We start from the raw sequence: 144,179 nt of genomic DNA, 5'->3' as shown, positions 1-144,179 counted from the left end.
GGACAGTGAAGTGTTGAAGATCTTAGTGAAGACCCCAGCCAGCTGGTCTGCACACTCTTTTAGGACCTAATCCTAACAATAGAAAGATACCCTGGGTATGTTGATCTCACTTTGTAGTATAGGGCCCAGAAATGTATGACGTTGACACACAGAATAGGGGTCTAGTCACACCAGCTCTTAAAAAGTGAGAAATGTTGATCAGATATTGATGAAGGGGCAAGGCAGCAACCAGCAGTTGGGGCGGAACCACATCTAATATTACTAAATCTCAAAAGCTAAAAAAAACATAACTCAAGAGGTGTTTAACTATTTTCATTTTTTTTAGCCACACTGAAATGATTCCATGTTTGTTGAAAACACATGCTTTATTTCCCATATGGATAAATGTATTGCTTATCCAATAATGCCACTACTTAGATTGACCTTTGGCCTCATAGTACTTATTTGTTGCTTTGTAGTCATTATACTTGATTAGTCAAAATGATCTGTGTTTGCATACACCTCATTTCTTCCACAGGACAACTTCTGTACTGTCCAAGCTGCTGTTTGCTTTGCCCAACTCTCCTCTGCAGTATCCAATCCAAGGTTACACAGTACAGCCCTTGTCCTCCTCTGTCATACCAGGTGAGACATGAAGAAATACATAGGTAATGAGTAATAAAAGAGATCACGCCAAATAAGGCACTGCAGCATGTCATATATTATCAAACACAATTTCAGGGTAGAGCTACCATGGTTACAGACAGGAAGGTGGATCTCGATTTTCACATGTTCAGTCACTTCCTTGATCATTTGCCTTTTTAATTTATAAGGTCAATATAACCACTGACGTATCTATTTCTTTCCATCATGGGATGCTGTCACAGTGTGGTCATTTTAATTTTAGGTTTACAGCTGCATGCAGGAAAAAGAAGCAGCTACAAGGTTAGTGTCATAAAACAGTTCAGCTTGATAGGCAAATCTCACCAAACTCTGTTAGAATAATAGAGGTGCAAGATGGGTATCAAATATTTCTCCAAAGGTAGGTCTTAAAAAACAGTGAACTTCAAGGCTGCCACTGTAGTATTTCTGCTTGGTGAAACTTTAAATTTCCTCAAGTATGACTACTTGGAGTACTTTTTAGTTTATTCAGATTTTTCTATTCTAGGTGGTCTTAAAAGTCTCTAAAGGTATCCTGACCACAGATATTCCACCAGCAGAGGTCACAGTCGAAGGTGAGATTGCACTTCTCATCAGTTTATATACAAATTGGTGACAAAAAAAGCTAGAACTCCTATACTAAACAAATCTGTTATTTTGTGGAGGTTAATTTGTTGGCTTGATTTGTGTCTGATATATATCTTAAAAGGATGGGTCACTGCAAATCAGGAATAAATATGTTCTGAGTCATTAACTTTATTGTATGGTAGAACATTTATGTCCTGAAAGTATGAATAGGGCATGGAGGGGTCACTGCATGATATGATGGGTTTGATATGTTATGACATTCACAATCAAACTTCAATCTAAAGAAGACACTGGAATGAAATGTTGTGAAATTGTAATTCACAGGTTCTGGTGAGAAAGAATTGATAATCAAGTCCAGGAGCCTGGAGCTGCTCAATGACGTGCTGGTCAAAGTGTCCTATACTAGCACAGTCTACCATATCAACACTGGAGACCTTGGTCTGCATTGTCTGGGAACTCAGAGTCTTGTCTTTTAAGCCCAAATCTTCTTTTTAGTGTACAATAAGTATTTTTTCTTTTTCTTTTTTAGTAACTTTCCAGTTTGAAAACCATGAAGCTGTGTTTGCTATTGCCATCAAGCAGCCTCATGTACCAGTCCTGTATGACATGGGGACAGGTAGGAATCTATTTTTCAAACAAGGGTATTAAAAAAGAGAGAGAGAGAAATGCAGGAAAACCATGAATTTTATGAAGGTTCTTTCACAGTATATGCCAACCCAATTTGTCTGTGAAGGTTCTCAGTCATCCAGCTTCTTCAGTTCTAAGGTCAAATGGTGGAGAGTCCCAGATATAAACCTAGTGGGAGTATCCCCCCCACAGAGGGACAAAAGGACCCCCTGATGATCCTCTAATCGCCTGAGCCAAGGTGTGAAACTGGGTGTGGGTCCCAATCAACCAGAGTTTAAGGTGTGCTCATTGTGAAACCTGGCCCCACCTTATCATGTGAATTCCTGAGGTCAGATGGCCCAGGATGTGAGTGGGCGTTAAGGCGTCTGGGAAGGGATCTCAAAACTGGATTATAGATGGCAGAGAGTTGGTGTCGTAAACCACCACCTCTGTTCAAAGATGGTCGCTCACAGTGGACATAGATGGCTTCTTTCACTCCTCTTTCAAACCATCTGTCCTCTCTGTCCAAAATGTGAACATTGGCATCCTCAAAGGAGTGTCCTTTATCCTTAAGATGCAGATGGACTGCTGAGTCTTGTCCTGTGGAGGTGGCTCTTCTGTGTTGTGCCATGCGCTTGTGAAGTGGCTGTTTGGTCTCTCCAATGTAGAGGTCTGGGCATTCCTCGCTGCACTGTACAGCATACACCACATTGTTAAGTCTGTGTTTTGGCGTTATATATATATATATATATATATATATATATATATATATATATATATATATATATATATATATCCACAACCTTGATTGAGATTTTGGCTTTAGATTAAAATTCCATTTCCATTCCCGCAGGCCTTTTCATTCTGTTGCTGTGGCTGGATGTTGATGTAAAGTTCTTTGATTTCTTTCCTGATGGTTCGAACAGCAGCAGCTGACATGTCTTTAGCCAATTTGAAAGGTAGAACTCCAGCAACATAAGCTCTACCAAATTTTGTATTGTTCGATACATATGCGTACCGAACCGAAAGCACTGTATCGAACGGTTCAATATCGATACGAATATCGTTGCACCCCTAATATATATATATATATATATATATATATATATATATATATATATATATATATATATATATATATATATATATATATATATGTGCACATGTATATATATATGTGTATATGTACATATATATATATATATATATATATATATATATATATATATATATATAAAAAACACCCAGCACGCCCCTGCGGGCGGTTTTATCCTTCAAGCTCAGGTCCTCTACCAGAGGCCTGGGAGCTTGAGGGTCCTGCGCAGTATCTTAGCTGTTCCCAGGACTGCGCTCTTCTGGACAGAGATCTCCGATGTTGTTCCCGGGATCTGCTGGAGCCACTCGCCTAGCTTGGGAGTCACCGCACCTAGTGCTCCGATTACCACGGGGACCACCATTACCTTCACCCTCCACATCCTCTCGAGCTCTTCTCTGAGCCTTTGGTATTTCTCCAGCTTCTCGTGTTCCTTCTTCCTGATATTGCTGTCATTCGGAACCGCTACATCGATCACTACGGCCGTCTTCTTCTGTTTGTCTACCACCACTATGTCCGGTTGGTTAGCCACCACCATTTTGTCCGTCTGTATCTGGAAGTCCCACAGGATCTTAGCTCGGTCATTCTCCACCACCCTTGGGGGCATCTCCCATTTTGACCTCGGGACTTCCAGGTTATACTCGGCACAGATGTTCCTGTACACTATGCCGGCCACTTGGTTATGGCGTTCCATGTATGCCTTGCCTGCTAGCATCTTGCACCCTGCTGTTATGTGCTGGATTGTCTCTGGGGCATCTTTACACAGCCTGCACCTGGGGTCTTGCCTGGTGTGATAGACCCCAGCCTCTATGGATCTTGTACTCTGTGCTGCCATGATTAGTGCCTCTGTGCTGTCTTTCAGTCCAGCTTTGTCCAGCCACTGGTAGGATTTCTGGATATCAGCCACCTCCTCTATCTGCCGGTGGTACATACCGTGCAGGGGCCTGTCCTTCCATGATGGTTCCTCGTTTCCCTCCTCTTTCTTGGGTTTCTGCTGCCTGAGGTATTCACTGAGCACTCAGTCAGTTGGGGCCATCTTCCCAATGTATTCTTGGATGTTCCTTGTCTCATCCTGGACTGTGGTGCTGACACTCACCAGTCCCCGGCCCCCTTCCTTCCGCTTAGCGTACAGCCTCAGGGTGCTGGACTTGGGGTGAAACCCTCCATGCATGGTAAGGAGCTTTCTTGTCTTTATGTCAGTGGCTTCTATCTCCTCCTTTGGCCAGCCTATTACCCCAGCAGGGTACCTGATCACGGGCAGGGCGTACGTGTTGATGGCCCGGATCTTGTTCTTACCATTCAGCTGACTCCTCAGGACTTGCCTGACCCTCTGCAGGTACTTGGTGGTTGCAGCCTTTCTAGCGGCCTCTTCATGGTTCCCATTTGCCTGCGGGATCCCCAGGTACTTGTAACTGTCCTCTATGTCTGCAATGTTGCCTTCTGGTAGTTCAATCCCCTCAGTTCTGACTACCTTCCCTCTCTTTGATACCATCCGACTACACTTCTCCAGTCCGAACGACATTCCAATGTCATTGCTGTATAGCCTGGTAGTGTGGATCAGTGAATCGATGTCTCGTTCACTCTTGGCATACAGCTTGATGTCATCCATGTACAGGAGGTGGCTGACAACTGCTCCGTTCCGTAGTCGGTATCCGTAGCCAGTCTTGTTAATGATCTCACTGAGGGGGTTCAGGCCTATGCAGAACAGCAGTGGGGACAGAGCATCTCCTTGGTAGATCCCGCACTTGATGGTGACTTGTGCTATGGGCTTGGAGTTGGCCTCTAGTGTTGTACGCCACATCCCCATTGAGTTCCTGATGAAGGCTCTTAGGGTCCCATTGATCTTGTACAATTCTAGGCATTCCAGTATCCAGCTGTGGGGCATTGAATCATAGGCCTTCTTGTAATCAATCCAGGCAGTGCACAGGTTGGTCAGTCTGGTCTTGCAGTCTCGGCTGATTGTTCTGTCTACCAGTAGCTGGTGTTTTGCGCCTCTGGTATTCTTGCCAATTCCTTTCTGTGTCCCGCTCATGTATTGACCCATGTGCCTGTTCATCTTAGCCGATATGATGCCTGACAGGAGCTTCCATGTAGTACTGAGGCAGGTTATTGGTCGGTAGTTGGAGGGGACCGGTCCCTTCTTGGGGTCCTTGGGGATCAGGACCGTCCGGCCTTCGGTTAGCCATTCCGGGTGTCTCTCGTTAACTAGCAGCTGGTTCATTTGTGCTGCCAGACGCTCGTGGAGTGCAGTCAGCTTCTTCAGCCAGTAGGCGTGAACCATGTCGGGCCCTGGTGCTGTCCAACTCTTCATACTGGAGACCCTTTCTTGGATATCTGCCACTGTGATGGTTACTGGACCCTGTTCAGGGAGGTCGCTGTGGTCTGCCCTCAGATCCTCTAGCCACTGAGCATTGCCGTTATGGGTTGCGTCCTTCTCCCATATGCTCTTCCAGTATTGCTCCATCTCCAGCCTTGGTGGTGCTGTTCTCTTATTGTTCCCTTGCCACTGAGAGTACACCTTTGCTGGTTCTGTGGAGAACAGCTGGTTTATTCTCCTGCCTTCTATCTCTCTGGTGTACCTCCTCAAGCGGCTGGCCAAGGCTGTGAGTCTTTGCTTGGCAGTTTCCAAGGCCTCAGGTATGGACAGCTTGCTGTATTTCTTAGGCACCTTATTTGTCGCACCTTGCTGCAACTCCGTTAGTTGGCTAACCTCCCTCCGTGCTACTTTGATCTTGCCCTCTAGCCTCCTTCTCCATGGAGGGTACTGCCCCTTGTCGCTGTTCAACTTGTAGCCAAGCATCTCACTGATCACTGCTGCCGTATTGTAGATCAGCTTGTTAGTGTCGGTAATCGTGGTTGTAGGTATTGCCCGTAGTGCTGCATTAACATCATCTAGCAGACCTTCTGAGGGTACTTCACGTAATCTTGGTAACCAGCTACGGGGGATCCAGGTTTCAAGCTTGGCCATGATCCTATTTTTCAGGTCAGTTCCTCTCGCACTCAACGATCCTTCTCCTATCGCACTTGGGGCTATGTACCCAATCTCGGGTGGGGGTGATGATATCCCCCCTGACCTGGCGTCCTGACTCCTCCTTGCCGTAGCATTTGTGTTGTACCTCGTCAATCTCTAGCTGTGAGAGCAGTCCCTTCTTTCGAATGTTGGAACACTGAGCTACTAGTTGTTTCGCCGTCATTGTGGATGTTGGGTATCGAAGAATCCATAGGTCCCTCATCCTATTCATGTAGCCCCTTCCGCCGGGGTTACTTGCGTAGTAGCATTCCAACAACGCCCTGTTTTCGTCTCTTGCCCACCGATGCCTTCTTGTTCCAGTAGCCCACTTTTCGCCAGGGTGCCCTGGTTCCTCAACTCCTGACGCGGACCTTGTTGATCCGGGCGACGTCCGAGCCGGCATGCCTTCATATTTATTTGTCTCGCTCATGTCTGCGGTAGGCTCGCTTAGCATAGGGGGTCTAGCCTTAGGACCCTTACTGGATACAGACGCCCCAGGCAGGAATCGAACTTGCGATCCTCTGTTCCAAAGGCGTGTAGACTATATATATATATATGTGTATATTTATATATATATATATATGTGTATATGTATATATATATATGTATGTATATATATATATATCTATATGTGTATATGTGTGCGTGTATATATATATATATATATATATATATATATATATATATATATATATATATATATGTGTGTGTATGTGTGCGTGTATATATATATATATATATGTATGTGTGTATGTGTGTGTGTATATATATATATGTATGTGTGTATGTGTGTGTGTATATATATATATATGTATGTGTGTATGTGTGTGTATATATATATGTGTGTGTATATATATAAATATATATATATACATATATGTATATATATATACATATATGTATGTATATATATATATATATATATATATATATATATATATATATATATATATATATATATATATATATATATGTATGTGTGTGTGTGTATGTATGTATATATGTATATATATTTAAAAAAATTACACATAACATATAATGTAATTGCAATGAGGTATTTCTGTAGTCTATTGATACTAGATAGTGGAAAAGGGGTGGGATTAAATAAGCTTATGCTTCTTCCTGGTCCTTTTTGAACATGAACATTATTTGGAGTCGTGGTTGCTCGTTTTCCTTTTGTTTTGCTTTGTTCATTTGTCTCTTTTAATTCTATTTTGTTGTACTTTTTCAACATGTTCAAAATAAAGATTCAATCAATCAATCAATCAATCAAAGAGCATTCATATCCTGTTAGAATTTTTTAAAGTGTAAATAAATCTAATAAATAAAACTAATAGCATCTAACTATTTCACACTGTGTACACAGCTGTAGTAACTGTAGCAACTGACCGCTGACACACTAAAATAAGTTATGGTTGGTACACAAGCATCCATTGTTTTAATGATCCACAATAGGCTGACAGGTTTAAAGAGAAGGCTTTTGAATTTGTGATGGTGTTCTCTTTCTTCTTTTTCAGTTTTTACATGTGAGACATCACTTGTTGCTAGCAACAGCCAAAGTGCACTTTAGAATAAAAAAACAAACAATTTAAATTGTTTTTTTAAAAATAATAAGTTAGTCCTCCACACAGAGGCTTAGCCTGGTTTGTATCTTAATTAACTGATAGATTGATAGGCTCATAGAGAACTTATGGACTTATGTTCTCAGCCCACCATTGAGCTCAAATCATCATTTTTTGATTTCCTTAATTTCTGAAATATTCTTCCCTGCAGTGCTATAATTGCAATTCCTAATCGCTTGCTTCAGCAACAAAAGAAACTCTAATAATAGCCTTTAATCAGATTAATATGGTGGTTGTGCTAAAAGCAAAGGGAAATCAAGTTTCTGTTAGCATCACTATAAATGTGTTTTATTGAGGTCAACATTATTGTGAGGTTGAGATTTTTGCTTTTCCATTGGAACTTCACTAAAACTTTCTGTGACTTGAGTAATGATTGGCTGATGTTACAGCATCGCTTAAATTTAAGGACAAAACACATTCAGACTGAATTATATTAAACTTTATATTCCCTTTGATAATGTAAATACAATTCATGATATTTTTATGTAATATATATATTAGAGTGTATGATCTTCAAGCAAGGAAAGATGTTTATAGTTCATATATTTGGTTTCTCTCAGCTTTTCATAAAGGTTCACACACAGGAAACTGTCATGAAAGCTGTGTGAGGTGAGGCAGGATAGGTCCAAAATAATGCACGACTCAAAGGCAGCTTTATTGCAGGAGTCACAGATTGACATAACAAAACCATGAAGGCACTTGGAAATTAAACTGGGAAACACTAAACTGACAGAACACACAGCTGGAAGGATGATGGAGATCGACAGCAGACAGGAGAAGACAGAGACAATGTTTACACAAAAGGGAAATCGGGGCAGAGAGGAGGGGAACACGGCTGAAGTCTGACTGACGAGACAGGGGAAGCAGAACTGAACATGATGCACACAGGACAAGAGAATATCACATAAAAAGAGGAAAGAGAGAATCACTTAGTGAGACTCAGATGAACTAAACACAGAGAGTGTGGGACAGAGGAAGAGCAAGAGCGACATGGAGACAAGACAGAGACTTGACATCCATAATCAGACATGACTAACTACATATAGGGGTGCTGGTGAGGACACACAGAGGTGACAAAACTCTGTGAAATAACAACTTGGATCAGGGTTCTGAAAACGTAACATAAGAATCAATAATTCCCCAAAGAGTGAACAAGACCAAACAATGCAAAAAACATAGTACAAAACAAACTTAAAACACTGGGTCAAAGCCCAAGACCATGAAAAATTCAGGACTAGATGTTACAACCCCTGATACTGTAACATCTAGTCCTTTTCCTGAAACTTAATAATTAACACTTACACGATCAGTTTCACTTCATCTTATTAATGATGGTCCAATAGTCCGTTGACTTGTGGGGTGACATTATCTTCTGTCCTTTCATAAAGGACAGCTTGGCTTAGTGTATTCTTTGATAAAGGAGGTACTAACCAAGGGTTGAATAACTTCTTTAGCATGTAATAAATACAAGTCAGTTTTATTATGGCTGCAGTCCAGCTACCTCCTGGTCTTGTTCACACAGATAGGAGCCCTGTTGTTTAAATGTTCAACCACATGTTTAGTTTCGTCATCTGATCTGTCTGCTAAACCACTCATCTTCTTAGCTCTCTTTTTATGCTCAATAAAAGAAGCAATTAGCAAGTGAAACCTCAAAATTTAGGAAAGATGAGGATCTTCTGATTTAATCAAAAACTTGTTATTTATGTAGCCATTTTAAACAGAGGCAGCTACTTACGTAAACACACCACTACATCATCCAGTAAGTGCTAAAGTCTTCTCTGTAAATTCCCCAGTTGTACATTGGAATTTTTTATGGTTTTATTTTCTAACTGGTGATGTACACAGCTGTAAAATGTTATAAGTTGCGTCAGAAAAGCAAAGAACAATTTCACTGAAGAGCTCTGCCCGTTGTCAACCTGAATTTGTAAATGCGGTTGTGGGTCCTCTGTGTGATTCATCAGCAACAACAGAAGGAAACTATTTCCATTACATTGATCCATCACATCATAGAGCCAATGGAATGCAATGTCTTCCACTTAGCAGAGAATCTTATTTTCTTTCAAGATACAGTTGTAGTGTGGCGGACCACTAGGGCTCCACTCACACCCAGTGTATAGGAAGTGTGTTCCTGTGTTTTGTGGCGCGATATGCGCAGTTGATGTTGGAGACGAATAAAGAAGGAGTGAGAACTGAGAGCTCTGTGTCGTTGATGCTTACCTCCACAGCAGGAAACTTAAATAAAAACCTTTTATTTAGTAGAATATGCTAAATTCACAATCTGAAGGCCAACTCTACCAGAGAACGTCAGGAGAAGTTTAAACGAGCAGCTCAGTACTTTCAATAAGTGCTTCAGGATCGACATCCTTTCTTTTTACATTTAAAAAATATATATCTGTACTTTCCCAACCAGATTTTTGGAAATAGAAAGTCAGTTTTCTGTATTGAAGTGTATTTGTGATTAGTCACAAAAACACATAGCCCAAGAATGAATCAATGAATGAATGTCTTTTATTCGAGCAACCAAATAATAAAGTTATTGTAATGTAGAATTACACAAAAAAAGAAAAAACAAGTTTAGCTCGAAAAGGAATGGGATGAAGACAAGCTTTTTAACTCCCACCCCTACAATCTTATCTGAGTTTTAAATTTTGTAGTTGCGCAGTACATTTAAATATTTGTGACATACAATTATGGTTATAAAATTATCGCATTGTCATAATTACAACATATAGTAGTGTAAATATTTAGCATCAATAATACAGTCTTTGTTACCACCGTTGAATATCACAGTCATCACCATCATGGTCATTACATCCTCTCCGTATATTATTTATATTTTAGCTATGAAAATATCAATGAAGTATGCTTCCATTGTATAGTTGTAACTTCATCAATTTTACTTTTAAGAATTAATTCTGGTCTACTGTTTCCTAAAAATGGAGATAACAGTAATAACAACAGCGTAAGACAATATCAACAGTGTCCATTTCAACTCTACAAAATAATTGTTTATATAAGTATTTGTTGTTAACATTCTATATATAAACAAAGAAAAAAGAAAGAAATAATACAAAGAATATATTATTATTTACTATCATGGATAAACAATCACACACTCGATTCCTCTTTGTACCTTGACAATATACATTTTTTGTACCTCGATTTAAACAGATGAATATTTGGACATTGCTTGAGCTCTACATCCATTCTGTTCCAAAGTTTCACTCCACACACAGACACACACAAACTTTTCCTGGTAGTTCTAACTATCTGCCTTTTAAAGTTACTACATCCCCTCAAATTGTAACCTCCTTCTTTATGTGTAAAGAGCTTTTGGATATTTTCTGGCAGTATACTCTTATTTGCCTTATATAGGAGCTGAGCAGTCGAGAATTCAACTAAATCAATCAATTTTAATAGTTTTGACTGCAAAAACAAAATATTAGTGTGACTATAATATCCTACCTTATACATTATTCTTATATAGGGCTGGGCCATATTATACCGTTCACGGTAATCCCGGTATAATGTTAGGCAACGATAGGAAAATGAAATATCGCGATAGAATGGGAGTAAAACGCGCATGCGCAGTGCCTTTGTTTTCATACGCACATGGCCGATTGTTGAGGAACCAGAATTGGTTTGTAAAAATGGTGCAACTTCCATGATGTGGAACTGGTTTGGTGTTTGTCCGTCAGATACACAACAAAGCACATTTTTTTGCAGAACATGCAAGCGGCCGTTGTTATTGTCGTATTTGTCGGACTAAGATGCTCTTAAATCTGGGAGTAATCTGGGTCCCAAACTCCGTATATTTGACTTCAGGTCAAACAACACTGCAGCATCACTGAGAGTTGAAAACTGTCTAAATTATTTCATCTTTAATAAAACGATCAGTATTGCTGCTTTACCAGGTGTAACTATAAAGTTTAACTTCCAGGCATCCATGAAAACAAAAGTTATTACATTTAACGGAGTTAGAAGTTAGCAGGAAGCTAGCGGAAGTTAGCTCGCTAGTTTCGCTAGTTACCTAAGCATGATATAGCATGTTCTGACTGAGAGATTTCTGAAAAAATTCAAACGTACAGCTCTGCTATCACTTCCAACATAAATGAAGACAGGAAACTAAACAGTGGTGACGTTTGTAGGGTTACTGAAGTTGGGCTAGCTGGTATATAATGATGTGCTACGTGATCGCTAGCGACACAGCTATGTTAGCATAACATAACAGTGAAGCTGGAGGACGAACACTAACACTTTTCCACTTATAAAAGTTAACGTGAAGGTTCCTCATGGTTAGAGACAAATGCAATCGCATGGCAGGATGCTGTAAACGGACCAAACTTCAGTCAGGAGAACAACTGAGATTGTCAGGGTCCTGGGACTGAGCGGCCCAGGGTCCCTGAGCAGTTATGTATTATATTATTATTATTATTATTATTGTTGTGTATTTTGGTGTTGCTCCCCCTTCCCTGTGCTTGTGTATATGTGTGTGTGGGTGGCTGAGCACTTGTTTATAGGCGGCGTCAGGCCTGGATGGTGTGGCCCTGCAAGGGGACTGGCCACACCCGAAGCCACACACCTGCTGCTGATCAGGCCTCGTCGGGGGAGCTACTTAAGAGAGTCTTGGAGCTCCGACACGGGATCATTGCTTGGGACTCCACGTTAGTTACCCAGTTTAGGTTTTGGTCGTGTAGTGTATGCCTGCCATTGTTCAGTGTCCTGACTGCTGCCGCTATTGTTTCCCACAGGAGGAGCGTGGAAGGCTGAAGGAGCAGCGAGCACCGGGAGTGCAGACACGGGAGCAGAGAGCACTTGGAGGACACGACACGGGAGTCTGGGGAAAAACACGGGGATTTATTGTTGTTTGATATCACCCTCTGTAAATAAACGCACTGCTTGAACTTTGAGCTCCGCGCCTGGGTCCTCCTTCCCCACATCCCCACAGTCTGCCAGCCAGACCGTGACAGAATGATCCCGCCAACCACCATGGACCCAGCAAACTCAGGAGTTGCCACGGAGGAAAGATCGCTCGCGCAGCTATGGGATTACTGCCGGAGCGTAGTCCAGGCCGTAAATCCACACAGGAGACACATACAGGTAGTGTTCCTTGACAATCACCTCACATCCACTACCTTCACCACGAACATTCTGGACATTAACAAACTTAGGCACCTGGTCACTAGTTTAAGGGAGAGCTCGAGTTTTGAATTATTTGGCTTGGGTGGTCCGAGCATGGACAGTTCGGCTGCTCTCCTAGAGACTCTAGCCGCTTGGTTTTTCACGCATCGGCGGAGGGCTTTCCCGTCGATGCTCGCGGCACAATCGTTCGATCCGCCGTTACGGAAGGCATGCCGCACTCTCTACCATCATCCCATTACGCCTCAACCCACTCCTGCGGTTTCAGCCCGGTCAGCTGGCAACGGACCAACAGCGCTCATCACCGCAGTGAGTAAACCCGACTCATTTGTGTCTATTAATCATGTCATTGAAAATCAAAACCCAGATAAACAGCAGAAGACGGTTTACATACACCCGGCCCCGCCTTCACGGAGGAGAAGGCGTCCTCGCAAGCAGCGTTCAACCACATCCGCACTCACTCCTGTGCTGGTCGAAGACTCAGGACCAGCGGCTCTGGATGCCACAGTGAGTAAAATGGACTCTGCCGGTGTTATAAATTCCCTTCCTGTAAACATAAAAATAGAAACTGATTGCTGTACCTCCAAAGACTCAGAAAATATTCCCTCTGAGACTGTGAGCTGGGAGCTAGGGAGTTCCGAGCATACGGACCCAAATGACTTTTTGACTCAGTCCGTCCGCATGGAGACGGAGGTTCTCCCCAGGGCTTCCCCAGAGACCGAACTGGAGGTCTCAGTTGCCTCTGGACCCCTGGAATTTGTTGAGCCAGCTGTAACATTTTCATCCTCTCCACCCTTCATAGTAGCCATCTCACCCTCACCTCAGCCTGCTGCCCAGCTGGTAGCTCAGTCTTCAGTCCAGTCAGCCTCTCACCTTCATCCTCAGTTGGAGGTCGATATGCCGGCCGGACCACCTCTGCCATCATTTCACCCATCTGTCCCTGCATCGCTGTCCAGTCTACCGGGAGTAGCTGCCACACCATCGTCGCCTCCGGATCATCCATCTGTGGCTGAAGCGCAGCCGTCAACTCATCCGCCTGCAGTCGCCCCTCAGCCGTCTTCTTCACCGGCCGCTACGTCACCACCCGCACCTGCCCTGCCCGAGCGGGAGCTCTGCGGGCCCCAGTGGGTGCTCAGCGAGCCGGAGGAGCTCGCGCTGCCGGAGCAGGAGCCCGGCGAGCCGGAGGAGCTCGCGCTGCCAGAGCAGGAGCTCGCGCTGCCAGCCGAGGAGGAGCTCGCGCTGCCAGCCGAGGAGGAGCTCAGCGAGCGGGAGCCGGAGCTCAGCGAGCCACCAGCTGAGGAGTTCAACAAACCGGAGGGACCGGTGTTGCCAGCACAAGACGTTGGCGGGCCGGAGGAGCCCATGCTGCCAGCGGGAGACCTCGGCGAGCCGGAGGGACCCGCTCAGCCGAAGCCGGAGGTCGGTGAGCCGGAGGGACCTCCACGCCACCCACGTCTGGCGCGCCCTCCACGCCATCCACGCCGTCCACGTCCGGTGCGTCCACGTCAGCGATCGGCGCGTCATGGACCTGGTGCCACGCCTCGCTGTTGCTCACCGGAGCAGCGACGTTGCCATCGGACCCGTGGCAGGCCACCAGAACCGTTCCGCCGCCGCCGGACCCGTGGCAGGCCACCAGAACCGTTCCGCCGCGGCTGCCGGACCCGGGGCCGTCCGCCGGAGCTGCGATGTCGCCGCCATTGGACTCGAGGTAGGCACCCTGAACTCTTGTGTTGTGTTGATGGGCCACCTGAGTCTGTTTTGTGGCGTTTTTTCTTTTTGTTGCTCCGCTGCGGGATGCGCGGTCGGACTCTGGGACTGTGACCTTGGGGGGGTTGTTTTCTTTGGTGTTTTTCTTTGCTTGTTTTGGTTCTGGCCCTCCGTCCTGGACCTCCCGCCGCCCGCCCTGGGTTGGTTGTGCTGTTTTGTTTTTGGTTTGTGTTTTGGGTCGTCGGGAGCCGACCCTTAGAGGGGGGGTACTGTCAGGGTCCTGGGACTGAGCGGCCCAGGGTCCCTGAGCAGTTATGTATTATATTATTATTATTATTATTATTGTTGTGTATTTTGGTGTTGCTCCCCCTTCCCTGTGCTTGTGTATATGTGTGTGTGGGTGGCTGAGCACTTGTTTATAGGCGGCGTCAGGCCTGGAGGGTGTGGCCCTGCAAGGGGACTGGCCACACCCGAAGCCACACACCTGCTGCTGATCAGGCCTCGTCGGGGGAGCTACTTAAGAGAGTCTTGGAGCTCCGACGCAGGATCATTGCTTGGGACTCCACGTTAGTTACCCAGTTTAGGTTTTGGTCGTGTAGTGTATGCCTGCCATTGTTCAGTGTCCTGACTGCTGCCGCTATTGTTTCCCGCAGGAGGAGCGTGGAAGGCTGAAGGAGCAGCGAGCACCGGGAGTGCAGACACGGGAGCAGAGAGCACTTGGAGGACACGACACGGGAGTCTGGGGAAAAACACGGGGATTTATTGTTGTTTGATATCACCCTCTGTAAATAAACGCACTGCTTGAACTTTGAGCTCCGCGCCTGGGTCCTCCTTCCCCACATCCCCACGGTCTGCCAGCCAGACCGTGACAGAGATAATCCATCCACAATACGAGGTTAGTCATTAATATACTGCAACAACATGGGAATAGATCAGCTGCCAGAGAATTCAACATTAATGAATCAATGGTACAGAAGTGGAGGAAGCAAGAAGAATGAGTTTAATAAAGTTTGATTTATCTGACTGCTTTGTTTCGCTTAATGTGCCTTATAATCCCGTGCACCTTATGGTCCGAAAAATGCGTACTGCACACTGCAGTTTAATGTTGCAAAGCACCTCTTTTTAACTTCAGTGGTTATTATACATGGTTATGCTCAGGATATGTCAGCCCATTTCTACTGGAAATGCCTTTGGGTTAAACTTTCAGCAAGGAATTTGCATTTGCACTGATACATTTTTATAAAGCTTTAGTGTACATAAAAACCAGCTTCTTGTTTACGTGAAAATAAATGGAAGGTTGTCTTTTTGCGCTAGTAATGTTGTGGAGTATTTTGTCTCGCATCAATTATATCGTCAGTTATATCGTTATCGCAAATTTTCAAATATATATCGTGGGGGCAGGGATAGCTCAGTAGGTAAAGTGGTCGCCCCATGATCGGAAGGTCGGCGGTTCGAATCCACTTAACGGCTACCCTGAGGTACCCCTGAGCAAGGTACCGTCCCTACACACTGCTCCCCGGGCGCCTGCTTAGTGGGCTGCCCACTGCTTCACTGAGTGAATGGGTCAAATGCAGAGAAAAACAAGTAATTTCCCCATGGGGATCAATAAAGTATCCATTATTATAAATATTTTTGGCCATATCACCCTGCTCTATTCTTATAGCACATTTTTGTAGTATAACCAGGTGTTGCAGAGAACTTTTGTAATTATTGCCCCATACCTCTACACAATAAGTCAAGTATGGTAGGACTAGTACACAGTATAACAAAAACATTGCATGGCAGTTTAAGAAGAACTTGGCTCTATTTATGATTGAGATACTTTTGGACACTTTATTTTGTATATGTCTGATGTGTGATTTCCAGCATAATTTGCTATCAATCATTACTCCCAAGAATTTTATTTCTGATACTACATCTATGACTACACCATCTATTTTTATTACAGTATCTTCATTTACATTGTAATTCCCAAAGAACATTACCTTGGTTTTGCTAAAATTTATAGATAATTTGTTAACATCCATCCATATTTTTAATTTCCTTAACTCATTGTTAATGTTAAGTACTAGGTCACTATGGTCGTCGTTAGAATAAAAAATATTGGTGTCGTCAGCAAATATAACTAATTTTAATAACTTTGATACATTAAATATGTCGTTTATATAAAGGTTAAATAGAGTTGGTCCCAGAACTGATCCTTGTGGCACTCCACAGCTAATGCCCAAGTACCCCGATTCAAACTCGCCCATCTTCACATACTGCTGTCTCTCAGTCAAATAACTTTGGATCCATTTCAAAGCCACTCCCCTAATACCATATCTGTCTAATTTTTTAAATAATCTGCTATGATTAATCGTATCAAATGCTTTCTTCAAGTCAATAAATATCCCTGCTGCATGTCTTTTTCTATCCAGACTGTTGTTTATCTCTTCTATTGCATCAATGATAGCCATTGAAGTTGACCTTCCTGTCCTAAATCCGTACTGACTTTCATTAATTAGTTTATGTTTGTCAATAAATTTACCTAGTCTATTATTATAAAGTTTTTCTAATATTTTAGAAAACTGCGGGAGCAGGGACACTGGTCGATAGTTAGTGAAGATGTGTTTGTTTCCACTTTTATATATGGGTATAACTTTAGCTATTTTCATTTTCTTTGGGCATTTCCCCGTTTGAAATGATAAATTACATATATAAGCTAGAGGTCTGGCAATGCTATGTATGATTCGTTTAACTAATGTCATATCTATACCAAAACAATCAGTAGAGGTCTTGTTCTTACAGTTGTTAACTACATCTAAAATATCTAATTCAGTAACTCCCGACAAGAACATAGTCTTTGAGTTTATTTCTATCAGTGACATTTCGCTGTGATTACTTTTTGGAATTGTTGTAGCCAGCTCCGGCCCCACATTTACAAAAAAGCTGTTAAAGCACTCCACCATCTCGTTTAGATTGTAATTGTAACTGTTATTATTAATGAAATAATCTGGATATGAGCACTTTTTTGTGTTACCTTTAATAATAGTGTTAAGTATTCCCCATATCTCTTTAGTGTTGTTTTTATTTTTGTGTATTAAATTAGTATAGTATAATTTCTTACTAGTTCTTAATATTTCCATTAGTTTATTTTTATATTTTTTATATCTATACTCTGCTTCTTCAGTTCTTAGCTTAGTGAATTGTCTATATAAAGAATTTTTCTTCTTACAGGCCTTGTGTAATCCTTTTGTTAACCACGGGCATTTAATAGATTTATTGTTGATACTGAATTGCCCGACTGGGCAGTTTTTATCATACAGGCAGTTGAAGATATCCAAAAATATTTCAAAAGCACTATCCACATCATCTACAGTATACACTGCATTCCAATCCTGATTCATCAAGTCCTGATAAAAGAGATTAATTGCATTTTCTGTTCTTACTCGTTTGTAGATATATTTCTGAGGTACTTTCTTGCATACACTCTTAACGTCATACACTATAAATATTGGCAGGTGATCAGTTATATCACATACCATTAGTCCGCTAGCAATTATTAACTCTAAATTATTTGTAAAGATGTTATCAATAAGGGTAGCATTGGTATTGCACTAAGTTTTTCAATTGACGTCTATAGACGTCAATGGCAGTGAATGAGTTAATTGAGGAATTATATTCTTTTTCAGAATAATATTTACATTCATTTGGGTTGGCTAATAGGAAGTGGTTGTCAGGGTCTAATTGATCTTCTTGATCTAAAGCATTATGATCAGTATATTCGAAATGCTTCAATTCCAAATCCTCAAGGTTTAAACTCCGTTCTTGTGTTTCTAATTCATCTTTTGTCAGATTTAAGGAGTATTTAGATGTCATTGTATGAGTTTACGCTCCCTTAACTGACACAGGTTGTGCAGACCCTCAGTAGTATTCATTCATATTTCTTCAATTCCTCTATATCTCTGATAATCACCACTTTAGCTTCCTCAGGCGTTCCTTTCAGTTTGATGTATACCTTACAGTTCATGACCCAAGTATTCTGTATCTTGCCCTGCTTCCTCATGATTCTGGCTTTTTTAGCAATGTCCGCATTTCTTTTAATCAAATGATCATTCAGATAGACGTTAGTACCTTTTAGCTTTTTCCCTTGCTTCATTAGTGCAACTTTGTTTTTTCTGCTGACAAACCTCAGGAACACCGCCGGCATGTTGTTCTTCGTGGGAAGAGGGTGACAGGCATCAATGGTATTTACATCCAAGTGTATATTTTTAGACGCAAAAAAAGACACCACCTGTTGCTCCGTCGAGTTCTCCTCCCGTAAGCCGGGTTCTTCATTGTTACCGGAGGTCACAGCATGAGCATAAGAGCGGGGTTTGATCTTAATCCCAGTCACAATAACATCATTTATCCTTGAGTATTGCTCCAAATCCTCAACTTTCTTCTCTAGCTCTGTTATTTTTTTTGTCCCGCTCAGCAAGGCGTACCCGCAACTCTGTAACTTCCTGCACTAGGTTAAGTATTTTGTCTTGCTTAATTTTGATGTCATTTACATCCTGTGATAGGAAGTCCAGTGATCTTTTGATATCCTCCGCCTCCTCCAAGGCTGAGTTTTTCTTAGGTGGCATTGTCAGGGGTAGTCCAGAGTCTTTAGCGCCGAGACTACCGATGGCTTCTTGATTAGCTGATTAGCCACAGTCCAAAGTTAGCTGTTGTGCTAGTTATCTTCTCCCTCACCGAATGTGAAGACCGATCATTTAAAGATGATCAATTTCCACCACAGCACAATCAGTACTTTACCTCACACTGCACATTCAGAAGAAAAAATGTTCCCCCAAAGGTTCTTTAAACTCTGAAACAACTTGAAACTAAGATAAAGAATAAAAACAGCGAGGGATCATCATCATCATCAACAACAACTTTATTTATAAAGCACTTTAAAACAACCGCAGCTGACACAAAGTGCTGTACACTGGAACTGTAAAATAAAATTACATGAGATATAAGTAAAAACCAAATAAAAGAAGAGTGAAATCATTAATTAAATAACTACTTCAATTAAAAGAGAAACTAAGTCTCACTGAGGTTAAAAGCCAAGGAATAAAAGTGGGTTTTAAGACGTGATTTAAAAGTGGACAGTGAAGGGGCCTTTCTAACGTGCAAGGGCAAATTATTCCATAATTTTGGAGCCACAATAGAGAAGGTCCTGTCCCCTCTGAGCTTCCTCCTGGATCTCGGTACCTCCAGGAGCAGCTGGTCAGCTGACCTGAGAGACCGACAGGGTATGTGGGGATGAAGAAGCTCAGAGAGGTAAGGCGGGGCAAGACTGTGAAGGCATTTAAAAACAAACATAAGAATTTTAAAATTAACTCTAAAAGACACAGGCAGCCAGTGCAGAGAGGCTAGCACAGGGGTTATATGCTCTATTTTTCGAGTTCCTGTTAGGAGTCGTGCAGCCGCATTTTGAACCAGCTGCAGACGTGAGAGCAATGACTGACTGACCCCCACATAAAGTGAGTTACAGTAGTCCAAGAAGAAATAAAAGCGTGGATCACTGTTTCAAGGTGCTGCCTCGAAAGAAAAGATTTTACTCTTGCCAGTCGCCTTAAATGATAAAAACTGGACTTCACCACTGCTCTGATTTGGTTGTCCAATTTAAAATCACTGTCCAACTTAAAACCAAGGTCAGTAACAACAGATTTAAAATAGACTTCCAGGGATCCTAAAACAAAAGACCACTGGGTCCAAACACCAACACTTCTGTTTTCTTTTCATTAAAATTTAAAAAGTTTAGAGCCAACCAAGCTTTAATGTCATCTAGACATGTCAAGAGAGGTTTTATGGAGATGCCATCCTTGTGCTTTAGTGGCAAATAAATTTGGCAGTCATCGGCATAACAATGAAATGAGATTCCATGCCTTCTAAAGATAGAACCCAGAGGCAATAGATACAGTAAAAAGAGCAGGTGGCCCTAAAATTGAGCCCTGTGGGACGCCACATGACAGAGGAGCAGAAGATGATTCGTAACCGAGAAGGCTGACAGAGAAAGTTCTATCTGACAAATAAGACCTAAACCAATTAAGTGCAGTGCCACCAATACCCACTACATCATGTAATCAAGAAATTAGAATATTGTGGTCTACGGTATCAAAGGATAAAATACAGAAAACAATATCAAGATTAAACAACCCCAAAATCAAATAGAATATTTAAATAACAAAATAAAATCTTATAAAAGCTGGGCCATGACACAGGACATGTCAGTGTGTGTGTGTGTGTGTGTGTGTGTTTTCCGAATCCTAACTCCTGTATATTTTTAAGATAAATAAACTGTGAGAAGTAAAATGCACAAAATGTTGAATGTATGAAAAATTATACAACTCAAAACATATATTCAAACTGATATTTAAGGAGTGAAGGGTTGTCTTAGCTAGCCACACCATTGCTTTCTCTGCCTTTATTTTATTGTCTCTTTCCTTGCACAAAGCTTTCAAGTAGTGTGAAGTCGTGTTAACAGAGAGCACCCAAAATGGTACAATGCATGTTGGTGGCAAAAATTCAGTCACAAAACTATGCTTTTACATTTTTATGTGACTTTACAGAAATCCTGTTGTATTGCGGATGCTGTTTTCAACTAATTTGTTGAAAAATTGAAAAGAAAGGGGAAATTAAAATAGAAATCAAGTTGTGTTGTGCTGTGTTGTTATTTTCTATTCCAGTTTGATTCTAATACTTTTATTCAAATCTATTTAGTCTACTTTGAATAATTGAAACCATTGCAACAATTTCTATTTATTAAAAAAACCCCACTGCAAATTAGTGTTAGTGTTGTTTTAAAACAGAAGACGGCGATGATATACACACATCACCAGCCTTCCTGCTAGTGACATCTAGTGGTTTCTTTGGGGTATTGCAATTAACCCTGCTCCGACCCTGCTCTGATGAAATGCTGTCTGGTTTTTAAGAAGAGTAAGGTACAGGGGGCAATCGCAGAAGTAGAACAGTGATGATATAAATGGGAGTTTAAATTCTCAGTTGATAAGACTAAAATAATGTTTTTTACAAGGAAAAGAGTTGGGGAGGAAATCAACGTCAGATTAAATGAACAAGAATAAGAAAGATGTCTGAAGGTTCTCAGTCCTCCAGGTCATCGTAGTCTAAGGAGCTTGGAAGCATCTGAATTTCTTTAAGTTGCTTGAAAGACATTTCACCTCTCATCCAAGAAGCTTCTTCAGTTCCAGGGTCAAATGGTGAATAATAAAAAAATAAGAAAGATATGCTGTGAAGGTTGCCACGCCACTTAAAGAAATCCAGATGATTTTCTCTTGAAGCTCTTTAGACTAAGAATAAGAACGGATAAAACAATTTACATTTCTGAGGTTATGGTTTGATCAAAGGGTAACATGTGTAGTACATATTCAGAAAATAATAGACAAATACAAGAAAGTGTTAAATATGAGGTGCTTAGTGGGAACTGAATGGGGGGCTGATATGACATTTTTTAAAGCTGGGTTAATTACATCAGTATTAGACTATGGGTGTATATTATATAATTCTGCAGCCAGAGCAAGTCTTCATAAGTTAGATAGTATCCTATATCAGGCAACTAAGAGTCTGCAGAGGTGCATTCAAAACAACCTCGACAGCAGCAATACAGGTAGAAATGGGAGAAATGCCATTAAAAAAAAAAGGAGAGAGCAACTAGCACTGAATTACCGGGCAAGTCTACAATGACATCCAACAAAAACGATTTTCCACCCCTGCTGGGAAAAAATGAAAAGAGAATTGATGACCTTTGTGTGGCCAGTAGGACAGAAAGCCATTGAACTTACTCTGGACAAGATCAACACGAGTCAAACAGTTATGTTGCCTACAAAACCACCTTGAATGCTCCCTGATGCAGTAGTAGATTTCACACTATTGAACAAAAGGGGTTTTATTTAAACTCTCATACAGTGCAGGAATATATTAACCAGTATTGCAATTATGTCAAAATATACACAGACGCAAGAATATAGCCAACCAAAGTGGGATAGCATTTGTTGTTCCTGAATTTCATATCAACGTAAGGAAAAGGATCAGTGATGATTTATCAGTGTACACTGAGAAATGGTTTCAATACTGTTAGCTGTCCAGTGGATTGAAGATGCAGACCACTAAGATCTGTGATATGTTCAGACTCAAGTTTATCAATGGCTAGTTTGCAAGACAGTCATTCAGACTGCAGAGCTGACATTCTGATAGAGATTCAAACATTATACAGAATTACTATGAAGGGACTTATGGCAAACAGAACAGCGAAGGAAGCTGCAAAGAGACCGGTGGTGGATATGGATATCAGTGTTAGTAGAAAAAAGATTAAGAGTAGAATACAGCACAAAATGAAAGAAAGGTGCCAAAAGCCATGGGAGGAAGAGAGGAAAGGCCGGAGGTTTTACAAAATCCAAAGGAAAGCAGGAGAAATTAGAAGCACAGAAAGGACAGGAGAGAGGAGACAATTATATCTTGACTTAGATTTGGACACACCGGTTTGAATAACACGTTGCTTTTAATAGGGAAACACCATACAGTGTGACTGCAGTCGAAAATAGGAAACAATAGAACATGTTTTATTGCATTGTCAGAATTATGATGCTGAAAGATGATAACTGATCAAAAAGCTTGTCGATATGAAAGTGAAATTGGACTTGGTTGATTTATTTCATAAGAACTCGAGAAGTGAAAGTTTTCAGACCATATTTTGGGCAGACTCATTTGTTTGGGAAGGATTTGAATTTTTTGGTGGGTTTTTTCTGTCATTGCACACTCCACACCAGTGGGTGGCGGTAATGCACCATGTTGCTGTTTGCCAATCGCCAATAAACAATATAAGGAAGAAGAAGTGCCGTTCCGGTTTACGCGACACTTTCCTTTCGAGCAGCGAACAATTCAAAGAAGTCATGTCTAAGGAAGGAGCTGATAAACCCAGACTAACAGCGGCGGAGGAACAACTCATCCGCCACCGAAAGAATCTCGATTTCTGGAAGAAAAATGCAGCCCAGATCCGAACCCGCAACCTGCTGACAGGCTTGTCTATAGGAGCTTTTGTGGTCGGCATCTGTATCCTTCACAGGTCGCTTAAAGAGTGAATGACAGGAGTGTTTGGGTGCTTAGACTAAAAACAGTCCATGTGTTCAGCACTCCTCAGAGAAAGGGGAGAGGTGAGGTTTAACAAGCAGACTTACAGACCCCGTGATGGGAATGCAGAGCAGTTCATCGGGATGTGTTCACAGTAAGTGTAAATATGCGGGTCTGCAAATTCAGCTTAAAAATGTAAATATTAAACTTTATTAAAGATACAGTCTGTTTAACAGAGTTGGTCATCAGACTTGTTAAAAAAACTGAGTGCACTTAAATTTATTTATAACACAAAACAGAATTATAAATAATGCACAGGCAGCATAACAAATGTTACTTGTTGAAACTGTAGCTCTGTGAATGCATTTAATTTTAGGGAGAAGTCACCGCATTCAGTTTTTATTTGTTTTTAACCCGTTAAAAAACAATGTTGTGCTTTGATTTATGGACAAGAAAGAAACACACTATGAAAATATTTAGTCTCTAACTGCAGATGATGACTTTTGCTACTGACGAGAAATCACCGATCGTTGTTCTATTGCTTCAGATTTATAGTGATATATGTGAAACGTCGTAGTTAAGGGGATCGGATGGATAGCCTGACAGCTGTCCACTATGTCTTAATGGCAGAACAAAATCACCCTGCCCTAAACATGTGACATGATGCCCTCTTAGTTTAGTGTTAAAGGGCAGGTGAGAGAGTGTTGTGTTTTTTGTGTTATGACAACACGAAAAAAATGTAGTTGTGTTAGTCCTGCTGCAAGCCCTTTGCAGTACATGTTAATAAATAAGTACAACATTTTTAGTTACATTTCAATAAAAGGTTCAGTAATCTCTAAACCTATAATGTTCTAACGCAGGGGTATCAAACATAAGGTGCAGGAGCCACAACTGGCCTGGTAAAGGCTTTGATCTGACTTCACTGGAGAGTTTTGGAAAAAGAGGGCATACCTTTTGAACTTTTGACTGTAATTTTACAACTTTATGTTTACTGATAAACATTTAGCTGTTTTAGGTACATAAATGTAATAGATTTTACAAAGGAATGATGGGAACGTTTATGTTTTTTCCATTATCTGCTATAGAAATATAAAAAATATAGAAAGGAGAAAAAAGTTTTGTCTGAATAAATAAAAAAAACCTATGATACTTTTTATTTTATATTTACAGGATAGTGTGGAACTGTTCATATTTGCTTCTTATAATTTAAGCCCAGAATGTCATGCTGAGAAATTTCTTTTATTTTCTACAACAGTATTTCTGTGTATTTAAGCTTCTTTACACTGACAGAAAGATGAGTTTCACTGGTCCAGCCCACTTAAAATCAAAGTGGGCTGTTTCTGGCCCATCATGTAAAATGGCTTGGATGTACCTGTTCTAATTGCTTCCTCCAGTCCAGTAGGTGCATTTAATAGAGTGTGTGTGTGTGTGTGTGTGTGTGTGTGTGTGTGTGTGTATATGTATGTATATATATATATATATATATATATATATATATATATATATATATATATATATATATATATATATATATATATAATTAATTAATTAATTATAATAGAAACTTTACAGGACAATAAACCAAGAAATCATGATTGATTTGGAATAATGAGAACATGAGGGTTTCCAGTTAAAACACGAGTTAAACTACACACATGTCTCTTTTAATGTTTCCTTTAACCTGCAGTTTCCCAGTTAGCTACACCATCCTGTCTGTGAAACAGGAGAGAGTTGTGGAGGAACTGGATGAGGAAGCTAGGATCCACATCATCAGAGGGCCACGGACTGGTGCCAACTCCTGACTCAGTTGGACTGGGCTTTCTGGCCCCTTAATACAGGTGGAGAAGTTTACACGTGGATGCTGGAGGGATCACAGCTCATATATGGACATTACAGTGTTTCTGGATCCTTTTCTGCTTGGAAAAAAATAAAAGCAGATATAATCATATATATATATATATATATATATATATTTCTGATCAGCTTTCTGCATTACTGTAAGCCTAATGTGCTGTGAATAAAACACTGATGCCCATCTTTGCATATAAATTCTCAGTAAATTTATAAGAAATCTCTAAATGAAACAGTTAACATAGAAACAGGTTTCAGTTTATGCAGTGTATTTCCAATAATAAGTCCAGACTACAGCATTTTAGTCATTGTATATCAGTGGCATATTCCAGAACAGTAGAAAGTGTCTCAGTAAAACTAAAGAATTCAGCTTTCAAGAAAAAAATGACCAATGTTTACTTAGCATTATACAGATATGGTAATCACATAGCTAGAGCTGGGCGATAGAACGATAACGATATGTATCGCGATATAACTTTTACTCGATAGAGAAATTAAGCTATCGCGATAGACCTCGCCGCTCTTGTCCTCTTAAAAAAAAAAAAAAAAAGGTCAGCCAATCCAAATTAAGTAGCGCAGAGCCGAACCAATCACAGCCGCAGCGTCACGTCGCGTGACTTGTTACGTACAGCACAAGTGCCAAGCCGCACGTGTGTTTGTTTGGGAAGCAGCCAGCGGGTAATGGAGCCAGCGCATAATGGAGGAAATGAGTGTGCCGACTAGAAAAATCAACCGAGCGTGACCGAAGAGAAAACAGATGATGGTTCCAATGCCGGAGAGATTGTCGAACGGAAGAGCCATAGAAGTTCCGTAGTGTGAAGGTATTTCGGCTATTTCAAGTCTGACAAAAAACAGAGTAGCGTGCACTGTAAATTGTGCCGAAAGCAAGTCTGGAAATACAATAAACTGGTGCATGCGTCACACTGTGCGCCACGTTATTGTTTCGGTGAAATTAACTTCTACAATACTGTTACTGTTAATTCTACTCTCTGCAGTGTTTAAATGCTTACATATACACACAGTTACTGTCCCTCCACACATACGACTCGGTTCTGCTTCTATGCCCCAGCTTTGTTTACTTTTTCCCACCGAGGCTTCTAGACTTCTGATTGGCCAACATTTCTGCACGGTTAGGAATCTAGCTCCACCTGCTGCTTTGGCATGTTCATAGCAGCGTTTTCCTTCATTTCTCCCTTTATGTGTGGACGGGATTATTTTTTAAAACGAAAACGGAAAATCTCCGTTTTCAAAAATACCCGTGTACGTGTGGACGTAGCCTCAGTCTCTGACTGGAAGCGCTAATTCGTCATTCGGCTTTTGTCAGACTAAAGTAACTGTTAAAACTGTTTGAAAAGCTAAGCTATACAACAAGGAGAGATTGAGAATTTCCTTTTAGTTCTCAGTTTATTTGATATTGACAAAAGTTAGTCAGTTTTGTCTGTTCTTCTGTAAAACAAACTAAGATTTATTTTTAGAATTAATATTTTGTTTCTAAGTGGAATTGACAGTTTAGTCTGTTTCGTTTGTTCTATTTTGAAACTTAAACGCTTTAGCGGCTGCCTTTTGTGTAGTTTGCAATATTTGCCTTTATTTATCTGAAAAAGTCTCATGTTCCTTAAGTACATCTACCCTGTTGAACTTATTATGGGAAATAAATATTTAAAAACAAGCTGCTGATTATTTCACATTTTACTTGTGAGCAACGGCACATTTAAATCTTACAAATATAGTTATTTGGCTTATATCGTGATAGATATCGTTATCGCCTGAAATGAAAAAAACATATCGTGATATGAAAAAATCTCATATCGCCCAGCTCTACACATAGCTCTTTTCTGCTCATTCATTCAGTGCATCATTCACACAAGCACGCTTTCCTATGCTTAGGACGCTGATTGATGCATCTTAGTGGCAACTTGGGGTTAGTATCTTACCTAATATTTGGCGTGCAGACTGGAGCAGCCAGGAATTAAACTACCAACCTTCTGATTAGCAGGTGAGTTGTGCTACCTCAGCCACAGCCACCCAATATATTTATGTAAGATCCCAATTTTGTGTATAAAAAGTAAAGCCCATAGCTCAATCAACAAGCAACTTAACTCCCAAAACATTTTTGTACACATAGCTACATGCAGGCTAAATGTATTCAGTTTGCAAGCAACCCTGCTGATGTCAGCAAAATATCTAAATGTTCATGACTGCACAGTAAGAAATATGAGCTCTGTGCCATTTATGTATGCATAGCCTAATGTGAACTGGATTTCTGTAGCCATGTGCTGTAAGCTCATTCATTCAGGTTTCCTAAAAATCTAGGACAAAGTGCTCTGGATTTAGATCAGCTGATTTGCTCATCACGTCTCATAAATATGAAGCATACTTGAATTATACAGTCATGTGACTCAGTGCAGTCCTTTGAAAAACTTAAGCACATCCCATTATTCAGTTTGCAGGACTACCTTTAGAATACAATAGAATAGCTCCTTTTTGGTCATTATACAGGGTGGGCCATTTGTATGGATACACCGTAATAAAATGGGAATGGTTGGTGATATTAAAGTCCTGTTTGTGGTGGGGCTGTGCGATATGACCAAAATCTCATATCCCGATATAAGAATTCTATCCTCCCGATAACGATATAAATCACAAAAATGTAACATTTTCTGTAAAGGCTGTGAATTTCGGGCAGCTCGACTTGCTTGAAGTGTTTCCAGCTGGGCGTCATGTAGCTGGAGTCGAGTGTTTTAACCGATGCATGAAACGATACATCTTTAGACATAAGTTGTAACGGCCGCCGTTTTCTTTGTGAGTATTTATTACACAGTGTGCTGCGAGTAAAAGCCTGTTCTAACGTTTGAGTCTAAGGTTTATTTTTTAGCACCTGGGCCCTATTTCAGGAAGCCGGTTTAGAAAACTCAGAGTGAAAAACGATACTCAGGGTTGAGTAACCCCGAAGTGTCCAACTCGGAATATTCGGTTTCAGAAAGGCTGATAACAATTAGTTCAGTCAACGCGGAGTTGCTTTAACCCCAAGTTAAGCGCGCGCATGAGTATACATAAAGCCCTGATTAGTGGAGCACAGATTAAGCGAGTCACTATGGAGACGGAGGGAAAGAAGGCGCGGTCAATGTATTTTACAGCGCTTGAGGCCGAAATTCTGATGGCAGCATATGCCGATAACATGCAAATTTTGCGGAAAAAAAGTAACACAGCCTCAGCTGCAAAAGAAAGGGAGCATGCATGGCAAAACATAGCCGACAGAGTCAATGCGTGAGTGTTAATTTAAATATTGATCTAGGGATTTCCACCCATTTAACACGTTATTTTATTATATTTTATTTTATTTTGTATTTCATACATTTTATTTTGTGATGTGATTTGAGCGCAGGTGCAACCCAACAGGCCCCAAACGTTCCTGGCAGCAAGTAAAAATGAAATATAAAAATATAGTCCAAACAGGTAAGGTGTAATTGTATTATGAGCCATAGTGCTTGGTCTGTTTGTCCGATGTAAATCGATTGCAGTTAGAGGCTACATTAATTAGAGGCTACATTAATTTCCCCTCTGTAAGCACTTATTGAAATTATTTGCTTACTCTGTATGCTCAAATGTGACCCGTTATAGCCAACAGAAAAAAAAGTGGAGGCCCGAAAAACAGGTGGGGGTCCTCCACCACCACCACTCACAGAGGCTGAGCAGTTGGCTTCCACATTTGTGATAATGTTGGCAGCATCACATATGATCTTCACAGTGCAGAGAACACAAATTAGCATCCATTACTATAATGAAATAATTTGTTAGTTTGAAATGCTACAGGGAACTATGTACCTGTACATTAATGCTGTGGGAAGACTTCCTGTTCACATAGTCTCCTTCATTTACTGAAGGAGCAATGATTGGAATGTGAGTGCCATCTATACAGCCAATCACGCCTGGGAACCGTGAGAATAAATGTAAAATTTAAGTAGTAGTTCAAGTATCACCACATCATGAATTAAGTTTCGTTCATCCTGATACCTGCAATTTTGTGGAATCCCTCTTTGATAAATCTTGTGGGTCTATGACCGGGGAACACCACAAACGAGTACAGGAGACGTTTCAGTGCAACTGTAACATTCCTGACTGCCCGACAGACGGTAGCCTTGGAAACGTGCTCAGCGTCACCAATATTATACAGAAAGCTCCCGTTTGCAAAAAACCGAAGTGCAATACAAATAATATGTACAGAACTGAGAGGATGTCCGCGATGTGTCACATGAGCAATATTAGGCCTGAGGATGTTATTCAAATAAATTATAGATTGTGCTGAAAAACGGTAACGTTCACACAGAAAATCATCAGGAAATGATAAAATGTCCAAATGGGCTCTAATCATTCTCTCCCGGCGGAGAGCTCTGCGGAGAATTTGGGCTTCAACATCTACTGGCTCTTCAAGGAAGGAGCACGCCATGTCTGACACTTCCTACAGTCAGGTTTCTGACAAAGAGGCGGAGAAGGTCAGGGTTAGTAGAAGTAAACCTGCTAGGGGGCAGGTTAGCTTCACGGAGTGTGTCGTCATAGTAACTCACTCAGTATTAATCTAAACTCGCTTTGTGAAACCGAAAACCCAGAGTTTTCGTTAACCCAGGGTATACTTACTCAGAGTTTGCATTAAACCGGCTTCCTGAAATAGGGCCCAGGCTGCTCTTTTTTTGCTTCTCATCCGTAAACACTCTGCATCTTTCACGTGATTCAGTTTATTTTGAAAAGTCTCAACAGGATCTTGAGCTTTATTGTGAAAGGTTTATGTGGAACATAAACAAGCGGACACGCTATGGTGTTACCATCGTTGTTGCTAACGACAACGCATAAAAACAGGCGCTTGTCCGTCTGTAGTGTGGTTATATTAAATATAAGAGAAAGAGAGAACTTTAAGACATTAATATAGCCACTACAGTGACCATCAGAGCGGTGAAAAAATATTGCAGTAAACAGTTTATTTTTGCGACACCACGAAACAAACGATAGCATAAAATGAAAGAATAGACGTTTTTATATCGTCATCCGATATATATATCGTTATATCGAACAGCCCTAGTTTGTGGCGCATTAGTATACAAGAGAAGCTTGTTAATCAGTTTCAGCAGCTTTGGTGTTAATGAAGTTAACAACATGTGCACTAGAGGAGTGGCTTTAGTTCAGGTGGTAGAACAGGTCACCTACTAACTGGAAGGTTGGTGGTTTGATGATAGCATGCAAGATAGTGGTGTGCGGATCGATACTGAAATATCGATTCAAACAGAGTCATGTGTGGACGCGTTTTACCTCCACAAACAGCCCAGACGCGGTTTGTGATATATGTGGCAAGACAGTGAGGTGTTGTGGCAACACCACTGACCTCGTCAAACACCTCGGAGTAAATCACATCACAGAATATGATGAGCTTAGGTTGAGGCGAACTGAAGAGGAGGACAGGGACACAGACGTCTCTCGCAGAGTCCTTTAGTGCTGCAGGCAGGCAACATGCTCAAATAGCGCACAACTTCAGTTTTTTTTTTTTTATTTCTATATGATTATTCTGCATTATTAAGCAATAAAAACAAGTTGTCTGATGTCCTCTAATCATTATGAAGCAATATGGTTATGTTATTATTACAATTACATAATAAAATTATATATTGTATTATGAAATGCAATGAAACATTAAGTTTTTGTACAGAGTATCGGATCAGTATCGCCGATACCACCCTGAATTTTACTTGGTATCGGATCGGAAAGGAAATCAGTGGTATCGCACATCACTAATGCAAGATACTAACCCCAGGTTGGTCTCTGACGCATCCATCGGAGTTTGAATGTGTGTTTAGTGTGTTAGTTAGATAGCACTAAGAATTTGTTGTGTGATAGGGTGAAGGAATGTACAACTCCTCCAGAACACACATCAATATATGGCACTGCCAGAGAGCTTGCCATGCAAACCCTCATCCCTCAGTCCACTCACACACAGACACTATACAGTCCACATCCTTTGCAACCTGTCATTTTAATGTGTGCCTTGTTCTTGTTTGTTATTTATTCCTGTTATCTTACCAATTGTGTTTCCTGCACAATTTTATTGTACATGTACAGGGTGGGCCATTTACATGGATACACCGTAATAACATGGGAATGGTTGGTGATATTAAAGTCCTGTTTGTGGCACATTAGTATATGTGAGGGGGCAAACTCCTCAAGATGGGTGGTGCTACTTTGCATCAGTTTGGCTGATTTCAGAATCAGAATCAGAATCAGAATCAGAATACTTTATTGATCCCTGGGGGAAATTATTTTTTGTTACAGTGCTCCATTTTAAACCAACATTAAGACAAGACAGACAATATGCTAACTAAGAATAGTACAATATATACATATATATACATACATACATACATACATAAGTCACTTATAAATAAATATTTGGAAAAGAAACATGTGTAGTTGTAGCAGCAAACAGTGTGTTAAGTGGATGCGTTGTACAGGGAGATGGCCACAGGCAGGAATGATTTCCTGTGTCGTTCAGTGGTGCTTTTCGGTAATCTCAGTCTCTCACTGAACGAGCTCCTGTGACTGACCAACATGTCATGGAGTGGGTGGGAGGTGTTATCCAACATTGTCTTTATCTTGGACAGCATCCGCCTCTCCGACACCACCTTGAGGGAGTCCAGCTCCATCCCCACAACATTGCTGGCCTTACGGATCAGTTTATTAAGTCTGTTGGCATCTGCGACCCTCAGCCTGCTCCCCCAGCATGCAACAGCATAGAGGATCGCACTGGCCACCACAGACTCATAGAAAATCCTCAGCATTTTCTGGCAGATGTTGAAGGACCTCAGTCGCCTCAAAAAATAGAGACGACTCTGGCCCTTCCTGTAAAGTGCTGTGGTGTTTTTAGCCCAGTCCAGTTTATTGTCAATGTGTACTCCAAGGTATTTATAGTCCTCCACAATGTCAACACTGACCCCCTGGATTGAAACAGGGGTCAAGTGTTTCCTGGTCTTCCTGAAGTCCACGATCAGTTCCTTAGTCTTTGCCACGTTGAGCTGCAGATGATTCTGCTCACACCACGTGACAAAGGAGTCGACCACAGCCCGGTACTCTGTCTCATCATCCCTGCTGATGCATCCAACCACCGCAGAGTCATCAGAAAACTTCTGAAGATGGCAGGTCTCTGTGCAGTGGCTGAAGTCTGTGGTGTAGAGGGTGAAGAGGAAGGGGGAGAGGACAGTCCCCTGTGGTGCCCCTGTGTTGCTAATCACCTTGTCAGACACACACTGTGGGAGACGTACATATTGTGGTCTTCCTGTCAGGTAATCAACAATCCAGGACACCAGAGAAGCATCCACCTGCATCGCTGCTAACTTATCACCCAGGAGGGTCGGCCTGATGGTGTTGAAAGCACTGGAAAAGTCAAAAAACATGACCCTCACAGTGCTCGCCGGCTGGTCCAGATGGGTGTAGACACGATTGAGCAGGTAGATGATGGCGTCCTCTGTTCCGAGACGAGGCTGATAAGCGAACTGAAGGGGATCCAGATGTGGTCTTACTATGGGTCGCAGCTGGTCCAGGATGAGCCTTTCCAGGGTCTTCATGATGTGGGAGGTCAGTGCCACGGGCCTGTAATCCTGGGGGCCACTGGGACGAGGCGTCTTTGGTACAGGGACGAGGCATGATGTCTTCCACATCACCGGGACCCTCTGCAGACTCAGACTCAGCATAAACAGTTTATGAAAGACTCCACACAGCTGGGGGGCACAGGTCTTGAGGACAAGGGGACTCACTCCGTCTGGTCCAGCAGACTTGCCTGAGTGAAGTCTCCTCATTTGCATCTCAACCTGGTATTGAGTGAAGGTGATGGGTGGGGGAGGGGTGTCAGGAATCTCACAGGAGGCAACATGTGAAGAGAGAGGCTGGCACAGTGGTGTGGCTCTGGATTCCAGGCTGACTGCAGGTGAGGTTGTGGGGGTGGGAGCAGACACTGTGGTGTCGAATCTATTGAAAAACAGATTCAACTCGTCGGCTCTATTCTCACCTCCCTCAGCTCCCCTGCTGTTGGTTGGCCTGAATCCAGTGATGGTCTTCATGCCCCTCCACACCTCTCTCATGCTGTTCTGCTGGAGTTTCCACTCCAGCTTCCTCCTGTAATTGTCCTTAGCCTCTCTGATCTTGTCCTTTAGTAACACCTGGACCTTCCTCACCTCCTCTTTGTTGCCCCCTCTGAAAGCCCTCTTCTTGTTGTTGAGGAGGGCTTTGATGTCCTTAGTCACCCACGGCTTGTTATTTGGGTAACAATGAACAGTCTGAGCTGGAACAATGGAGTCGGTGCAGAAAGTTATGTAGCCTGTGATACACTCAGTAAGCCCATTGATGTCCTCGGCGTGAGGCTCACAGAGTGTTTCCCAGTCGGTCACCTCGAAACAGCCCTGTAGTTCCGCTATTGCCTCCTCTGACCACCTCCTAACAGTCCTGGTGGTCACAGGTTCCCTCCTCACAATTGGCACATAGCGGGGGGTGAGGTGAATCAGGTTATGATCTGACCTACCAAGTGGGGGGAGGGAGGAGGAGCTGTATGCATCCTTGACGTTAGCATACAGTAAGTCTAAAGTTTTCTCTCCCCTGGTGGGACAGTCCACATATTGTTTGAATGTTGGTAGTGTATTGTCCAGTGATACATGGTTGAAGTCACCCGAGATCACAATAAAGGCACTCGGGTGCTGAGTCTGTAGCCGAGCTATGGCAGAGTGGATAGTGTCACATGCAGCTGTGGGGTTAGCAGAGGGGGGAACATAAACAGCCACCAAGATGACGTGAGAGAATTCCCTGGGTAAATAATACGGCCTGAGTCCAACAGCACACAGTTCAGTGTCCGGGCAACAAATCCTTTCTTTGATTGTTATGTTGGCAGGGTTACACCACCGGTTGTTAACTAAAACAGCAAGCCCACCTCCTTTACGCTTACCGCTAGCGATGCTGTCCCTGTCCGCCCGAACAGTGTGGAAGCCTTCCACGGAAGCATTCTCATCGGGAATGACCTGGTGCAGCCATGATTCGGTGAAACACATCAGGCTACACTCTCGGTATTCCCTCTGACTCCGTACCAGTGCTGAGAGCTCGTCGATTTTAATTGCCAACGATCGCACATTTCCCATCACGATAGACGGCAGACACGGTTTAAACCTCCTCCTCGCTTCGAGCCTCCGCTGTCTCACCGTCACCTTTTTTCTTCTCTTCTGTCCTTGACCTCTGCATCCCCGATGTGTTTTCCTCCAAATTTCAGCTGGTACTTCTGCGGGCACTTCTGCGGGCCTGGCCAGCGAGCCGGCCGGCATCAGGGCGATCAGCTGATCTCTGGAGTAAACAGTCCGTGCGTGTAGGAGATGTGCCGCGGTCCCGTTCCATGATAAAAGTAACAGTTCCACGGCCACCAGAAGAACAAAAACTCTCTCAATCCACATGATTGAGTAAGAGATAGAAAACGGAGGAAAATACAAGTCAGAAAAAAAAAGAATACGTAAGAAAAAAGAGCTAAACTAAGAGAAAAGCAGGAGCGACTGTAACAGGCTGCACGCTGGTTGGCGCATGCGCACTGAATTTCAGTTTAAATCTGCTGAAACTGTGTATTAAAAACAGCTTAACCTTCTGAGACTAGCATGTATGCATCTACCACTCATTGTCTGATTTTCTTTTTAATCATTTGACAGAAATTTCTTGAAATAATTATTGTGGGGTGAGTTTACTTCTTGCTTGTTTGAAATATAGAACAATAGTCTGTCATTGCATCAAGTGATTAAAAAGTACTCTAATAATGTTACTGTATATCTAATTTACAGTAACATTTCCCTTCTACTTCTGGGGAATTCTCAGCTAAATGTTACAGTGGAATCTTCTGTACGAAGAAGAAGTCCACACCGCAGTCTTCCAGTGCTTCCATTGTGCTACCTCAAACCGAGCAAGCAATATAAACAGTCATGTCTCTCATGGCAGTTAAAGATATTCAAACCTTTTAAAAAGGCAGGTCGTATAAAAATGGGGTTTTTTTATCCAATGATATAAATGTTTTTCTTTGTTGTTTTTTCTTAACATTTTATGCTTTGATTTTGTTGTAATGTTTTGCACTAACCCACAGCTAACAGTAGTAAGATATATAGCTGAAGATGCCTTGAGGAAAATGTGACAGAGATCAACTGGGTTAAGGCCTGTTTTCATATGAGTGATTGAAAACCATGATTAATTAAACTGTAGTCTCTGAAACGGCTTGATTCCTGAAGAGTTCTTACCTCTACATTTTTCAAACAGCAGTTGACAGAGAAGGCAGCATGGTGGCACGGTGGTTAGCACTGTTGCCTCACATCAAGAATGTCCTGACTTCAGTTCCACCATCACTCCTGGGTTGTTCTGTATGACGTTTGGATTTCCCCCTGTGTTTGCGTGGGTTCTCTTCAGCTACTCCGGCTTCCTCCCACAGTCCACAGTTATGCAGTTAGTGGGAGAATAGGTTAACTGGAAACACTAAATTGCCCAGGGGTGTGAATGCTTGTTTATGTGTTAGCCCAACGACAGACTGGCGACCTGTCCAGTGTGGATCCTGCTTTCGCTGGGATATGCTCCAGTGCCCTCCGCAACCCTGAAAAAGCATAAGTAGAAGTGAATGGATGGTTCACAGAGGAAATAGCTGCTTCCCCAAAAAAGAAAAGCTATCTCACTGGCTGAACTTAACTCATTTTTTTTGTAAATGTCATTACAGTGATTCATTTAAATTATTATTTCTATTGCTTTGTCTTCTTTTCTTTTTTCTGTTTTAATAATTAAAACATTTTATTTCTAAAATTTCATTTATGTTTCTGAAATTCTAAATGTTTTATTGATTTCTATAAACAGACACAAAATCCTACATCTGTGCACTTTAATTGTCTCTGCTGAAGAGTTTATTGATCAAAATTGTTCTCAGCATTTATCAGTAGAGCAGTATGTGGACTCAGTGACTGTGCTCTGTCCCGCTATAAAGCTGTTCCTCTGTGTCCTGGCTGTGCAGGCTTTTTTGTTCCAGTTTTCTTCTGTCAAAAACACAATGAGGGAGAATGTTGCCCTCCTGCTCATTCTTTTCCCCGTGTGTGCACATCTGCTGGACTTCACGTATTATACTGACTCTTACAAGAGAAACTGGGCAAGTGCACAAGCGTTCTGCAGGAAGCACCGCACTGACTTGGTCCAAATCAGAAATGCAAAAGAGAGTGAAGTTTTTCAAGGCTTTGGATGGATTGGTTTGTACCGAGAGGATGCATCAAGTCCATGGAAATGGTCCAGAGGAGGTGAAATAGCCATCTTCACCATGTAGGATCACAATGGTAACATATAGTGAAAGTCTGACACTCTATTTTTGACTCCTCAGATGTTACAAGATCAGACTTACTAGTAATTATGCAAAAGTCTTTTGCACTTTGACCTGAAATCCATTTGAGACATTAGTGCTGACAGAGGGTCAGATTTACAATATGCAGCAGTATTTTCAAGCACAGTGTTGACTATACTAGAGTTTTAATGATGGCCCAAACCAGCTGTTTTAGCCGTTTTAGCTGCAACTTCAGCAAAGAGGTTTTTTGTTAGAGACATAAACGCTGTACTGGGTAAATGATTTGACACCAAATCTAGTTTTATTTACCTTTGAAATATTTCTGAAATCTATCCCAGTCTTTGTTTCTCTATTGTGCTTCTTGCACTTCTTGCAGAACCAGATCAAAATGGAAACTGTGTGTACACAAACAGAGAAAAATGGGGAAACAAGAATTGTGATGATAATCGTGCTATGTTACGATGAAAAGCTGATTCTGGTGAAGGAGAATAAGACTTGGGAGGACGCATTAGAACAAGGCAGGTCCCTGGATACAATGGACACAGATGATCCAGCCTCTTCATACTGGATCCACAGCTATGACCTGTCCTCCCTCATCACTCCAGATGACCACACCACTGCACAAGAGGCTACCACTGATGAGGTTGGACAGTTTCATGCACACATTTGTGTTGGTGAGAGACTGTATTTATACGGTATTTATATGTATCTCTTTGCTTACTGTTGGCAGGTGTGGACAGGCCTGTGCAACCTGGCTGGTGAATGGCTGTGGGTGGGTGGAGAACAAGTGCAGTATGAGGATCTCCCAAACTGCCCGACTAATGGCTTCTGTGGCGTCTTCGAGAAGAACAGCACTGAACCCTTTGCCATAAGAAACTGCCAGCAGAAAAGGAATTTTCTCTGTTACAGAAGCCCTTAAACACATTTAATTAAGTGGTGTACTTAAAATAAATAATATTTCCAAAGCAGACTTCACGGACAGGCAAAAAGAGGCAAATTAAATCTAGAATAATCCAAACACAGGCAAGGATAAGATGGTGATGACAGATGCCATGACAGAAGCTATCTATACAGAAACCTAGACATCAGGGGAAGGGGAAACAAATGAAACACAGGTAAACAGAATCAGACAATCGGAGAGAAAGAGGGACATAGACCCAGACACAAGATAGCTATTACTGAAGAAAACACACACAAGCCAACATACACATACATGCACAGTAACTTTCCTGAAGTGAAAGACTATGGGGAAATGACACATACTGCACACTACCAGTCAGAAGTTGTGTGAATATTCTTACTCTCATTCATGAAATGTGAAAGAAATCCTGATGGACATGTTTGTGGTGTTAGGTTGGTGTAAGCCAGAAGAATCTCATATAAACAGTTATCACATAGTGTCTACTGTGTTATTAGTTGTGTGATCTTATGATATATGAAGTAAATGCTAGACTATAAATAAGTGAAATAGTTCAAATGCAATAAAGATATCATTGATATCTGGTCGCAGCAGATGGCCCCGCCCCTCCCTGAGCCTGAGCCAGAGGTTTCTTCCTGTTAAAAGGGAGTTTTTCCTTCCCACTGTCGCCAAAGTGCTTGCTCATAGGGGGTCATATGATTGTTGGGTTTTTCTCTGTATGTATTATTGTAGGGTCTACCTTATAATATAAAGCACCTTGGGGCGACTGTTGTGTGATTTTGGTGCTATATAAATAAAATTGAAAGTAATTGAATTGAATTACTTTGCAGTTATTTTTGTCTTCATGAGCAGCGCTACCTGAACCACATGGTAACACCACAGGGTGCTATGAGGTTTTCCACATCCTAAAATAGGGTCTCTCAGTATTGTATGCCTTGTGTAAATAACGTTGTCACATAACTCTATATACCCTTGTGAAAAACTAAGTACACCATTACTACTGCAGCAGGAATTAAGAGGGTAAAGCCTCAAAAGCACACTAATCAGTAAATGTAATAAACTCCATAAAAGATTTTGGATCAGCCATGAACTCTTTTGTTCTAGAGGCAAATGTTAATGCCATCTGTCAGACAGCTAAAGGTAAGCTGAAATTGGGTCATGCAGAACGGGGAAGTTGTCCCAGGCACACCAGCGAATTTGCAACTTTAGTTAAAGCTTTACTCCCTAGTCTTATAAATCTACAGTGTGTTTAAAGATAAAACCATAAAAAAAAACAGATGCTCACAATCCAAACTCAAAAACAAGTAGGCTATGTCTGTTGCCTGAGGTCATTAACACTTACTGGAGCCAGCAGTCCAGCACCTTTTTTCTGGCAGTGTGCACAGGCGCGTCGTGGATAAATCACAGGTCTTTGACTGTGAATTGAGTGTGCAATTCAAGTTACTGCTGGCTTTCTTTTACTGTTCTAGGATTAGTTATGACCTGTGGTTCATATGGAAATACATCAGCAAATAACCAAGCTTCAGTGATTTTACATCGTCAGAGATGAGTTTCCTCTTGCTAACCACATCAGCTTACAAATGTGATGTAGAGAAGATGGTGCTCGTTCAAAATTGTTCATAATTCATGCAGCACATTATCAAGGAAAGTTGCAAAAGGGGCTGGGAGCTCTGACCATGTCCATAAAAGGAAAATTGAGCAGGTGGATCAAAAGCACTTTCAGATTAGGATCTGTGAGAATGTCTGAATACAATAAGTTCAACGAGTTATTTTGTCAATAGTCACCCTTCATTTTTTTCATTTACATTTTAATTCTCCTTGTAGCTATTGACAGTTAACCATTGTTGTAATTTAGCCACATTGAGGGTTTATGAGCTTGAAGCACCTTTTTAAGGTCATGCAGAGCAGCTATTTTCATTAAACTTTAAAAAAGAAGAACATGAAACAACTAGCTTTAACAATACATTACCATACAAAACAATTCTTATGTTCAGAACCGGGGCAGCACGGTGGCACGGTGGTTAGCACTGTTGCCGCACAGCAAGAAGGTCCTGAGTTCAATTCCACCATCAGGCCGGGGTCTTTCTGTGTGGAGTTTGCATGTTCTCCCCGTGTTTGCGTGGGTTCTCTCTGGGTACTCCGGCTTCCTCCCACCGTCCAAAGACATGCAGCTTGTGGGGATAGGTTAATTGGATAATCCAAATTGCCACTAGGTGTGAATGTGCGAGTGAATGTGAGTGTGAATGGTTGTCTGTCCCTATGTGTTGGCCCTGCGACAGACTGGCGACCTGTCCAGGGTGTACCCTGCCTCTCACCCTATGACAGCTGGAATAGGCTCCAGCGCCCCCCGTGACCCTGAAAAGGATAAGCGGAAGCGAATGGATGGATGTTCAGAACCAGCATGGAATTCACAAGTTGTTGTTTTTCAGTTTGGAAAATATCTTTTACTTTGTGAGCAAAGTAACTTATACATACCAAGTTTGTTTCCAGTACAAAACTTGTTACACAAAATTACATGTAATTACAGGGTATTAGGGTGTAATTATGTCAATATTTTATTGTTTCCTGTAAAACCCCAACCAGGTACACAAAATTACAGGCTATTTGTGCCTTATTCATGGGTGCAATAGCGTAATTGTTTTGCAGGTCTCGCAGGTTTTCACACCTATGGGCAATTTGGATTAATCAATGAACCTGTCCCCACAAACTGCATGTCTTTGGATGGTGGGAGGAAGCCAGAGTACCCGGAGGGAACCCACGCAAACTCTGTGTGTTAGCCCCGCAACAGACTGGCGACCTGTCCAGGTTGTACTCCGCCTCTCGCCCTATAACAGCTGGGATGAGTAAGCGAATGGATGGATGGGTCTTGCAGGTGACTCCTCAACCTCCTCCGACCACAGGTACAACATGCCCAGGACCCACTACAGTTCGCCTACAAGGCAGATGTCGGTGTGGAGGATGCCATCCTGTACCTCCTACACAGAGCCCACTCACACCTGGATGGGGGAAAAGGCACGGTCAGGATCCTGTTTCTTGACTTTTCCAGTGCCTTTAATACCATCCGGCCCTGTCTGCTCCAAGAGAAACTAAACAGGATGCAGGTGGACCCCTGCCTGGTGGCTTGGATCTCCGACTACCTCACCGACAGGCCACAGTACGTCAGGCTGAAGGACATCACGTCTGACACTGTGGTCAGCAGCACAGGAGCACCACAGGGAACTGTGCTGTCCCCTCTTCTCTCCACCCTGTACACCTCCGACTTCTGCTACAACTCTGAATTATGCCATATTCAGAAGTTTGCAGATGACACAGCCATCATGGGGTGTATCTGGGATGACCAGGAAGAGGAGTACAGGAGCCTGGTGAGGAACTTTGTCACATGGAGTCACACAAACCACCTGCAACTCAACACTTCAAAGACCGAGGAACTGGTTGTGGATTTCGGGAGGTCCAGACCAGGTCCACTGCCAGTTCAGATAGAGGGACAGGAGGTGGTCAACACATACAAGTACCTCGGGCTGTGGGTGGACAATAAACTGGACTGGTCATGCAACACGCAGAACCTGTATAAAAAAGCCCAAAGCCGACTGTACTTCCTCAGGAGGCTGAGGTCTTTTAACATCTGCAGGAAGCTCCTGAGGATGTTTTACCAGTCGGTGGTTGCTGGAGTACTTTTCTATGCTGTGGTGTGCTGGGGGAGCAGCACAGCAAAGAGGGACTCATCCAGGCTGGAGAAACTGATCAGGAAGGCTAGCTCTGTGGTCGGCATGAAGCTGGACACTCTGGTGACAGTGGCAGAGAAAAGGACACTAAAGAAACTGCTGGACATTATGAACAATGCTGGGCATCCTCTGCACACGGTCGTAAACAATCAGAGGAGCCTATTCAGCGACAGGCTGCTTCTCCCAAAGTCAAAAACCAACAGACTTAAAAACTCCTTTGTCCCACACGCCATCAGACTGTTTAACTCCTCACTGGAGGGGAGAGGGAGGAGAAACAGGGGGACAAGGGAGGGGGGAACAACTGAGTTGTAGGGGCTTTTCTACACGGTGCAATATTTGCAATATTTGTTTTTCGTTTTTTTGTCTCTTTCTTATATTTGACTGTGCAATAATCACTGTGCAATATACTCACTCAAATGAGCAATCCTATTTATCCATATTGTATATTCTGTATCTATATATGGTGTATTTATGCTTATATCCTTACTCTCATTCCCCTTAATATATCTGTAACATGCAACTTCTTTCGGTGCTTTGCTACTGGAAACTGAATTTCCCGGAGGAACCCACCCGAGGGATTAATAAAGTTTAATCTAATCTAATCTAATCTAATCTAATCTAATCTAATCTAATCTATAATATCAGAAAGGGTATTTACAGTGTACGTGTTTCATTGTTTCTTGCAAAAACCTGACTTGTTGCCCTCAGAATGCACATAAGTACTTGTGCCTTATTCACCGGTCGTGTTATAACGTGTTACCAATTTGTTTGATGATCTGAAACATTTAAGTGTGACAAACATAGAAACAAATAGGAAATCAGGAAGAGAGCAAACACCCTGGTAGTGGTCAGTTTGTTAATCTTTTATGGTTTTTAGTCTTTTGTAGTTGTGCTATATTGCATGTTTTTTATCTTAAGGCTTGTGTTTTTCGTTTTTTTTCTAATGGACAGCACATTCTGAAACTAAAATGATTTACCCTGCATTAGTTCATGCCCCTAAAGGAGTCCACCATTAACCAATCAGGGTTAGTCTCACCAAAGACCACTAGGTGGCTCTGGTGGAAGGGATCAGGAGACGTGATGACTATACCACCATTCCCCGTGAACTCTGTTATCTCCGACTGCTCTATTTCGACCCACTTGTCAACCAATCAACATTCAGCAGTTGGATCATCTGCTTTCAGCACGGCTTGTGTGGATGAAATCCCCTCACTCCCTCTTCCTGACCGAAACAGGTGGACCCCACTTTAGAAGATCAGCGTCCTGAGCGTGTGAAATAAGGCCACTTCAATTGTGGGAACTCTAGCTTCTCCTGCAACTTTTAAGTGCACTTTGATTAGATTTTTAGTGTTGCTAAAAATCTAATCAAAGTGGGTTATGGTCTTATAAGGATTTTAACCTGTTTTGTCAACCCTCTGCTGCATTTTCTATATATCATTTTACATCTGTTTTTGTAAATTATTTTTAGCAATGGAAAAAGATGTTTTTGCTGCTTCCTTGGCTGGCTGCACACTACTCTCTGCCCGGTTGACGGGCTTTGGATAGGTTTAACAGAGGAAACAAAATTTTGTATACTGACATAGTAATCTAAGTAAGTAAAGCTTTAACATCTTTCTTTATCCATATCTGCCTGCAGCAGCCTATGAATGACCTCTTGCTACAGAAGGATAAAACTGCTTTGAACTGATGAGTAGAATTCAGGCCTGTCCCTAATATGACCCTGGACCCCATAATAAGAAGCTGTGATGTTGTATAAAACCGAATGGTTGCATAAAAGAATTTCAATATTCTGTAGAAATGTTTTGAAAGGCTTGCTTTGTTATCACTGAAACCAAATTATGGAGAATGAAAGTGACAACACGGTAAAAAACCAAAAAGGATAGAAGACAATGCAAAGTAAAGAAAAGCCCCCCCTGGGCCCCACAGGCACAGGTTCAGACTGCAGGGCCCTATTTCAGGAAGCCGGTTTAGAAAACTCAGAGTGAAAAACGATACTCAGGGTTGAGTAACCCCGAACTGTCCAACTCGGAATATTCGGTTTCAGAAAGGCTGATAACAATTAGTTCAGTCAACGCGGAGTTGCTTTAACCCCAAATTAAGCGCGCGCACGAGGATACATAAAGCCCTGATTAGTGGAGCACAGATTAAGCGAGTCACCATGGAGACGGAGGGAAAGAAGGCGCGGTCAATGTATTTTACAGCGCTTGAGGCCGAAATTCTGATGGCAGTATAGGGCTTTGGAGCGTGATGTCACGGGGGTGGGCGATAACATGCAAATTTTGCGGAAAAAAAGTAACACAGCCTCAGCTACAAAAGAAAGGGAGCATGCATGGCAAAACATGGCCGACAGAGTCAATGCGTGAGTGTTAATTTAAACATTGATCTAGGGATTTCCACCCATTTAACACGTTATTTTATTATATTTTATTTTATTTTTTATTTCATACATTTTATTTTGTGACGTGATGTGAGCGCAGGTGCAACCCAACAGGCCCCAAACGTTCCTGGCAGCAAGTAAAAATGAAATATAAAAATATAGTCCAAACAGGTAAGGTGTAATTGTATTATGAGCCATAGTGCTTGGTCTGTTTGTCCGATGTAAATCAATTGCAGTTAGAGGCTACATTAATTTTCTTTCTGTAAGCACTTATTGAAATTATCTGAGCACATTACAAGTACATATTTGCTTACTCTGTATGCTCAAATGTGACCCGTTATAGCCAACAGAAAAAAAGCGGAGGCCTGAAAAACAGGTGGGGGTCCTCCACCACCACCACTCACAGAGGCTGAGCAGTTGGCTTCCACATTTGTGATAATGTTGGCAGCATCACATATGATCTTCACAGTGCAGAGAACACAAATTAGCATCCATTACTATAATGAAATAATTTGTTAGTTTGAAATGCTACAGGGAACTATGTACCTGCACATTAATGCTGTGGAAAGACTTCCTGTTCACATAGTCTCCTTCATTTACTGAAGGAGCAATGATTGGAATGTGAGTGCCATCTATACAGCCAATCACGCCTGGGAACCGTGAGAATAAATGTAAAATTTAAGTAGTAGTTCAAGTATCACCACATCATGAATTAAGTTTTGTTCATCCTGATACCTGCAATTTTGTGGAATCCCTCTTTGATAAATCTTGTGGGTCTATGACCGGGGAACACCACAAACGAGTACAGGAGACGTTTCAGTGCAACTGTAACATTCCTGACTGCCCGACAGACGGTAGCCTTGGAAACGTGCTCAGCATCACCAATATTATACAGAAAGCTCCCGTTTGCAAAAAACCGAAGTGCAATACAAATAATATGTACAGAACTGAGAGGATGTCCGCGATGTGTCACATGAGCAATATTAGGCCTGAGGATGTTATTCAAATAAATTATAGATTGTGCTGAAAAACGGTAACGTTCACACAGGAAATCATCAGGAAATGATAAAATGTCCAAACGCGCTCTAATCACTCTCTCCCGGCGGAGAGCTCTGCGGAGAATTTGGGCTTCAACATCTACTGGCTCTTCAAGGAAGGGACACGCCATGTCTGACACTTCCTACAGTCAGGTTTCTGACAAAGAGGCGGAGAAGGTCAGGGTTAGTAGAAGTAAACCTGCTAGGGGGCAGGTTAGCTTCACGGAGTGTGTCGTCATAGTAACTCACTCAGTATTAATCTAAACTCGCTTTGTGAAACCGAAAACCCAGAGTTTTCGTTAACTCAGGGTATACTTACTCAGAGTTTGCTCTAAACCGGCTTCCTGAAATAGGGCCCTGGTCCTCTGGGACAGGTGTAAGTTGGGGTTGCTTGGCTGCTCTGAAGGCTAGGCTGGCCATTGTTGCTTAGCTGCTCCTACTCTAGGGACCAGGACTGATGCTCTAGAGCAGGGGTGCCCAATCCCGGTCCTCGAGAGCTACCGTCCTGCAGCTTTTAGATGCATCCCTACTCCAACACAGCTGAATCAAATGAATGGCTTGTTATCAGGCCTTTGCCAAACACGATGGCATGCTGAAGAGGTAATCAAACCATTTGATTCAGCTGTGTTGGAGTAGGGATGCATCTAAAAGCTGCAGGACGGTAGCTCTCGAGGACCGGGATTGGGTACCCCTGCTCTAGAGAGAATCTGCAAGAGCGAGCACAAGAGAGGGAGAGTGAAAGAGAACATTATGTTCAGATGGTCAAACTGTCGTATCTTTTCTGAAATATTCCACTTTTTCTGGTGGTTGAGCGTCATCGACTTTACAGTCTTTTCTGATTGCTTAAGCACATTTTTTGTAACTATTGGCTAATTTTGCAAAACTCTTCACACAAATAAGAAAACCTGTCACCCAATCATCAAAACATTGTAGTTCTCTTGCAAAAGCAAACACAGCTAGATTAACTCTTCACACCTTCGTAAAAATGGTGTTTCCGTATCAAACAGTACACACAAGCCATCATCTACTAAGCACACAATGCGCCAACTGCACACTGATGGTATGAATACAAAACACATCTGGCTTTTGCTTTCTCTGTGCACAAGGTAGGCTATGTCAGTTTGAGCTCATACTTCTGTCATAGATCCATAAGCATAGAGGGATCCAAACTTCAAGTACTGCTGTTTATTCAAACACATCAAAACAAACACAAGTGTTTATTTCCAAGTATAGGATTATTTGCAATCGCCATAATGACTATATGGGTTACTTGGTCTGCAGTGAACATGCTTCCTCTGCCCCCAGCATCTGGTCATCTAGCAATTCTGTAAAGTAACAATTTCAGTATTTTTACATCAATGGTATTGGTGTGTTTCTCATTGGCATATGGCAGTGCTACAAATCTTTGTGCGAAGTGACTGTACTCACCGATTCTCATTTCAAAATGTCCTTATGGTACTTGCTACAGTGTAGCGGCTCGAGTTAGGGTGGACCTGTTGGCCAGCTACCCTCAGGGTCATTCCACGGTTGATGACATGGTCCACTATTGTAGCTCTGATGTCATCAGCAATTCTATTTCTTACTCTTCCTACCCTTCCTCTCCCCCCTCCTCATCTTCCTCTCCCCCCTCCTCGTCTTCCTCTTGCTCCTCCTTGTCCTTGTCGTCCTCTTCATCCTACTTCTTCATCTCCACGTCCTCTTCCTCGGCCTCCTCTACTTCTCACTCTTTCTGCTCCCTCCATTGTACTCCACACACACAGCTTACCTGTATTATAGTGCTTAGGCTGATTGCAAAGTGAACTAATTATCTAAAAAAGTTTTCACATGTGAAAGTGTGCCAGACAGTTGGCAAATTAATGTTAATGATAGCCATACATGTGTATACTTTTGCTAGGAGTGTGTTGGAAATTTGGTAATTGAGTGTTGTGCAGTGAATTGTGCCTACAGTTTTGCATAGTGTGTGTTACAAAATTGCAAACTGAGTGCAAAGCAGTTTTTGTGCTTTTAGTTTTGCAAACTCAGTGAGTGGTTTTGCTATAAGTCTGAATGGTTTTAGAGATTGTGCTACAGGAATCACAGTTAGGGTTTAAGCATTCAGAAAAAACTGTAAACAACTCCTTGGTGGCAGAGCCCCTGGTGTTGATGAGGTCCGCCCCGAGTTCCTGAAGGCTCTGGACGTTGTAGGGCTGTCCTGGTTGACACGCCTCTGCAATGTTGCGTGGAGATCAGGGGCAGTACCTGTGGACTGGCAGACCGGGGTGGTGGTCCCCATCTTTAAGAAAGGGGACCGGAGGGTGTGTTCCAACTACAGGGGGATCACACTCCTCAGCCTCCCTGGGAAAGTCTATGCCAGGGTGCTGGAAAGGAGAGTTCGTCCGTTAGTCGAACCTCGGATACAGGAGGAACAATGCGGTTTTCGTCCTGGTCGCGGAACACTGGACCAGCTCTTTATCCTCTCCAGGATACTTGAGGGTGCATGGGAGTTTGCCCAACCAGTCTACATGTGTTTTGTGGACTTGGAGAAGGCATTCGACCGTGTCCCTCGGGGTGTCCTGTGGGAGGTGTTGCGGGAATATGGGGTGTCTGGCCCATTGCTACGGGCCATTCGATCCCTATACAACCGTTGCAAGAGCTTGGTTCGCATTGCCGGCAATAAGTCGGACTCGTTCCCGGTGGGTGATGGGCTCCGCCAGGGCTGCCCTTTGTCTCCGGTTCTGTTCATAATTTTTATGGACAGGATTTCTAGGCGCAGCCAAGTGGCGGAGGGCTTTCGCTTTGGTGGCCTCAGAATCTCATCTCTGATTTTTGCAGATGATGTGGTTCTGTTGGCTTCATCGGGTGAGGGCCTCCAGCTCGCACTGGAACGGTTCACAGCCGAGTGTGAAGCAGCAGGAATGAGGATCAGCACCTCCAAATCTGAGGCCATGGTTCTCAGCCGGAAAAGGGTGGAGTGCCCACTCCGGGTCGGGGATGAGTTCCTGCCCCAAGTGGAGGAGTTCAAGTATCTCGGGGTCTTGTTCGCAAGTGATGGGAGAAGGGAGCCGGAGATCGACAGACGGATTGGGGCTGCAGCTGCAGTAATGCGGACGCTGCACCGGTCCGTCGTGGTGAAGAGGGAGCTGAGTGTAAAAGCGAAGCTCTCAATTTACCGGTCGGTCTACGTCCCTACCCTCACCTATGGCCACGAGCTGTGGGTAGTGACCGAAAGAACGAGATCGCGGATACAAGCGGCAGAAATGAGCTTCCTCCGAAGGGTGGCTGGCCTCTCCCTTAGAGATAGGGTGAGAAGTTCGGCCATCCGGGAGGGGCTCAGAGTAGAGCAGCTGCTGCTCCACATCGAAAGGAGCCAGCTGAGGTGGTTCGGGCATCTGACAAGGATGCCCCCTGGGCGCCTCCTGGGTGAGGTGTTCCAGGCATGTCCCACCGGGAGGAGGCCCCGGGGCAGACCCAGGACACACTGGAGAGATTATATCTCTCGGCTGGCCTGGGAACGCCTTGGTATTCCCCCGGATAAGCTGGAGGAGGTGGCTGGGGAGAGGGAGGTCTGGGCCTCTTTGCTTAGGCTGCTGCCCCCGCGACCCGGCCCCGGACAAAGCGGATGAAGATGGATGGATGGATGGATATACTAACTCTTCATTTCAGAATAGAACACATCTTTCTCTGCACACACTAACTGTACAAAAACACTATAAATCTGACTCAAAATAAAATTAGTCTGTCAAAGAATAACACTTGTTTTCACTTCACGAGGTACATGCAGTCAATCAAAGTACACCAGGTTTCAAAATACTGGCTATTATTGACATTACAAAAACTGCATAGACTTTTATGTTTCAGTTTTACAGGTATTTGCATGCGAAACATGCAATCCACCATTCTGACACCAGAAATGTCTTGGTTGGTAACTGTATGTCCACATGTACAATAATGTTCACATTCAAAAGCATTCCAGTAAAAAGCAAACAAGTTTTTGTTTCTTTACTGTTTACTACAGGAGGTACAGTAGAAACACGGTATGATAGGACAGAGAAAGTTTTACAGTATTGCTTACAGTGAACAAAATATCCATGAAACACACAAGAGCATTCTGAACAAAAAAACAACAGCAAAAAGCCAAGATAAAAAGGGGGGGAGGGGGAGGGGGGCTAAAAAAAGGCAAAAAATTGGCATCTAATCTCTGCGATCTTCAGGGTTAGGCCACATGTTTTCATCAACATCACATCTGATGTTATCCAAGTCGATGCACCTGGGATAAAACCGCCTGGTATGTCGGATCCACCCTTGGCAATTGTCAACTGTGATGTCCCTGGAGCCAGCATCCATGGCTTCAAGGAGGGACATCTGGTCATGTAGCTGATGGTCATAAACCTTCCACCTCCATGCAGAAAAGAACTCCTCTATGGGGTTGAGGAAAGGTGAATAGGGTGGAAGGAAGAGACTTACCAGTCTTGGGTGGACTTCAAACCATGTTGTTATTGCTTGCGAGTGATGGAAAGCCACATTGTCCCAGGTAATTACAAAGGTCCTCATGTTTTCACCCTCCTGACCCTGCTCTGGAACCAGGCGCTGGTGGAGATCATTGAGAAAGGCAAGCAAGCGCTCTGTATTATAGTGTCCAACCTGACATCTGTGAAGGAGTAATCCTGCATTTGCAATTGCTGCACACATGGTAATGTTTGCCCCTCTCTGTCCTGGCACATCAACTGTGGCCCTTTTTCCAATTACATTTCGTCCACGTCTACGCCTTTTGGCCAGATTGAATCCTGCCTCATCGATGTATATGAATTCATGAGGGGCCTGGTTGGCCTCCAATTCCATAACTCTCTGAAACAAAGTTTATGTAAGTCATGTTATTACTGTATACCATACTGTACTGTAATCTAGTATTGTGTAGGTTACCTACTTGCAAAGTGCAAAGCTTATAGAACTGGACATTGGATTGAATATACACTATACCTGGACATATTGTCGTCGTAGCTCCTTGACCCTCTCACTGTTCCTCTCAAAGGGAACAGTGTAGAGCTGCTTCATCCGCACTCTGTGTTTGGACAATGTCCGCGTAATGGTTGTGAGGCTGATTCTATCGATATTGTCAAATATCTCATGGTCCGCCACAATTCTAGTTTGAATTTCACGCAGTTTTATTGCATTATTTGCAGTAACCATTTCTACAATGGCAAGCTCCTGATCATTACTGAGGAGCTTTCCTCTTCCCCCAGAGGGTGGAAGACGTTGCATTCTTTAGAAAGACAAAAAATTCAACTTATGCATTACTGTATGACCATATTGACATGTCAAGTGAGAATAGAAACAATCCATGTAAAATGCAATACTTACCTGTTGGTTTGTTGAAAGATGCGTATAATGGAGGCAACCGTTGACCGCCTCAAATTGGGCTGCACTCTTTCACCAGCCTCTCTTAGTGAAAGACCATGGTTGATTACATGGTCAATGATAGTGGCACGAATTTCATCACTGACTACTGTTCTTGCAGCCCTTGGAATGCCACCACCACGCATTCTTACACCTATACCTTGCCCTCTCCTTGGGCCTGCTCTTCTCCCTGGGCCCCTTGCTCTTACTCTTCCTCGACCAGACATTACAGTGTTTGTCTTTTTTTTGTTTCCAAAAACATCACTCCTCAAGGTCCTGCCTTATAAACCCCACTGAGTCTAAGCCAGAATGGAAGAAGCTGTGGTTGGCCCAATTTACCCAACATAAATCAGCTGTGTGTCAATTATTCAATTGTTTGTTTATTATCAGCTGAGATATATTTTTGATATTGATATTGTTTTTGTACTGATATCATTGCAGAAGCAGAGGTTTTTATACTGTATCTAAGGTTTGGAATATTGTTTTTGCTATTGTGGGATGTTGTGTGTTAACATTCGTAGATACTACAAAAACAGTCCATAATTTTGTTGGGAGGTATATCTTGTCTGTTAAGAAAATGTAAGCATTGTGGAAATGTGTTCACTGACTGCATATTGGGTGAACACGACATGAAATGTGTGAATGGTATGGCCACAACAGACTGATGCTGTGCTAATTGTGTTTAGTTTTGCAAATGTGACAACTGTTTGGACAAACGCTTGTTAGCGACTGAAAAAAACTGTAGTGCAAAGTGACAGTACTAACCCACTCTCATTTCAAAATGTCCTTATGATGCTTGCTACAGTGTAGCGGCTCAAATTAGGCTGGACCCGTTGGCCAGCTTCCCTCAGGCTCACTCCATGGATGATTACATGGTCCACTATTGTAGCTCTGATGTCATCAGCAATTTTATTTCTTACTCTTCTTACCCTTCCTCTCCCCCCTCCTCGTCCTCCTCTTGCTCCTCCTTGTCCTTGTCGTCCTCTTCATCCTACTTCTTCACCTCCACGTCCTCTTCCTCGGCCTTCTCTACTTCTCACCCTTCTTGCTCCCTCCATTGTACTCCGCACACACAGCTTACCTGTATTATAGTGCTTAGGCTGATTGCAAAGTGAACTAATTATCTAAAAAAGTTTTCACATGTGGCAGTGTGCCAGACAGTTGGCAAAATAGTGTAAATAATGGCCTTAAATGTGTATAGTTTTGCTAGGAGTGCATTGATCATTTGGTATTTGAGTGTAAAGCAGTGAGTTGTGTTTACAGTTCTGCAAAAAGAGTGCTGTGCAGTGGATTGTAGCTACAGGTTTACAACGTGTGTATTACAAAATGGCAAACTGAGTGCAAAGCAGTGTTTGTGCTTTTAGTTTTGCAAACTCAGTGAGTGGTTTTGCTATAAGTATTAATAGTTTTAGAAATTGTGCTATAAGAATCACAGTTAGGGTTTAAGCATTCAGAAAAAACTGTAAATTGGGAGCCAGCCCTCTCCGTCAACTTTCCCTTAGTGGTTTAGTGTAATTTACCACTTGCTCTCCCTTGCGTGTGCAGCAGATGACATTTTTCGCAATTACATTTTTTGTTGTCCGTATTATGTATTGCACATAACTTTTCAGAAATATCTTTTTCTCCTTATGATAACAGAAAGAAAACTGTAAACATCTTCCTATGTACATAATCCATACTTGTAGCAAACTGCAGGATAGCTTTACTACAACAAGGTCCCTGAGCAATAAAGGAGACTAAATGTTAAATGGACTTGTTGTTATATGTCTTTCTACTGTCACGGCACTGGGTTGTGTGGCCCAGTGTTTGAGTTCTAATGCATTTTTTTGTATTCACATGTTGTAGTTTAACGCATCTAGTTGATTTCTAGTTTGCAGTTTAGTCCTTTGTTTCTTAGTCCCTTTTGTCATCTCTCCCTGGTCCATGCGTCTACCTGTCATGTTTCATGTCTGTGTGGCTCTTGTTGTCAAGTTCGTGCCATGTCTATGTCTCTGTGTTTCCTGTTTTATTTTGGAAGAGTGTGGTGTTCTTTGTTCATTGTAGTTAGTGTTACTCTTCCCTGTATTGTCATTATGTTTCATTCTAGTCAGCTGTGTTCTCATGTGTCTCCACTTCCCCTGATCACCTCATGTTTGTGTTTAAGTCCTCAGTCTTCCTTCGCCTGTTCAACTTCCACCACGTTATGCCAGGTTTCAGGACTCTGTGCTGGTCATGTAGAGTAATTAATTATATTTACTAGTTACTTCTTGAAAAAAGTAACTGAGTTAGTAACTGAGTTACAATGTTCTAAAAGTAATTAATTACTGGAAAAGTAACTATTGCGTTACTTAAAAAAAAAAGTTTAACCCTCTGGGGTCCAGGGTATAATTGGCCATTTTTAACTACTTTTGATTTTCCCTCCACATTTCACCTTTAAAAACTATTTACTTTGCCTTGTTTGGCATCATCCTTTTCAGCACAACCTCACGTGTCTGAATTTACACTTACGTTTTCATTTTGACATACTGTATTAACACAGTTGATCTAAAATCAGACAAAAAACATACAATCAGAGTAGAAAATGTTATATTTTTACTGTAACAACCACAAACATGTTTAATGATCATATTTCATAACTTCCATCCATCCTCATCCGCTTTGTCCGAGGCCGGGTCGCGGGGGCAGCAGCCTAAGCAAAGAGGCCCAGACCTCCCTCTCCCCAGCCACCTCCTCCAGCTTATCCGGGGGAATACCAAGGCGTTCCCAGGCCAGCTGAGAGATATAATCTCTCCAGCGTGTCCTGGGTCTGCCCCGGGGCCTCCTCCCGGTGGGACATGCCTGGAACACCTCACCCAGGAGGCGCCCAGGAGGCATCCTTGTCAGATGCCCGAACCACCTCAGCTGGCTCCTTTCGATGTGGAGCAGCAGCTGCTCTACTCTGAGCCCCTCCCGGATGGCCGAACTTCTCACCCTATCTCTAAGGGAGAGGCCAGCCACCCTTCGGAGGAAGCTCATTTCTGCTGCTTGTATCCGCGATCTCGTTCTTTCAGTCACTACCCACAGCTCGTGGCCATAGGTGAGGGTAGGGACGTAGATCGACCGGTAAATTGAGAACTTCGCTTTTACACTCAGCTCCCTCTTCACCACGACGGACCGGTGCAGCGTCCGCATTACTGCAGCTGCAGCCCCAATCCGTCTGTCGATCTCCGGCTCCCTTCTCCTCTCCGGCTCCCTTTCATAACTTTAAATGCAAATATAAATTGTCAATTTTAAAATCCTATGCACAAGTTTTGCAAACAACAAAGTTATTTGCATCCATTTACCTTTTACCTTGATTTCAAACTATTTACAGAACAATCAGCTGTTCTGCATTCAATAAGATGCCACACAAACTATTTGTGCAACTCCAAAAAATCATTTCTGTCCACTATAAAGGAGAACATCACAGCCTGATACCTGCAGGTCTGACAGCAGCAGCTGTATCACTCCTGTTTTCTACCTGGAGACAGCAGTCGCCTCATTGTTCTGACACAACACAAAGCTATCCACAACACACTAACTACACAAGACAACACATTAACTACACACTCCAAACACGCTAAACGTCACAAATCTCTCACATCTCAAAACTCGCTCTCTCTCCTTTTCTGCTCTCTCTCTCTCTCTCTCTCTCTCTCTCTCTCTCTCTCGCCATCACTCCTAAAACGTTGTTTTAGGTGACAAATGTTTTTGTTTTGTTTTTTTGCTCATAAGCAGAGAGTTCTCGCTGCGCTGTCCTTAGACAGTTAACGTGGAGAAACTATTGAGGAAAAAACGCCGCGTATATATTAGAGAGATAATCCCATACAGCTTATGACAAAATTTGATCCGAAGTGATTGATGGCCCTAATCACGACCTTTTGACCTCCCGCCCCTCCCCCCCGGAAGCGTGTAATGAGCGTGACGAATCGCATCCGGAGAAGGGGGGGTGAACCCCGGAAGCGCGCCATCTGTTGGAGGGGAATAAAAAAGCAGAGAGGTGGAGTCCGTCACAATTTCTAAGGCCCAGACGCAAGATGGATTTCCTTCTGCAGCCCCGCAGCGTTCCTGTGTCCGATGAGATCTGCTCTCCCAAAGAAGAAGGCTTTGAATATGACATATTCAAATACAGCATATTTACTATGGAAGGCCTCGATCCGGACCTTATGACCCTACCGGAAATACTCCGGAAGTGTCTAGTCATTTTCAGACCTGTTGCGTCATGTTCCCTAAGCACAGCGGTGATGCAGCAGATGATTCTGTGATGTATAGAGAGACAGAGCGGATGTAATTTTACTTTCTTAAGCTGCACCGGCGTTTGTAATGGAAATAAAGAGTGACTTCCTGTAGAGATTTCAATAGTATTTTATTTTCCTATAATACAGACGCTGTAAAAAAACCTTTAAGATACACCATAGCTTGTGATGAAAAGAAGAACTTTCTATCCGCTTGTAACCTACAGGCTGCCTATGTGTAAAAAACGAATAAATATCCCTTAGTGAATACTACTTTTCCTTTTGAGAGACTGAAAAACAAACCAGCGACAGGCGATCTTGTTTCACTCACACACACACACACACACACACACACACACACACACACACACACACACACACACACACACACACACACACACACACACCGCGGGCCAAGGAGGAGTTTTTTTTCTTCAATACTTTAACAATAAGTTTTCTCAATAGATAGAAAATGATGACGCTGAGGAGTCAACATCCGATATTATCATTGCTTGTAACCCGGTAAATAATTTCGTACATCTCCCCATAAAACAAGTCTTAGCGGGGAAAAAAGCTCATATTCGAATAAGTTTATTAAAACACCCCCCTCTGTGGGAAAGAGTCAACCATGAGGCGAGTTTTGCCAACAGCAATTGTCCATTTGGTAAAACAAATATCCGTCTCAAAGTCGTATTTTACCGTTGCAGAATGCGGAAAACAGAAGGCACACACACACACACACACACACACATACACACACACACACACACACACACCGCGGGCCAAGGAGGAGTTTTTTTCTTCAATACTTTAACAATAAGTTTTCTCAATAGATAGAAAATGATGACGCTGAGGAGTCAACATCCGATATTATCGTTGCTTGTAACCCGGTAAATAATTTCGTACATCTCCCCATAAAACAAGTCTTAGTGGAGAAAAAAGCTCATATTCGAATAAGTTTATTAAAGCACCCCCCTCTGTGGGAAAGAGTCAACCATGAGGCGAGTTTTGTCAACAGCAATAGTCCATTTGGTAAAACAAATATCCGTCTCAAAGTCGTATTTTACCGTTGCAGAATGTGGAAAACAGACAGCGTTCACAAGAAGGCATTCAAAAAAAAGGAAATTGGATACCCCAACTCTCCCGACTGCACACACACACACACACACACACACACACACACACACACACACACACACACACACACACACACGCTTGCATAGATAAACTCTGAATATAGTAGTGGGACTTCAGCTGTTTATGTAACTTACTATCTTAAGACTTTTGTGTCTACAATAATTAGTTTCCTTGGAACCAGATCCCTACCTGTTAATAATTCTCCACTGTACCCATGGTTCAGAAAATTACAGTCAGCCTGCCAGGGACACGTCACTCAGAGAGCTTTTAGAAACATGAGAGGCATCCATACATTTAGAGCACGGGCCTGTTATCAGAAAAAAGTACAAGCCGGAGTTGAATGGTGTTCAGTTTCACCTTCCTTCCTGTTGCTCTATGACGTAGTTTGAAACAGAAACCACAAGTGAGTCAGTCTCGGGTCGAGGTTAGGATTTCCAAAATCAGAGTTCACACACATGTAGCTCTTGATCATATATGTTCGTATGTTAACAGTCTTTTTCTTCCCCTTCTTTATTTCTGCGGGAGTCAGGTGGCAGGAGCTCTGTGGAGGTATTTCATCTCCAAAGGCATTGAGTATCTGGACACTGTGTTTTTCATCCTGAGGAAAAAATTTAACCAGGTCACCTTCCTGCACGTCTACCATCATTGCTCCATGTTCACGCTCTGGTGGATTGGCATCAAGTGGGTGGCAGGAGGACAGTGTGAGTAGCTTACAACACAGCAGACATCAGCTATATGATATATATATGAATTTATCAGCATTGCTGTTGATAAAGCCTTCACCGGCTCTGTAGTTTTGTGGTTTATACTGGGTGAGGGCTGGGAAGAGACACAAATGCCTTGGTGGATGCTTCAGGAAGCTAAACCAAACATGTGGAGCTACTTGTCTATAAACCTTTTATTCACTACTGGTTAATGTATTCATTATTGTTGTTTGTTGAGCTTATTTTTTTTTTTTTTATAATATGCATCTGCATATTAACAGCCATGCTAGCAACTCTGTAAAGGTATACCACAGGCAGAGGAGCACTTTGAGCTAAGTGCTAATGCCAACAAGGCAACATGTTGAGAGTAATAGCATTTAATCGCTGAAGTTTACTATTGGGTACAATGTTTATCATGTTCACAGTATGTATTTAGCATGATAACACGCTATCACTTGCTAATTAGTAAACACAGGTGCAGCTATATGTATATTTGCAAGTAGATGATTGTGACTGAGAGTAAACTGAGTCTGAACACTGATGAGGAAGCTAGATGACAAATTTCACTGAAACCCACAAGCATAGTATCGTCATATGTAGCTTGGATAGTTTAATCTGGATTCATGGGCCCCTGGACCTACACTTGTTTGTATCTCCCACCCCCTCAACTATTGTCTTTTTATTGGATACAGACAGCAGGAGTTCAGAGCAACTCAGTTTAAGATTTTTTTTAACTATAGTAAGCAGAACAAAATTAAAAACTTATTGTTTCTTCTACTGCAGCATTCTTTGGTGCACATATGAATGCGATGATCCATGTCCTGATGTACCTGTATTACAGTCTTGCCTCCTGTGGACCTAAGATCCAAAAGTACCTGTGGTGGAAGAAGTATCTGACAATTATCCAGATGGTAGGTTGATTTCCAGGGTGGCTGATTTTGAAATTAAATATACTGATTGTAGGGATCATTTGACTGAAAATCATTCTTCTTGCTATGAAAGAACGGTGAAAACACAATATGGTGCAAAAGCATAACTCTTATTCTCTCTTTGGGGCTCAGATTCAGTTCCATGTCACCATCGGTCACACGGCCTTGTCTCTCTATCTCTAAAGACAGAGCACATATCTGAACCACTGGAACACAGAGGTAAGAGAAATCTGTGGAGATACATGCGAAGGATTAAACTATAAATTAGTTAATATTAGATTATTTCTGCCAAGAAAAATGTTGCCTGAGTTGATGTAGCAGTAATCTTGTTTGCGTTGGCCATGTTTCTTTTGGTTTGTGTTACCTTACCTGCTTTTCTTTCATACTCTCTTTAGGTAATAAAGCCACATCTTTACCATGAAGCTACCTTTGGCTCTGGTGTTTGCACTCACCCTCCCCATCATCAGGGCTCAGGTTCCTCACTGGGGTCCGTGTCCAGAGCCTGCTGTTCAACCCCCCGTCAGCCTTAAACAGGTACCAGTGACGATGCAGACTGTGCAGAATATGCTGAACACATTAGGCGTGAATGTCATGAGATACTTCTTCTCTCGCACAGTTTGAAAAGGAAAAAGCTGACACCACAAACGTTATCAGAGATTTCTGTTAAACGAGAATTTATTAATATAAATATTGTTTTCATGTGAAAAAATAATTTAATTTATTAAAAGTACTTTTTATTTATATAGTTTATAATACATATATATATACATATATATATATATATATATATATATATATATATATATATATATATATATATATATATATATATATATATATATATATATATATTATATAGTTTATATAGTATATATTATATATATATTATATAGTTTATAATATATATATATATATATATTATAAACTATATAATATATATTATATATATATATTATATAGTTTATAATATATATATATATATATATATATATATATATATATATATATATATTATATAGTTTATATAGTATATATTATATATATATTATAAACTATATAATATATATATAATATATACTATATAAACTATATAATATATATATATAAATTATATAGTTTATATAGTTTATAATATATATATATATATATATATTATAAACTATATAATATATATTATATATATATATTATATAGTTTATAATATATATATATATATATATATATATATTATAAACTATATAATATATATATAATATATACTATATAAACTATATAATATATATATATAAATTATATAGTTTATATAGTTTATAATATATATATATATATATTATAAACTATATAATATATATTATATATATATATTATATAGTTTATAATATATATATATAAAAAAAAAAAAAACACCCAGCACGCCCCTGCGGGCGGTTTATCCTTTCAAGCTCGGGTCCTCTACCAGAGGCCTGGGAGCTTGAGGGTCCTGCGCAGTATCTTAGCTGTTCCCAGGACTGCGCTCTTCTGGACAGAGATCTCCGATGTTATTCCCGGGATCTGCTGGAGCCACTCGCCTAGCTTGGGAGTCACCGCACCTAGTGCTCCGATTACCACGGGGACCACCGTTACCTTCACCCTCCACATCCTCTCGAGCTCTTCTCTGAGCCCTTGGTATTTCTCCAGCTTCTCGTGTTCCTTCTTCCTGATATTGCTGTCATTCGGAACCGCTACATCGATCACTACGGCCGTCTTCTTCTGTTTGTCTACCACCACTATGTCCGGTTGGTTAGCCACCACCATTTTGTCCGTCTGTATCTGGAAGTCCCACAGGATCTTAGCTCGGTCATTCTCCACCACCCTTGGGGGCATCTCCCATTTTGACCTCGGGACTTCTAGGTTATACTCGGCACAGATGTTCCTGTACACTATGCCGGCCACTTGGTTATGGCGTTCCATGTATGCCTTGCCTGCTAGCATCTTGCACCCTGCTGTTATGTGCTGGATTGTCTCTGGGGCATCTTTACACAGCCTGCACCTGGGGTCTTGCCTGGTGTGATAGACCCCAGCCTCTATGGATCTTGTACTCAGAGCTTGTTCTTGTGCTGCCATGATTAGTGCCTCTGTGCTGTCTTTCAGTCCAGCTTTGTCCAGCCACTGGTAGGATTTCTGGATATCAGCCACCTCCTCTATCTGCCGGTGGTACATCCCGTGCAGGGGCCTGTCCTTCCATGATGGTTCCTCGTCTCCCTCCTCTTTCTTGGGTTTCTGCTGCCTGAGGTATTCACTGAGCACTCGGTCAGTTGGGGCCATCTTCCCAATGTATTCTTGGATGTTCCTTGTCTCATCCTGGACTGTGGTGCTGACACTCACCAGTCCCCGGCCCCCTTCCTTCCGCTTAGCGTACAGCCTCAGGGTGCTGGACTTGGGGTGAAACCCTCCATGCATGGTCAGGAGCTTTCTTGTCTTTATGTCAGTGGCTTCTATCTCCTCCTTTGGCCAGCCTATTACCCCAGCAGGGTACCTGATCACGGGCAGGGCGTATGTGTTGATGGCCCGGATCTTGTTCTTACCATTCAGCTGACTCCTCAGGACTTGCCTGACCCTCTGCAGGTACTTGGTGGTTGCAGCCTTTCTAGCGGCCTCTTCATGGTTCCCATTTGCCTGCGGGATCCCCAGGTACTTGTAACTGTCCTCTATGTCTGCAATGTTGCCTTCTGGTAGTTCAATCCCCTCAGTTCTGACTACCTTCCCTCTCTTTGTTACCATCCGACTACACTTCTCCAGTCCGAACGACATTCCAATGTCATTGCTGTATAGCCTGGTAGTGTGGATCAGTGAATCGATGTCTCGTTCACTCTTGGCATACAGCTTGATGTCATCCATGTACAGGAGGTGGCTGACAACTGCTCCGTTCCATAGTCGGTATCCGTAGCCAGTCTTGTTAATGATCTCACTGAGGGGGTTCAGGCCTATGCAGAACAGCAGTGGGGACAGAGCATCTCCTTGGTAGATCCCGCACTTGATGGTGACTTGTGCTATGGGCTTGGAGTTGGCCTCTAGTGTTGTACGCCACATCCCCATTGAGTTCCTGATGAAGGCTCTTAGGGTCCCATTGATCTTGTACAATTCTAGGCATTCCAGTATCCAGCTGTGGGGCATTGAGTCATAGGCCTTCTTGTAATCAATCCAGGCAGTGCACAGGTTGGTCAGTCTGGTCTTGCAGTCTCGGCTGATTGTTCTGTCTACCAGTAGCTGGTGTTTTGCGCCTCTGGTATTCTTGCCAATTCCTTTCTGTGTATATATATATATATATATATATATATATATATATATATATATATATATATATATATATATATATATATATATATATATATATATATATATATATATTATAAACTATATAAATAAAAAGTACTTTTAATAAATTAAATTATTTTTTCACATGAAAACAATATTTATATTAATAAATTCTCGTTTAACAGAAATCTCTGATAACGTTTGTGGTGTCAGCTTTTTCCTTTTCAAACTGTGCGAGAGAAGAAGTATCTCATGACATTCACGCCTAATGTGTTCAGCATATTCTGCACAGTCTGCATCGTCACTGGTACCTGTTTAAGGCTGACGGGGGGTTGAACAGCAGGCTCTGGACACGGACCCCAGTGAGGAACCTGAGCCCTGATGATGGGGAGGGTGAGTGCAAACACCAGAGCCAAAGGTAGCTTCATGGTAAAGATGTGGCTTTATTACCTAAAGAGAGTATGAAAGAAAAGCAGGTAAGGTAACACAAACCAAAAGAAACATGGCCAACGCAAACAAGATTACTGCTACATCAACTCAGGCAACATTTTTCTTGGCAGAAATAATCTAATATTAACTAATTTATAGTTTAATCCTTCGCATGTATCTCCACAGATTTCTCTTACCTCTGTGTTCCAGTGGTTCAGATATGTGCTCTGTCTTTAGAGATAGAGAGACAAGGCCGTGTGACCGATGGTGACATGGAACTGAATCTGAGCCCCAAAGAGAGAATAAGAGTTATGCTTTTGCACCATATTGTGTTTTCACCGTTCTTTCATAGCAAGAAGAATGATTTTCAGTCAAATGATCCCTACAATCAGTATATTTAATTTCAAAATCAGCCACCCTGGAAATCAACCTACCATCTGGATAATTGTCAGATACTTCTTCCACCACAGGTACTTTTGGATCTTAGGTCCACAGGAGGCAAGACTGTAATACAGGTACATCAGGACATGGATCATCGCATTCATATGTGCACCAAAGAATGCTGCAGTAGAAGAAACAATAAGTTTTTAATTTTGTTCTGCTTACTATAGTTAAAAAAAATCTTAAACTGAGTTGCTCTGAACTCCTGCTGTCTGTATCCAATAAAAAGACAATAGTTGAGGGGGTGGGAGATACAAACAAGTGTAGGTCCAGGGGCCCATGAATCCAGATTAAACTATCCAAGCTACATATGACGATACTATGCTTGTGGGTTTCAGTGAAATTTGTCATCTAGCTTCCTCATCAGTGTTCAGACTCAGTTTACTCTCAGTCACAATCATCTACTTGCAAATATACATATAGCTGCACCTGTGTTTACTAATTAGCAAGTGATAGCGTGTTATCATGCTAAATACATACTGTGAACATGATAAACATTGTACCCAATAGTAAACTTCAGCGATTAAATGCTATTACTCTCAACATGTTGCCTTGTTGGCATTAGCACTTAGCTCAAAGTGCTCCTCTGCCTGTGGTATACCTTTACAGAGTTGCTAGCATGGCTGTTAATATGCAGATGCATATTATAAAAAAAAAAAAAATAAGCTCAACAAACAACAATAATGAATACATTAACCAGTAGTGAATAAAAGGTTTATAGACAAGTAGCTCCACATGTTTGGTTTAGCTTCCTGAAGCATCCACCAAGGCATTTGTGTCTCTTCCCAGCCCTCACCCAGTATAAACCACAAAACTACAGAGCCGGTGAAGGCTTTATCAACAGCAATGCTGATAAATTCATATATATATCATATAGCTGATGTCTGCTGTGTTGTAAGCTACTCACACTGTCCTCCTGCCACCCACTTGATGCCAATCCACCAGAGCGTGAACATGGAGCAATGATGGTAGACGTGCAGGAAGGTGACCTGGTTAAATTTTTTCCTCAGGATGAAAAACACAGTGTCCAGATACTCAATGCCTTTGGAGATGAAATACCTCCACAGAGCTCCTGCCACCTGACTCCCGCAGAAATAAAGAAGGGGAAGAAAAAGACTGTTAACATACGAACATATATGATCAAGAGCTACATGTGTGTGAACTCTGATTTTGGAAATCCTAACCTCGACCCGAGACTGACTCACTTGTGGTTTCTGTTTCAAACTACGTCATAGAGCAACAGGAAGGAAGGTGAAACTGAACACCATTCAACTCCGGCTTGTACTTTTTTCTGATAACAGGCCCGTGCTCTAAATGTATGGATGCCTCTCATGTTTCTAAAAGCTCTCTGAGTGACGTGTCCCTGGCAGGCTGACTGTAATTTTCTGAACCATGGGTACAGTGGAGAATTATTAACAGGTAGGGATCTGGTTCCAAGGAAACTAATTATTGTAGACACAAAAGTCTTAAGATAGTAAGTTACATAAACAGCTGAAGTCCCACTACTATATTCAGAGTTTATCTATGCAAGCGTGTGTGTGTGTGTGTGTGTGTGTGTGTGTGTGTGTGTGTGTGTGTGTGTGTGTGTGTGTGTGTGTGTGTGTGTGTGTGTGTGTGTGCAGTCGGGAGAGTTGGGGTATCCAATTTCCTTTTTTTTGAATGCCTTCTTGTGAACGCTGTCTGTTTTCCACATTCTGCAACGGTAAAATACGACTTTGAGACGGATATTTGTTTTACCAAATGGACTATTGCTGTTGACAAAACTCGCCTCATGGTTGACTCTTTCCCACAGAGGGGGGTGCTTTAATAAACTTATTCGAATATGAGCTTTTTTCTCCACTAAGACTTGTTTTATGGGGAGATGTACGAAATTATTTACCGGGTTACAAGCAATGATAATATCGGATGTTGACTCCTCAGCGTCATCATTTTCTATCTATTGAGAAAACTTATTGTTAAAGTATTGAAGAAAAAAACTCCTCCTTGGCCCGCGGTGTGTGTGTGTATGTGTGTGTGTGTGTGTGTGTGTGTGCCTTCTGTTTTCCGCATTCTGCAACGGTAAAATACGACTTTGAGACGGATATTTGTTTTACCAAATGGACAATTGCTGTTGGCAAAACTCGCCTCATGGTTGACTCTTTCCCACAGAGGGGGGTGTTTTAATAAACTTATTCGAATATGAGCTTTTTTCCCCGCTAAGACTTGTTTTATGGGGAGATGTACGAAATTATTTACCGGGTTACAAGCAATGATAATATCGGATGTTGACTCCTCAGCGTCATCATTTTCTATCTATTGAGAAAACTTATTGTTAAAGTATTGAAGAAAAAAAAACTCCTCCTTGGCCCGCGGTGTGTGTGTGTGTGTGTGTGTGTGTGTGTGTGTGTGTGTGTGTGTGTGTGTGTGTGTGTGTGTGTGTGTGTGTGAGTGAAACAAGATCGCCTGTCGCTGGTTTCTTTTTCAGTCTCTCAAAAGGAAAAGTAGTATTCACTAAGGGATATTTATTCGTTTTTTACACATAGGCAGCCTGTAGGTTACAAGCGGATAGAAAGTTCTTCTTTTCATCACAAGCTATGGTGTATCTTAAAGGTTTTTTTACAGCGTCTGTATTATAGGAAAATAAAATACTATTGAAATCTCTACAGGAAGTCACTCTTTATTTCCATTACAAACGCCGGTGCAGCTTAAGAAAGTAAAATTACATCCGCTCTGTCTCTCTATACATCACAGAATCATCTGCTGCATCACCGCTGTGCTTAGGGAACATGACGCAACAGGTCTGAAAATGACTAGACACTTCTGGAGTATTTCCGGTAGGGTCATAAGGTCCGGATCGAGGCCTTCCATAGTAAATATGCTGTATTTGAATATGTCATATTCAAAGCCTTCTTCTTTGGGAGAGCAGATCTCATCGGACACAGGAACGCTGCGGGGCTGCAGAAGGAAATCCATCTTGCGTCTGGGCCTTAGAAATTGTGACGGACTCCACCTCTCTGCTTTTTTATTCCCCTCCAACAGATGGCGCGCTTCCGGAGGTTTCCCCCTCCCTCTAAAAACTTTTTTTCCCAACAACAGATGACGCGCTTCCGGAGGTTTCCCCCCTCCCTCTAAAAACTTTTTTTTTCCCAACAACAGATGACGCGCTTCCGGGGTTCACCCCCCCCCCCCCCCCTTCTCAGGATGCAATTCGACACGGTTAGCAACAGATGGCGCGCTTCCGGGGTTCACCCCCCCTTCTCCGGATGCGATTCGTCACGCTCATTACACGCTTCCGGGGGGGAGGGGCGGGAGGTCAAAAGGTCGTGATTAGGGCCATCAATCACTTCGGATCAAATTTTGTCATAAGCTGTATGGGATTATCTCTCTTATATTGTTTATCATGACTCTGGTTTTACGTGGCCTATCAACACAGTTTATAAACTGGTATATATCACCTTGTTGCTTTGTCTTTAAGTGGTCATGTGATTGGCTTACCATGACTCCTTTATTCTTCCCCAGTCAAACAGCAGCACTCATGCGATTGTTTTGCCCCCTGAGCTCCAGGTGTTGTGCTAGACAGTGATCGTGATCACCGTCCGCGGGAGCGCGCAGCTGCTTAAAGCTGTAGCGTCCAGATTACTCACGTAGTCACAACTTCCGTGCAACTGATATAAGCTGCGGTAAGCTGAACACAGCTTCAACCGTCTGTTTGTTGAAAAATAGTAACGGACCGCATTTTCTTGTTAGTAACTGTAACGGCGTTGTAACGATAGGAATAGTAATTAGTTACATTACTCGTTACTGAAAAAAGTAACGCCGTTATGGTTATGGGTTGTGTCCTTCTCCCATATACTTTTCCAGTATTGCTTTGTCTCCAGCTTTGGTGGGGCTGTTCTTATATTGTTGCCTTGCCACTGAAAGTATACCTTAGATCAGGGGTCCCGGACCAGGGGCCACTTGCAGCCCACGTCACCCCTACTTGCAGCCTTTATATTAACATGTAGAAATATAATGCAATTTGGCCCTTAAGGTTACTTTTTTGTTAGGGAGGATTTCTTTGTTGTTGTATAGTGTGATGTTAAAATAGGTTCTTTAAAAAAAACAAAAAAATATTTAATATGAAGGCAATATGAACAATTTTGCCATTTCTCCGCAACAGTTGCCCATAGTGGACCTCATCACAGCCACAGAATCTGCCATACGGATTAATGAATTAACACAGACAGAAGCAGAGCAAATCAGGATGAGAGTCTCGGCCACCCTCTCCAGTGCCAAAGTCCCTCCGTCTAACCTCACATTACAGAAGGCCGTCGCTTCCCTGAGCAAAGACCACAACATCACTATTTTACCAGCTGATAAGGGAAGGTGCACTGTGGTCCTAAACACAACAGATTACCATACAAAGATCACTACTCTCCTCAGTGACAACAATACCTACGAAGCCTTAAAGCGAGACCCCACAAGCAGCTACAAAAAGTAAGTTATAGCTTTCCTTCAAGACCTTGAAAGGGACAATATCAGAAAGAAAACGCAGCGTCAAAGGTGTGCGCATTTTTTGACGTCACACTGTGCGCCAGGTTATTGTTTCGGTGAAATGAATTTCTACAATGGCAGACTGACACAAAATACCATTACTGTTAATTTTCACACCGGGACACAGAGGAGGACAAGGTAAGAGAGGCAAGAACAGCCAGACAGGAGGGCTGAGTCAAGCAGCACAGAGCTGAAAAGCTAAACCACAGAAATTGCCAGTCCCAGCCCCAAGGAAGAAGCTTCATGGCACCTCACCACTGTGGCTAACTGCTGCAATAACCCTTTCTTATCCGCTATCTCCGTCAAAGGTCCTAGTGGCTATAAACGCTGAACCCCGCTAACTGGGAGCAGCAAGAACATTGAGAAAGGAGTGCTGGAGCTGTGGGTAGCTGGGACTTGGCCACTTCCATTTCACCAGAGTGCATGTGCGTTATAATAGTTCTAGTGGATTATTCAACACAATATCAACACAAGTAGTGCAGCACAGGTGCTGTTTCAGGTCATTTCCCGAGTCAGCACCCTGAAAGACATACTGACTGACTCAGGCACATAAACCATGTCTTACACTGAACAGCTGCTCTGCATTTTTCAATTAAATGTTAACCTATTACTGAACTTTATTACCAGTAACTCATTAAAAGAGCTCTATGTGGGCTTTGAGAGCACGACCAGTGAAGCGGAGATTGGATTGTTAAACTGCAGAACATTAAAGCAGAGTTTTTCTGTAAGTCTCGTTCGGCAATTTTATCCAGTAATGGCATGAATAATTAAATGCTCTATATAAAAAAGGGAGATTACTGAATTCCATTAATAGATTACATTTTTACTCAAGTTTTGAACTAATAAAAACTTGAACTAATAAAAAAAATGAGAATTCGTCTTGTGATCTTTTCAGAGCTGTGGGTGCATGATAGCGCCTAACAGCTCCCCATTCCCGGGAATGCAAAATAAAGATCATTTTTTGAGTTAGACCACTTTGAGCCCAGTTTTTCCTCGCGGCCGAAAGAATGCAAAGAACCGAATTCAATAGTATATATTCGTATATATTGTTAGTAAATGTTAGTAAAAGTGTTAAATAAAAGGGCTGAAATGAGGTCATTTGCATTCTTTAAACTAATATTTTTGTTTTCCATTGTATCAGCAATAAATCACCACTGTATAACCATCTGCCTAATGTTGTTTAGGTCCCAAAATAGCTTAGTTCTGTGGACTGCGGAGTTTGACATTTATAGACTGGCCTTTTTCCAGCGCATTGCACAAATGTTTGATCAGCTCAGGAACAGATTAGGAGTTTGGAGATGTCATCAATGCCTTTGATTTTTTGTTGCTCATTGTGGTCCTGAGCAGTTTGTCTATAAAAAGTTTATTTGGAGCTTGTGTCAAAGCCAGATCACAAGTTTTCCATGAAAAATGTATTGTAATAGTCGCCCTGACTATTACAATAGTCAGGGACGGACTCAGGAGCAGACTGAGGAATACAGTTCTTTTTTAAACAACACCGGGTGAACTACATACAGGTGGTGGTGGTGGTGTGTGTGTGTGTGTGTGTGGTGGGGGTGGGAATGTGGGGGTGTTAGGGGTCGACAGCTCCTTGCTTGGAATTCCTTCCTTTCACACACACTCCACTTCAAGCTGCCAACACTCACGCTCAGGGGCTTAGCCATCCTAAATCCAAAGTTAACATTAATACCCGAGTAAGCACCAGGAGAAACACACGTTTGCAGAGCCGGGCGTTCACCAACACGAGTTACTCAATACTCCAGCGACGAGTAGTTCTCCTGCATTATGAATCAGCCAGCAGCGACTACACTGAACAAACATAAACTTTTAAACCTCTGCTCTCTGTAGAGAGAAGGTGAGAGACGGCAACATTTATAGATATAGCTGTAATTTCTAAATAGTTAACAAGTAAAGTAACAAATAGTTCCTTTTCTTAAACCCTTTGAATTAAAGCTGAAAGTCCACACATCAATCATATCTCTATCTTAACCTGACTAACACAGATTAATGACTAGAATATGTGTCCTAAAGTATAGACAGTGGATGCTAAAACATATTTAATATCAATATGATTATTGATTGGGTTGCTTAGTTGCACTTCAGCATGTGACAGTAATTAAATTATTACACTTTAGCTGTGGCTCATTGTCAAAGTAGCCGTTCATCTTACCTGAATCTTTAAATCTCTCCCCTCCTAATTATGCCCCTCCATCTATTTTCTTACCACATTAATTTCATCTACTTCATCTTCCTCACTTCTCCACAGCTGGTGCTAGTGGCAGCAGCCTCATGTGACTGCGAGGCCTAGTTACAAGCTGTTATTAGTTGTTGCTGGTACTACTGGTACCACTAATAGCTGATGTTGTCACAGCTACGAAGCGTGTGTGTTTAAGGAAAGGACCCAATACGCACAAATGGTTGAAAAACAAAGTAAGGCTAACAAAAGGCGAGCCATTATTACGGCTGGTAAGAAGAATACAAAAACAAAGCAAACAGGGGCGAAAACTAAAACTAGAACCTAAACTGGGGAAACGAAACTGTGATAACCATGACAACAGACATGGACATGATTCTGAACAGGAACGTGTGACAAACTATGATGAGGAAGAAACATAAACGTAAATCACGAAATACATGGAACATGACGTGGCGTGGTGGGAGGAAACACAGACGGCCAGACAAAGACTGAAAGAACACACAGACTAAATACACACAGGAGAAGAGGAAACACATGGGGAAACAGCTTAGTGAGGAACATAATGATGCCACAGGAGAAAAGTGAGACTAAACACAATCAACATAGAACACGTGACAATATGGAACACACAGACAAGAAATGCATGACAACTAACACAGAGGACGTGGGTCAAACATAACCTAGACTACAACTTGAGGCAATCTAACAATAATCAAAGAACTTAACATTATCTCAAAATATAACACAAGAAATCAAAAACGTAAACTGAAAACGCTGCACCTGTTGTTTCAATTCATTTAAGTTTAATTCGGTCTTAGAATTAGAATAGAATTATTCTATTCTCCATAGGGCACTATGGGCACTACACTATAAAATGAGTATAGAAACAGAGATACTGATAGATAAATATTAAGATAAATAGATAACAGGTATAAATACAAATATCAATATAAATATACAAGTAGCTGTGAAAATATATGTCGTGGAGTACGAAAGTGACAGGGTGCATTGAGATGTGATTAGTTCTGTTCCGCATGTGTGGATCTGACCCAAGTGGATGAATTAAAGAGTCTGATAGCAGCAGAAGGAACAACTTCCTCTAACATTTTCTCAGACAGCGACAGTGAAGGAACCTGTTGCCAAAACTGCTCTTCAGATTGTCCAGTGTGCTATGGAGCGGGTGGCAATCATTGTCAATGATTGCCAGAAGTCTTGCCAGCATTCTGTCCCTGATCACCTCCTCCAGGGTGGCAATGAGTGTGTTCAGTCTGTTTGCTTCCTTGCCTGCCATGCCTGCACCTCAGCATGACACAGCAAAGAAGGTGGTGCTTGCAACAACACACTGATAAAATGTTGTAAATTCTGACCGTTAGTTCTTGCCATAGATCAGCGGTCCCCAACCCCCGGGCCTCGGACCGGTACCGGGCCGCGACAGTAGAGGCTCAGGTGTGAAATGTATAGTTTTCAGGGTTTTTACCGGTTTTCAGCGTTATTTTGTTATCGTTTTTATCGTTAACTCGGTTTTCCTGGGTCTTTTCACGTGTGTTATGAATAAATCTTCTTTTTTTTCGGTACCGGTACTAGTTTTATTTTGTTGTATTTATCTGCGACACCTTAAAGGCCGGTCCGTGAAAATATTGTCGGGCATAAACCGGTCCGTGGCGCAAAAAAGGTTGAGACCGCTGCCATAGATCACCAGCTGGATTCAGGTCAGGTGTTTGGCTGAGCCATTCTAACAGCTTTATTTTCTTTCTTTGAAACCACCTGAGAGTTTCCTCAGCTGTGTGTTTGAAATCACTGTCTTGCTAAAACATCTACCCTTGTTGTATCTTTATCAACCTGGTAGAGGACGGCGAATTTCTATCAGAATGTCTTGGTATCTTTTTCCATTCATGTTTCCTTCAGTTATATAATGCATGTCAGTGCCCTGTGCTGAAAAACAGCCCCACATCATGATGTTCTCTAAACTTCACTGTTGGCATGGTGAGGTAATATGCAGTGCCCTTTGACCACCAAATATCATGTTTATGGCATCCAAAAACAGACTATATTCTCCCAGTATTTCACAGGCTGGTCTAAATGTTGCTCAACATTCTTCTTTCATGGAGTCTCGCTGGTGGTGAGAGTGCATGCAGTCCATTGTGGTTGAATGCATGACTCATTGCTTACTTTGACACAATTGTACCTGCTGATTTCAGGTCTCTCTGGCTCTCCACAATTAGCCAGTCTGTATCAAGCATGTACATGTCTCTATCAGTCTGATTTCGTACTACATTTAACCAGCTGTTTTGCCAACGCTTCACCTTCATTTTCCATTCATATTTCAAACCCCCTGTAGGTTATTATCCATGTCACATACAGCTCAATGCTTTTAATTCAGCTGTTTTTTTTTAAATTAATGTGTTTTAATATATTTATGATAGTTCTGCTTCTCAGCTTGTGAACAATTGTCTTTTTGGTTTGTTTGTTTTATCATAGCTACGTGGTCCTCACAGGACAGCCACCGCAAACATATGCTTGGATGCTGGACATTAAACAGAATATAAGTATTTAAAATGAGCTCAAGCAGTATTAATTCATTTTTATTTTTGGTATTTTAAGCAGAATTTTCATTAATACAGTTTTATGTGTTAACTTTTGTGTGTACTGTTGTACTGTACTAAAGGAATGCTTTGAAAAAGTCTTTCACCACTTGTCATTGTCAGCTAATCTTTGGTAATCCAGTAGATATTTATTTAACAAATGAAGTAATAATATGTTACAGTTCTTCAGTCAGGAAGAAACGCAGGAAGGTAAATTTACCATGTAGAGTGCAGATGGGCAGTATAAATAGTATGTTTTAATCTGGTCCTATTTATTTTGAACTGATAAATCATGGAGGAAGCTGTTTTGTTGACGCTGTGTGTGTATGAGTTTATGGGGTGATGGCATCTCTGCTTGTCTTTCTGTAAAAGTCATTTGGACCTGTATTATTTTGGATTTTACAGTCTACTGGTGCTTTTTGATAGTCTCTTTTTAGAACTCTTTTTACAGTGCAACAAGGGGAAGTCTGTGGTGCAGGTAGGCTGTACATTACACCTTAGCACCGAGGGTATTTGATAGAGGTGTGCAGGCAGGTAGGAAAGACACTCCCCCAAGGGGTTTGTCGTCTGTCTTCAAACAAGTGTTGCTCGACATTTAACATGTTTGGATTTGCTTTTCCCCATACATGATTGAAATTACCTTTGGTCAGGCTTGGAGAATCAAACATGAAGCCACACCCTGCTGCCATTGGGAAAGGTCTGTATTAATTCTGTATCTTTCACAAGGCGGAAGTTTGTCATAGTGGAGAACCGTATTCACGCTTTAACTATAAAGGCTATTTGACTGAGGTGCGCATGCAGGTGGCAACAGGACTCCCCTCAGGCTCTGTCTTAAAATAAGTATTAGTGGATATTTGACATATCTGGATTTTGTTTTTTGAAAGACAAACGCTGCTGCTTTTCAGGAAAGCTGTGTATTATAAGCCAACTTTTACTTTACTGGGAAGAAATTGGTGCTAAAGTTTATCTCCGCAATCACATTACCTCATCGTAGTGGCTGAACATGAGGTACTGTTAAGGTTCAAAATTGAGGAGGGAGAGTACAAACCACCCATGGTCCAGAAGGTCTTGGTCAAACAATGATTTTAATGAACACACGTGTGGGAAGATACTCTGTACGCCGACAGCAAGTGATCTCCGACTTAATCAAAGCATAAACAGATATTTTATAGCATCAGGGTTTGATTTACTGACGCCCCTTCATGCGTCACAGATACATTTTATACATAGATCAGATCAACACCACAATAGCTTTTCACCCAGAAGATCATCTTCTATTTTCATGGCTGGTACTTTCCGTTCTTGTCTTAAAGTGAATTGTTCCTCTTTCTTGCCGAGACATGACTAATCTCTCCTCTAAATAAATCTAACTCATGTGTGTGTGTATGTGTTGACCTCACATGCTCTTTGTGTCACCTCTTCACCTACTGTCTGTGTCTCGTCCTCAAATGCTCTTTCTCAATTCACCTGTTGCACTTCTGACCTTTTACCAGACCAGAGGCTCACTGAGACTATATGTATGTCTTCTACTAAATAAATGTTTTAATCAAGAACCCCTACTAAAAGCTTAATATAAAATGATCTGATATATAAGTGTTTTGTAAGCATGTATTGCAATTCCTTCTATGTTCTAGTTTTCCCTCAGCATGGATCATCTAGACACTCTCACTAGATGAAGCTTAAGACCATTAATGAACCTGAACATCAACTCAAATAAGCACAGATATGCATTGTGTATAAAATAGTCATAACTGCTTAAGGCCTTCTTAAAGCTATCTGTTACATTGTTAAAGCCTCGTCTTAGCCTGCTGCTCAAAATAACTTCCACTTCTGCAAAACTCTCCAAGCCTGTTTCCTGTCCTGTTACTTTTAGCCTTTCTGAAAGACACACTGTTCAACCCCTGAATGCAATATAAACTCCAGATTATATTATTAATGCAATGGTAATGATGACAATTATTTAACAATAGCAGTAAAATAATTTCCCTGCTCCACACTCCCTCTCTCGACCTCTGGAACACCAGAGGTCGCAATACATTGTGTCCTCGCTCAGACCCTCTCTAGCCGTCCTCTGGCTCAACCAGCTCCCATTCGAGAACACTCCATGTGTAAGCTTTGGTTTTCTCGGTCCCTCTCTGGTGGTTCAGCAGGCCTCGAGATCTCCAGGATCCTCGCCCCTCCTGTGGTCGCCGAAATCGATCTTCTGCAAAGGAAACAAAACACCTTTTCCTGCCTCTCCCTAACTTATCCTTTTTGGGACTCTGTAATCAAAAGCATGATCCTAATTATGTTCTTAACTTATTGACTTGTATTTATATATATTCTTCAACGTCCTATGTGTTAACTTCATTTTAACCTCACATTTCCTATGTTATAACCCGTTTTGGTATAGCCTTTTTATTTCATTTTGCTCCTTTTAATGTAACAATACCTTCTAATTCTAGTTTATCAGACTTCACCAAAATATATGCTTTCCTTCCTCTTTGGTCCTTCTTTAAGTTCAGTTAAAAAGCTAAATGAATTTGAGGCCTTTTGCCTGGAATCAATACTGTCATGTGTGTTTCTTAACTCTGTGTCTGTAAGCGTGTGCAATCCTTCAATAACTTCAATAACTCATATCAAAAAATGCAATATGTATAAAAATCATTTCTATTTATAAGCTCTCCCCTTTATCCTAAACATACCACCTATGTAATATCTGTATGTGTAAGCCTACATTATAACCACTACTTCTAGAAATCAAAAAGAAATCAAAGCTGTTCTACTCCTTCAACCCTCACTAATTTTCCCTCTAAGAATTATTCACAGCTTTGAAAAACCGGCATTGTATCTTCTAAACAGGATTCAGTTCTGTCATGGTCCTGGGCCATGTTGGCCCAGTATTCTTGGTTCCTTGTATTTTCGCTCCTTATTTAGGCCAGGTTTTCTGAGGTGTCCTGTTGTGGTGTTCCCTAAGTGTTTTTCCCTTTGTGACTCTTACCCCCTTGTGCCCCTCTGTGTATTTATGAGCTCTCGTCTCTCTTTGTGTTTATTCCATGTTTCCCCCAGCCTGTTATGTCTGTGTTCTCCCCGTGCTTTCTCTCCTCCTGTCTGAACCTCTGTGTACTTCCTGTTTTACTTTGACAGTCTCTCGTCAGTATGCGTAATGTTGTGTTCACTCCTGCCCTGTCTCGTTATGTTTATCAGTATCACCTGTGTTCCCCACCTGTGTGTAATCTCCCTGTGTTCTCTGGGTGTATTTAAGTTGCGTCTTCTGTTATGGTAGTTGCTGGTTCGTCTGTGTTGTTTCCCCTCGGTCTCCCTGCGTCTCTTGTGTATTTCCCCGGACCTCCCTGCATCCTCGTTTCTGGTTTGTGTTATTAGCTTACCCAGTTTAGGTTTCCGGTTTCTTGTTTTTCCACCAGTGCTATTTTGTGCCCACCGTTGTAAATAAATATTCACCTGCACCAGAGCTGCCGCCTTTTGGGTCCTTTTCTACAACTCCACACGGCTTGCCCCACAAACCGTGACAAGTTCACTTTAATCCTTTAACCTTAACTTAAAAATAACAGTTTCAGTTTTACCATATCCAAATGATCAAAAACCCCAAAAGTCCTAAAATGATCCTAAATTATTAAACAATTAAATTAATACACCCTAAACCCCCCTTTATCTTGATACATTTCATGTGTCAAGATACTATACAAAACTTAAAAATGCTCAGTATTGCCCACTCATGTTCCAATCTATATCTTACAAATAAACTTAAAACAGAACAATTATCAGTCATGTGTTTCTACAATTAATGGTAACTGAGTTACATCAAAATGTTTCCCCTTTAACATTTGGCATTCTCCCAACAATATACTATAATCCCATAATCTAACCCCAGTCAACAAAACAAAACAGAAATTTTCTCTGGTAAAAGCAAATTTGTCTGTCCACATGTATTCATCCACACCTTCATCCAGTCACACATTCACATGCAGTCACACCATATATTTGCTAATAGTGGAGCGTCCCGCGCCAGATTCTCCACCCTCAGCAAAATGAGCTCAGTCATTTTTTATTTTCCATAGGAAAATATTTCTTTATGCTTTTGGACTGGATTGACTCGCATAAAATCCTTTTTACAGGGACTTACGACCTGAATAGTCCCCAGGTAGCTTTCTCCTCAGCCAATTGTAATCTGGAAAGCCCCCTTATATTTGCTCCTCCCGAGAATTTTCAGCGCCGTTATTCACTGTTGCAGGCCTCCTTAAAACAGAAATGAAAAAAAAAATAGAGCTGATTGTTAGCTCATAAAAACAAAACAAAATCACCTGGCAGGTTTTCTTTAAGTGCACTGTTACAAAATAATGGGCCCAATTTTTAGACATGTCCATGTTTCCTAAAACTCCCTCTATTAAAAACAAAAACAACAACAACCCGAACCTTAAACACACAAAAGTTTTGCCACCACATAATTTCACCTCCTCAATACACCGAAAGTCTCATTAAAACCACACAATTTGCACACAAAAATCACCCCCTTTAACATACTTACATTCAGCATAAGACCCCCTTACAACAACATATCACTAAACTATAAATTTCCTACCCAACTCTGTACTTCTCTTGTCTGCCATGCTTCCTCTTCTGAAAGTCACTTCCTCAGTCACACACATACAGGAAGCTCCTACGTCACCACTCACTCCAGCTAATGTGCATACTGAGTCATCTCTCAAAAAGCTGTAACAACAGAAACATATGTTTAAACATTCCCAACTCATTAAATCATTTTATTTCTTTCTACAGTGATCACTGGTTTTGATCACTCAGTACGAGAGAGCACTCCTAAGTCACTCTTTTAAAACTACTTTAATCACTTTTTGTTTACATAACTCATTCCCTTTGTCATATGGCTTCTTCTATTCCTCAATTACAAACTCAAATGCATTTAATTAAACATTCACACCATTGTATCATTCATACAAAATAGCAAGCTGTTCTTCATTGCATATGTTTGTGTTCTTAGCCAGGTTTAATCAGTGTCTATGCATTAAACTCCATGAGCTTGTCTTGTCTTTATAAGGTTAATGCATTTTCTGTTTGTGTGTGTAAATTTGCATATGTTGCTTTTGCAGTGTGTCAGACTCCTTCATAATTTTGCCTTTAAACAGTCAATTTTCTCCTCCCCAAATTTACTAACCCAAATTCTGATTTCCTACCTTAAATAGCAGCATTCCTTGTCCTCAGCCAGAAGGTAGGGCTCCACTTGCCACTTACCCCCTCTGCCTCAGCCCAGCGGCTTTACCCGTCAGGTCCCGTCTTCTTACTGAAGCCGAGTAATCGTGACTGTGCCTGCCTTAGGTTGTCCCAGGGTTTCGAGGTGGGATCTTACCCGTCATGGGCTATCCAGCCTTCCATACTCGCCTGATACGGGGCCCAAGTGGGCAGGGGAGGGAACACACTGGCTCTGGAAATTAAAGGAGTGTAAGCTGCTTCCTTCATTGCATCTTATATTAAACTATCTCACTTCTGACTCCTTCCTAGAATAATTTCACATATGGCACTTTGTGTATGTGTGTTTTCTATTCATTAATGTAATTGTCAGTTATTTTCTCTCTTCATTTTACTTTTTATCTGTTTGTTTGTAACGTTCTACTTTAATTCTACTAAATCTTGACGTAAAAACAATACTCCCTTATTTCGCGCACACACTCTGCATTTTGCCTACGCACACACTTCTCTCTCAGACTTCCTCTGTTCACACATCACCTTGCACTCACTCTACTATCAACTTTCATAGTGTTATTATTATTTAGTATTTTGTACACCTCACACAGAATCATTCAAATCGCGTACTCACAGCATTCACATCACAACCTTCAACTTTCACTTTCAATCCTGCAAGACGCAGAGATGGACATCTCCTTCACCTAACATAAAACTAAATTACCATATCAACATACAATTACTGAAATTCAAACTCAAATACACCGTCTGTTTTAATAAAGTCAAAGAGTAAACAGGTGTACCAAGTGTATGTACTTATGTGTTTTTAAACTGAAAGAAAAAGAAACTCAAACTCTTATAACATCACTCATGCCTCTCTCAAATTAAAAACACTTTCAAACTTTAAAACATCCTACTTTACATCACCAAAGAAATACCTCTCACACCTTTATTCATCATTTAAAACCTTCTAGTCACCGCATTCACACTTAAAGTGTGACCAGAGTTGAGGAATATAACTCAAAACACACTTTCCTAAGAGTATTTTAGACATGCTTGTCATAATCAAAAAGAGCAAGTAAAAAACAAACAAACAAAAAATTGAAACCTCCATTAATTCTCACCGCACACACAAGAAATTAAAAATAAAACACACCAGCAACTAATGCTGGAGAAAAGTTACTACTGAAAGTGATGTGTTAGTCTTAAGTATATACAGTGCACTCAATATATTTATATATCTACATCCAAACTCAGTCAATTACTATACATCCACTACGGCAACTCAAAACTTTATTTATAGTCCTCTAATAAACATAAATGGCATTTTAAACACACACTCTACAATGTTTGCAGCAGTATTTGTAAAACCAACTGTGGCTTAAACAGTTCACTGCTTACTCATTTGCATTTTCACTCACACACACACCGTCTAAAAATAGCTCCAGCATTGCCTCAGACTCCTTTCACACAGAGATCTCTTATTTTATATTACAAAGACATCTTATATTTACAACCACTGTCAGATCTGTCAGCTTTAGCGCCTACACAATTTAGACAAATTTAAAATAACCGCCCAGCGGATAAACTCCCTGAGTTTTTTGCGACCAATTAACCAGTATCAAGACTTTAACTGTTTCTGGCCTCATCTCTAAAATCCCTAACTCAATTTAAAAGCGTCAACCAACCCAAACTTTGCCTGAAGCTCTAATTTTGGCGTTTCACAGCCAAGGCTTACCCCAAAGTGTTAAGTTAAAGTTACATGCCCGAAGTCCAACTTCTCCTGTCCAAAAAAGCGCAGACTACCGTTCCAAACGGTAAGGAGACTCTAACTCCTAGTGATTCTGGAGTGCCCCAAACTCCACAGTGACCAACTGACTATCCCTCTTCGAGGACAATGCCTAAGCGTCCTTGGCATTGGCAAGCGTTACCTCTGAGCACTGCGCTTCCTAGAACCCCCACGGTTCCGTTCTAAAATAATTTATAATACTTTGAAACAACAATCAACACCCAAAACAAGTGTATAACTGAGGCAGATGCAACCTAGTGGTCAATGGAGACTCCAACTCACAAAATGACCGCTCAGGTCCACTCTTATGACCAAATTTGGACTCTAACCTACAAAATAACCAATTCCCTACCAAACTACTTGAGACTCTAACTCAATTTCTTTGGGACTTCAACCCAGTATTTAAACTTTTCTTATCAGACTCTTAACTGCTTTCATTTCTTCTTAGCAGAACTCTAACTGCTTCAACTCATGAGATTTTTCATCAAAATCAAAACAGACATCCACCAGTAACTTCAGTGAGTAGACTTAAATTTTATCATGTCCAATTTGGCACACTTTGGAAATAATTCAACAGGTAGTGCCTTACCTTTTGGATAAGCCGGCTTATGCCCACTCACTTCGACCACTGGAATTCATGTCTGCCCGTCAGACCACCTCAGAGACCACCAAATTTCTCCATCTAAACCTCCAATCCTCCCTCCTCAACCACCGGACGAAGCCCCCAAATGTTAAGGTTCAAAATTGAGGAGGGAGAGTACAAACCACCCATGGTCCAGAAGGTCTTGGTCAAACAATGATTTTAATGAACACACGTGTGGGAAGATACTCTGTACGCCGACAGCAAGTGATCTCCGACTTAATCAAAGCATAAACAGATATTTTATAGCATCAGGGTTTGATTTACTGACGCCCCTTCATGCGTCACAGATACATTTTATACATAGATCAGATCAACACCACAATAGCTTTTCACCCAGAAGATCATCTTCTATTTTCATGGCTGGTACTTTCCGTTCTTGTCTTAAAGTGAATTGTTCCTCTTTCTTGCCGAGACATGACTAATCTCTCCTCTAAATAAATCTAACTCATGTGTGTGTGTATGTGTTGACCTCACATGCTCTTTGTGTCACCTCTTCACCTACTGTCTGTGTCTCGTCCTCAAATGCTCTTTCTCAATTCACCTGTTGCACTTCTGACCTTTTACCAGACCAGAGGCTCACTGAGACTATATGTATGTCTTCTACTAAATAAATGTTTTAATCAAGAACCCCTACTAAAAGCTTAATATAAAATGATCTGATATATAAGTGTTTTGTAAGCATGTATTGCAATTCCTTCTATGTTCTAGTTTTCCCTCAGCATGGATCATCTAGACACTCTCACTAGATGAAGCTTAAGACCATTAATGAACCTGAACATCAACTCAAATAAGCACAGATATGCATTGTGTATAAAATAGTCATAACTGCTTAAGGCCTTCTTAAAGCTATCTGTTACATTGTTAAAGCCTCGTCTTAGCCTGCTGCTCAAAATAACTTCCACTTCTGCAAAACTCTCCAAGCCTGTTTCCTGTCCTGTTACTTTTAGCCTTTCTGAAAGACACACTGTTCAACCCCTGAATGCAATATAAACTCCAGATTATATTATTAATGCAATGGTAATGATGACAATTATTTAACAATAGCAGTAAAATAATTTCCCTGCTCCACAGTACTCTCGTAAGTCTTGTTGTGACAAGCACAAACACATTGTTTTCAATGTTTCTCAGGTTTCTGTTCCTCCATAACAGGCATTTTGTGAGTGAGAGAAGAGGCAGCTGCTAGTATGCATATTCTGATTTCGTGAAAAACATTCCTAATCTGTATATGATGAAACAAGAATAGTTTTATGTGTATTGACCTTGTAGTCAGAAATGGAAATAGTATTTGTTGACTGCTATTTTTTAGACAGTACCTCAACATGAGGCTTTGAGATTACGTTACATTGTCCATCCCCAGTGGAGAGGAATATGTTTGTTTGTCAATGTCTCATCATTGTTTTTAAATGAATTGTGTTGAATTCAATATTATATGATTTTTATATATCAGATTTTACATCCACACAATTAGCAGAATTTGAAAATTCTTATGTTCACGTGTTCTTCACCCTTATTTTGGGTTTCTCTGAGGAGCCAGGCAGAGGAGCTTTCTCTGTCTTTCTCACTGATTGTCCTTCCTGTTTATAAAAGGAGGGGATGCCTTACACTATAGACAAAAGCAGTCACATCTTAAACCAGTTTTTCTGGCTTTAACTGGAACCCATTACAATCGCTTCTGTTCCTGATATTGTTGCAAGTTGACAGAATTTTTAGTGTAGTTTATTTACACTCATGGCTAAGTAATGTAATAAGTACTTATTCTAAGTCAGATGTACCCTTTACTTAGAAAAGACTCATTTGAATTAGAGGTAGAGGATTCTGCCAAGGAGCAATCAAATACTGCACTAAAAGAAAGCTACTGCACTGAAAGCATGTGCTTTGAGTCCAATATAATAATAATAATAATAATAATAATAATAATAATAATAATAATAATAATAATAATAATAATAATAATAATACATTTTATTTATTTTTTATAGGCACTTTTCAAAACATTCAAGGAAAACTTACAACTAAATAGTAAAATAGTAAAATATTACTAAAATAACAAGTATGCATAACTTGACAGTTGAAGGCATCATATTATTAAAATCAAGCAGAATAGGCAAGCTTCAGTTCACTTCAGTTTTATTCATACAGCGCCAAATCACAACAAAAATCGCCTCAAGGTGCTTTACCTTGTAAGGTAGACCCTACAATAATACATACAGAGAAAAACCCAACAATCATATGACCCCCTATGAGCAAGCACTTTGGCGACAGTGGGAAGGAAAAACTCCCTTTTAACAGGAAGAAATCTGCAACAGAACCAGGCTCAGGGCTCTGTTAACTTTCTATAACATTAGTGCTTTTGCGTATGTCTGTCTCCACAGATGTTTTTCAACAGATTTCAGCTGCTTTTTGCTGTTTGCCTGATGATCCTGATGGCGTTCTATTTCATAGATTTTAGTAAATATCGTGGAGAGCCACCCAACATCACTCCCACTACACCAGAACGAAGGTATAACAAACTCTCTGTCTTGATGCATGCTCAATCATCCAGGTAACTAAACTGCAGGTTTCCCCAACCTGCAGTCAGCTGAGACTGAAGAAGTCACTTGGATGAGTGACAAAATGTTTCTCCCACAAAACGCTACGTCCAGATGAACAGAATCAACTTTTGGAAACCAACTCTCTGTGTGTGGATATGAATTCTGCCTGCTTCTAATTTATTCTATGTAACATTTGATATTTTTTAGCAGTATTTCTAAAATAAATTGTTTAGAATGATCAAAGAAATACCATCCTTTTTCATATTCATATTAGTAGTTTCAACAATAATGAAAGCAATGACAGGCAGGCACAGGTAGTCAATATCAATACCATGAAACACACTTTTTATAACCTGCTTTGTCTTGCATGTCCATTCAAATATACCTGCAAACTATATCAAGTGCCTCAAAAAGTATTTGGATGGTTGATGATGGAGAATTATATAGGAGGTCAATCTGTCAAAGAGTTGCACTGTGTCTTTTATGATGTGAAAGAAAACATGATAGGATGCTGAGAGAGAAAGTTTTGTATTTAATGAGGACAGAGAAGCATGTGTATGAAGACAGTGGGACACCTGTGAGGTGTGCGGTTGGAGTGACTGAAGCGTTCAATGTGGGGATAGGAATATATCAGGGATGAGCTCTGAGCTCCTTCCACTGTTTGCAATGGTGATGGATAGTCTGATGGATGAGGCCTGCCAGGAGTTTACATGGATTTGGATGATTGCAGATGACATTATGATTTGGAGTTAGAGAAGAGATCAAGTTGAACTTCCCTAGGTTGGGTCTTTAGAAACTAAACAGCAAACTAATCAAACACTGAATGTATTAAAGAATGGAGTGCTAACCATACAGGACTTCTATATAACAGCCATTCTTCAGCATCTTTATCCTACAGCCATGTTTCCAGGTCATCTGTGACCAGACCTCTACCTGGTTCCTGCACCTGTCCTCAAGACTCATATATCCTAAAAGATCACCTCCCTAAGGAGCAAAGTGAGGAGCTAAAGCAGCGACGAGCTAGGGAGTTTCAGCTGAACAAAAACAGGTACCAGCTCCATGGATAGAATGCTGGAAAATTTTATTTTCCAAAGCATCAGCATGTCATGAATTGAACAGCAGTATAAAACTTGTGGGTTTTGACCATTTAATCGTCTACTGTGTGTGTGTGTGTGTGTGTGTGTGTGTGTGTGTGTGTGTGTGTGTGTGTGTGTGTGTGTGTGTGTGTGTGTGTGTGTGTGTGTGTCAAATATAAATGACAGAAATTGAGCAATTGTATTTCATGTTATAAGTCAAGAAGGTAATCTGTCTTTTCCTCTGCTCACACCTCGTCTCTTCAACAGGACAACTTCAGTACTGTCCAGACTGTTGTTTGCCTTGCCTAACTCTCCTCTGCAGTATCCTATCCAGGGTTACACAGTGCAGCCTTTGACCTCCACTGTCATACCAGGTATACTGGGCTTAACCCTTCGCTGACCCTTAAAAATGCATCCCTTTAGAGCCCTGGGGACCAAAAATGGTCCCGCCCCAAAAGTGCAATAAAAAGATTATATATTCATATTTTTTTCCACTTTAAATTGGTCAGTCTTTTAAAACTACTTCTCCCTGAAATATTCATATAAAGTTTTAATTATATTTTCATTGTTTTAACCCTTTAAATCCCAGTTTTATTACATGAGCGCCCTGTTTTTTTAGCCCCAAAAAACAAAAAACTAAATATTTTCCAAAAAAAACATTTGAAGTAATATTTGTTTGTTATTATAATTAGGCCTTTAGATGGAGCAAAGATTGGCACCAACAGTCATTTCGATCGCCTTTTATTTTTTTTGCAGGAGCGCATTTCATAAAATGCACACACTATCGGTCCTAATCGACCACGCCCAAAAAAGTGCTATAAAAAATTTATATATTCCACTTTAAATTAGCCAATCTTTTAGACCTACTTCTCCTTGAAATATTCATGTCAAGTTTTAATTACATTTCGCGGATTTTAACCCTTTATATCCCGGTTTCGTCACATGAGCGCACTGCTTTTTTTGCCCCAAAAAACATAAAACTTGAATATTTTCCAAAAAAAACATTTGAGGTAATATTCAATTGTTATTATAATTAGGCCTTTAGATGGACTAAAGATTGGCACCAACAGTCATTTCGATCGCCTTTTATTTATTTTTTTCAGGACCAGAAAATGGTCTCCAGGCGGCAAATGCTCCTCCTCTAGGCCGAAATAAGTGCATGTTGCCGGGGTAAGTCGCGACGATCACCGGGGCACGATCACCGGGGACTGCTTTTTCCAGCCCACACGTCCGATACCACGTGACAACAAATACGTCATTTCCTGTTGACTAAAAAAAAAAAAAGCACCCTCTAACGGTCCTAGGGACCGAAAAATGGTCCCGCCCGATCAGCGGGCGAAGCCGCTGCTGCACGCCGGAAATGAGGCTTCGTTTCCCGCAGGTCTATCCAAGCAGCCCGCTGTTTTCCAGCAGGGATCAAATGTGGAGCAAGGGCGCCACCCGGTGGACAAATAAAAAAATTACAACTCTAAGGCTCATAGACCAAAACGAGACGGAGACATAAGTAATCACCAAGACATTAACGGTAATAATTCTGCAGTGAAAAATAGCGTTTATAATGGAAGTCAATGGGCCAAAAATGGTCCCTAGGGCTCTAAGAGGATGTGTATTGTTAGCTTAGCCACTGAAGCTAATTTAAGGAAGTCAGACTTGAATTTTGAAATGAAATTATGCCAAACTTTTTTTTAGAGAATTTGGCTATATTCCATTCAACACAGTGCAAATGGCTTGTAACTGAAAAACTAAAATGTACAAAAATGGTCCCAGGGCCTCAGAAGGCACTTTGTTACTGTTTACTGTTATTAAATTGAATGAAATGATCGTGGACAAAATAATCCCTGTGTGCACGATCAAACATGGGAAGCTCATGTTTATTGTGCTCCCCCACATATTTATTGCATTTGTGTGGCTGTACTCTGCACACCTCTTCTTCGCCCTGGCAGCTACTGAAATAGCTAGGGAAGGTGTGGTTAGCATGGCTACAACGTCACACCGCCAAATTAATCTCACTTTGATCTGTGGCTTAAGTGATTTCTATATAGAGGATCGTGGGGTTTTCCATGTTCTCCTAGAATGTTCACTGTACCCTGGGCCTGTGTAGGTTTTCTCATGATTTTTTTGGCTCCTTCCCACTGCCCAAAAAAATGCTTATTAGATTACCAGGTGGTTCTTAAGTGAACATGCATGCGAGGTAAAGTGTTTAAACTATAGAGTCTAAAGCACTGTATGAATGTGTGAAACACTTTTTAGAAAACATAAATCTGGATACCCCAAACCATTTGCCTTACCTAATCTACTTGCTTTGCAAAGTTTAGTCTTGTTGTAAACTCTAAATTTGAGTTAATTATGTGTCTTCTCATGAAAGAACTGATTTCATTTCCAGCTTTAGGGCTGCATGCAGAAAAAAGAAAGAGCTACAAGGTTGGTGTGACATCACAGATGAGTTGGGGATTTCTGACACTGATGCCACTATGGAAGCTTATTTCCACCACAAAAAAACAAAAAACGATCATCTATGAGTAAGAATGATGGTCTTAAAGTCAAATTGGTCATCTTAAAATTTTGTGTTATTATCTCAAAATTTCAAGTTAGGCATTTTCATCGTATTAACTTCTGAGAAAAAGTCACAATTCTGAGATAACTCAAAATTGTATCATTTTTGCCAATCAGTTGCCAAAAAGTATCAATTCATTAATACTTTTTTCAGTGGTGGAAACAAGCTTTCATATCTAACTGATGGTAAAGCATAGTAGATGTTGCCTGGTCTAATCAAGATGGCTGCTGAAAGTGTAAAGTTCACACTTCAAGGGGGATTCTGATGTATTTAACTTTCAAATCCCTAAATGTCATTAAATGCAACGATTGTGATCCTACAGCTGATGCTAGCTTGGATCCTTCTCTTTGTGAAACAAGGACAGAAAAAAATTACATTGATAATTTTGCAAAACTGATTATGGACAAGACACGTGTTTTTTTTTTTTATATCATTATTATTTTACAGCAGCCATCTTGGTGTTAATCTTGCTAATCTAATATATTAATCTCAGTTTGCCAAGATTGATTTTATGGCATGGACTACATAAAATATTGCATACTATTATTCAAATAACTTGGTAACTTTGTAGCAAATAGATTGGTATACATAATCAGCAAAATCAGAAACAGCTTTCTAAAAAGGCCTGCCCACACCAGGTCTTAAACATGTCATGTGATTTTAGTTCAATCTCAGTGATCATAAAGGATATTTAGCAGTAGTGTCATTTAAAAAAAACTAGCATCAGTTTCCATGTTATTTTCCTCATTTTCCTCATATATCAAATTAGTAGATATTCCCATAGGCATTTGTAGTGTTTCTTATATAGCGCCTTCTACTCTTCTAGAGCACTCAAAGTTCTTTATAAAACATGCCTAATCTGCCCATTCACACAAGAACGCTATGCTTTAACGTTCACACTCTGAGAGAGTTGGAGAGCACCTTGGGGTCAGTCTTTTGCCCAAGGATATTTGGCATGCAAACAGGAACAGCCATGGATCAACCGACCAACCTTCCAATTAGCAGATGACCTTCTGTACCTCCATAGCCAAAGGCATTCCATTGTTATCAAATATTTCATAACAAACATGATTTTCATTGAAATGCTTTCTGATTGTGAAACCTGATTGTGAAACCTGTGTTCTGCACTATCTGCACACTGTACCAGTAAGGGTATATAGTTAAGACATAGTTCAATCTGCAATACCTAAGAAAATCAGAGTAACTTAAGCCTGTTTCATATACAGCTTAGTGTAGCTATTATTGTTTAGATGATTGTATAGGTATCAATATTCTGCTTCACATTATTGAGGTCTTTTTGTTGTAGGTGGTCTTAAGTGTGTCTAAAGGCATCCTCACAACTGAAATACAACATCAAGACGTGACAGTTAAAGGTGAGAATTGACTGTCAGGACTAAAGTTTATTTATAAACTGGTGAAAAAATTAAATAGTTTAAATTCTAAGGTGTATGGGGCATTTGATGATGTGTTCTTTTTAGCCCAACTCTCCTGTTTCATGGAAGGGTCAGTAAAAATGTTTCCTTTTCCTAGTGGTCGTCAAGCAAATATGGGTAAAGCTGATCTGGCTAAGCAAACTTTCACACTGCTTTAGACACGTAAAAATTGAGTATCATGTATGATAGTCATACTATGTTATACGATCATTACAACACAAAACGAAGTTGCTTGGCTCTTACACATTAACATATTAACCAAGTTATTGTAAGACTGTTGTGAAATTCTTGATTTTTTTATTAATTCACAGGTTCTGGTGAGAACAAACTGATAATTGAATCCAATAACCTGGTAATCCTCAACAACCTGCTGGCCAAAGTGTCGTATACCAGCACTATCTACCATATAAACACTGGAGACCTTGGTAAGAAATGATAAATGACCTACAATTTCAAATTTTGATATCTGTATGTTCTTTTGTTTATGAGCGTTAATGGCTTTCTCTTTGCTCTGAATGTAAACTTCTAACATCTTTAACATTAAATGCAGGCGGATTCAGGTAACAGTGAAAAGTGTTTTCTTAATTTACTTTTGTTTTCTCCATTTTTTCTATAGCCACATTCCAGTTTGAAAACCATGAAGCGGTGTTCCCCATTGCCATCAAACAGCCTCATATACCAGTCCTGTACGACATAGGGACAGGTAGGAGTGCGCTTTTTACCAAGATTCAGTCATGAAATGCTTATTATTTGTAAGTGCTGTTACGGATTCAAATATTGGGGATGGATACAAGAGGAAAAACCACAATAACAACACTGGTCCGGCCGGGTTGAGTCAAACGATGATTTTAATGATCACACACGTGGGAGATGGACACCGTACGCAGACAGCATCAGATCTCAAAATAGTGGAGCATTGATCAAACTCTTATAGCCTCTAGTGGCCCCCATCTAATCATAAAAGCCTAAACATTCACATTCTTTTCTCTCACACGGCGCCTAAGCTACGACCTTGGCTCGCCGTTTATCTGCTCCTGCTGAGATGGGGCAGAAAACTCCAGCATATTCTGTTCTCTTCTAATCAGACAAATAAGGCGATGACTTTCTGCGAACAGTATTTCTTATAACTCAGCAGTATAATGCATCATATAACAATATCATTCATTCCCAATAAATCAGCAGTCTAATGTAATGCAAATCAGTTTAACAAATGCAATAGTTACCACCTTCTTCTAATTCAGGAGAATAATGCAAACTAAAACTACATAATAATTCACAATCTTTAATTAGGGGTCTAACATGGCATAAAATAATATTATAATCTCACACTCCCCCTGATGAGCTCTTTAGAATAAAGAGCTCACCTACACCCTGTAATCCAGTGTTGCCGGGTCATTTCTTCTTACCCCTTAGGTCCTTTGTCCCCCTGTTGGGCGAACCATATGTGAGATGACCTCTGTGTTTGCGCAGTTCAGATGAAAGAAAAACTATTATTCCAACAATAGCAGGTACAGATGACACTCCCCAGTTCTCCCACAGCTTTATTTGGTGCTACCTTATACCCTTCAGACGTACTCAGACTAGAACCTCTGTCCAAGGAGCTTTTAGCCTTTATTTTATTGCTGCAGCCACCAGTGTCATCCAGTTGGGTGATCCTCTGCTCTTCTTTCTTCAACCTCAGGGGTTAGACAACCCTTCAGTCGTTGCACAGATCAGGGGATTATTCTGCCCCGATTTCAAACAACGATCTGTGTATCCTCGGGTCCTGTGTGTCCTGTGTATCCCCCAGAAAAAGGAACAGGAACGTGTCCCCCTTTTTACCAAGAGCCTCTCGAACCTCGTTGGTCTGGTGTTCCTGGATTTCCGCCAACCCCTTCATGGTTATTGCTGTGTTTATGGGATCCATCCTTTTGAGGTGACTAGCTGGAGCCCAAAACGCCATGACACTTGAACCCATTTGGTGTCTCGGCAGTCACTGTGTCTGTCTCTGCTGCGAAGGATCCTCGTATATCTGTGACCTCGTCTGGTGTCTGTTCCTTTCTCTGTAAGAGACAGAAAACCAAAACACCTCTCTGCCTAGCTCTAATAATCTAATGTTGTTATCTACTGATCTTCTGGCGATTCAGAATTGGTTTAGAATATTCAGAATGTCCCAGGGACTTATTCTAATCATATCCTATGTGTGTGTGTAAGCGTGTTTGCATTATGCCCTCTGCACTCAAGGCATTTCCTACACTTTATCAGTCCGGACGAAGCTTATGACCTTCAAAAGACCGAGTGCCAACTCATTATAAGCACATTTGCAAGGTGTGTCTGAAAATTATTAAAACCACTCATTTTAACAAAAGACATCAAAAACAAATTAGCCATTTTTAATTCTAACATTTGACCCCCGTTTTCACAAAAATCATGTGTTTGCTTCCGCCTCCTGTCCCACGGTTTCCTCTCCAGTGTGGTACTCAGCTTCTCGTGAACACAGGCATTTTATCTTCTAAACGCTATTCAGTTCATTTTAATGATTAATGCTTAAACATGGAAATAATGATTTATGCTTCTCCCTGATTCTCTAAAAAAGTCCGGAAACCTCTTGGGTCACTATTAGCTTAAGCTTTACCACACCTAAATTATTAAAACACAAATGAAGTCATAAAAATGTTCATATAACCCTTGTTTGATGTTAAAACTCGACTTCCCCCCCTTTTTTGACACATTCCCATGTGTCAAACCAACGGAGCTAGAAAATTAAAAGAAAAGGTTAGTGACTTTATATCTTAGAAAGTATCAGACTTTCTCCTACCCAGTGTCGTTGCTCCAGTCCCGTCATCCTGTGTTAGGGAATGAAATCAATTTAATTGTCATGTTAGATCTGTTCAACTCCTGGCTCCGCCCAGAGCCTGCGTCCGCAGAATTGCCAAGAAACATAACCTGTAATAATATGAACTTCACTTCAATATGAACCTGTTGACTACTTTAGACACAGCAAAGAAACATTCTCTCCTCCTCGAGGACAGGCACTGACTCCCACCTATCTCCTGGAGCCAACTGTCCCTTATTGAGACCCAATATTGCGGCTACAAGGTTTTGCAGATTGTTAAATTGATCTGTGTGTAATGCTCTGAATCAGGTATGTAATATTAAATAAATGTCGTTTAATTAACTGCCACTACTTAAAACTTAGCAAAAGATATAACTGAATAAAAGATCACAAAGAAAAGCATGATATCAGTGTTATGTAAGCGCGTGCGGCCTTCCACGCCCAAAGTCACTCCAGTCCATAGATCAGCCAAACATCGCGCTGACTGTAGTTTTTAACCCTTATTAACTTGAACACAACTCTATAATGAGCAACAAACTGCAATATGTATAAAAATGATCATGGTTACACCTGCAATGAAAGATCATATGATTATCCCGACACCTGTAAATAGAAGATTAACCTGAGGTTATAACAATCACTGGGACACAAATGTTAATGTAATGTCAATAGCTTCAAGAAATGTTTAATGCAATGCTTGTTATATGATTCTGATGTAACAATAATGCTGATGCTGAAATAACAGTAAAACACCCCCTTTTATCCCGTTTATAAACTTCACACATAAACGTTTATAATTGCCTCTTTTAAATTTTATTTCCCCCTGTTTTCTCCTCACTGACCACAGCAGGGGAATCTTAGTTTTGAATCAGCCATGAATCCAGCTCACCTGATTCATCACTGAGCCCCACCGTCACTGGCGTCTGACGGGGTGACGCTGCATACTCTTCCTTTAATGTCACTATTTTCAATCTGTTAATTAGAGTGCTTAAACATGAAGTAGACTGCGTCCACAACAAGTCAATACAGCTGTAAATGTGGCCAATTATCAATCTATTACCAATCAATAATGAAAAATAGCTTTTATTTTATGCATGCTTTTAGTCAACCACTCACCCAGAGGATCTTCAATCCCAGAAAATTCCTTCTCCTCATTTAATGAGTCCACCCTCCTTCCATGCCCTGGTAACTGGTCCATCCAGAGCCACATGATCTCAAAATATACATACAACAAGCCAAACCACACCTCGGTCACACCAACCCTTTTCCGCCCTGAAGATGTCCAACGCCATCTCAGTCTGGACCAGGGTTTTAATAGTTTTGCAATTTTCATTAGTTTTTATTTTTATTTAGTTTCGACTTCAGACTTTCAATTTTATGTCCGTTGTAATTAGTTTTTACCAATTGTTTGCTAGTTTAGTTTAGTTTCTATTTTTTATTTTTTTTTGAAAATCCTTAGTTTCAGTTTAGTTTTGGTTGTGTTTGCAGTAATTAAGTGTAACAAAATCCCAGTTTCATCATATCAGTCATGCTCTTGTGCTTATCCTTGGGTATTGAGACTATTAACTTCGTAATTTTGGTTCAAGTGAATTGATAAACTTTTTGAAGGCAACTGACTCACACAGTTATGTAGATATCCCCGTCCTGTTGTCTTGGGATGCATCACGCTGCCTTGCATGGGGTTAGCTTCTGTTTTCTGGGGATGAGGGTTGAGTGTGCTCCCTTACCTTCTCAAGGTAAGCTAGGTTAGCCTTCTTGTGTGAGCTTTTCAAGTGCACTTTAAGGTTTGTGGGATTTTTCCCTTTAGAAATGTCCCTCATTTGCCCCTCAATTTGTCTCTTTCCACTACAAGACACTTGCTTTAACCAAAGCACAGTCATACTCAAAGTAATCCCAAATTGGACTCTGGCGCTTTCTCCCGACTTTTCCTGACATGATTCTGCGCGTGGACGGAGCAGCGACACAGACGACTCGACTAACGTGCTGCCACCTGCTGGCATAATGAGACAGCAAGAAAAAAATCTGGAAACTAAACTTTATCTTCACCCTTGACTATTGTATGACACGCACACATCAATGAAAACTAAACACATTTTTGCTATAAATTCAGTTAATTTTAGTTAGTTTTGTGAGCACTCATTACAGTTTTAGTTAGTTTTCCTTTTTTGTTTTTCTTTTTATTTCCGTTAATGTTTTTTCACTTCTAGTTTTCGTTATTTCGTTAGTTTTTGTTAACGATAATAACCTTGGTCTGGACTGTCAAAGGTGACTTTAACGCTGACTGTTCCGACAATCCATTTTATAACATTTCCTGGTCAGATTAGCCAATCTCTGCACACAGGAATAAACATAATCAACATGGTCAATATTTTTCCTGCGTGTTATTTCACCATCTTATCGATTCAAATGCTCCATCCTTATGTGGTTTGCGACATTATGTTTATCCACTCTGTCTCTAAATGTTTGAAGAATTTTTCAAGTTTGGGGTCAAATTTTGAGAATTTGACCATAAGTGAAATTTATGGTGTCATCACCCCCTTCGGGGCTTACCTTTCCCAGTTTTGATGATATTCCTCCCTATTCTTTGCAAGTACCCCCTGTTGGTGGCGAGAAACTGTTGGTGTGGTCAAGCGGGTGCTGTAAAAACAAAAGCTCAGGACAGAACAGCTATCAGTCATGTGCTCACACACAAAATTAGCATATATTGAATTTCATATTGATCCTCTGAGTGTAATGGTACATTTTAATTTGAATTTATCAAAGCTAAACACAATAATTTTTCTTCATTTTGCTCTTGTTCTTGTGCAGCACCACCTCCTATCACATGCCCCTGTCGATTATATCTCTACTTTTCTAAATTATTAACTATTTCAATGAAAGGACCTAAAAGACGGGGACCAGTGTTTATCATTACATATCTCCATTTTGAATGTGACAAGCCTAACATTTCCTTGTTATCAGTAGATATTAATAGAGTTTTTTGGCTTTTTTTTTTCCTCTATAAAAGTTAATTGACTCTTTACAGTGGCCTGCTATGGTTAATAATAACATGTTCAGTCATGAGTGAAATCAAACCTTTTCTTCACTTTAGCATTTAACCTTCCCAACAATATAATGTGATATATTAATCGAAACACAGCTACTAAAACACACTTTTCTTAATGCAAACATCAGAAACTCAAAATTAGCAACCAAAGGGTTAAGTCTGCAGTTCACACTCCTGTGAAGCTACAGCCTCCCCCTTTAGTCTCTGTCATCCTTCTGTTCTTGCAAAAACTAAACAAAGCAAGACAAAACCTCCACCCTTCTTTTACAGGCTGGGTGACTTGTTTGTGGACATTTACTAATCCTAAAGTCGGCACTGTTTTTGTCTCAGTATCAAGTCAGTTAAAACTTTTAGTCGTCAGTCCTTCACAGTCCAGTCACATGCATACACACACATTCATACCAGATATTGCTGATAGTGGAGTCTCACGCGCAACCTATTCGAGCCTCCCTCACCAGCAAGATGACGTCATCATTTTAAAAGGAAAACAGTTACTTGTTTTTTGGACTGGATTGACTCGCTGCAATCCTTTTAGGCTCAGGACTTCTCATGTGATCAATGTCCCATATAAGGGAATTTCTCCCAAGCCCATTATAATCATGGAAAAAAATACTTTGCGACTGTTTTCAGTAAGAATATTTTATAGCGCTTTAAAGTTCAGTCTCTCAGGCCTGGATTAAAGAGCTGATTTGTTAAATCAGGAGCTCACAAAATACCAAAATATCACCACCGGTGGATCACACCTCTCAGATGTTCTTATTTCAGTGCACTGTAACAAAGGCAAAAACAAACGTAACCAATAAAATACTCATATAATAACAAATACTGGGGCCTATTGCAAACATGTCCAAGCATAAAACCATCTTTCTATTTCTTAGAGAAAGAAAACAATCCAAACCTCACTGATAGAATCAACCTAGTGTCAAGCAAAACCCAAAAATCAACCAAAACTTCACCAGAAAGTTTTTCTCCCTCCCGGGACAATGTTGTGTAGGAATACAGGTACCGTAACTCCTTTTTGCACTGACAAACACATGTTGAATTGACTTAATTCAATAGTGGACACTGGTTGCACACAAATGCTTTGCTTTGGCAGAAACTTAAACAACTGAGTTAAATCAACACAACCTTTTCATATTCAGTAAACCTGTGCATTTTGTGTTCATAAAACACGATTGAAACATGTTCAGATGGAGTAAGTTGAGCTCTTGTAATATTCTAATTCTTCACAATTGTGTCATTTTATTTCAACACTATTCAGTAACTTTTATGCAAATACTACTTGGTCACTTAAATACTACATGTTGTCTTCATATTGCCTACGGTTCAACAAAGTCTAGATCCTGGTTGCCATAAAAATTGAATGGGTCTTCAACAACTACCATCCTCCTATCTTTATCCTGGTTGCACCAGGGCTGAGAAATAACCCTGAAGTGATAGGTTGCCAGGCAGGGTACACCCCGGACAGCTGACCAGTCTATCAGATAGAAACAAACAGCCGTTTACACATTCATGGATAATTTAGAATCATCAAGTAACTTAGCTCTAATAACTGCATGACTTTTCACTGTGGCAGAAAACCAGAATACCCAGAGAGAAACCACTGCAAACTAGCGAGACTGTGGACTTGCACCCAGGAGCTTCTTACTGTCAAGCAACAGCACTAACCAGCATGCCAACAATGTAGGAAATACAGGAAAGCTATGATTTCCTGTATTTGATGCAGAATTCTTTTGTTCTTGCCCTTGACAGGTTAATCCACAATAAATAGCAACAGCATGCATGTGGGGTGTGTGTCATTGTCTGCCTCTTATAACTCCAGTGATTTTCCTGTAGTTTGAAATCTTATGCGGTGTTGTGAATTCCATGAGTTCAGCAACTAACCACTCTTATTAGATTGTATCGTGTCATCTCAATGAGAACAAATTGAGTTGTTGGATTTGGTACAGATCTTTAAAGCCTGAGGCAATTGTGTTAAACACACGCGAGATGCTTACGTAAATCCAAGGGCTGGCCCCTTTTTTTTTTCTTTTTTTTTTCAGTGTGTTCCTCCTTCAATTAAATCTCACTCACAACAATGTGGTGCTCCGAAATAAAACTCACACCATTAATTCATCATTTTCACTCTGTACCACTGCTCCTTATCAGGCTGTGTGAAGCACAGTAAACAATTCAGTGGAGGCCTTAAGCCATAAACAGACGTCAGGCACAGACATTGTTTTCATAACCAAACTGCCTTGGACCTTGTCCCCTAAATCTACACAAATGCCTTCTGGGTGACATGAACTGCATTTAACCAATAAACAATCAATGGCTTCTTGTTGTTGTAACAGATTCTGTATTTGGGGATGTTTGTGTGCAGCATTTGTTAGTAAAGCATTCTTCATTGCATCAGCGTGTGTGTATCACTCTTCATTGCACAAGCGTGTGCATGTGTGTGTGTGTGTGGATCACTTCTCAGTGAATTGAATCAGCATTTCAATTTGTGTGCGTGTGTGTGTCATTTCTCACTCAATCAACGAGTGCAGATGTGTTCATATGTGTGTTTCTCTTCATTCTGAGTCAGTGCATGTAGATGTGTGTGTTTGTGTGTTTGTGTTCATCACTTTCCTGTTCTGGTGTTCTGGGTAAACCACGGCCTGAGGTGTGCCCTGGGGTCCTGCCCTCCTCCTTTTCAGTCCGTTTGCATCCGTTGGTGCTGCTGCTCAAAGTTCTATCCATACTGGTTCTGGCCCCAATTGAGGCAGTCCTTTTCTCCAGTGTCCTGCATCTTCTCCTTGTTCCGCTCCTCCTTAACTTGACCCTTTTGCTTCTGTAGCTCCTTCAGGGTTTGCTCCTGCTGTTGGAGCTTCTCGTCAGGTTTGGCGACCTCCTGCTCCAGCAAGCTCCGGCCTGATTTCAAGTCCTGCGTCTGGGACTCCAAGCCTGACTGATGGGTTCGATTAGCAGCCAGCTCCTCCTGAGCCATGCTCAGTTTCTGCTCTGATGCCTTGAGCTCTTACTGAGGGCAGAAACCTCAGAGTCTTTTCCATACACGTCAGATTGAAGTTTATTGATGTTTTCCTTGCTTTGCTCCACGGCCTTCTACAGCTCTGCTGTTCGGCTCTTCTCAGAGGTCAGCTCCTGGCCGAGCCCCGACACCTGTGCCTTCAGCTTATTTTCTTCTGGTGCTTTTGTCCATTCTGAGGTGCCTCCTGACCTCAGTTACTCCTCCTGTCTCTGGCACGCCCTTTTTGCTGCCCGATCAGCCGTGTTGGTTCGTCACTGTCCTGCACAGTTTTAATGCAGAGTTGTTAAGGTCAGCATTGTCTTGCTCGGCCTCACTTTTCCTCCGGGCTTAATGGGCGTCTCGTCACAGCTCTGTCAGCTGAAGCTGTCCGGAAATCTCCCCCGTGTAGTGAAACGGGCCTTGGATTTAACGCTCTCCGTCTCCGCTGCATGAGATCGTTTTCCTGCAGCACTGTTGACGTTTTCAGGTTGTTGTTGTGGGTCCAGCTGCTGTAGCATTTGGTCAGGGTCACATCAAAGATGGTAGAGGAGAGAGCAAAGATGGTAGAGGGGGAGAGCAGGAGTCCAGGTCAGCCTCGGCTTTCCGGGCCGACAAAGCAGCCTGTAATCAAGCATAAAGAGAAAAAACAAAACAAAAACAAAACATTTTGTTTCCCAAATTTTGATTTCCCACCTTAAATAACAGCACTCCATGTCTTCAGCCAGGAGTCAGAGCCTGCTTGTGAGATTCAGGGACACATGGTGCCAATAACAATTCAGCCAAAAACTTGCCTGAAAATTTCCAGTGATGGTAACCGATAACTGGAGGAGAAGATGTCCTTTAAGCTTCTTTTACGGGTGGGGACAAAGTGAGGTCAAGCTGTAATTTTGAGCCAAAGCTTGGTCTGTCTGTCGTCCCAATTCTGTTTATGCTTTTGCCGCTGTACTCAGTCAAAGTCAAAGTCAAAGTCAACTTTATTTGTCAATTCTACCACATGTACAGGACATACAGAGAATAGAAATTTCGTTACTCTCAAACCCTAGATGAAATAGCAAAAGAACATTTAAATATAAGAGAGTGATTAAGAAATGCAAGTAAAATAATTAAAAAGTAAAAATTTAAATAAATACAATGCGATTATACCAAGAAAGCTATACAATATACAATATTCAAGTAAGGGTAAATGACATTGAGTGTAAACCGAGTAGTGCAAATAGGCAAATAGTGCAAAAGGAGATTTAGTAATGTACGGTAAGAGATAGTGTAACAACAAAGTCTTATGAGGTAATGGCAGTCCAATGCTCCACAAGGTGACTGGTAACTGGTGCAGGCCAGTGAGGGAGTCAGAGAGTGTGTGTGTGTGTGTGTGTGTGTGTGTGTGTGTGTGTGTGTGTGTGTGTGTGTGTGTGTGTGTGTGTGTGACAGAGTTCAGTGAGACCATGGAGGAGAAGAGGGGAGAGGGGGCAGAATCGGGAGGGAGTTAAGCTTCCTGACAGCCTGATGGATGAAGCTGTCCTTCAGTCTGCTGGTCCTGGCCTGGAGACTCCGCAGTCTCCTCCCTGACGGCAGCAGCTTGAAGAAGCTTTGCATTGGGTGCGTGGGATCAGCCGCTATGCAAAGGGCTTTTTTAGTGAGACGGGTCCTGTAAATGTCCTGGAGGGAGGGGAGAGAGACACCAATGATCCTCTCTGCAGCTCTCACTATGCATTGGAGGGTTCTATGACAGGACGCATTGCAGGTTCCAAACCACACAGTGATGCAGCTCGACAGGATGCTCTCAATGGTGCCTCTGTAGAAAGTGTGCATGATGGGGGCTGGTGCTTCTGCTCTTCTTAGTTTGCGGAGAAAGAAGAGACGCTGCTGTGATTTCTTGGCCAGTGCTGTGGTGTTGTACGACCAGGAGAGATCCTCTGTGATGTGCACACCCAAGAACTTGGTGCTGCTCACTCTCTCCACAGACGCTCCGTCAATGGTCAGAGGAGCATGTTGGGTGTGCATTCTCCTGAAGTCCACAACAATCTCCTTCGTCTTCTCCACATTCAGAGAGAGATTGTTGTCAGCACACCACGTGGCCAGGCGTCTCGCCTCACTTCTGTAGTCGGTCTCATCCCTGTTGCTAATGAGACCCACCACCGTTGTGTCGTCCGCAAACTTGATGAAGAGGTTGGAGCTGTATGATGGAGTGCAGTCATGGGTCAGCAGAGTGAAGAGGAGGGGGCTCAGCACGCATCCCTGCGGGGCCCCCGTGTTTAAAATGATGGTGCTGGATGTATTACTGCCGACCCGTACTGCTTGAGGTCTTCCGGTGGGGAAATCCAACAGCCAGTTGCACAGTGAGGTGTTGAGCCCCAGCTGGACCAGTTTTTGAGTGAGCTGTTGGGGGATTATAGTGTTGAATGCTGAACTGAAATCTATGAACAGCATTCGAACATATGAGTCTTTTTTGTCCAGGTGTGTGAGTGCTGAGTGGAGTGCAGTGGAAATAGCATCATCGGTTGAGCGGTTGGGCCGATACGCAAACTGGAAGGGATCCAGGGAGGGGGGCAGGACAGTCTTGATGTGTTGCATGACTAGTCGTTCGAAGCACTTCATCAGGATGGGAGTAAGTGCAACAGGACGGTAGTCATTAAAGCAGGAGGGAGATGACTTTTTTGGAACCGGAATGATTGTGGTGGCTTTAAAACATGTGGGGACGACAGCCTGGATGAGTGATATGTTGAAGATGTCTGTGAAGACATCAGTGAGTTCCACTGCACAGTCTCTCAGTACACGACCAGGAATGTTGTCAGGACCCAGAGCTTTACGTGCATTGATCCTGCTGAGGGATCTCCTCACGCTGTCTGGGGACAGAGTCATCACCTAATCACCAGGAGGGGGTGGGGTCTTCTGTGCAGTGGTGCTGTTTTGGACTTCAAAGCGAGCAAAGAAAGTGTTCAGCTCGTTCAGCAGGGGGATAGTGCTATCACAGGTCTGTGGTGGGGGCTTGTAGTCTGTGATGGTCTGAATGCCCCGCCACAGGCTCCATGAGTCTCTGCTGTCTTTGAAGTGATGAGATATTTTCCTGGAGTACTGTCTCTTAGCCCCTCTGATGCCACGGGAAAGGTTGGCCCTAGCTGTCCTCAGGCTCGCCTCGTCTCCATCTCTGAAGGCAACATTCCGAGCTTTCAGCAGCCTGTAGACCTCTCCTGTCATCCATGGTTTTTGATTGGCCCGGACAGTTATGGTTTTCGTGACTGTTACATCCTCAATACACTTGTTGATGTAGGCAGTAACAGTCTCTGCGTACTCCTGGAGGTCAGTGGTGTTGTTATAGGTGGCAGCCTGCTTAAACATGTTCCAGTCTGTGGTGTTGAAGCAGTCCTGTAAAGCCTCTGAAGACCCTTCTGGCCACACTTGTATCCGCTTACGAACCGGTTTGGTGACTTTAACGAGCGGTCTGTAAGCAGGCATTAGCATGACAGTGATATGGTCTGAGGCGCCGAGGTGGGGGAGGGGAAAAGCTTTGTAAGCTCCTCTCTGGGTGGTGTAAACAAAGTCCAGTGTGTTATTTCCCCTTGTTGGAAAGTCTATGTGTTGTTGTATTTTTGGAAACACGCACTTTAAGTCTGCATGATTGAAATCCCCAGCCAGGATGAGAAAAGCATCAGGATGGGCTGTCTGCTGCTCACTGATGTGCTGGTACAGTTCATTCAGTGCCTCACTCCTGTTGTTGACATTGGAGGAGGGAGGGATATACACAGCGCACAGTAGTATGGCTGTATATTCCCTCGGTAGATAGAATGGCCGGCACTTAATAACCATGAACTCCAGCACTGGTGAGCAGTGTTTGCAGACCGCAACAGCATCGCGGCACCAGGCATCATTGATGCAAACACAAAGTCCTCCCCCGCGGGTCTTACCTCCCGCGACGATGACTCTGTCAGCACGGTAGCATGTTAGCTGGTCGAGCTGAATGGCGCGGTCCGGGACACTGTCGCTGAGCCATGTTTCCGTGAACACAAAAGCACAGCAGTCCTTTACATTCCTTTGAGATGAACGTAGCAGTCGGATGTCGTCCAGTTTATTTTCTAGCGAGCGTACGTTGGCCAGAACGATAGAGGGGATGGCGGGTTTGTGTGGGCTAGCCGCTAGCCTAGCTCGGATGCCACCGCGCTTACCCCTCTTCTGCTTCCTCTCACACCGCTTGAGGCGCATCCATTGTGGGCGAAGTGCAGGAGTGGAGGTCGGTGATTGAGTAGGCCTTCGGAGCAGACCCAGATCTTTCAGCTTCTCGATGTCCACAGAATTTAACTTAAAAAGTTTGTTTCTGCCGATGTCGAGAAGAAGTGTTCGGGCATATCCTTGCTTGCACACAGATAGACGTGACAATGACTTACAAAAACACTGCAACTTACAGGACGAAAAACACGAAAAAGTAGTTTGTTTGGGAGAGAGAGAAGCCGCTGCGTGTGCACGCACCGCCATCGTTTCCAGGTTGAGAGAAATCCACCTGTATTAACACACTAAAACATTCACTTAGTATTTCTTTTCTGAAAACATCCATTCGCTTCATCTGCCTAGATTTTACTATCTCTCTCTCTTGGTGCATACTTCACACAGTCAGGCAGTTGCCTTTTATGGGCATGCAAAGTTCCTGTCACACACACTGCTTCATATGACACACACAGCTACTCCACCCAGCAGCTGCAAAGCCGTCTTCATGTCCTCTCTCCACACTCTCAGCCACAATCCTCCGTCCTCAATATGAATGTATAAAACCAGTCATAATTATCCCTAGAAACACACCCTCAAGAAAATTCGTTGTATTTACTCATCTATTCGTACTCACTGTGACCAATGCAATTCATGTAAAGAAGATCCTCTATAGGTGAAATTTCAATTCAGCACGACCCTGAAATAAGCATGCCTTTTATCTAAGTAAAATGAAATTACTACACCACCACCAGTGCTGAAATTCGTGCTTGATCACACCCTATATTATGATAAAACTAAAAGTAAATCAAATGTAACTGCTTATATTATTGAGCTGAACCAAGAGTCACTTAAAAATCTTATAAATCCTGCTTCACACCACAAAACTGAAACAAATCACAGCTGTATTTATCACTCAATCTTACTCTGCCGACTGAAGTGCCGGTCTAGATCATGCACGATTTGTCTCTTCTATATCAAAACCCAGCCAAACATCAAACATTCAGCGTAGTCATTCAAAACTTTATTTGTAATATTATAATCAGCAAAATCAGCGTTTTAATTACAGGCATGTATCATTGTTTGCAAATCATAATTATAAAACTCAAAAACACGCTAAACAGGAAGCAAAAGTCCTCTGTGCGCTTCACAGCAGCCACCTCATTTGCATGTTCACACACCGTCTAAAAATAGCTCGCAGCGCTGCAGCTGCACGTCACACACAGTCTCACACACAGTCTCACACACAGCTCTGTTATTTTATATTACAAAGACGTCTTATATTTACAATCACTCTCAGGCCTGACAGCTTTAGCGCCTACACAATTTCGACAAATTTAAGTTAACGGTCCAACCGAAAAAGTCCAACTTTTTTGTGATCAATTAACCAGTATCTGTCCAACAGTCTCTGGCCTTGTCTCTAAAGTCCCTTACTCAATTTAAAAGTGTCCAGCACCCAAGGTCCAACCTTTGCTGCCCAAAAAAGCGCACATACTCATAACAAACGGTAAAGAGACTCTAACTCCTAGCTTATTCCAGGATGCCCTGTACCCCACAGTCAAGCCAAACTGAACTAACCCTGTTCGCCGACAGGTCAAGGTCGCGCGTTCCTCGGCCAGGAGGGAGCGTAACCTCCGGGCTATGCGCTTCTCAGCAGTCCAACTGCCGTTCTTGAAAAATGTATAATACTTTGAAACAACAGTCAACACCCCAAAACAAGACTATGACTGACGCAGGTTCAACCTTAAAACCAACGGGGACTCTAACCCACAAAATGACCAATTCCCTATCAAACTAAATTCACTCAGCAGTCCAACTGCTTTAAATACTCAGTACTGTCACTTTCCAGTAATTTCAGTGAGTAGACTTTAATTTTATCATGTCCAATTTGGCACACTTTGGAAATAGATTCAACAGGTAGTGCCTTACCTTTGTATAAGCCGGCTTATGCCCACTCACGTCAGACCACTGGCTTGTGCCTGTCCGTTCGACAACCTCGGACCGTCCAAACCTCCAACTTCCACCCCAATACCACCGGACGAGCCCCCAAACTGTTACGGATTCAAATATTGGGGATGGATACAAGAGGAAAAACCACAATAACAACACTGGTCCGGCCGGGTTGAGTCAAACGATGATTTTAATGATCACACGCGTGGGAGATGGTCACCGTACGCAGACAGCATCAGATCTCAAAATAGTGGAGCATTGATCAAACTCTTATAGCCTCTAGTGGCCCCCACCTAATCATAAAAGCCTAAACATTCACATGCCTTCTCTCACAGAGCGCCTAAGCTACGACCTTGGCTCCCTGTTTATCTGCTCCTGCTGAGATGGGGCAGAAAACTCCAGCATGTTCTGTTCTGTTCTAATCAGACAAATAAGGCGATGACTTTCTGCGAACAGTATTTCTTATAACTCAGCAGTATAATGCATCATAAAACAATATCATTCATTCACAATAAATCAGCAGTCTAATGTAATGCAAATCAGTTTAACAAACGCAATAGTTATCACCTTCTTCTAATTCAGGAGAATAATGCAAACTAAAACTACATAATAATTCACAATCTTTAATTAGGGGTCTAACATGGCATAAAATAATATTATAATCCCACAGTACCAGATACAGCCTGCTCTAGGTGTGTAGGCAGGTAAAACTTATGACTGAAATCTTACAGAGAGAAGAGGAAAGATCAGTGTGTATCCTTTTCTTCTGACCTTTTTCTGTTCTGCTGTTTAATTTTTCTATTGACTGAAGAAAAGTGAAAATAATTTGCTTTCTTTTGCCTTTTAGACATTAGTTCTCAAGTCACCATCACCACAAAGACTTTCCTGCGCTACAGAGAACTGAAGGTGTTGTTGGACAGCATCCGAAAATTCTACAACAACATAAAAGTGATTATTGCAGATGACAGCTTAGAACCAGAGCCAATTCACAGAGAAAACATCTTACATTACATCATGCCTCCAGCACAGGTATGTGTGGTAGATCCAAGAATTGGAACCACAGTTGTGTTTACTAAATATGCAATGTTGGTACAAACTGTCAGTTTGAATTTTCTACAAAACCAGATAAATCTCAGATATAATTCAGATTCTTGTATGTATGAATTTAAAATAAGTCTGACCTATGGTGGAACGGTTCACAGCCGAGAGTGAAGCGGTGGGAATGAGCACCTCCAAATCTGAGACCATGATCCTCAGCAGGAAAAGGGCGGAGTGCCACTCCGCTTACGCTGTACTGGTCTGTTGTGGTGAAGGGTGAGCTGAGTGTAGAAGCGAAGCTTTCAATTTACCAGTCGATCTAAATCCCTACCCTCACCTATGGTCGCGAGCAGTGGGTAGTGAGTAAAAGAATGAGAAATAGGCTTCCTCCGAAGGGTGGCTTGCCTCTCCCTGAGATAGAGTAAGGAGTTCAGCCATCCGGGAGGGGCTCAGAGTAGAGTAGGGCTCCTTCACATGGAGGAGGTGGCTGGGGAGAGGGAGGCTTGGGCTGCTTCTTTCGTGACACAGCCCCGGATAAGCAGAAGAAGGTGGATGGATGAAATTTGTTTTTTGCTAATAAAACAAAAAACAGTGTTGCTTTACAATGACTTTTATTGTATTGATCACTTGAGAGCACCATTACACCACAGTGTAAAAGATTAAAATGTTAAGATTAAGATGTGAAAGATGTTTCCTTCCTCAGGGCTGGTTTGCAGGCAGAAATCTGGCTGTTTCCCAGGTAACCACCAAGTACTTCCTGTGGGTGGATGATGATTTTGTGTTTACAGAGAAGACAAAGATAGAGAAGCTTGTGGAGGTCATGGAGGCGAACCCTGAACTGGATGTGGTGAGAATGAAATAGCTCACATAAAGCATTTGCAGTTTATTTAAAATAATTTGAATAGAACATTAAAATGTAAATATAATACACCCATAAAATACACATGTTAGACTGATGTAATCCTTTTTTCCTTTATTACATCTGATCTAGTTAGGCCTTTTGGACCATGTAGCATGCCAACGTTTGGGGTCTTAACTTCACAATAACTTGCATGGAGCAGATCCTTTATAATCAATGAAGACAAAGGTTATTCTAGATTTTTGGGTTTACTGTAACATCTATTATTAACAAAGATCAGATGAGCAGTTATGACCACGCACAATAAAGTAAAGTTGGTGGAACCAGCTTCTGGACAGATGCATAGGTTACCTGAAAGACTAGTCTCATTTCTAGATTTGATTTTCAAAAACAAGCATGACAAGTAGTGTCTACCTGAACATCGACTGAACAATATTGGAGCTTGCAGTGAAACACTAGCCATTTTGTAACAAGATGTTGTGTTTCTTTATTCGTATTAGGTTGGTGGGGCTGTAGAAGAGAACCGGTTTTATTTTACTCTTATATATGAGGAAGGAAAGGAAAATGAAGGTGGTTGCCTATACAGAAAGTCTCAGGGGAAATTCCACTCACTTCCTGGCTACCCACAATGCTTTTTGACTAATGGAGTAGTCAACTTCTTCCTGGCTCGTACAGATGCTGTACAGAAAGTTGGTTTTGACCCTAAGCTACAGCGAGTAGCACATTCAGGTAGGTCCAGATCTCAAAGAAGTTTATATTACAAATGCCAGCAAGAGCATTTTGTGTTAAATATTAAATTCCAATTTCTAACTCTAGAGTTTTTTATGGATGGTCTGGGCTCTTTGCTGGTTGCATCATGTAGTCACGTATCCATTGGTCATCAACCCAAAACAGCCAACAGCCAAAGTTCTATATACGACGAATATAGACACCCGGGAGAAAATGATGAAGAATTCAAACTGCAGCTTCACTTTTACAAAAACAACCTTAAGTGCATTACATATGGATAGAAGATTCATTCAAAGAACATCAGTGTCACTTGTAATGTCATATTGTTTTGTCATGGTCCCAGGGTTATCTGAGTTTAGGATTCTCAGTGAATATAGCCGAGTTTGGCTCTCTGTTTGGATTTTATTCATCAAGATTTTTTTTCTTTATTATTCCTATAGAGATTAATATCTTGTGATGTTGGTGACACTGAATTCTGTTTTTACTTATTTTCTTTTGCTGTTTTGTCATCCTGTGTTTTCACTCATGTTTTCATTGTAAATCTAATACACTGAACTTTAAAACGTTATATATCTTCACAGAAGTACAAAACACGCTAAAATCTAATAGATGTTGTGAGTCATTTATCTATGCCACCTATGTTTATATTTAATAAAACCAAAGAAATAAATATACATACTGTACAAGAATGAACAGTGTCGTAACAGTAATAGTTCCTTAAAATTTATACTTATGATAGTTTACACAGATGTAATCAGATGCCATAATTTCCCTTCTAACCACATGTTTGAATCCTGGTGTAAATGGGCTAAAGAGTTCACTTTTATAGAAGCAATGTTTACTGAGAGGGGGGTGGTTGTCAGTGAGCTTTAGATGCTGGTTTGTTGAATGAGTTCAGTTGGTTTTTTGTTCAGTCTTTTACAGACAACCCACTAGTCTGAGATGCATAGGTCAAAGATTTATCCAAACAGGTGTGTATCTTGACCTCACACAGACATCTGAGTGCCCTATAAAAAGCTTTTGGACCCATCTATTATTTGTTAAGCAGAAAGAAAAACCCTAACTCACATGTCATGTATTGTTATGAGTTATGTAATATGTTTTTTTTAATAACAATTTAAAGATATGTGGTACAAAAGGCTCAAACAGGTTAAGTTCATTTCAGTGCACGTTTCAGAAACATATTTGAACTGCTTCCCTCTGTTGGCTCTTGTGCTTTGTGTTTATTTTTACTTCATTTAGCTTGTTTCCATTGATTTGTTGCACCTGTTTGGGTTTTTTTACGCATGTGTTCCCCACTACCCAAATAAACGTGTGTGTATTTACTGCCTCGGTTTTCTCTTTGCCTTTCTGTCTCAGCACCTGTTATTCTTACTCAACACCTGTTTCTATTCATGGACTTTGTCTTCTGCAGCCTTTGTGGACATCCTCAAAGCTGAAGTACAGGTTTTTCTTTGGGTCCACATTATCCCCACCCCGTGACAGTTATCACATACAGTGGGGCAAAAAAGTATTTAGTCAGCCAGCGATTGTGCAAGTTCCCCCACTTAAAATGATGACAGAGGTCAGTAATTTGCACCAGAGGTACACTTCAACTGTGAGAGACAGAATGTGAAAAAAAAAATCCATGAATCCACATGGTAGGATTTGTAAAGAATTTATTCGTAAATCAGGGTGGAAAATAAGTATTTGGTCAATAACAAAAATACAACTCAATACTTTGTAACATAACCTTTGTTGGCAATAACAGAGGTCAAACGTTTACTATAGGTCTTTACCAGGTTTGCACACACAGTAGCTGGTATTTCGGCCCATTCCTCCATGCAGATCTTCTCGAGAGCAGTGATGTTTTGGGGCTGTCGCCGAGCAACACGGACTTTCAACTCCCGCCACAGATTTTCTATGGGGTTGAGGTCTAGAGACTGGCTAGGCCACTCCAGGACTTTCAAATGCTTCTTACGGAGCCACTCCTTTGTTGCCCGGGCGGTGTGTTTTGGATCATTGTCATGTTGGAAGACCCAGCCTCGTTTCATCTTCAAAGTTCTCACTGATGGAAGGAGGTTTTGGCTCAAAATCTCACGATACATGGCCCCATTCATTCTGTCCTTAACACGGATCAGTCGTCCTGTCCCCTTGGCAGAAAAACAGCCCCATAGCATGATGTTTCCACCCCCATGCTTCACAGTAGGTATGGTGTTCTTGGGATGCAACTCAGTATTCTTCTTCCTCCAAACACGACGAGTTGAGTTTATACCAAAAAGTTCTACTTTGGTTTCATCTGACCACATGACATTCTCCCAATCCTCTGCTGTATCATCCATGTGCTCTCTGGCAAACTTCAGACGGGCCTGGACATGCACTGGCTTCAGCAGCGGAACACGTCTGGCACTGCGGGATTTGATTCCCTGCCGTTGTAGTGTGTTACTGATGGTGACCTTTGTTACTTTGGTCCCAGCTCTCTGCAGGTCATTCACCAGGTCCCCCCGTGTGGTTCTGGGATCTTTGCTCACCGTTCTCATGATCATTTTGACCCCACGGGATGAGATCTTGCGTGGAGCCCCAGATCGAGGGAGATTTTCAGTGGTCTTGTATGTCTTCCATTTTCTGATGATTGCTCCCACAGTTGATTTTTTCACACCAAGCTGCTTGCCTATTGTAGATTCACCCTTCCCAGTCTGGTGCAGGTCTACAATACTTTTCCTGGTGTCCTTCGAAAGCTCTTTGGTCTTGGCCATGGCGGAGTTTGGAGTCTGACTGTTTGAGGCTGTGGACAGGTGTCTTTTATACAGATGATGAGTTCAAACAGGTGCCATTCATACAGGTAACGAGTGGGGGACAGAAAAGCTTCTTACAGAAGACGTTACAGGTCTGTGAGAGCCAGAGATTTTCCTTGTTTGAGGTGACCAAATACTTATTTTCCACCCTGATTTACGAATAAATTCTTTACAAATCCTACCATGTGGATTCATGGATTTTTTTTTCACATTCTGTCTCTCACAGTTGAAGTGTACCTCTGGTGCAAATTACTGACCTCTGTCATCATTTTAAGTGGGGGAACTTGCACAATCGGTGGCTGACTAAATACTTTTTTGCCCCACTGTAACTCTGCAGCTTTGCTCTGATTACCAGAGTTTCATATTGTGATTGTCACCTGTTCCCAACTGTGGTTGACTCACCATGTTGATGATTTTGGCTACAACAGGAAGCTGCTTCCAGTTCTAAAGCATGGCCTGCTCACCAAACACGATGCCATGTATAAATCCAGATACTCCCCTCAGGAGTTGGGAGAGAACAAAATCACAGCTAAAAGAGCCAATACATTCAGATGGCCAGAAAAACAGCTCTGTTTAAAGATATGGTGATTTAAGTCTACTTTGCACTGGTTTCATAAAATGAAGTTGTAGTGCTCATTCTGAAGAAGGTACTAAGAAAACCATTATTTGAGCTCAAAATATTACCTCTTTCAATTATGAATCATGATTAGTTGACATTTATAAAAACTATATATAAGTAACTGCATTGGGGGGAAAACTGTGACATTACGGTGACACTGAATGGAGTTATCATTTAAATCTGTAATTCTGCTCAGTTTAACAGTCACATATCGAGTTTCAGTTCATTCGCTATTCTGTCCCCAACTGTGGTTCACCCGTCATGTTCACAACAGGATTTTGGCTACAGCACGAAGCTGTTTTGTGTTCTAAAACATGGCCTGTTCAGCACCAAACACACTAAATCTTGTAAGAGGTAAAGAACATAACTTCTTTCTGTATGGTTAAATATTTGCTTGTTGTAAATAGGGACAAATGTGTAACTACATGCAGTACTGTATGAATAAAGAACTAACTTTAAATGAGGAACTCTTAAGTTTAATCAGATTCTTCCTCTTTTTCTGTGTTAACCCCACACAGATTCAAGACCTGAACCAAGAGGAGCTGCAGTATGGAAGGGAAAGGTACAGTCTATGATTGTATATGACCTAAATTTCTACAAATACCTGTTATACGCTAAGTTAAAAGCAAAGATGCACTCTGGGTAGTGACGTCATACAGTTGCATCGTTGCAAATAGTCAACCAGCACTTAGTTTAGTTGAAGATGAAAACAATCTGTCACACGAGGACGAGAGAGTGACGGAAAACTACTGGTGTCTATGCGGCTAATGCTTGACAATGGCAACAGCAACTGAGAGCGTTTGTTGTAAAGCACCAAAACTTTGAAGCCGTATGGCTTAATCCAGATGTTCTTTGGGCAGCACTTGTTAGCCTCCATGACCGGTGTCCGGTCTTTAAGTGATAAGATTATGAATCCTGCTTCCGGGCCCAGTCTGCATTTAATAAGACTGTTGTGTTTTTAACATGTTTTAATGCTTGGTATCTTGTTCCATTTAATCTCAACAAGCCCCTAAAAACAGTCAGTGATCACTGTCGGCTTCTCTCGGCTTTTATTACTGCTAATCACTTTAAAGCTCAGTTTTTAAACCCTTACGATGTACCTACAGCCCAGCCCATGCCGCAGTGTGACTAACCTTGTATCGTGGATGGATTATCTCGGTGGTTCTCCTGACTAGGGTTGCCAACCGTCCCTTAAAATACGGAATCGTCCTGTATTTCGAAACAAAAGAACACGTCCCGTATTGAGCTAATAAGGGACGCACTTTGTCCCGTAATACAGTGAGAATCAAAAGTAGTCTATAACTTTTAATGGAATTAACGCTTTGTTTGAAAACATAATTCCCAGCCCCTCTCCTGCTTTGTGACCAATGAGCTGACAGCACACTTATGACAATTCGAGTATGACAATTCAGATTACCGCTCATCTCATTGGTCGAGGAAAGGTCGCTTGCGGAGAAAATACCGGAAGACAACAGATGACCTGTCACGGCTGCCGAGGCGAGCCGTGTGGATATAGAAGGAGGACCCAAGATGCAGGCAGTGGATGAGATACCGGTGGTTTTATTTACAGAGGTGTAGTGGCAAACAAACAGTGGGGCATAACAAACAACTAAAGACACCTAAACTGGGAGAACTAAAATAACAGACCTGGGAGCATATGACAACGGATGATGAATAGCAGAGAGACGCAGACGAGGAACAGGACTCCGTGGAACACAGGGTAACAGACTGACACAGAGTTACACAGACTGACACGGAGGAACACAGACGAACCGGCAACAGGCAGGAGAACACACAGGGCTTAAATACACACACCAGTAATCAGGGGATGAGAGACAGGAGGGCAACACAGCTGGGAGGAATCTGGGCTGACGGGACAGGGGAAACGTAAACTGATCACACTCACGTACGACGCGGACCTTCACAATAAAACAGGAAACTCAGATACATGGAACCAGACAAGACATTGAACTAACCAGACAGATTCACAAACAGATGGGGTGACACCATAGACAGAGACAGACTCAAAGGCAGACCAAATATAACACACAGAACTCAAACAATAATAATCATCATCATCATCATAACTAGAAAATGATAACTAAAAGCGCTGGGTCACCGACCCAGGACCATGACATGACCACAACAAGAAGCATGGCCAACAGGGAAACAAACGCCGACACTGCGGTGCAAGTCTCGGACGACAGTACACCTAAAGCTGGGCAAACACTGTGCGATTTTTTCAGTCACGTTATTCAGCTCCTGCTCAAACTGCACGATTGACTCGCAGGGGTTAGAAGTTGGTAGGTCACGATGCAGGGTCTCACACTCTCACCGATGCTCTGATGCGACCTGAGTGCTCACACTGTGCCTCCATAAAATGAAGTTTATAACAGAAAATCTGTCGCTCGCGCTCTCTCTCTGTCTTTCACTCACACAGACACACCACCACCATCAACTTTGCTAAATTGCTAATGAAAAACATTGATCAGGCAGTTGTGATTGAGCAGCAGTGTAGATCCAACTATTTTCACGGTTGTTGTGGTCGTGATAATTTTGTGATGCCACATCGAAAAGGCTCGGATGAGCTTGCCAAAGTTCTACAAGTTGTGCCTCCATCGCTTGTGTCCAGATCACACGCTGCACTGCCGTGCTGCTCCGTCTTTTTCACCGACGTTTACGTGTTTGCGCGTGAGCAGTGTGAGCGCCTGTGGTGAGACCCTCACGAGCGATTGATGATCGGGAGCTGGTCGTGAGGTGTTAATCACTTCTCTTTACCCCACGTATACTACACGACGCACGATGAAGGCCAAAATCGGTCCGATCACTCAAAAATCGTCTCAAAATGGGCCAAAAACCGCACAGTGTAAGCCCAGCATTAGAGCAGCAATGTTTGTTCCCCTCAGAGAAAGGGAAGAATGGCAAAAACCACAAAAGAAACAACCCCCCCAAGGTCACAGTTCCAAAATCCGACCGCCCTGCAGCAGAGCAAAAAAGGAAAAACGCCACAAAACAGTCTCAGGCGGCCCATCATTACAAAAAGAGTTCAGGGGGCCTACCTCGAGTCCAATGGCGGCAACGTTGCAGCTCCGGCGGACGGCCACGGGTCCGGCAGCAGCAGCAAAACAGTTCTGGGGGCCTGCCACTGCTCCAGTGGCGGCGGCACTGCTGCCCCTCCGGTGGCGGGCCCCGGGTCAAGTAGCGGCGGCGCTGGTGCAGCTCCGGCAGACGGCCACGGGTCCGGCAGCAGCAGCAAAACAGTTCTGGGGGCCTGCCACTGCTCCAGTGGCGGCGGCACTGCTGCCCCTCTGGTGGCGAGCCCCAGGCCCAGTAGCGGCGGCGCTGCTCCCCAGGCGGCCTGCCCGGGATCCAGTGGCGGTAGCGGCGCTGCTGCTCCTCAGGCGGCCTGCCCGGGATCCAGTGGCGGTGGCGGCGCTGCTGCACCTCCGGCGGCCTGCCCCGGGTCCGACGGCGGCGGCGCTCCTCTCCAGGCGGCCTGCCCGGGATCCGGTGGCGGCGCTGCTGCTCCCCAGGCGGCCTGCCCTGGATCCAGTGGCGGCAGCGCAGCTCCGGTGAACAACAGCGAGGTGTGGTACATGGCCAATGACATGCCGGTCGATGACGCGCCGGTCGCTGACGCAGACGCACTGGGCGTAGCTGGCGTGGAGGGCGCGCTAGACGTGATGGTCCATCTGACTCGCTGACCTCCAGTTCCGGCTGAGCGGGTCTCTCCGGACCTCCGAGCTCCTCCGGTGGCAGCGCGGGCTCCACAGGCTCACTGAGCTCCTCCCGCTCACATATCTCCGGCTCGCTGAGCTGCTCCAGCTCCGGCTCGCAGCGCTCCGCAGCTGGCGGTGCGGGCTCCTCCGGCTCGCCTAGCTCCTCCGGCACGCTGAGCTGCTCCTCCTCCGGCTCGCTGGGCTCCGCAGCTGGCGGTGCGGGCTCCTCCGGCTCGCTGAGCTCCTCAGCTGGCGGTGCGGGCTCCTCCAGCTCACCGGGCTCCTCCGGCTCGTAGGGCTCCACGGCTGGTCGTGCGGGCACCTCCCGCTCTCTGAGCTCCTGCTCCGCCTCGCTGAGCAGCTCCTCCCGCTCTCCGGGCTCCTGCTCCGGCTCGCAGGGCTCCACGGCTGGCCGTGCGGGCTCCTCCCGCTCTCTGAGCTCCTGCTCCGCTGAGCTGAGCTGCTCCTCCCGCTCTCCGGGCTCCTGCGCCGGCTCGCAGGGCTCCACAGCTGGCCGTGCGGGTGTGGCAGCTACTCCCGGTAGACTGGACAACGATGCAGGGACAGATGGGTGAAATGATGGCAGAGGTGGTCCAGCCGGCATATCGACCTCCAACTGAGGATGAAGGTGAGAGGCTGACTGGACTGAAGACTGAGCTACCAGCTGGGCAGCAGGCTGAGGTGAGGGTGAGATGGCTATTATGAAGGGTGGAGAGGATGAAAATGTTACAGCTGGCTCAACAAATTCCAGGGGTCCAGAGGCAACTGAGACCTCCAGTTTGGCCTCTGGGGAAGCCCTGGGGAGAACCTCCTTCTCCATACGGTCAGACTGAGCCAAAAAGTCATTTGGGTCTGTATGCTCGGAACTCCCCAGCTCCCAGCTTACAGTCTCAGAGGGAACATTTTCTGAGTCTTTGGAGGTACAGCAAACAGTTTCTATTTTCGTGTTTACAGGAAGGGAATTTATAACACCGGCAGAGTCCATTTTACTCACTGTGGCGTCCAGAGCCGCTGGTCCTGAGTCTTCGACCAGCACAGGAGTGAGTGTGGATGTGGTTGAACGCTGCTTGCGAGGACGCCTTCTCCTCCGTGAAGGCGGGGCCGTGTGCATGGAAATCCGCTGTTCATCTGTGTTTTGATTGTCAATGACAGGGTTTATTATTGAAACAATTGAGTCTGGTTTACTCACTGCGGTAATGAGCGCTGTCGGTCCGTTGCCAGCTGACCGGGCTGAAACCGCAGGAGTGGGTTGCGGCGTAATGGAATGGTGGTGGAGAGTGCGGCATGCCTTCTGTAATGGCGGATCAAACGATTGTGCCGCGAGCATCGACGGGAAAGCCCTCCGCCGACGCGTGAAAAACCAAGCGGCTAGAGTCTCTAGGAGAGCAGCCGAACTGTCCGTGCTCGGGCCACCCAAGCCAAATAATTCAAAACTCGAGCTCTCCCTTAAACTAGTGACCAATTGCCTAAGTTTGTTAATGTCCAAAATGTTCATGGTGAGGGTAGTGGATGTGAGGTAATTGTCAAGGAACACTACCTGTAGGTGTCTCTTGTGTGGGTCTACAGCCTGGATTACGCTCCGGCAGTAATCCCATAACTGCGCGAGCGATCTCTCCTCCGTGGCAACTCCTGAGTTTGCTGGGTCCATGGTGGTTGGCAGGATCATTCTGTCACGGTCTCGCTGGCAGACCGTGGGGATGTGGGGAAAGGAGGACCCAAAACGCAGACTCTGCGATGCAAACAGTGCTCTTTATTTACAGTGGAAAGCTGTAAACACAATAACTCCCCGTTGCTCCCTCGAACCCCGTGTGCGTGCTTCCCTCCGACGTCTGTGCTCGTGCTCGTGCTCGTTCTCCCCGCTGTTGTGTTATTGCACACCCTGTGCGTGCTGCCCTTCTGGTCCCTCGTTTCACCTGCAGGACAATACAGAAGCAGCCGTTAACACTGAACCCGCGCGCACACACACGATCCGCACTTCCTAATGCTACACACTGACTTGGAGTCTTAGCTTAATGATCCCGCGCCGGTGGGAGCTCCAACTCTCTCCTAAGTAGCTCCCCCGACGAGCCCTGATCACCAACAGGTGTGGCATGAACTTCAGGTGTGGCCAGTCCTTCCACAGGGCCACACCCCTCAGGCCTGCAGGTGGCTGAGCTCCATCCTCCAGCCACACCCGCAGACATACACACCCATACCCTGCCTATACATATGAGTGGGACACAGACTAACACAGCACAGTGCAGAAAAACACACACATCACCAAAATAATAATAACAACAATATCAACAGTCAAAACTGCTCACGGACCCCGAGTCCTCCAGAGCTGGGTCCGTGACACACAAAGACAACATATCAAATTCATTGACATAGAAAAGACATTTTGTTGGCAAGCCAGTTAAGATAAGTACCTCCTAAATATTGTACAGGTCTTAAAACAGCGCTGGCCCTTGTGGAGAATGCTTCCAAGTGTTAGAGCCTGTGGTAGAAGATATTTTTTGCCATCTTTTATGCTCCTGAGCTCTTCAGCAGTCACATGGATATGTTGTACTTAGTCAAGATTAAATTTAGTTGAGTGATGATATGAGTTGCTACCTTATAAGGTATTCATTCATCCAACATTCATTCAAGTTGGATGTCCTAAAAACTCCCTGAAAAGCCTTCAGCTAATCCAAAATGCTGCAGCAAGGGTCCTGACAGGGACTAGAAAGAGAGAGCAGATTTCTCATGTTTTGGCTTCCTGTTAAATCCAGAATTCAAAATCCTGCTCCTCACATACAAGGTCTTAAATAATCAGGCCCCATCTTATCTTAATGACCTTGTAGTACCATATCACCCTATTAGAGAGAGTGGACAGCTTCAAATACCTCGGAGTTCACATCACGCAGGACCTGTCATGGTCCTGTCACATCAACACTGTGGTGAAAAAGGCCCGACAGCGTCTCTACCACCTCAGACGCTTGAGAGACTTCCAACTGCCCTCCAAGGTGCTCAGGAACTTTTACTCGTGCACCATAGAGAGCATCCTGGCGGGAAACATCTTAACCTGGTTCGGGAACAGCACCATGCAGGACAGACGAGCTCTACAGAGGGTTGTGCGGTCAGCTGAGCGCACCATCCGCTCCGAGCTCCCTGACCTGCACTCAATCTACAGCAGGCGGTGCTGGACCAAGGCCAGGAAGATCGTGAAGGACCTCAGCCATCCCAACAACAGACTGTTCTCTCTGTTGAGGTCAGGAAAGCGATTCCGCTCCCTGAAGACCAACACAGAGAGACTGAGGAGGAGCTTCTTCCCGCAGGCGATACGGTCTCTCAATCACACCACCACACAGTACTGACCCACACATATGGTTCTTACACACACACTGGACTTTCTGGACTTTGGTTTTGCACAACACTGGTCACTATATTCTTCATTTCCGGTTAATACTTGTACAGCTGCTGTTATTGTGTATATATTTATTTATATTTAGATTTCTTCATACATTCTTATATAGTTCTATATTGTGTATTTTGTTGTACAGTTATTTTATTTTCAACTTTAATTTATATATTTTATCTTATTCTTCCCAGTTAAATTTACCCTTCATTCTAATTTGTGTTGTACAGTTATTTCATTTTTAACCTTAATTTATATTTTATTCCTTCCTAGTTAAATTTACCCTTTTTAATTTTTCATATTTATTTCCTATCTTATTCATAGCCTTTCCTTTTTTGTTTTCTTTAGGTCACGAGCAGTTGTCCAAGCATTTCACTACATATCGTACTGTGTATGACTGTGTACGTGACAAATAAAATTTGAATTTGAATTTGAATTTGAATTTAGAGCACTTCGCTCTCGCTCTGCAGGCCTACTTGTTGTTCCTAGAGTATTTAAAAGTAGAATGGGAGGCAGAGCCTTCAGTTTTCAGGCCCCTCTTCTATGGAACCAGCTTCCAGTTTGGATTCAGGAGACAGACACTATCTCTACTTTTAAGATTAGGCTTCAAACTTTAGCTTAAAGCTTTTTTTCTAAAGCATATAGTTAGGGCTGGACCAGGTGACTCTGAATCCTCCCTTAGTTATGCTGCAATAGGTGTAGACTGCTGGGGGTTTCCCATGATGCACTGAGTTTTTCCTTTCCAGTCACCTTTCTCACTCACTCTGTGTTCATAGACCTCTCTGCATTGAATCATACTTGTTATTAATCTCTGGCTCTCTTACACAGCATGTCTTTATCCTGTCTTCCTTATCTCACCCCAAACAGTGTTATGAAACAACTCAGGTGGACCCAGATAGCAGACCACACGGGCACATTAGATGACAGTGCAGATGGTTTATTTACAGTGAAGGAGAAACATTAACATAGTTCAGGGATCGTGTGGGAACTGGAGGAGAACTCAAACGGTCTACGGGAAGGAAAAAGAGTGGCAAATGTGGATTACGTGAGGTAGGAGAGTTGGAGAGCTTACTGGTCACAAATCTTGGTAATAAGCTTGACTGAGCAATGTGAGGAACTGGTGACAGCGCAGGCATTCCAGGAAAAGACAAACTCTGAGGAACAAGCTGGTGACTGTCTGCCAGACCTCTTCCTGTCTGAGTTTCTGAGTGTTTTTGGTGAAAGAAACTATATTCACTGACACCTTGACTTTCTTTGGAATTTCTTTGTGACTTACATTTTTAAGTCTTATGATGGTCTGTCTCTCTTCCATTGTTAATTGCTTTTTTCTCACCATTTTTGTAGCAACACACTACTTTCTGTAATACAATACTGTCCAACTGATGCTCACAACGGCATGGTACCACAGTGTATTCCAACACTGCTTTTATGCAGACAGAGGGGTTGTTTGTAAGTAATCCAGAGAAGTCAGAACATGCTGGCATTTATTTTTATCCTTAAGGCTAATATCTCATAATTAGCATGTTACACTTGGAGCATATTCGTCTTCTCTCTCTCAAATATTAACCCAACAACAACAACAAAAGTAACCCAACAAAGACCTGTACGAATCGTTGGGATTTATTTTTATCTGTAAGTATAATATCTCATAAATAGCATTGCATATTTGTGTTTTGTCTTTTACTGCACACAGTGTAGAATAGTCTTCACTCACTCTGACATCAACACACTGAGATCCCTACACAAGAATGTGGATGGGAGTTTTAGTACCTACAAGACAACGAGGCCATAAATCAGGTGCTGCTGGTGTGCACTCTCCCTTATTCTGACCAGAGGGCAAAAGATGGTTGCCATAGTAATGGGGCGTTGCTGGCAGAAGGCTTATCTCCAAATAAGGAGATGCTCAGAAAGCTGCAGAGAAAGAAATGTGAGCTGAAGCGCTGGATCTTAGCCAAATAAGGAGATCTGTGGCTTTCCTCCAACTCTTGACCAACTCTTGACCTTAGTATCCTGTTTATCACACGTAACTAAAAGCATTTACTGTCTGCGTGTGGTGCTCTTTTAGATCATCCTGGGATCAAAGAGACTGCCGTTTTTAACTCCAACCTTTGACTGCTTGAATAAAACAAAGATAAAGTCATATGTTAAGTTTGCATTGCCTTCTCTCATAAAAGAACTCAGCAGAATTAGTAGCACCAGCTTTCAATGCTTTCAACCTCCATTGCTGCAGTTTTAAATTTTGTGTTTCCTGAAAAAGGCAATTTTTACATAGGCATCAGTCAACAGATCTTAGCATAATCTGATAAAATTCATATCGATCTCTGCTGCACTTGATGTAACCAACCACCACAGCCACTGTGTACCAGTCAATCACTGTTCTTTACTTTGAATCTATCACAGTACAGCAAACTTGTTTATCCTGCACTAAACTGCAGAATATTTTCATGCAGTGTTTAAATAGCAGTTAATCCACTTGAGTTTGATTTGCAGCACATTTCATAATATAATAAAAAAGATAATGTCACATTTTCCGGCACAATATCTGGTTTAAAAACACTCCTTATCTTTAAATCTAACATCTCTTCTTTCTCTCCTGTCCTCTTTCTTATCTTTCTCCATCTCTGACAGAAGTTAGTTCTTTTTCTTGTCTCTCCCTGTGAAATACAGAAGCTCCAAAAGTTGATTCTGTTCATCTGGACGTAGCGTTTTGTGGGAGAAACGTTTCGTCACTCATCCAAGTGACTTCTTCAGTCTCAGCTGACCCAGGGGAATCTACACCAAGCCTGTATGGTTTACCAAAAATACATAAACAGGGTGCACCTCTAAGTCCGATTGTCTGCATGATCAACTCGGTCACCATCTCCAAGTTTCTGGCTTCGATCCTCAACCCGCTGGTGGGCAGCTCTGAACACCACATCCAGGACACCCTGGATTTTGTTGTAATGTCCTGATGACACCTATTTTGTGATCCAGTGGATTATGGCTATGTTCACACTGCAGACGAAAGCGCATCAAATCTGACACCTTCGCACAAGAGAGAGCACAAGAGGCTAACACTGATGAGGTTGGGTAGTTTTCTGTACCCTGTTCATATTTTTGAGAACTCATACTAGTTTATAAGTTTTTATATGTATCTGTCTGATAGATGTGGACAGTCCTACATTACCTGGCGGGTGAGTGGCTGTGGGTGGGTGGAGAAGAGATGCAATATGTGGATATCCCACGCTGCCTAATTGAAAGCTTCTGTGGTGTCCTTGAGAAGAACGGTGCTGCATCCTTTGGTATAAGAAATTGCCAGCTCAAAAGGAAGTTCTTATGTTACAAGAAGCCTTAAACACATTACATTCAATGAAGTACTGTAGTGTAACAAATACATGTACTTGATACTTTGTCCACTTTCATACACTGTGCTCAAAACATGAATTACAGTCATGATATTTTAATTATCAAGTCATGATATTTACTCGAAGTAATCATTTTATCATCTTTTAGAATTCACATTCAGTAAATTCTGTGTACATAATAATTCTACCAGTCTCCTTAACGTATGGTCAGCCAGCTTTTTAATAAGAAGCAAAGATGAAATCCTGAGGCCACCCAAGTGGAAGCCCCACACCATCTAGCTACACCTTAAAAAAAACAACAACAACAAAAAGAAAAAACTATGACTATGCCCAAACAACAAACAAAGGCAGCTCTGACCGTGGACATCCAACAGAAACAAGTCCGAATACTGCTGGCAATACAGACCAAGCTCTTGCCACAGTTGTACAAGGACTGAATGGACAAACAACAATGAAAATAATAATAATGACAATGTGCAGTAAAAAACACACACTCATTCTTTTTCTTTATTAAGCAAAGTTACAGTGCTGTGTTATGTTGTGTTGTGTGTAGTGCCGACATAGGTCAGTTTCCATATTCGTTGTGCTATTGTACTAGTTATGACTGTGCAATGACAATAGGGTTATCTCTATCTCTCTACTACGGTGTATGAATAATAAACAAGAAAGAAGATGCTGAGCATGTGGTCCATTATCAAACTGTAAAGAAACATCCACCAAACGTCTTTGTTGAAAGGTAATACCTAAAATATGACTGATTCAAACAGCCGTCATAAATGAATCAGGGATCTGTAGAGTGTGTTAAGTTGTAGTATAACAGCAGACATTGAAATCTACCACATAAAAGCAAGGGTGGGAGGGTGTTTAGATGACCTCTGCAAGTGTGAGGCTGTTCCTCCAGCACAGAGAGCTTCAAAAACCCTCAACAAAAATCAGATTCTCCAGTTACAGACAAACAAAAAACTCCAGCATGGAGAAGGAAACGTGGTCCGGACCTTGCTAGATGCTGCTGGTCTGAATCACACATTAGCAGAGCATTTGTTGTTCCCACTGACCCATGTGGACAGTGACTGTGAAGAGCTGCTCTGGCAAACTGTAAAAGGGACAGAAAATGTAAAAAACCAAACAGGATTTCTAAAAAAGACCATCTTAGAATCAGTAATGACAGAATGTACCCTGCCTCTGTCCCAGTGTTAGGTGGGACACACATAACACTGGGAAGATGGCTTATAGTAGGGATTCTGTAGAAAGATTGCTGGCTCTAATATTAATGCCACAAAATCCAAGAACACAATAACAGTTAATACCTCAGATTTCTAGAGCCATTTAAAAAAAGTCAGTCTATGCATCTACTGTCTTCTGCCTATTTAATCCAGGGTCACAGCGGGAGGGTGGGGGGGGCTACAGCCTGTCCCAGTCGTCATAGGTACAGTCAGCCTGGACAGGTCACGTCTTTCGCAGGGCTAACAGAGAGACAGACATTAGTTAGAGTTGCAAATCTGTTTAAAATTACAGCAAGTTTTCAACAACTGTATGACTGACCACGTGTTTCTGTGTGTATAGTCCACTTCTCAGGAAGCTGCACTTAATTTTTGTATTCCCTTTCAGACTGACCTCACAAAAGGCTGATGTGGCTGGTCCAGTGGTCCAAATTAAGTATAGTACCTTTGATCAGCCATTATTCCAGTACAACCCCTGCACCGCCTTCATTTTAGCAGTCCTGGAGTGTGTACTCTTACGTATTTTTCCTACACCTGAATAAAAAATATGTTTACAAATAACAGATTCAGCTAATTGTAAAAATAGTGCTGTTGACACAGGGACACAACAAAGAGAGGAGGGCAAAGTCTAATTTAAGCATACACAGGTTTTGTTGTTCTGCTCTAAGGACAGAAAATGTTTAGTGTTAACCTAATTCACTGATCATTTACATTATTCCCAAGAGTCTGTCAGCCTTTGCATGATGTACGAGCTGTAAGCAGACTCTCAGGTGTGGGAGGTGTGCCAGTAGGAAAGCAGGTCTAATAAACCTGCATCCTGAGGTTTCTCATGCAGGATTAAAGGAGCCAGACTTTGTTTAGACATCTAGAATTTTATTTTACACTGACCCTGGGTCAGTGTGTGTATGATACAGTTTAAATGAAGCACTGGAGCTAGAAGAACTATAGCCAATCAGCAAATTTATTGGGAATATGTGGTTGGCAATAATTATTTTAGTTAACTAGTAACTTAATTACCAATTAGCAGTGACACAAGCTAAAAATTTACTTCCCTAACATAATTTAAATAATAACTGTCCATCCATCCATCCAGCCTAAGCAGAGAAGCCCAGACCTCCCTCTCCCCAGCCACCTCCTCCAGCTTGTCTGGGGGAACACAAAGGCGTTCCCAGCCCAGCTGAGAGATATAATGTCTCCAGCATGTCTTGGGTTGACCCCAGGGGTGGGCCATGCCCGGAACACCTCACCCAGGAGGCGCCAAGGAGGCAACCTGATTACCGCTAATAAAGTATATTTAATGGACTGGTAACGTACAATATCTCTTTCTTATTGTTAAACCATTGACCACAACGCAAGCATGTGAGGTCTGTAGTTCTTTAGGTGCTGTTCTGGGTTCTTTTATGACCTCATGGATGAGTCATCAAAGCACTCTAGGATTCATTTAAATACTAATTTGAATAACAATTTAAATAGCAAAAATATAATTTTAAAAAAAAATGGTCAGGTTCATCGACGTTACAAGTTTCCTCCCTCCCACCATGGTTAGCTGGAGTTCCATAGCTTTAAAAATGGGTTTTAATCATTTCCAGCATGATGATGCCAAATACTTTGTTTCCCAGATGTTTTGTTTTCGCGTGACATGAGGTGTTACTTTAAAACTGAAGTGGCCTTTTCCATAAAACTCGGGTAATCATAGTTAATCCATGATTTGGGGTTGAGGTTGCATTTTCACAGCTTTTTTTACACATTCAAAACTACCTGGAATACATGGAAATCACATGATGCTTGTAAAGAAAGCAGCAAAGCGAGTTATTAATTAATGAGACAACTAAAGGTTGTAAGCTTTGAGTTAAATAGCAAAACAAACAAACAAAAATAATAAAAACATCCCACATGATGATTTCTTCTTTGATTGAGAGCCAAAACAGAAGCAGAAAGATCGCTAAACTACATTTGAATGCTGCTGCTTTGCATCTTTCTGGGGAATGACACAAAGATGCAAATGCTTCTAACATAGGTGGAGTCACCTATGCTAAAGAAAAGCTTTGACAGGTCTTTCACAGTACATGAGTGTCTCACATCATCAGTAGACGTTGAGGTTCCCCCTTATCTGTTGCCAAGGTGAGTTCTGCTGTAGAAACTGATATACAGTGTAATGAATGGTTTAACCTGCTGATAGTATTTCACTTATGTGTGGCTCACTTCACTAGGAATGATTATTCAGGTGTTAGTTATTTAAAAAAGTTAATTTAGCTTTTTAGTTATTTGTTCCATACATGATTTAGGCGTGTGAAATTCTTGTAGGATGACATTGAGCAAATGCATTAGGTAAAATATTAATTTGATAAAGTAACATTACTTTGACTAAAGATCAGTAACATTTACACAGTACTTGTTCTAACCAAACCTCACCCAAATATCATTTTATTATTTTATATATTAGTATGTGTGCACAGATCTTCATGCAATGTCATTTTTCTTGTTTAAATTTATAGTTGATGTATATTTAAAAATACAGATGTTAGAGGAATTGATTTGCTTTAAAAAAATTATGATATTTATTTATTATATTTATATTGAAAGGTCATTTTTATTCATTATATAAACTTCTCCTTACATTTCCTAACACTATATTGTGTCCTACATTGTCATTGCTCAGAAAGATATATAGACTCATTATCAGTGAAATGTTGTGGCAGCGCAACGGACTCCAGTCTTCCCCTCTGTGATTTCCTTTCTCTGGCTGTGCATACCTTCTCATTACAGTGTCAAGGCATCCTAAGGAAGATGTTCATTCTCATCCCTCTGCTGCTTTTTCTTTCTCCTGTGTGTGGAGATCTGTCAAATTTTACATTTTACACTGATACTTACATGACAAGTTGGACAAAGGCACAGACCTTCTGCAGAAAGTACCACACTGACCTGATCACAATCAGAAATGAACAAGAGAACACATTCTTTAATGGCCGAGGGTGGATCGGGTTATATCGAGCTAATACAAATACATGGAAATGGTCCAGAGGAGATGAGATAACTAGCTTCACCAAGTGGAATAGTTCTCGTAAGTAACATGTTTTAAAGCTCAAATATTTATCTTATACTTTTTTAGGTGTAAGTGCAAATTATTGAGCTAGTTATTGAGTTATTATAGAGATTGCAAGATCAAATTCTTTGGTATTAACACAAGAGTACTTTGTATTGTAAAGTACTATATTTATTTATTTATTTGTCTGTTTGTTTGTTATTTAATTGAAGCACTTTTCATAGGCCACTTTTTGCCAACGTCGGTGGCCAGATTTGATGCTTCTCAGCATGTTTTGCAATTTTGTTAGATGTGCCGAGGTTGAAACTGCACTGAAAAAAGTATTCAGTGTTAAGGACAGAAAACTTTCACACATATACATGATCAACACAAAAAGACACAAAAAGGCTTTTCTAGTAATTAATATTTCTTCTCTGCTTCTTCTTCTTTCAGAGCAAAGTCAAAATGGAGACTGTGTATATAAGAAATATGGTGTATGGTTGACTGACGGTTGCGATGTCAATCATTCTTTCATGTGTTATGATGAGAAACTGGTTTTGGTGAAGGAGAATAAGACGTGGGAGGAGGCATTAAACCACTGCAGGTCTCTGGGTGCAGTGGACACAAATGATCCCAACTCTCCCTACAGGAACCATCGCTACGACCTGGCCACACTGATCACTACTGATGACCACACCTATGCACGGGAGAGAGCACAACAAGCTAGCACTGATGAGGTTGGACAGTTTCCTACAGCTTATTCGTGTTGCTGAGAAACTCATACACCATGTTTACAATTGTCTCTCTGTTCAATGTTGTCAGGTGTGGACGGGCCTGTGTAACCTGGCTGGTGAGTGGCTGTGGGTGGGTGGAGGACAGATGCAATATGAAAATATTCCAAACTGCCCGACTAATGGCTTCTGTGGCGTCCTCGAGAAGAGTGGTACTGCATCCTATGGCATAAGAAACTGTCAGCAGAGAAAGAACTTCTTCTGTTACATAAAGCCTTGAATCTGACCACATTTACTCAAGAACTACTTTAGTTTAATTTTGATTTCCTTATTAATGACTCTTAGTTTTGACTGCTCAAAAGTTTGTACCCCAACCGCATTAACATTTTCCCTGAAAACTCATACTTTCATTGTTCATATGTGATAATAAAAAACAATCATGGCACTGCCAAAGTTAGAAACAAGTATCTTTACATACAATTACAATTTTGTGTGTTAAACATTACTTTGTCAGAGAATCATTGGCATTGGCATGCAATTCCTTCTTACTTCCTGGAGTGCCCTCTACAAATTCTACATTTCAGCAGCAGTGGAGGAGTTATCAGGTGGTGTAGGTTTAATTCCTTTTCTTAATTTGTCAAATAATTTGCACAAAAAATGACCAAAAACACTTGATGTAAATTCTTTCATTGTTTTTTCTTCTGCTTGTGGCAGTTTTTATCATGAATATCCACTGCTCTGCTGTCACACAACATGCTGCATGACAGGTGTAGCCAGTGATTGACAATGGCCAATTAATAAAGTACGTAGTTCAAATCACTGGGCAAAACAGCATCTGTATCTGTATGCAGTATCTCTGTGTTCCATGCGAGTCGATGTCCATGTCCATGGTCGGTTTCATGTTTCATGTCTTAGGTTCCCAAGTCATCACATGTGTTCAGGTTTTAGTTGTTTTTCCCAGTTTAGGATTTGTTCGGTTTGGGTGTTTCCAAATTCAGGGGTAGCATGCTTCAAAGTCCGCATCTGTAAGCAATGACATCACAGTGATGTGACGAAGGCTGTCCAAATTTGAAGAGTCCTCCAAATGCGACGACAAATGCGTCTTCCTTTTCCCCAGATTTGAAGGATGGGTCAGGTACATCCTTCGTAGTCCACCATATCCTAGGAGTCATTGCGGGTCATACGGGAGAATGTTTTGCATAAATTTAGAAGAAGAAGATGAATTTTGCGCATAACAATGGCGGACGAAGCGGGAGTGAAAGCAGGAGAGGAATACACTTAGCAGTTGTAGGAGACCCTATTGGCCCATTTCTATGGTGCTGATTACCACTAATAAGGTATATTTAATGGACTGGTAACGTACAATATCTCTTTCTTATTGTTAAATCATTGACCACTGGGGCTCGGTCACTCTGGCACAGCTGGCTGCCGGCGGAGCTCCTGGGCACATCACTGCAATGTGCCCGGGAGGGCTGTGGCCCCCCCACACCCTCTAGCAGATCATTACATGAAGGAACCTTTTAAAAACAAACCTTTTAAATACAAGCGCGTCCATGCTCACAGGTGTACACACGGGTGCTCACACACACAAACGACACCCTTTTTGGCTCCTACCTTAAAGCACACTGTGCGCTGTCGATCTTACGTGCTGCACAATAATGTTTAATATTTAGTATTTACTGTTATATTCACATAGATCATCGTGATGTTGTTTATTCTATTGCTCTTAACAGGTGATCCAGGTGATTGATATATGTATTTTTTGTCTGCTTGTTTTGTTGGTTTTTGTTTTTTGCCCTTTCTCCCTCTTTCTTTCTCCTTTTTCTTTTCCTCATTCAAGTCTGTCCCGTATCTAGCAAGGGAAAAAAAAAAAAAAACAACAATAAAAGGTGAATCAAATAGACCATTACGGCAAGGCTGGGATGGTTCATTTGGTAAAGTAAATCCGTTGGGCATCTTTCTTTGCCTTTAGACAATAATTCTAATGGCAAAAGAGCCAAACGGGACACGCACAAAAAAAAAAATCATTGACCACAACGCAAGCATGTGAGGCCTGTACTTCTTTAGGTGCTGTTCTGGGTTCTTTTATGACCTCATGGATGAGTCATCAAAGCACTCTAGGATTCATTTAAATACTAATTTGAATAACAATTTAAATAGCAAAAATATAATTAAAAAAAAAATGGTCAGGTTCATCGACGTTACAAGTTTCCTCCCTCCCACCATGGTTAGCTGGAGTTCCATAGCTTTAAAAATGGGTTTTAATCATTTCCAGCATGATGATGCCAAATACTTTGTTTCCCAGATGTTTTGTTTTCGCGTGACATGAGGTGTTACTTTAAAACTGAAGTGGCCTTTTCCATAAAACTCGGGTAATCATAGTTAATCCATGATTTGGGGTTGAGGTTGCATTTTCACAGCTTTTTTTCCACATTCAAAACTACCTCATATACATGGAAATCACATGATGCTTGTAAAGAAAGCAGCAGAGCGAGTTATTAATTAATGAGACAACTAAAGGTTGTAAGCTTTGAGTTAAATAGCAAAACAAACAAACAAAAATAATAAAAACATCCCACATGATGATTTCTTCTTTGATTGAGAGCCAAAACAGAAGCAGAAAGATCGCTAAACTACATTTGAATGCTGCTGCTTTGTATCTGAAATGACAGAGATTTAAATTAATTTGTGGATGGAAAGCCAGAGCAATTCAAATGCTTCTAACATAGGTGGAGTCACCTTTTGCATAAATTTAGTAGAAGAAGAAGAATTTTGCGTATAACAATGGCGGACGTAGTGGGAGTGAAAGCGGGAGAGGAATACACTTTCAAATGTACATATATGAAAATCTGGTGGTACAAAATCTCCAAAAGTTGATTCTGTTCATCTGGACGTAGCGTTTTGTGGGAGAAACGTTTCGTCACTCGTCCAGGTGACTTCTTCAGTCTCAGCTGACTGCAGGTTTCCAATCTTATAAACAGGACATTTGCATAATGACTGAAACCAGCCCACTGAAGGAACAATGGGCTGGGAGGTCAGATCCTTAATTTTAATTATGCAAATTCTCATGACCCTTGATCAGCAACCACTGATCAATGGCCATGAGTACCATTCACAGAAAGTTCGGGAATGGCTGCAATCACAGCATTTTGTACTGGTGGTAAAAAAGTTAAATTTTTGTAGTGGTTGTGGTTTTAGACTTTGTGCTTTTGCTTATGGTTATTTTTAATAAAAATAATCTTTGTAAAAATTGCCAGTAAAATAGCTTGTATGGTGGGTCCTGCAGTTTTTCATGTAGTGGAAATTTCATCTGAATTTCAGGCGTGTGACCACGCCTCCTTCACGCCCCTCCGGCCTCAGGCTATAAAAGCCCCCCTTCTCAAATACCTGCTGTTCTCATTTTCATCCCCCCATTTTTCCCTCTCTTCTCCTCTTTTCCTTTCCTTCATTCATTTCTCATTAGTGTGGAGATCAGGGAAATTATTTTGCTGCTATTGTTAATAATCATCATCATTATTGTTGCATTAATAATATAATCTACAGCATTGATATTGCATTCAGATGTTTAAACAGTGTGTGTCTTTCAGAAAGACTAAGTTGCAGGCTGACAGGAAATTGCAGGTTTGCAGAGCGTGCCTTTTGCAGAAGTGAAATCGAAAGCAGAGTCTAAGTGCAGGTTATTCTGAGGATTACATGTAAGGATGAGCCTCTGTTCTGGTGAAAGGTCAGAAGTGCAACGGGTGAGATGAGAGAGCATTTAAGGACGAGACACACATACAGTTAGTGGGTTCATTTATAGGTGAGAGGTTAATCATGTTTGCTTGTAACTGTGGGTTTTGGAGAAGCGGCAGTCAAAAGGTTGACAGGAAACATCTGCCATGAAGATAGAGACAATGTTCCTTTTTAAACTGTGTTAAAAGTCATTGTGGTTTTGATGTGACCTATGTATGAAGTGTATCTGATGACGCATGAGGGGGCGTCATTAAATTCAAACCCTGATGGTATAAAATATCTGCCTATGCTTTGATTAGTCGGAGATCAGCGCTGTCTGCGAACGGAGCTGGTCCCCCCACGCGTGTATTTCATTAAAATCAATTGTTTGACCAAGCTCTTGTTGGACCATGGTTGTTTGTACTCTCCTTCCTCAATATTTGAACCTTAACATTAGTACATGGGGATCTGCCGTCGGCAGTCCCAAACTGCAGCATCAGTTCACACTTCCTCATCCCTCATCGCCCAACGTTACTGAGGATGTGGTCCCAGCTAGTGAATTGCCGCTTAACACAACTAATTTCGATTTTTTTCAAGTTAACCTTTGTGATATGTTTTAGGGAACAAAGACAAAATGGCTCAATTTATTAAAATGAAAGGAGAAATTGATCACCTCCTCTCTGGGGTGAAGAATTCGGCCACTGTGGCATGGACGTACAAGAATAAATCAATAAATCAAAGCACACATCATATTCATCATATAAGCAGGGGTGCACATAAGTGGTCCGCAGGTGCACATTCGCTGTCAAAATAAAAGACGCGCACCAGATAAGAAGTTGCAACGCGTGTTTGTGTACATATAAAAGGCACTGTTTTTGTCCTAGAGTGGGATTTTCACGGCATATTCTGCACCACATCTCTGTGCGTTCATCATTTGTTTGAAGCCAGCTCACCTGCTGCAACCACTTTTCTGAGACTACGCGCTTCTTTTGCGGTTCGGACTCCTTCTGACATTTCTTTGGAGGTGGAGGAACACCAAAGTAATTGCTTAAAGGAGCTTACTTCTTTGACGTCTTTAAGAGGTCTAAACAACTGTCCTCCTCCGGAAAGTCTTATGTACGCAAACGTGCGTTGCAACTTCTTATATGGTGCGGGTCTTTTATTTTGACAGCGAATGCGCACCTGCGGACCACTTATGTGCACCCCTGCTTATAAGTACGGTTTTATTAACCCTTATGCTGTACAGAACCTGTGATGTCCAGACGGTATTCCTCTTGTGTCCTGCTGTGAAAACCTTTGGATTTAGGGATTAACGTAGTTGCCATGGTTTTCTCTCTTCTCCTTTTTTTTGTGTGTGATCAGGACAATTCTGGAGAAGGTGACCCTGCAGGGGAAATTCACCTCCTTGCAGGTCGGGGAAAAAATGGGGTAATTTAAAGAAAAAATACAAAGTATGTTGCTATCAAGAAGATAATTTGTAAGAACACACGTTAATAAATGTGCATTTACTAAGAGTTGTTGTGTTGTTATCATTTGTCAACTGTCATTTCTGATTTCCTCTGCCTTTAGGATTGCAAGTATCCAGGGTCAGGAGAGGGAGTCAGCCACAGAGGCCTCCCATTAGGCCCCCTGTCCAAATTTCCTCTATCCCTGAGGACACTCCAGGACCAAGCACAGCAGTGTGTGAACAAAATAAGAGGGAAGAGGACACTGATGAGGAAGGGCGGGAGCCACCCACAACATGGAGAAGAGGAGAAAGTGTCACAGCTGCCAAGGCGAGCCGTGTGGAGTTGGAAGAAGGACCCAAGATGCAGGCAGTGGATGAAATGCTGATGAGGTTTATTAACAAAGGTGTAGTGGCAAACAAGCAGTGGGGCATGACAAATAACTGAAGACACCTAAACTGGGAGAACTAAAAATAACAGACCTGGGAGCATACGACAAAGGGGATGAGAAGCAGAGAGACGCAGACGAGGAACAGGACGCAGGGGGACGCAGGGGAACGCAGGGGAACGCAGGGGAACGCAGGGGAACGCAGGGGAACGCAGGGGAACGCAGGGGAACGCAGACTGACACGAAGTAACACAGACAAACCAGCAACAGGCAGGAGAACACACAGGGCTTAAATACACACACCAGTAATCAGGGGAATGGGCCACAGGAGGGAGACACAGCTGGGAGCAATTAGGCTAACGAGACAGGGGAGAGGTAAAACTGAACACACTGACATAAGACATGAACTTTCAGAATAAAACAGGAAACTAACAGACACAGAAAACCAGACAGGACACTGAACTTGACAGGCAGACTCATGAGCAGGCACAATAACACCATGGACAGACAGAGGGAACACAGAGAAGTGGGAGCAGGCAGGCAAAGAACAGAAACCTAACAAATGGCAAAGTCACAACAGAATACACACTCGGAATGAACAAAAGCATAAGGAAACACAAAACACTGAGTCCTCAGACTCAGGACCATGACAGAAAGGATGAGGACGATAAGCTGCTTGACCTCATCAGAGAGATTATGATGCATCAAACAGAGGCTGAGGAGAGGAGAGAGGAGGGAAAAGATGGACAGACTTTTTCCATTCTTGAATGATTAGTCCCAAAATGAGACCGTATTGGAATGTTTTTATTACATTGTTATATTTGTTTTGTAAGTTTAAAAGTTTTATGTTATCAATAAATTGATTAAAACAAACATTAAACTCATTTTATTATAGGTATTTTCAACATGCATAAACAGAAACATAAACACTAACTTTAATTTTAAATGGATATTTATTCAATGACAAAGTAAATAACAATAAAACAAGAATATTTGCAATACACCAACAATATTTGAAGACAGGGGGGAAAATATTTACTGCTATTTACAATTGTTCACACAGTTTAACCTGAGCTACCTGCTCCTTTACCGTTTCTTTAGCTACTTTAATAGATTCAAGGAAGTCTCTGGCAGTGTTGCTGGATCTGCCAAAGCAAGATCAGACATGGATAGGGTGCTGCAACTGAGACCTGCGGTTTGTCTTTTCTGGTCAGTAGAGAATCACACAGCTTGGATGTTTCTTCCCACTGTCCACTGCATCATCCATCCACAGGGTTTGCAGGGCTGGCTCAAGAGATGGCTGCCATACCACTAAGATATTTTCAGAAATATGAAAGCAGGACATGGGAGATGCTATATTGCTACTAGTATAATACTAGTAACTCTTTAGCAGACAACAGTTTGACAAAGTGCTATATTAAAAAAAACACACGACTCCTAGATAAATTTTCACTTGCCTGTTAACAGTAGTCGTGGTCTGGTGGTGGTACCTCCTCCTGGGCAGACACCTCTGCCCTGGAGTGGCGCCAAATAGTGGCGCCAAAGAGCACCACTAACTGCCTCTGAACCAGCCTCCCCCTCCTCAGCCTCTGCTCCATCTTCCTCAGGCTCATCCTCTCGGGCTGCAATGTCACCAGCACCGAGGCAGATGTTGTGGAGGACGGCACACGCTGTTACAACCTGTAGCGGTTAGAACAAAAAACTCAACTATAACTCAAATGTATAGCTTCATCTTGCACCAGTTTATTCAGTCAGTTTCAATCAACTGATACATTAAGGGTTTGTTCTGTTCAGCTGTCTGCATTTGGGTCCAAACTCTCTGCAGTCCACACATCTGCCAACACAGACATAACAATAATGTACATTAAGACTTTTTCTTCCACTGCTAACAAAACTGCTTGAGGTTGCATATCAAGCAGTTGAAGATGCACATCTTTACCAAATATAGTCTTTTTTCTGTCAGTGAGGGATGTTTGCATTTAAATAGAAGAGCATAGTGAAACTTATCATTCAAAACTTATTTGGATGCAGAAAGAAAGTGGTACTAAGTAGACCACAGGGTGGAGTTTTAAGTCATCAGCTAATACTTCTAAACTTTGTTGTACAGTAGCCTCAATAAATTGAATGGTTCCAATGCAGAGAGACAAATAAAGTCCTAATTGTGCTAAATAATAGACCAGTACGATACCAGATTTTCATGCATTATTACTGGTTGAGGTTTTTCCATAAAATATCTTTCAAAAGATATTAATATTACAAACATGTTCATGTTCAGCAATTCTAATAAGAGGTAGTTAGGTTAACAGCTACCGGTGCCAGGTGTATGTGATGACATACCTGTCAAAGCAGACATGTCCCTAAATTTAAGTCCAGTTTGGTGGACTATCAAAAAATGTGTTTCTGTGCACAAGGAGGAAATCATATCAGACTACGTACATAGTTTTTAATGTTAATAAGCTGTTTTAAAGAGTGTTTGGGGATTAATTTGCATTTTGAGCTGGTTTCAAGTGGCCACTGTAGGTACTGCAGTTTCTGGCACTTTCACATTAGTGTATTTTAGTGGTGATTGAGCAAATCGTACTGCATTCCAAGGTTAGAAAATCTGTCATTCAGGCAGCACATTATCATCTTGCAGGACCCATATGTGTGAGAAAAACTTTCCTTCATGTGCTCCATCTCTTTTCCTGGACATGTTTAAAATGTGATGTCTCTAAATCAGTAAAGACTGCCCATGTTTGTTACATTCAATGCAAACCTAAATGTTTGATTATCACAGTGCAACAGTGTTAGGAAGCGAAGTTCAGCTTCAAGTTAAGATCCAAAACCATTCTGAACGTCACCTGCTTTAGTAACGACTAACGTAACAACAGGAGAGGCAACAACAAGAAAAATCCCAAATACAATATTGACTAAGTAATTAGTAATTAGTAATTAATTACTTTTTAAAAGTAACTTACCCAACACTGAAGATGACATGCTCAATCCGTTTGTTCAGATATTCACCAATGAAAGAAACGTCAGCTCCATCTGGACTCTGCGTTGACAGTGGGGTAAGACCCATTGGGATCAGAGGTTAAAACTTATAGCTGAGCCAGATTTCAGATGAGAGAGAGAGATGTGGCATATAGGCAGACTGATATGCATATCTGATTTGATTTCTCCTTTCTGAAGTGCCAGCTTGTGGACTCTGAGATTGATTTTGTCTCTGCACACTTATACTTTTATATGTTGATCTGGTATGATGAAAAGTTACTCGAATGTGTGTGTGTGCATGTTTATGTGTGTTTGTGCATGTACTTGTTGTTACTTGTTATTGTATAGTAAATAAAGAGGAATTTTGATCAACCAGTGTTTGATCTGTAAACCAGAGGGACCTCATGTAAACAGTTAAATTACATATAGTAAGTGTAATTATTTTACTATTTTTTTGTGTGAGCCTAACACATGTAGTGTAATGTGCATAAAATCCAATAATATACATATATATAATCTAATCAGTAGTTTAAAGACAATTACAAAAAGTAAAATGAAGGTTGATATGATTTTTTTATGCATCTGTGCTGCAACTGTAATCTTCAAACATGATCACCAGGGGGTGGTATGAGGTTGCAAAAAATGGTGGATCAATAAGAAACCATTTTTGAGATTTTTTTTTTTTTTACACATTTTTTAATGTTTATTCTTTACTTGCTTATAGACTCAGAATGCATGTCAAAAACCCACCAAAATAATTTAAACTGCCCCACTGACATTTTAAAACATGTACAAAAGCAGACATCTTACAGCTTTAACTCCTGGTACAAACCATGAACCAGGAGTTCATGCCTTCTTGTGAAAAATGGAGGAGCCCAGTATCTCATTTGTGTACATAGACAGCATGCTAACGCAAAGCTAACCAGGAACCCTGAATAATCTCATACTGACTTTTTAAAAAACTATGTGTAGTGTGCCGTTTTCGCGTAGATTTCATGTCTAAATACATAGGAAAATTGTATCTTCAAATATATTTTTTCCTCCCTCAGCTAATGAAAGGAAAAACTTGTGCTGTGATGTGCGATTTTGATTTTGGTATTGATCTGATATCAAGTAAATACAGGTCCAGTATTGCGAATAGCAATATCGATAACCTTTTAACCCAAAAAGGAAGATTATGTAGGCAGTGTGTCATGACTTATCAGAGGACTTATCATTAATTTGCACATTCCAAACACATTTTAATGATCACTAAATCAGTGTGATTTTTACTTTCTACAATAATTAGTTAACACAACATACTTTTCATGCTTTTCATGTTTTCATTCGTTTTTTGGAGACTGGGAGTGTAAATGTGCCTCTCTCTACAGCACTTTGGCAGAATTTATGCTGTTTAAATCACACCAGACATGCTAGCAGGCAGGGCATACATGGAACGCCATAACCAAGTGGCCGGCATTGTATAGAGAAACATCTGTGCCAAGTGTGGCCTGGAAGTCCCGAAATCAAAATGGGGCACACCCTCTGGCATGGTCGAGAATGACCAGAAGAGCACAGTCCTAGGAACAGCAAAGATACTGCGCAATAAATATGTGTGTGTGTGTGTTTTAATCGAATACATTCATAAATGCCAAGAAGACACAAGCAAAGGGAGACCACACCAGACCCCAGCTTGAAGGATAGACTGCCCGCAGGGGCGAGAGGGGATTTTTATTTATATATATACTCCACCTAGGCTGCACTGTCGAGTGCAGATCCACTGAGCGCAGCGCAAGCTAGCAAGACAGAAGCTAAGCTCGTTGCAACATGGCAATTGCCTCAACGCTGCCCAAAATTGAACCTCCCCCACCCTCATTCAGATCTGGCGTTTGGAACTATCTTGGTTTTCATGTGAAGCAAGACCCTGATGGTAAGCGCATCATGGACAAAAGTAAAACAGTATGTCGGATGTGCCACGCAATGCTCAATTGGTGGGAACTAGTGCGTTAGCGCAGTTAGCTTGTTAACGTGTTGACGCCGTCCAGCCCCACACACGGGGCGATCCGCGGTTACTCGCTACGTTATGGCGTCAGTGTCATTTTAACAAGGTTTACGCTGACAGCACTAGTGGGAACACAACGAATATGACTGCACATTTACGCCGACATCATCCTAGTGCAAAGACAAGTGGAAGCAGACAAAAACAACAAGCACGCATGCTACAAACTTTACCCGAGTCATTTAGACAGCCGTTAGCACATGATTCTCCTTATGGGGACCTGATATGTTTAATATGCTGCTGAGAATATAGCCCAGAAGAAGCGTATAGTATAGCTTTTATTTTGGAAAGAGCCATTTCTCTGTAATAAACTCTCTTTTCCAAAGATGAGTGATTCCTCGATCAGATACATTTATTTATTTTTATTATTTTATATATATATATATATATATATATATATATATATATATATATATATATATATATATATATATATATATATAATTAAGTTACTCGTATCCCTTCATTTTCTTTCTTTTTGTAGCTGTTCTCTATATCTTTGTTAACACTCTGTATCCCTTTGTTGTCATTTTTGTAGTTTCATCACTTTCTTTTTTTGCTTGGTTTTCAGTCTGTTGATTTCCAATAAGAAATGTAAACAGGTCTGTATACTGTTGCCCCTTGATTGTTACTGGGGGAGCCAGAAAGAGGCAATGAGTGGTGCTGTTCCTGGTTGGATCGTAAAATCTGGCAGTTGTGAGTATTATGTTTGTTTCTTTTTTGATTTGGATGCTGACTAAAGCCAGAGTTAAGAGTTAAAACTCCGCCATGTCTTAAAAACCATGTAGCTTAAAAACCATGTAGCTTAAAGTAGAATTCACTGTGTGTCTCATTACTGCAATGTAGAATTATATGAGGCGGGCTTGAAGTTTGATTGGCTTAGATGACTGAGGTCAACAAAGCATTTGATTAAAACTGTGTCAAAGTTCTGCCAAGTGAGTGGATTGGTCAGAGTCTGGCCCACGCCATGTTGGGAGCCCAGAGAATCCACAGCCCTCCTTTTCTGTGGTGGTGACGCTGCAACTTAGCCAACTCCACTGCTTTCTGCTTCACAACTGAAAAAAAAGGTACACGTGTTTGACTGTGGGTGTACATAGTTGTCCACCAGATGGCACTTTGTACTGAAATCCTTTTAAGTTGGAAGACCCAGCCTCAACGCTACACCCTTCACAGTCTCAACAACTGCACAACAATAAAACACACCCACAACACAAGATATATACTTAAGCAGTCCAAGTAGTTTATTAAAGTTTATTGATAGAAAGTAATTCACAATGTGAAGGAATGATAAAAGAAATGCCAGCATTATAAAGCAGGCAAAAGGTTCTGAAGCAGCACACTTGATCCTCTAATATTAAGGGAAGTCAATATATTAAACATCACACAGAAATAAAGCAGATAACCTTTCAACTAAAAATACTTTAAAATTAATTTTGTTACTATTGATTATTAAAATAAAATTATGCAGTTAGTATACAGCTTTTTTTTAACACAATCTTGTCATTTCAGTAAGTAATTGGACAAATTAAATAACTGAAATTAAAATGTTCATTTCTAATTTTTGATTGAAAACTCTTTGCTGGGACTGACAGCAAGAAGTCTTGAACTCATGGACGCCACCATATGCTGGTGTCCGAAGTTTAGTCTTCAACAAGTGAAATGCAAGCTCTATTGTTTAAGATCAGTTGAGTGACTTGTTCATTCAAGAACATCCCACTTCTTTGCTTTAATAAACTCCTGGGTTGCTTTGGCTTTATGTTTTGAATCATCGTCCATCTGTTTTATGAAAACAGATGGACTGCATTTAGCTACATTTGAGCGGACAGTGTGTGTTTGAACACCTCAGAATTCCTTCAGCTGCTTCTCTCCTGTGTCACATCATCAGTGTCCCAGTGCCACTGGCAGCCATCACACTGCCTCCACCGTGTCTTATAGATGATGTGGTATGCTTTGGATCATGATCTGTTCCACGCCTTCCCCATACTTTTTTCTTGCCATCATTCTGATAGAGGTTGATTTTGGTTTCATCTGTCCAAAGAATGTTTTTCCAGAACTGCTGACATTTTTAGATGTAATAATGAAAACTAAAAATTTACTGGACTAATGAAGATTAGAGTGAAAACTGGCAAATACACTACGAAAACGATTTGTAACTTAACAGAACTGCAAATGCAAAGAATTTAAAACTAAACACAAATTAATCCTAATCTGAAAATAAATAAACAGAAAATATGTTATTTCTGGCCTTCACATTGATATCACATAACACTAACCCTAAGCAACACTAATCTGATGTCAAAACGTTTTAAAAATAGAAAATCCAGAAAAAGTTGTAAACCATATCTACATATATCCACAGTAGCTTACATGTTCAAGCTTGCCTTTATTGTAAGGGCAGAGGTTGAAGCTGTGCAACTTAATGAGTGTGTGTGTGTGTGTGTGTGTGTGTGTGTGTGTGTGTGTGTGTGTGCACGCGCGCAAGCAACAATGTGTAATACTTGGGTTGCCACAAACTAATTTGCCAAATAAGCATGCTTGAAATCAGTTCAAGTGTTTCAAGGAGTCGAGGTGTTTCTTGGTTAATTTTAACTTACTGTTTAAAAGAATTTAATTAATTCAAATTAAATCAGAATGTGTGTTGGAAAGAGAAGAGAGGGTAAACCAAAAAAAAGTGTTGCAGGAAGAAGCTTTGAGAAACAGAGAAGGGAGAGCGAGAGTGGAAAACTATTAAAAGAAGTAGAGGACAGGAACCTTTGGTATGCCAGAGACAGGCACAGACAGGCTGAATGAGAGACACAGAGAGACAAGAAGGAAACATGAGAGAGAATGAAGTGATGAGGATTTGAAAGAAAACTGTGGCAGCAGCCTGAATAGAGGCTTGAGATATATTTAAATGAGAGCTAATATGTTAATATGAAGCTTGATGTGCTGTGCTGATTGTTTTTCCCTTTAGCCATTTTTTTTTTTGTTTCCTGATTGCTTTAAAATGTGTTTTAATGCTTAGTTAGCTTTATTGGCTAAAAAAATCTCATGCTTAAATGTGTTATGTTAATTAGCTTAACTTAACAACTCTTCTCTAATGTTACGCCCCAGTCTAGGGGAACAGGAGTGCAACATAAGGGTTACAAAAAAAGGTGTCCCCGCCCTGGTCCCCAAAGCCCTACCCAACAGCCAAAACCTGAAAGCATTAAATCTGGGGTAAACAAAGGCCAAAAATAATAAACAAAACAAGCTATTCCAAAGGAAAGGTGGTACCTAAACCCTATGTTCAACAAAAAACAAACAAAAGACAAGCATTACCCCAAACTTTAATAAACAAGTGAAAAAGTACAGAAACATCAAAATAGGCAGTTCACCTCTTCTGCTTCAGTGCTTATGTTACACTGCTGAAATGATGGGCCAATTCATCTTGGGTGCAACATTTATTTTTCACAACTGTAAAAACAGAAAAATGTCAAATTAATCAGTTCTCTTCAACGCGCGGGCCATACGCTGCCTCTTCACTACTGACACTACTTCTTCTAGTGTAGCTAACATTACTTTTTCCAAACATATACAGTTTCATACTCACATGCACCAATTTTATAAACTGCTTAACCCTTTAAGACCTACCATAGAACCAAGTCTGCCAGAGCTTATATTATATTTTTACATGTTGTAGTGCCATTTTTGGAAGCATTTCGAGTTGATATACATCAATACAACCATTATAGCCCAAATATTAATGATATGTATGGATTAAGTACATAGTAATTACATAAATTGCATAAAAGTGCAATAAACTACAAAAAAATTTTTAAATCGTTTTTGTTTTTTAAACATATATTTCTAGTTAGAGAAATTTAAGAGGCTTATCCCTCAAAACTATAAATACAAAAAAGTTGCACAAAATAGTTTCCCACCAGAGGAAATTTATTTTAAGTGTTTTCATAGTTTTATTTTTGAAATACACCAATTTTTATATACTGCAGGAAAAACGAAAATAAATATTATACTGCAAATTTGGAAAAAAACAGCATGTGCTTCAAAATAAACTATTTCCAGCAGTGCAATATGAGTCCTAAGCATCCCAGAAACGACACAGAAAGTCATAAAGTCAAACATAACTTTTAAAAACATCAGTATAGGCTCATAAGGTCCTGATGGTAAAAAACTACATTTCCGCAAAACGACATCACGGACATGCGATAGTTTGCGCTGTTCCTGCAAGCGCTTTTTATGCAGTGTTTGCAAAGCTATATGTGGAAGGAAACCATGACCTAGGACAAGCTGAGGGCATAAGATGTAAGTGCAACTCCTTCGGTTTCATATGCAAAAAAAAATTATTGCGCTAGCTTACGTGGTTGCAGTGCTACCGGGATTTAAAAATAGTTACGCCAAACGGAACGCAGCCACTCCGACCGGCTTTAAAGGGTTAAATCACAAAAATACATTTTACTGTATGCACAAACACCATAATGAACTGTGATTACCGTTTTCTCTTGTTTTTACTACTGTTTTAATCTATTTATGAATCTGTCTTATTAACTTTATTTATTCAACTCGATCCCTTTCAAATAAATGTTTTTCTTAACATATTTCTACAGCATTCGCTCTCAAGGAACTAAACATACAGCAATTCACATTTTTTCTCATTGTGCAAAACATATTAAGTGTGGCTTTAACCCAAAAAATATACCTGTGTGGAGCTCACAGACTTTCGGTACCGTCTGACAACTGCATCGGCACAGGCTAACAACTGGACCAACTTGGAAATGAGCTCTCTAGCTTAACATTCGCTACAAACAAGACATTTGTCATCAATCGCCACTGCTGTCTGTCACTTTTATAATATCTGGTTTATATTATCAACCCACCAGCTTACCTGTAAACATAGAAAAATGTCAGATTAATCAGGTCTTTTGGCACACGGGCTGTCTCTTTACTACCGTCACTACTTCTTCTAGTGTAGCGTCAGCTGCCGATGCGCACGAGACTGAGCGCCCTCTGCTTGCAGAACTTACATAACAGTAAAACTGACATTACAGTGGCCTTACCAAAAGAAAGTGTCTTTGAGCATAAAATAAAATGGGGGGCTACTATTTTCATCTCTCTATCTTTAACATAGTGACAGATGCTCTTCTGCATACCTTGGTTTTCACAAGTGGTTTATTTGAGTTGCTGTTGCCTTTGTATCAGCAATTGTTCTCTGACCTCTCGCACCACCAAGGTGCTCACTGGATTTATTTAAAAAACCATTCACAACTCTTGAAATAGGTGTCCAGGAAATTATGAGTAGATCGACAGTTTCTAAAATACCCAACAACCATGATTTGTAAAAATGCATTTAAATGTACCTTTCTTCATTATTCTGATGCTCCATTTGAACTTCAGCAGGTCATCTTGACAACATCTTCATGCCTGAAGATGGCAGGCATGAAGGCATGCTGCCATTTAGCAGCTAAACAGTTGTACCTAAGAAAGTGGCTGCTCAGTGTGTGTGCAGTTTTTTTTTTTAAGAAAGAAGAGCGCTCAGAACGCTCAGTTGTTTTTTCTTTTAACTGTTGTGTATTCAAGGCTACAAGATTGTGTATTAGCGAATTAATGCATTAGTGTGCATTCATGCTAATAAAGAGATATGTGTGACAGTGCCTATTTGTCAGTTTAATTGGGTTCATTTACCATCCATTTTTCTGCTCTTGCAATATTTGCGTGTACGTTGACAGCTAGAACTGTGTAGTACATGAAAGTAAAAGACATGATCAGAGAGTGTTTCATTCTGCCTTCTCCTGTTTTTCCATCTGGAAGCAGAACACCGCCTTCTTTTTCTTTAACCCTGCCCTCTGCCTGATCAGCAACACCCCCTTGGTTGCTCTATCCTCGGCCACCCGTCTCTCACTCGCTTCTTCTTCCCCCAGCACCTTAAAACTGTAGCATGTGTCCACATTTGACACCTGATTTTAACTGGGTAAACTAGTGAGCTGGATCTTACTATTTCCACAACAATAAAACGAGTCCATCAGTCAGACTAGTCCCAAATAAGTAGTACCAAGTAAGCAGAATATAGAAGTTGTGGGGATCCAGGGTCTGGGTGTGTGAACGGGAGTTCTGGTTTTGAGAATGCAGTTATATAGTGCAACCACCAGGGGACACTAGGACAGTTCAATCTGTCCAGAGATGGTGACATCCTAAATAAATCAACAACAAATAGATTCAGCCATTACCATAGCTTTGTAACCATAGTGTTACAGTATGAACATGCAGATAACTGTATTACATCTGTGTTATTCTACTTTATTGTAGAAAGAATGGGTGGTCTGCATCAACGAGGAAGCCATTTAAAAAAGAAATGTATTATTTCTGTGAATTTCATTCTACGTTAAATATTTCCATTACAACCAAAAAGGCAGGATTTGTCTAATCTTGTCTAACCTTGCTTTTGTGCATTACTAGTGGTTTGCACTTGTTTGTAAACCATCTGTGTCTCTAGATTGTAGACACTGACAATGATATGCCTACCCTTCTTAAAGTGTTCTTGTCTTGAGTTAGATTTTTTTCAACCAAAGAAAGAATTATTTTATCATCCACTGTCATTTTCTGCTTTCATATTCCAGGCATGTTGGTGTTGCTAAGCTGTCCAATCGCATTTGGCTATTTGGCTATGTTCTCTGAAGGTTTTATTTTGTTTTTTGTTTTCTTTATTTAGTATCCAGTGAAGAGTTGTTAAACGCAAGATCAATACCTGGAAAAAAGAACTCCTGATTTTTTATCTAATTATTTGTCATGAAATGTAAAAGTTTTAACTTTTGTTAAAAACTGTCATTGCTTAAAATCTTATGGACCTAACTGTCACATACATTGGAAAACAATTCTATGTAGGAATTCTTTCTGGAGTTCAGTATCTAATGCTTGGATTAGTTATCTTTCGGACAGTGCCACGAGGATAGAGGGTTCCCCATTTTTGTTTTTATGCTAAGCTAACTAGACGTGGCTTCACATTTGCTGCAAAAAGACTTAAGAGTGGGCACGTTCTTAAAACACACATCTTTAAAAACATAAAGGCTATCGTCTAATCTTTTCTTATCTCCTATTATCTCCATTGTAACAAAGCAATGCATTTAACAGCATAAATTTCTACTAAGAAGGGATAACCAGAAAAATAATTTCCTTCCTGGCCTTGCAGGTGAAACTGAAAAGCTATGAAGAAGCATTCAGATCTTATAGTAAAACCACTGATTTACAACTAAGAATCTTTTTAATCATCTATGCTATTTTCAAACCACCATGCTGCCACAATAGTACATAGACTGGTTCTCATATAGCATTTTTGTACTCTATGCTTGTTCTCTGTAAGTGCTTTGTATCTAACATTCACACACAGATGGATGCATCGGAGTGCAACTTGGGGTAAATATCTTGCAGCTCAACAAGCATGCAGACTGGAACAGCCAGGGATTGAACCAGCAAACTTCTGATTAGTACAGGGAGTGCAGAATTATTAGGAAAGTTGTATTTTTGAGGAATAATTTTATTATTGAACAACAACCATGTTCTCAATGAACCCAAAAAACTCATTAATATCAAAGCTGAATGTTTTTGGAAGTAGTTTTTAGTTTGTTTTTAGTTTTAGCTATTTTAGGGGGATATCTGTGTGTGCAGGTGACTATTACTGTGCATAATTATTAGGCAACTTAACAAAAAACAAATATATACCCATTTCAATTATTTATTTTTACCAGTGAAACCAATATAACATCTCCACATTCACAAATATACATTTCTGACATTCAAAAACAAAACAAAAACAAATCAGCGACCAATATAGCCACCTTTCTTTGCAAGGACACTCAAAAGCCTGCCATCCATGGATTCTGTCAGTGTTTTGATCTGTTCACCATCAACATTGCGTGCAGCAGCAACCACAGCCTCCCAGACACTGTTCAGAGAGGTGTACTGTTTTCCCTCCTTGTAAATCTCACATTTGATGATGGACCACAGGTTCTCAATGGGGTTCAGATCAGGTGAACAAGGAGGCCATGTCATTAGTTTTTCTTCTTTTATACCCTTTCTTGCCAGCCACGCTGTGGAGTACTTGGACGCGTGTGATGGAGCATTGTCCTGCATGAAAATCATGTTTTTCTTGAAGGATGCAGACTTCTTCCTGTACCACTGCTTGAAGAAGGTGTCTTCCAGAAACTGGCAGTAGGACTGGGAGTTGAGCTTGACTCCATCCTCAACCCGAAAAGGCCCCACAAGCTCATCTTTGATGATACCAGCCCAAACCAGTACTCCACCTCCACCTTGCTGGCGTCTGAGTCGGACTGGAGCTCTCTGCCCTTTACCAATCCAGCCACGGGCCCATCCATCTGGCCCATCAAGACTCACTCTCATTTCATCAGTCCATAAAACCTTAGAAAAACCAGTCTTGAGATATTTCTTGGCCCAGTCTTGACGTTTCAGCTTGTGTGTCTTGTTCAGTGGTGGTCGTCTTTCAGCCTTTCTTACCTTGGCCATGTCTCTGAGTATTGCACACCTTGTGCTTTTGGGCACTCCAGTGATGTTGCAGCTCTGAAATATGGCCAAACTGGTGGCAAGTGGCATCTTGGCAGCTGCACGCTTGACTTTTCTCAGTTCATGGGCAGTTATTTTGCGCCTTGGTTTTTTCACACGCTTCTTGCGACCCTGTTGACTATTTTGAATGAAACGCTTGATTGTTCGATGATCACGCTTCAGAAGCTTTGCAATTTTGAGACTGCTGCATCCCTCTGCAAGATATCTCACTATTTTTGACTTTTCTGAGCCTGTCAAGTCCTTCTTTTGACCCATTTTGCCAAAGGAAAGGAAGTTGCCTAATAATTATGCACACCTGATATAGGGTGTTGATGTCATTAGACCACACCCCTTCTCATTACAGAGATGCACATCACCTAATATGCTTAATTGGTAGTAGGCTTTCGAGCCTATACAGCTTGGAGTAAGACAACATGCATGAAGATGATGATGTGGACAAAATACTCATTTGCCTAATAATTCTGCACTCCCTGTAGAGAACCTGCACTACCTGAACTACAGCAACCCCTACAACTAGCTAAGTAATGGCTGGCATGCATGGGGATGGTTGTACTGTACACCTTCTGAAAAACAAAACTATCCCCATGATGATGAGTAAACACATTTTACCTGGCCTACTCAGTTTTTTCAATATAATTCAGTGGGTGAAAAAAGCATGCAATCTTTTTGCAGCTTAGTATATATTTTCTAGCAACAGGCGACTGTGTGTTAAGGCTGAGGTGAGTGTTTTGTGACCTAGATGAAACCCTGGAAGATCATGAAGTGCTGGTCAATGCAGAATAATAGGATTAAGAACCATATTTTGTGATGGGGTCTCAGTTTTTATTTGTTGAATCTTACTAATACAACCTACCTTACGCTGTGTTATGACTCACCCCAGTAGTTGGGTAGGCTATAACAATGGAAGTCCTTGGTTCGACATTAGTAAGTTTACTGAGTGATATGATTGAACAGTCATTACTGCTATGCTAATTCTTAGCTTAGCAGGAAGTTTTGATTTAATATTTACTATAAAGACATGAACTGGTGTTTACATAACACTTTTCTGCTCTAATCAAGCACTTAAAGTATTTTAACTCCAAGCTTCATTCACCCAATCGCACACATTCATCCATCCATCCATTCGCTTCTGCTTATCCTTTTCAGGGTTGCGGGGGGCACTGGAGCCTATCCCAGCTGTCATAGGGCCAGAGGCGGGGTACACTCCAGACAGGTCGCCAGTCTGTCGCAGGGCTAGTGCTTTTTTTCTCTACATAAGAATCTTCTCTAACATTCACACACACAGATGAGATCAGGAGCAATGCAGTGTTCACTATCTTGCCCAAGGTTACTTCAACATGTTGCCTGGAGAAGCCAGGAAACAAGTTTAATGAAGACCAGGACACTGAAACGTTGACTATCATTCATATAACATTACGAACACCCACCCAGACCTCCAAAGTCTGCTGCATCATAATACCTGACTGACTTTGTCATCACAGGACAGTTATGAACTGCTGAATTGGTGATCATCAATTATTCAATAAACAATATGTAAAAAAGAAATAGATTTAAAAAACAGAAAACCAACCCTTCAGGAAACTATTGTAGAGGATTTGATCACTGTACATTAAATCTGTCTGTATGAGAACGTCATTAGTATTATTAGTAGTAAAACAATGAGTTTTACTTTAGAACAAAAGGTGACTGTGGATTTTTGGTTTTAGATTTTGTTGCCACACGCTTAATGTCAGCTAGAAGGAAATTCTTAGATAAGGAAGTACGGTGAAGATTACAGGGGCAGACTAAGACTACCAGAGGGGAAGGAAAAGAAAAAGAACCCAGCCACACGTTAGTCAGTGATGAGTAACAAACGCATTCAGTGTGTGTGTTAGCATTTGTGTGTGCATGCGCTGGTCTTCTGCAGACCTCATCAGCCAGCTCAGAACACAGCTGCTATAATGTCTCTGCACCACGACCAATAAAATACATTAGTATCAACCAATCAGTAGCACTCAGTTTGGGTGAACCCGCCCACCTCTTTGCTCCACCCTCTCAGGGATTTTCTGTCAAAGTCAAATTTAAGATGACTACATTGCAAATAAATGCATAATCCAACACAAATAAGCTTAACAGTGATGTGATGGGGCTGTTGCTGGAGTCAAGAGGCAGTCTTTGAGGCAAGTAGCCAGATAAAAAAAAAGCATCTGTGTCTGATGAAAACAAATATTACTCTGCTTGGCTTAAGCTCTGGTCCACCTGCAACCCTGAAGTAGGAAAGTGGAAGAAGATAGATGGCTAAATACAGAGTTTCTAAATTTATTTAACCAGAAAATAGGAATCTGTGTCTATCAATATAGTGAGTTTTGTCATTTTAGCTTGTTTAAATTTGAAAATATTAAATAATATAACCTATAAATGGTATCAAACAGTAAACAATAAGATAATAAGTTGAAATTGACATTTTTAAATAAATTTTTTTTTTTTTAAAAAAAGCAGGTGTGCCATGTATATACACTGTTCAAAAACCTAACGGAACACTTTAAGAAACACTAGATCTCAATGAAAAAAGATCATGCTGGGTATCTATACTGATATGGATGGTAAAATGCGTTATGAATGAAAAAAAGATGCTATTTCATTTGATGGAAAATATAGTGATTACAACAAAGAGTTGAATTCAAAGACAACCCTGAAATCAAAGAGAAAAATGCCTGGCCCATTTTATTGAAATTCCATTTCAGCAACCAAAAATGTTGCTCAATAGTTTGTATGGCCCCAACGTACTGTAATGCATTCCTGACAATGTCAGGGCACATTCCTAATGTGACGACAGATGGTGTCCTTGAGGAT

The 144,179-nt window shown here is 41.5% G+C and overlaps 4 protein-coding genes and 1 pseudogene across 5 annotated transcripts; 3 read left to right on the top strand and 2 right to left on the bottom strand.

The window, feature by feature from the left end:
• The first annotated feature begins 23,250 nt into the window (after positions 1–23,250).
• On the top strand, positions 23,251–31,560 carry coa3b (cytochrome C oxidase assembly factor 3b). The gene is made up of 2 exons (XM_080906038.1): positions 23,251–23,482; positions 25,196–31,560. Exons 1-2 carry the CDS (start codon positions 23,323–23,325, stop codon positions 25,300–25,302), a joined length of 267 nt encoding a protein of 88 aa, XP_080762164.1. The 5' UTR covers positions 23,251–23,322; the 3' UTR covers positions 25,303–31,560.
• Positions 31,561–45,464: 13,904 nt separating this feature from the next.
• On the bottom strand, positions 45,465–50,323 carry LOC308411814 (uncharacterized protein; the record flags this gene model as incomplete). The annotated part of the gene is made up of 4 exons (XM_080905840.1): positions 50,106–50,323; positions 49,725–50,007; positions 49,082–49,592; positions 45,465–45,475 (listed from the first exon to the last, which is right to left on the bottom strand). The coding sequence occupies exons 1-4, from the start codon at positions 50,285–50,287 to the stop codon at positions 45,465–45,467; spliced, it is 987 nt and encodes a 328-aa protein (XP_080761966.1). The 5' UTR covers positions 50,288–50,323.
• A 5,600-nt stretch (positions 50,324–55,923) lies between these two features.
• Positions 55,924–57,671, top strand: LOC308411970 (very long chain fatty acid elongase 4-like). The gene is made up of 5 exons (XM_080906037.1): positions 55,924–55,934; positions 56,040–56,211; positions 56,998–57,125; positions 57,276–57,362; positions 57,539–57,671. Exons 2-4 carry the CDS (start codon positions 56,163–56,165, stop codon positions 57,324–57,326), a joined length of 228 nt encoding a protein of 75 aa, XP_080762163.1. The 5' UTR covers positions 55,924–55,934; positions 56,040–56,162; the 3' UTR covers positions 57,327–57,362; positions 57,539–57,671.
• Positions 57,672–60,754: 3,083 nt separating this feature from the next.
• Positions 60,755–69,307, bottom strand: LOC308411812 (very long chain fatty acid elongase 4-like; the record flags this gene model as incomplete). The annotated part of the gene is made up of 6 exons (XM_080905838.1): positions 60,755–60,887; positions 61,064–61,150; positions 61,301–61,428; positions 62,215–62,386; positions 62,492–62,531; positions 69,150–69,307. 5 exons carry the CDS (start codon positions 69,305–69,307, stop codon positions 61,100–61,102), a joined length of 549 nt encoding a protein of 182 aa, XP_080761964.1. The 3' UTR covers positions 60,755–60,887; positions 61,064–61,099.
• A 1,917-nt stretch (positions 69,308–71,224) lies between these two features.
• Positions 71,225–104,761, top strand: LOC308411969 (beta-1,4 N-acetylgalactosaminyltransferase 2-like; annotated as a pseudogene). The gene is made up of 12 exons (XR_013974705.1): positions 71,225–71,295; positions 80,599–80,726; positions 81,656–81,805; positions 82,101–82,207; positions 84,217–84,254; positions 85,694–85,760; positions 86,132–86,245; positions 86,437–86,523; positions 101,659–101,840; positions 102,553–102,696; positions 103,209–103,437; positions 103,525–104,761. The product of XR_013974705.1 is annotated as a beta-1,4 N-acetylgalactosaminyltransferase 2-like (transcript).
• Positions 104,762–144,179: the final 39,418 nt, after the last annotated feature.

The sequence above is a fragment of the Rhamphochromis sp. 'chilingali' genome (assembly GCF_963969265.1).
Source record: "Rhamphochromis sp. 'chilingali' genome assembly, chromosome: 15".
Taxonomy (NCBI): domain Eukaryota; kingdom Metazoa; phylum Chordata; class Actinopteri; order Cichliformes; family Cichlidae; genus Rhamphochromis; species Rhamphochromis sp. 'chilingali'.
This window is presented reverse-complemented; position numbering and strand designations above follow the sequence as displayed.

Excerpts from the sequence above, each read along its gene's own strand:
- coa3b (XM_080906038.1), top strand. The coding sequence starts at position 23,323 with ATGTCTAAGGAAGGAGCTGATAAACCCAGACTAACAGCGGCGGAGGAA. Across the intron at positions 23,483-25,195 it reads AGCTTTTGTGGTCGGCATCT|TTAGCTACACCATCCTGTCT; the intron begins GTATCCTTCACA and ends GCAGTTTCCCAG.
- LOC308411970 (XM_080906037.1), top strand. The coding sequence starts at position 56,163 with ATGTTCACGCTCTGGTGGATTGGCATCAAGTGGGTGGCAGGAGGACAG. Across the intron at positions 56,212-56,997 it reads GTGGGTGGCAGGAGGACAGT|CATTCTTTGGTGCACATATG; the intron begins GTGAGTAGCTTA and ends CTTCTACTGCAG. Across the intron at positions 57,126-57,275 it reads ATCTGACAATTATCCAGATG|ATTCAGTTCCATGTCACCAT; the intron begins GTAGGTTGATTT and ends TTTGGGGCTCAG.